Source organism: Vulpes lagopus, chromosome 10 (assembly GCF_018345385.1).
Source record: "Vulpes lagopus strain Blue_001 chromosome 10, ASM1834538v1, whole genome shotgun sequence".
Classification (NCBI taxonomy): Eukaryota; Metazoa; Chordata; class Mammalia; order Carnivora; family Canidae; genus Vulpes; species Vulpes lagopus.
In genome coordinates, this window is record NC_054833.1 from 102,278,067 (window position 1) to 102,422,245 (window position 144,179).

Below are 144,179 nucleotides of genomic sequence, written 5' to 3' on the forward strand. Positions count from 1 at the left end.
CTTCAATGTCTGGCTTAATAGAAAGCCGCTGGATTCTCACATCTGCTTCTGACGTTCATTTCATTACTATATACCACGTAGCCTCTGGAAAAACCATTGTACCCTGGTGAGAGAAAGAAAGTGTAAAAGGCAAATAACAGCCTTAGTAAAGATTATGTGAAGTTTCGCTTTCGGAGACCCCCGGGGGTTCCAGGTCACTTTGGTGGGCGCTGCTGCAATGCATGAAACAATAAATCACACCTTCAAACCTATCGATGCCTTTATGGCAGGCCTCAGGGGATGAGGTAAACCTGGGGATGGCGCGAATGCTGGGCTCCGGTAGACCGCCTCGGCCTCGCGGGGCACACCGGCCAGGAGACAGGGAGGACGACGTCCGCCGCCCCTCGCCGAACCCGCGCTGTCCGGGTCTCGGTGAGTTACCCACGCGCGGCTCACCCTGGGACTACAACTCCCAGTAGAGCTTGCGGCAGGGGGCGTGTGCCTGCAGCTGCGGGGAGCGTGGGTTACTCCGGCCGAATGACGGAAGCGGAGGGGGCGTGCCTGTTTGGGGAGGTGCGGTGCCGCAATTGGAGGATCCCGGGAGAGGGGGCGGAGCCGGTGCTAGGGTCAGCCAATGGTTTGACGTCAGGCGGAAGAGGGGGACGGGGCGTGGCAGGGCTTTCTCGCGGGCTGCGTGGGGCTCGCTGAACCCGGGAACGCAGGTTTGGGGTGGGGGTGGGGGGAACGCGCAGTCCTGGGGTAGGGGTGGCCGGGTCCCCGAGATGGCTGCGCGATGGAGCAGCGAGAACGTGGTGGTGGAGTTCCGCGACTCCCAGGTGAGCCGGGGGCCAAGTGGCGCCTTCTGGGCATGCGCCTTCCCTGCCCCTCCCCCACGCTGCCGGCTCTGTCTCGGGGGCGGCGGGACGACCCTCCAGCCGGGGCTGGGGAGATGGGTGACCCGGAGCTGTCAGACCCGAGCGGGCGAGGGGAGCCGTCATGACCGTTGGGGGCGGTTGGGGGGCACGGAGTGGGTATCGTGGTTCCCCGCGGGGGTCTGGGGAGTAGGGTCTGTCTTGGGACCCCGAAGCGCAGAGACGGCGCAAGAGTGAGTGCTGAGGGGTGGGGAGCGAGAGGGTCTGCTCCCCGAGGCCTAATGACTTCGGGTAAGGCGCACAACTTCTCGGAGCCTCAGCTGCGTGGACTTCGCTTTGCCTCCCTGGACTCTGGAGTGGATTCGATTAAAAGAAGCACAGAACTAAGCTTTTAAGTGGCCGCTGATGGTAGAATAGGGTATAATACCATACCGAGAAGAGGAGTGTGCGCGGCACGTGTCGCTCAGGTTCGAATCCCTGGTTGGAAATCCTGGCTTAGCCCTAGCCTGTCATTCCCTGTCAGTGCATCAGCTTTCTCACCTGCGTGAAGGTGCGAGTCCTAGCTCATAGGGCCTCTTAGGGCCGGCGAGAAGAATGTTGTATATTTAGAGTATGTGGCACAGTCACGGGCACGTGGTAAGTCTCAAGGAACGTTAGGATTTGGTAGGTTTTTTTGTTTTTAAACTATTTTTGTATTTCATGCCTTCCTGTGCCAGGCCTTGTGCTAAATGATTTATCAACATTTACTTTTTCTAATTCATGAAAGCACCAAGATGTTATCCCTTTCTCCCAAACGGGGAAGATGATCCCGGTTTGGCCGATCTCAAGTGACTTGGCGAAGGTCTCCCATTATGTGGCCGAATTGGGATTTGAATGAAGGCATCTGGCCCCAGGGCTCTTGTTGGTTTTCTTTGCAGTAGTTGCTTAGTAATGTAGGAAACTGTCATACAGACATTCTGCAATAAATACCCCCATTTCCCCTTCCCCATCACCTTGGACAGTGTCTTGGTGTTTCTCTCCATTTGTTCAACAAATATTTATTGACTGTCTTCTGTGTGCCAGGCTTTAATACATAGATTTATTCAACAAGAGTTTATTGAGCTCTTGCTAGGAGAACACTGCACACTGTATCAGTACTTGAGTGATTTATACTGAAGGGAAAATTTGGATTACAATGAGGGGTGATGTGGGTTCTTTATAAAACTCCATCCTTTTTTTTTGCCATAAAGATTAGTGAGTGGGGATCCCTGGGTGGCGCAGCGGTTTGGCGCCTGCCTTTGGCCCAGGGCGCGATCCTGGACACCTGGGATCGAATCCCACATCGGGCTCCCAGTGCATGGAGCCTGCTTCTCCCTCTGCCTGTGTCTCTGCCTCTCTCTCTTTCTCTCTCTGTGACTATCATAAATAAATTAAAAAATTAAAAAAAAAAGATTAATGAGTGGAGGAGCAATCCACCGATTTGCTCTGTGGTTCCCTCTGATACATAGCCCCCATGGAGAATTTGAACAGCAACATTCAGATTAAAGGATTCTAAGGCACTTTGCACTATCAGTCTGGTGTCTCTTTGAGGCCTGCTGTCCCAAGGGAGGCGCCAGACTCCTAGGGAGAAAGCACTGTATTCCTGTTACCCTTCTTATTAATTGCTTTTGATGGGGACTGAGAACAGAGTCATGTATGGTACATTTGAGCCTGCTAATTTGGAAGCTACTAATCTGCAAATGCTTTAATTCTCACAGAAACCCAGTTAGTCTCACCCCTCCTCTATAGAGCTGTAATTGAAGAGACCTGCAGAGAGGGTACTGACACATATATTAGGATGTATGAAGTCATAGCAAATAATTAAAACTGAACAGCAGTGGTCATAGAGAACAAAGTAAATTGAGTAATTTAACTACCTTGTGGGAGTTTCTGTTTTTCTTTTTGATTTTTCTATGCAGTTGGAAGGGTACGACTTGGTTTGAATTAGCATGGTTTTGTGGTAGTTTCTGGTGGCAACCTGGAGGGATTGAGACCCACATGGTTAACTTTATTCATTCATGGAGAAAGAAAAAATCAAAACTCTTCATATTGTCTTTCTGAAAAGGGGGGGGGGCAGAACAATAAACTTTTCAAAACCCCTGCCTCTTTTAAAAACCATATTTAAAAAATTAAAGAATTTTGGTGTCTTTTGTTTGTTTGTTTGTTTGTTTTGTTTTGTTTTGTTTTTTTGGTGTCTTTTTTTTAAGATTTTATTTATTTATTCATGAGAGATACAGAGAGAGAGAGAGAGAGAGAGAGGGGCAGAGACAGAGACACAGGCGGAGGGAGAAACAGGCTCCATGCAGGACTCTATCCTGGGTCTCCAGGATCAGGCCCTGCACTGAAGGCGTCGCTAAACCGCAGAGCCACCCAGGATGCCCAAGAATTTTGGTTTTTCAGAGAAAAAGCCCAGCCCGAAAGGTGAAATTTTTTTTCTATAGCTTCTATAAAACCACACTTTGAGGCACTCCTGGGTGGCTCAGTGGTTTAGCACTGCCTTCAGCCCAGGCCCTGATCCTGGAGACCGGGGATCGAGTCCCATGTCAGGCTCCCTGCATGGAGCCTGCTTCTCCCTCTGCCTGTGTCTCTGCCTCTCTCTCTCCCTGTGTCTCTCATGAATAAATAAATAAAATCTTTAAAAAAAACAAACAAACAAAAAAAACCCCCACGCTTTGAGATGTTATGGTCAGTGATTCGTAGGGAAGACCCTGTGGTGCTTGGCAACTATTCTGAAGTGGTCCCTGCATCAATGAACATTAACACTAAGAAAACTTAGAGATAACTTTCTATTTTTAAAAAATATTTTATTTATTTATTCATGAGAGACACAGAGAGAGAGGCAGAGACATAGAAGGAGAAGCAGGCTTCCAGAGAGAAGCCCTATGTGGGACTTGATTCCATGACTTGGGGATCACACCCTGAGCCAAAGGCAGACACTCAACCACTGAGCCACCCAGGTGTCCCTATAGATAACTTTCTAGAACAACACTGCCCAGTAGAATTTTCTGTAATAACGGAAATATGGCCGTTGAACACTTGAAATGGGGCTAGTGCAACCAAAAAATTGCATTTTTAACTTAATTAAAATTGAAGTAATTGCTATTTATTTATTTATTTATTTTTTTTTTTAAGATTTTATTTATTTATTCACGAGAGACAGAGAGAGAAAGAGGCAGACACAGGCAGGGGGAGAAGGAGGCTTCTTGCAGGGAGCCTGTTGCCGGGACTCAGTCCCCGAACCCAGGATCACGCCCTGAGCTGAAGGCAGATGCTCAACTGCTGAGCCACCCAGGCATCCCAGTAATTGCCATTTAAATAGCCACCTGTAGCTAGTGGCTGTGCTATAAAAGACTGCACTAGAAGAGCACCTGGGAGGCTCAGTTGGGTAAGTCGCTGCCTTCGACTAGGATCATGATCTTGGGTTCTGGATTCCAGTTCCGCTTTGGGCTTTCTGCTCAGTGGGGAGTCTCTTCTCCTTCTCCCTCTGTGTTCTCTTTTGCTTTCTCTCTCTTAAGTAGGTAAATAAAATCTTAAAAAAAGAAAAGTTCATTGGAGAGGAAATAGTTTTTCCCTTTTCTCTAAACCAACGGGAAGAGCATTAACAGTTCAGAAAATGATTGTGATGAAAACAGGAATTCGAATGCATAGCAATAGTCTGCTTAATGTCTACGCTTTGGCATCTGTGAGATGTCTAAAACTGAATATTTGAAAGTAGCTAGCCATCCTTGGGAGCTGCTATCCCTGCACCTCAGCGTTTTGCTTCCTCCAATTCATCCTCCACAGAGCCAGAGTGTTTTTTTTTTTTTTCAGAGTGTTTTTTTTTAACTTAGGTTTATTGAAGTATAATTGATGTACAATAAAATTCCCCCTTGTAAGTGTACAACTTGTTGAGTTTTGACAATGTATGTAGTCCTGTAACTACCACGACAGTTAACAACATATAGAACATTCCACAAAATTCCCTCATGTACCTGTGTAGCTAGTCATAGCACCTCCCTCTGGCAGCTGCTGAGATGATTTCTGTAAGGCAAGGAATGTACAGTGTAGAGCTGTATGAGCCTGGCCTCTCATGGCTTAACCCAGTGCCTTTGAGATTCACCCATGTTGTTGAAAATGAGTTAGTCTGTTCTTTTTTTATTGCCCTCCAGTAGTATTCCAGTGTATGGAGAGACCACACTCTATATCCATTCACCTGTGTATAGGTGTTCAGGTTGTTACTACTTTTTGACTATATGATTAAAGCTGTGATAAAATATGAAGGTGATTTTTTAATTTATTTTTATTTATTTTTAAAGATTTATTTTTTATGATAGACATAGAGAGAAAGAGAGGCAGAGACACAGGAGGAGGGAGAAGCAGGCTCCATGCCGGGAGCCCGATGTGGGACTCGATCCCGGGACTCCAGGATCACACCCTGGGCCAAAGCTAAACTGCTGAGCCACCCAGGGATCCCCGAAGGTGATTTTTTAAAACCTCACTTTAAAATCAAGGGGTACCTGGGTGGCTCATTTGGTTAAGTGTCTGCCTTCAGCTCAGGTCATGATCTCAGGGTCCTGGGATCCAGCTCCACATCAGGCTCCTTGCTCAGTGGAGAATTTGCTTCTCCCTCTGCTCTTCCCCCTGCTTGTGGTCTCTCTTTCTCAAATGAATAAATGAAATCGTAAAACCTAATTTATCCCTCCTTTGATGAAAATACTTCAGTGACTTCCTGTTGGACTGAGTGTAGAATATAAATTCCTTATTTTGGATTTTTGTGTGCTGGTCTCAGCATACTTCTCAGATCACATCTTACACCTACTTTCCCCCTCAATCACTGTTTGTTTATTTTTATCTTTCTCCTGCTGTTCCAGTGTGAGCTCCCTCAGGGTAGAGATTTTGACTTGTTGACTCCTGCTGTATCCCTGGTGCCTGAAGTAGTGCTAGGTATGCAATAGCACTCAACAAATATTTGTTGAATGAATAAAATTTTAAAAATCACTTATGTTGATTAACAGTATTAACAGGAATTAGGAAAAAGTATTTAAGTTTTCGTGGTTTTAAAAATAAGTTTTAGAATGGTTTTAGACTTGGGGCACCTGGGTGTCTCAGTGGTTGAGCATCTGCTCTGCTTTGGCTCAGGGTGTGATCCTGGGGATCCTGGGATCGAGTCCTGCATCAGGCTCCCCTCAGGGAACCTGCTTCTCTTTCTGCCTATATCTCTGCCTCTCTCTCTGTGTCTCTCATGAGTAAATAGATAAAATCTTTAAAAAAAAAAAAAAGAATAATTTTAGACTCCTAGAAACACTGGGAAGATAGTACAGAGGGTTCCCATATACTCTGTATCCAGTTACCCCTATTAAAAACGTCTTACCCGGGATCCCTGGGTGGCGCAGTGGTTTAGCGCCTGCCTTTGGCCCAGGGCGTGATCCTGGAGACCCGGGATCGAATCCCACGTTGGGCTTCCGGTGCATGGAGCCTTCTTCTCCCTCTGCCTATGTCTCTGCCTCTCTCTCTCTCTCTCTCTCTCTCTCTCTCTCTGACTATCATTAAACAAAAAAATCTTACCCTAGTATGGTACAATTTTCTACAATTAACAAGTCAATATTGGTATTATTAACCCAAATCCATACTTGACTCAGATTTCCTTACTTTTAACTTAATGTCCTCGTTCTATTCTGGGATTCTGTTCGAATAACACATTACATTTAGTCATCACGTCTCCTCAGGTTCCTTGGCTGTGACAGTTTCTCAGAATGTCTTTGACAGTCTTTTTTTTTTTTTTAATTTATTTTTATTTTTATTTATTTATGATAGGCACACAGTGAGAGAGAGAGAGAGGCAGAGACATAGGCAGAGGGAGAAGCAGGCTCCATGCACTGGGAGCCTGATGTGGGATTCGATCCCGAGTCTCCAGGATCGCGCCCTGGGCCAAAGGCAGGCGCCAAACCGCTGCGCCACCCAGGGATCCCTGTCTTTGACAGTCTTGAGGAGTACTAGTCACGTATTTCGTAGACTGTCCCTCAGTTGGGATTTGTCTTTCTCATGATTAGACTGGGATTATGGGTTTTGGGGAAGAAGACCCCAGAGATAAGGTGTCATTCTTATCCCATCATATCAAGGGTACTTACTGTGAACATGACATATCACTGTTGATGTTGACCTGGTTGAGGTGGTGCTTGTGCGGTATCTCTACTGCAATCTTAACTCTTTTTTTTTTTAAGATTTTATTTATTTATTCATGAGAGACACACAGAGAGAGGCAGAGACATAGGAAGAGGGAGAAGAAGCAAGCTCCATGCAGAGAGCCTGACGTGAGACTCGATCCCTGGACTCTGGGATCATACCCTGAGCCAAAGGCAGATACTCAACCGCTGAGCCACCCAGGCGTCCCTGTAAACTTACCTCTTTTTGCCTACTCCCTATTCTGTTCTCTTTGTTTTTTTTTTATTTTTTATTTTTTATTTTTTTTATTTTTTAAACATTTTTATTTATTTATTCATGAGAGACACAGAAAGAGTGAGTCAGAGACACAGGCAGAGGGAGAAGCAGGCTCCATGCAGAGAGCCCGACGTGGGACTTGATCCCGGGACTCCAGGACCATGCCCTGGGCTGAAGGCACGCACCAAACCTCTGAGCCACCCAGGGATCCCTATTCTGTTCTCTTTGGAAAATAGTCTCTACATGCAGCCCAAACTTAGAATGGGGAGTTCTTTCTTCCTTCCTCCGTTTGTTCATTTGCTCATTCATTCGTTCGTTCCTTCTTTCCTTCATTTAGTTGCATATATTAGTGTGAACTCTTATATATTTATATATTTATTTATTTATTTTATACTTTGGATTATAATCCACTAGTATTTTATTTTATTGCTCAAATTGTCTCAGCCTCTGCCATTGAGAGCTCTTTCAGATGGTTCATGTGTTCCTTTGGCATAACTCCATCATTGTTTTCATATGTTTGTGTGTATGTTTTTTTCTTTTAAGATTTTATTTATTTATTCATGAGACATAGAGAGAGAGGCAGAAACATAGGCAGAGGGAGAAGCAGGCTCGGGAGCCTGATGTGGGCCTTGATCTCAGGACCCAGGATCATGACCTGAGCTGAAGGCAGACACTCAACCACGAGCTACCCAGGTGCCTTGTCTTTTTTTTTTTTTTTTTAAAGATTTTATTAGACATTTTATTTATTCATGAGAGACATGGAGAGAGAGGCAGAGACAGAGGCAGAAGGAGAAGCATGCTACCTGCGGGGAGCCTGATGTAGGACTCGACCCCAGGATTACAACCTGAGCCAAAGGCAGATGCTCAACCGCTGAGCCACCCAGGTGCCCCATGTGTGTATGACTTTTAAATATACAGTACTTCCTTATTTTCTGGCACTAAAGATGCTTAACTCTTATCATGTATATTTCCTGCCACCATTCCTAAATTAGCCGTTTCTCTGAGGGTTCTGGTTTTTTTTATTGGAGAATGACATTAGAAACCAAGATGTAGGGTGTTACTGCTTCTAGGCACTCTCATCCGACAAAACAGGAAATATATGTGTGTGTGCTAATCCATGTATATATACATATGCCTGCAAATATTTCCTTATGTAGTCTATATTAAGCTGGATGAGTTCATGCTTAACATCTGCTCTAATGTGTTACACAAGTGTCATTGATTGGCCCCACCCTTTTCTTGTCAGTAACCTTCCTCCACTACCCTCTGGGCCCCTGCCATCCTCCACCCATTTACTCATTCATTCCAAAAGACATGGATAGTGGTTTCAGTGTACCCTCATAGCAGGGACTTTATCAGTTAGAGCACAGTGCCTATGTACAGTTCTTCTCCCCTTTAGTCCTACAGACTCAGATTTTCATCATTTTTAAGCAACCTTTTTTACTTCTCCACACTGTGGTCTAGTCTTGTATGTGTATTTTTTTTTAAGATTTTATCATTTATTTATTTTTTAAAGATTTTATTAGAGAATGAGTTGTGTGTGTTCTAGTCTGGAGGAGGAAGGGGAGTGGCAGAGGGAGAGGGAGAGAATCTTAAGCAGACTCCGTGCTGAGCACAGAGCCAGACACTGAGCTTTAATCTCACGACCCCAAGATCATGACCTGAGCTGAAATCAAGAGTTGGAAGCTTAACTGACTGAGCCATCCAGGCACCTCTTAAGATTTTATTTTATTTATTTATTTAAAAAATATTTATTTATTCATGAGGGAGAGAGAGAGAGAGAGAGAGAGGCACTGGCAGAGGCAGTGAGAAGAGGCAGGCAGAGGGAGAAGCAGGTTCCACGCAGGATGCCTGACATGGGACTTGATCCTGGGTCTCTAGGATTAGGCCCTGGACTGAAGGTGGCGCTAAACCACGGAGCCACCCGGGCTGCCGAAGATTTTATTTTTAAATAATCTCTACACTGAACATGAGGCTTGAACTCACAATCCCAAGATCATGAGTTCCATGCTCCACCAACTGAGCCAGCCAGGTGCCCCTGTGGTCTAGTCTTTATGAACGATCTTTTTTTTTTTTTAATATTTATTTATGTATTTTAGAGAGAGAGTTGGGGGAGGAGGCAGAGGAAAAGGGGAGAGAGTCTTAAGCACACTGCGCTAAGTAGGGAGCCCAACATGGGGATTGATTTTAGGATGCAGAGCCCAATTCCGGGATTCCGGGCTTGAACTCATGATCTCATGACCCTGAGATCAAAACCTAAGCTGAGATCAAGAGTCTGATGCATAATCAACTGAGCCTCCCAGCTACCCCATATGGTGTTTTTTTTTTTTTTTTTTTTAAGATTTGATTTATTTATTCATGAGAGAGAGAGAGAGAGGCAGAGACACTGGCAGAGGGAGAAGCAGGCTCCACGCCGGGAGCCTGATGTGGGACTCGATCCCGGGACCCCAGAATTGCGCCCTGGGCTGAAGACAGGTGTTAAACCGCTGAGCTGCCCAGGAATCCCCTCTTTTAATGACATGCTAAAATATTTTAGCTTAAGAATTATTTTATTAGACATATATCACACATGTGAGTGATATGGGTACCATGAGAAGAATATTAATCAAATGTACCCTCCACATAGCTTAAGGAATACACCATTCTAGTTAAATCTACACCCTGCATACCTTTTCCAGAACATATTCCTCTTTTCAGACCCTTTAGAGTGAGTGCCCTGAATTCTGGATTAACCATTTCTTTGCTTTTCTCTGTAGTTTTAGCACACAGACATGTAATTATAAACAATATTTTATTTTGATTGTTTTTGACTATTGTATAGATGAGATCATATGGTATACATTTTGTGAGTCTTGCTTTTTTTATTTGTTTGGTCCTACTGTGTTGGTTTTGAGGTTCATCCATGTTGACTACCATGCCTGTGGTTTACTAATTTTGCTGTGAAGTAGTGTTCCATTGGATAAATGTGCCACAGTCGATTTACCCCTCTGTCATTAAACATTTGGGTGAATTCCAATTTTTATTGTAGATGATCATATATATAAATATGGTATTTATGTAGGAGTAGAATTTCTGGGCCGTGGAAAGTGCATGTTCCCCAGCTTCATCAGCAAATGTCAAATTGTTTTCCAGAGTGGTTGAGATTTTATATTTCGAGCAGTGTGCTTTAAAAATTCCTTTTGAGGGATGTCTGGGTGGCTCAGTGATTGAGCGTCTGCCTTCAGCCCATGGCGTGATCTTGGAGTCCCGGGATCGAGTCCCACATCGGGCTCCCTGCATGGAGCTGGCTTCTCTCTGCCTGTGTCTCTGCATCTCTCTGTCTCTGTGTCTCTATGAATAAATAAAGTCTTTAAAAAAAATTCCTTTCGAGTCATATCCTTGTCAACACTTAGGGTTGTCAGACATGCAAATTTCCCATCCTTTTAGCAATTACTTGAGAATCTACTGTATGCCAGGCACTAGATATAGCAATAGATATAGCCATAATATTTGTGGCCCCTCAACAGTTCATATGTGGAGCCCTGACCCTAAGATTATGGTATTAGGAGGTGAGGGCCTTTAGGAGGTGATTAGGTCATAAGGGTGGATCGCTCCAGAGTAGGATTAGTGCCCTTGCCTGGACTCAGCTCCCTTCCCCCTCTGCCACATGAAGTTACAGGTAGGTAGCCTAGGAATGATTCCAGAGCAGAGAGCCAGTTATGTTAGCATCTTGGTCTTGGATTTCCCAACCTGCACAACAGTGAAAAATAAATTTTTGCAGTTTATAAGCCACTTGGTCGATGGCAATTTGTTATAACAGCTTGAATGGACTAAGATAAACTGTACAAAATGGACAAAAATTTTTTCCCTGTCAAACTCTTCATCTGATTTCCAACTACTGGGTACAGATGAGATGGTTTATTATTTTTGGGTTTAATTTATATTTCCCTGATTATTGATGAAGATAAATATCTCTTCATATATTTAATTGGCAATTTGTTTCTTCCATGAAACGCCTGTGTCTTATGTCCTTTTTAAATTTTTTTTCCTTTTTACTTTTTAAAAAGATTTTATTTATTGAGATAGAGAACACGTGCAAGCACATGAGCCGGGGGTAGGGGGTAGGGGGGCAGAGGGAGAGGGAGAAGCAGGGTCCCTGCTGAGCAGGAAGCCTGACAAGGGGCTTGCTTGATCCCAGGACTCTGGGATCGTGACCTGAGCCAAAGACAGATGCCTAACTGATGGAGCCACCCCGGTGCCAACGTGTGCTTTTTTTATTGAACTCTTTTTTTATAGATTAGGAAGAATTAAAATTTTTTTTTCTGGATTCTAATCTTCTTTTGGTCACCTGTCTTACATATATATAGTCTCCCAGGTTGTGGCTTGCCTTTTTGTTGTCTTGGTGGTATCTTCTGATGAACAAAAGGGTATTTTTAATGCATTTGAGTTTATGGATTGTGCTTTCTCAGTCTTTTTACAAAAAATCTATATCCTGGGTTCATAGAGATATTCTCCAGTAATTTTTTTTCTTGCTACTCAGTTTCTTGCTTCTTGAAATGAAAAATGAGGCATCTCAGCAGAAAGTATTCCCTGCTACCCTAATAGTGGGTGATTTACTGGTCTCAGCATTACTGCAACTATTCCAGACAGGTAAAAATTGAAGCCTTTTTTTTTTTCTTTTGCTCTAAATAAACAAAAAACAAGACATAACTTGGCAAATTTTTTAGCTAAGAGCAAAGTTACAAGTAGTTAATAGTTCAGACGTTTTCCTGGAGGAATCCAGTGTTGGTCCTTGCTAGTTTCACATAAAGTTTATTTTTAAAACTGTGGGTGCAGAAGGGCATAGTAGGGCTGGTTTTGGTGGACGTGACTATTATGTTGTAATTGCTGTAAATTTTTTGTTTTCTAGAAAATTTGGTATCAAAATGCAGTAAGGAATGGGGGAAGAGTAGGATACACGCAGGAGTTCAAGGGTATGGAGCTGGAGTGCCAGTGTCAGGATCCAGGTTATGTCAGCTCTCTGCCATGTGATCTTGGGCAAGTTAGTTCCTTTTTTTTTTTTTTTTTTAAAGATTTTATTTATTTATTCATGACAGAGAGAGAGAGGCAGAGGGAGAAGCAGGCTCCGTGCAGGGAACCTGATGTGGGACTCAATCCTCGGTCTCCAGGATCACACCCTGGGCCGAAGGTGGCACTAAACTGCTGGGCCACCAGGGCTGCCCAAGTCAGTTCCTTTTAAGTCTCAGTTTCTTTACCCATAAAGCAAGAATAATAGTATCTGTCGTGTTCAGGATTTCCCACACCATGCCTTGTTTCACTAGGAGGATTTCCAGTTGTATTTGTAGTTATGATTTATTACAGTGAAAGGACCGAAAGCAAATTCAGAGTGAGAAAGCAGTTGGGGTAAAGTCTGGAGGGAACTAGTGCAAGAGACTTTTCACCATGGAGTCTCCCAGGACATGCTTAATTCCTCCAGCACCGAATTACGGCAATACATGGGAAATGTTACCGGGGAAGCTCTTTAGAGACTCCATGTCCAGGGTTTTTCTTTGGGGCTGGTCACATAAGTACCCTCTGGCTATCATGAACCACAACTCCACACCCTCAGAAGGGCGGCAGGTGCTCAGCAGAAACCACATCATTTGTACACACAGTGTAGGCACAGTGAGCCACTCTTATCAGTTAGGGAATGGTGGGAACGCTCCAAATCCCTAGTTCCCAGACACCAGCCAAGAACCAGCCTTGCAAGCAGGCCTTTCTGAGGCTAGCAATCTCGTGCCTGCTACGCTCTTTCCTGCACACCATCTGACAGTTACTGTGAGGATCATGTGAGATAGTCAATGTGAGTGCTTAGCATAGTGACCAGCATACATTAAGTACTTGAGATGGGTTAATTATCATGATTATTACTAGAAAACTTGTGTAAGGAAGCAACAAATGGCCTGACAAAATCCTCTTAATGGAGCTGAGAGGACCTTTGGAAGACAGCTCATCTACTTTCTTTGAAGATTTTATTTATTTATTCATGAGAGACACAGAGAGGCAGAGACACAGGCAGAGGGAGAAGCGGGCTCCCTGCAGGGAGCCCCATGCAGGACTTGGTCCCAGGAACCCAGGATCATGACCTGAGCCAAAGGCAGATGCTCAACCACTGAGCACCCAGTTGTCCCCCTCATCCCCTTTCTTTCTTTTCTTTCTTTTCTTTCTTTCTTTTTCACTTTCTTATTTTACAGATGAGCAACCTGGGACCCAGGTTAGCTGATTTTCCTAGTGATACCCAGTGTGCCAGGTTAGCTATGGGAACATGAGAATGTTTTCTCATTTTAAAGAGGGAGACTTCCCAGGAAATGCCCATTGTACTGAGCGTGTGAACACAACCTCGGATACACACCTCTAGAAGGCCTTCGACGAGGATGGTTCAAAAGTGGCCTTGGCAGCAGTGTCTGTCTCTGATTTTTAAAGAGATTGGATCTTGTCATTTGAATTGCTCTGATCCTCTTTCTGTCAGTGGGTTTCAGTTTGTGATTTTATTCTGTGAAATCTGATAGTACAGTCGTTGTTCAGGCATGTGATAAACTGATTTTCAGAAGACTGACCTAGTTCTGATTTCTTGTAGATTGGATGTTTCTACTTTGCATCATTTGGAAGGACAAACAGGCAAAGTGTTTTCATATTTTTGAACAGCTCTTTCTAATTCAGCTGGAGTTAAAAAAGAAAGAGTTGATTTCTCTCCTAGTCCCTTCAAATGAACAAACCCTAGATTTTGTTCTGCAGGTAGCAGTGGGCTCTATAGAGAGGCTTTCCTCTGCTTTGGATCAGGGTAGAGAGATAGCCCTCTGAAGCTATATATTACAGATTCTTCCCAGAGAGACAAACTTTCTAATAAAACCATTGTGTTTGTGCCAAAATTTAGCTATAAATCCAAAATGGATTGGTAATGCAGTCGATCTCCAAATCCAGTGTCACTTGTTGTAAAGTATCATACTTGTCCAGAGGATGAAAATGTTATAGCATAAGCCTTTTTTTGGGTAACAGTTTTATTGAGATATAATTCACATATCATGTAATTCACCTGTTTGAAGTGTCCATGATTCTGTGCATTTCAGTATATTCGTAGACTAAAACCAGTCACAACATTAAAAAATTTTTAGAACATTTTCATTATCCCCAAGAAGAAACCTTGTACCCTCTAGTCATCACCCCCAGTCTTCCAGCTCCTCCAGTCCTAAGCAACCACTGACCTGCTTTCTTCTCTATAGATTTGCCTATTTGGACATTTTATGGAAATAGAATCACATAATATGTGGTCTTTGTAACTAACTTCTTTCACTTAGTTTTTTTTTTTTTTTTAAAGAGAGAGAGAGAGCACAGGGTGGGGGTGGGAGGAGGGAGAGGGAGAGAGAATCTTAAGCAGGTTCCATACTTAGCACAGAGCCTGAAGTGGGGCTCAATCCCACATCCCTGAGATCATGACCTAAGCTGAATTCAGGAGTCAGATGCTTCACCATTTGAGCCACCCAGGTGCTCCTCACTTAGGTTTTTTTTTTTTTTTTTTTTAAGATTTATTTATTTATTTAATTATTTTAAAGACTTCATTCATTCATTCATTCATTCATTCATTTGATATACAGAGAGGGAGAGGGAGAAGAAGCAGGCTTCGCACTGAGCAGAGAGTGAGACTTAGGGCTTGATCCTAGGATCCTGGGATTATGACTTGAGCTGAAGGCAGATGCTTAACTTTCTGAGCTACCCAGGTGCCCCAAGATTTATTTATGTATTTGAGAGAGAGAGAGAAAACATGTGTGCACATGGAGGGGGGACACCACACAGGGAGGGACACTGGGGAGGGAGAGAGAAAATCTCAAGCAGACTCCCTTCTAAGTGTGGAGCTCAAGAGATCACGACCTGAGCTGAAATCAAGAGCCTGACACTCAACTGACTAAGCCACCTACGTGCCCTTCATTTAGTTCTTTTTTTTTTTTTTTAACGATTTTATTTACTTATTCATGAGAGACACACAGAGAGAGAGGCAAAGAGAGAGAGAGAGAGAGAGAGAGAGAGGCAGAGACACAGGCAGAGGGAGAAGGAGGCTTCATGCAGGGAGCCCAACGTGGGACTTGACTCTGGGTCCCCAGGATCAGGCCCTGGGCTGAAGGCAGTGCTAAACTGCCGAGCCACCCGGGCTGCCCTCACTTAGTTCTTTTAAAGGTTCATCCATATTGTCATTTGTAGCAGAAGTTCAGTCCTTGTTATGATCAAATAATATTTCATTGTAGGGATATGTCACATTTTATTTATCCATCAATTGTTGGACATTTGGGTGGTTTCTGCTTTTTGGCTGTTAGGACTAATGCTCCCATGAATGTACATGTACAAGGTTTTGTGCAGCATAAGCTTTTAAGACCTGTATTGGGATAGCTAGCATTTATCAAGTACAGACCATGTACTGTGCCAGCCATTGTTCTAGTGAACTGATTTTTACACTTAAGCAATTGCAGTCAAATGGAGGAGATGTTTCAGTAAATACAGTGTTATTATAAAGTATTACAAGTACTATGTAAAGATAAGCCTTGAGTACTGTGGAAGCACAAGGAAAACACGGGCAACTCACTGGGTGTGTGCATGAGGGGGTGGGTCAGAATAATCTTCTGGGATGAGCCTGTGCTAGTCCTAAAGGACAAGAAGGAATTGCAAGCAGAGGAATCTAGGCAGAGGAAGCAGCTGGTGTAGGGGTCCAGAAGTGAGAAGGTGGTGCTTGCTTAAATTTGGAGGGCTAGAGGGAATTCATGATAAAGAATTCATCATGGTGGGAGTGTTAGGATGGGGTGGGAAGGTGAGAGATGTGAGATAGGCTGTAGAAGAGCCCAATGAGGTCTTTTTTTAAATTTTAATTAATTAATTAATTAATTTATCTTTTTAAAAGATTTTATTTATTCATGAGAGACAGAGAGAGAGGCAGAGACACAGGCAGAGGGAGAAGCAGGCTTCATGCAGGGAGCCCAACACGGGACTCGATCCTGGTCTCCAGGATCACACCCTGGGCAGCAGGCGGCGCTAAACCGCTGCGCCACCGGGGCTGTCCCCAATGAGGTCTTAAATGACTTTTTAAAAGATTTTATTTATTCATGAGAGACACAAAGTGAGGCAGAGACATAGGCAGAAGGAGAAGCAGGCTCTCTATGGGGAGCCTGAAGTGGGACTCAATCCTAGGACCCTGGGATCACGACCTGAAGCCAAGATGCTCAACCACTGAGCCACCCAGGTGCCCAGAGAATAAAGTTCTTTTTTTAAAATATATTTTTTTAAAGATTTTATTTATTTATTCATGAGAGACACAGACTGAGAGAGAGAGAGAGAGAGAGGCAGACAGAGACACAGGCAAAGGGAGAAGCAGGGTCCATTCAGGGAGCCTGACGCGGGACTTGATCCCAGGACTCCAGGATCACACCCTGGGCCGAAGGCAGAGCTAAATCGCTGAGCCACCCAGGGATCCCCAAGAATAAAGTTCTTAATAGCCCTGTTTCTCCAACTGTAGGATGGTGGCTTTTGTGATACACTTCAGGAGTTACATGACCTTTATAAAATAAGACTACCATTGCATTAACAGTGGTGTTTGATTCTTGTTGGTCTGGAAAGTATGTAACTAATAATTTGGAAAAGACAGGCTGATGGCTAATAAAAAAATTATCAACTCCATGAGACTGTGTAAGCCTCTATACACAAATGGCAGTATCAGAACTAATGATCCCTCTCTCCTTAAAACATTGACATGACCTTCTCCTGGGCCCCCTCCTAACTCTCGACATCCTTTCCTAGTCTGTTCCTAATCAATCCATTTCTCCTGTTTCTGCTTTGGCTTAGGCCCGTGTCAGTCCTTACCTGGACAGAGACACCTGTGTACCCACCAGCCTTGCTTCTCAGGACTGCTGCTGGACCCAAGGCAGGTCCTGCTGCTTGCTCACTTATGCTCTTTTAGAGGCTCCCAAAGCCCGCAGGATGAAGGACAACACCCTTAGCATGACATAAAGATCGCTTAAGGGGCACCTAGGTGCCCCTATTCTCCTTTTAAAGATACTGCTTTTGACAGGGAGCAGTTCTGAACAGTAAGTTTGTTTTCCTGCAGGCCAGAGAGGACTTTTCAGTATCTAAAAACAAAGGTTGGAAGAAGGTATGATTGGAATTTTACATTATAAAGTATGTATAAAGTGCACACATTTTGTTCCTTGGCTTTCTCTATTCTAGTTGAAGGTTTCATGCAGCAGGTAGCAAACTACGGATGTTTATTATTCTAGAAGGTATTAAAGAAATAAAGGAACTTTAGAGATGTAGGTAAATGCATGGATGATAAATCATCAAGGGAAACTACTGGAAAAATTCTTTGAGGTGTCAAAGAACACCCTGGCACATAATGGGCTGGAGGGACCCAGATTTTGCTGTGGTTCTGATGTGTCTTCCAAACAGCACACGTTCGCAGAGTACCTGTATGTACAAAGCACCTCATTGGGTGCTCTGGGAGCAATAGGATAGACCTTGCCCTGTGGCGAGTCCCCAGCTAGTGGGAGAAGATAAATGTATACAGTTACAACTGCCACAAAGCAAGTGACAGCAGGCCTTGTGACAGAGGGATGGTGCTTTGGGAGAATCCCCATGGCCAACTATGGGTTAGTTTCTTAGAGGAGGGTGTGTCTTAGCATCTAAAGGTTGAGTCGAATTTCAACAGCAGAATAGGAGACAAGGAGTTTCCAGCGGAAGGAGGAGCTTAAGCTTCTCTTCAGAATTGGCTTTGCTGACTTTTGAGAATGGTGAGTGCTTTGAATGGGTGTGGCCTGGGCAGGTAGAGAGGGAAGGTCAGCCTGAAAAGTTCCATCAGCATCTAAATTTGGAAGGGTCTAAAGGCTGAGGACTGCCTATTTCACCATCTTCAGTGGAAAACCAAGGAAGTTTTAGGGCAATGAATTGATGTCATCAGAACTCTACTTTTAGAAATTTCGTATGGGGTGGAACAGAAAAGGGAGAGGGGAGGGACCCTGGGGTGGCTCAGTGTTTGACTGATTGCCGAGGCTAGGACTTCTAGCACTATGTTGAATAGCAGTGATGAGAGTGGACATCCCTGTTGTGTTCCTGATCTTAGGGGAAGGGCTCCCAGTGTTTCCCCATTGAGAATGATATTTGCTGTGGGCTTTTCATAGATGGCTTTTAAGATGCTAAGGAATGTTCCCTCTATCCCTACACTCTGAAGAGTTTTGATCAGGAATGGATGCTGTATTTTGTCAAACTCTAGTCAACTAATATTCGACAAAGCAGGAAAGACTATCCACTAGAAAAAAGACGGTCTCTTCAATAAATGGTCCTGGGAAAATTGGACAGCCACACGCAGAAGAATGAAACTAGACCATTCTCTTACACCATACACAAAGATAAACTCAAAATGGATGAATGATCTAAATGTGAGACAAGAGTCCATCAAAATCCTAGAGGAGAACACGGGCAACACCCTTTTTGACCTTGGCCACAGCAACTTCTTGCAAGATACATCCATGAAGGCAAGGGAAACAAAAGCAAAAATGAATTATTGGGACTTAATAAAAGATAAAAAGCTTCTGCACAGAAAAAAAAAAACCCAAACAAACAAACAAAAACAAAAACAAAAACAGTCAACAAACTAAAAGACAACCTACAGAATGGTGAGTTATGATACTCTATTTGCAATTCTGGCTCTTGTGTTTTTCCATGTCATTTTTAAACGCTTTGAGAATATTGTTATGTAAATATGCACAGTTTACTTGTAGAGAACATGAAATAAGCAGCTCAGTGTATAGAAGTTTTTCTGTGTTTTGGATGGATTCTGGGAGTGGAATTTTTGAGCCAAAGGGTATGACTTTTATTACCATTATCACCGGATCACTCTTTGTTATCATACCAACTTAGTGGCTTAAAACAATACCCATTTATTTGCTCACAGTTTGGTAGGTCAGAAGTCCAGGTGCCGCATGGCTCGTTTCTCTGTTTAGAGTCTCCTAAGCTGAAATCCAGGTGTCAGTTGGCTGGGTTCTCATCTGGAAAGCTCAGTTGCCTAAGGAAGAATCTGCTAGAGGCTCATTCAGGTTGTTGGCAGAATTCGGTTCCTGGGGGTTATAAGACTGAGGTGCATCCCTGTTTTTTTTCCATGCTGATTATTATTTAGGGGTCAGTCACTGTTGGATCCTAGAGGCCACTTTTAGGGCCCTGCCATGTGGTTTCACCTTCTCCATAGCCAGCAACAACCTTTCTCACATTAAAGGCCTCACCCTTAGTATCTCTGACTGCCCTTCTCTATGACCTCAAGATTTTTTTTAATTGCTTTATTTTGTTTTTAAATTTATTTATGATAGTCACACACACAGAGAGAGAGAGAGGCAGAGACATAGGCAGAGGGAGAAGCAGGCTCCATGCAGGGAGCCGATGTGGGACTCGATCCTGGGTCTCCAGGATCATGCCCTGAGCGAAAGGCAGACCCTCAACCACTGAGCCACCGGGCGCCTCTCTATTCCTCCTTTGAGTCAGCCTGGCACAATGCTCCTTAATGTGATACCACTATGATGTTGGCTCCTTTTTTCTGGGGTGAGAGGAGGGACACATTAGTTAGGTGTGCTTTTGTGTGTATTTTTTAAAAAATACTTTCTCTGAGGGACACCTGGGTGTCTCAGTGGTTGGGCATCTGACTTTGGCTGGGGTCCTGGTCCCAGAGTCCCAGGATTGAGTCCCACATCAGGCTGCCTCGAGGAGCCTGCTTCTCCCTCTGCCTGTGTCTCTGCCTCTCTGTGTCTCTCATGAACGAATACATTAAAAAAATAAATAAACATTCTGGTATACTGTCTTCAGTGTTTTTTTTTGGATTAAGTAGCTGATTTAAGTTTCAGTTCATAGCATGGTATAAAATACCACTTTCCTTTATTCCTTTAAGTTGTCTTTAGTCTGGCCCAAGCCCCTTCCTGCTGGCTGCTGGGAAATTCTCTCACAGCCATCACTGGGCTAGCTCCCAATCTTACAGTGGGATCATGTGGCTCCCGTGGCTCTTAACCCCCTGACACCCTGACTTAGAATCTCCTGCCACTCCCTGCCTGGTGCCCTGAGATACAGAGGCTTCCCAGGGGACTCCTGTCTCCTGCAGAGTACCCACATTCACTCTGGTTAGGTGTCGTTCTCTTCCTCTGCTCTCCCTCTCTCCCCCCCTTTTTAAAAAAGATTTTATTTATTTATTCATGAGAGACAGAGAGAGAGAAAGAGAGAGAGAGAGGCGCAGAGATACAGGCAGAGGGAGAAGCAGGCTCCATGCAGGGAGCCCGATGTGGGACTCGATACCGGGACTGCAGGATCATGCCCTGAGCGAAAGGCAGACCCTCAACCACTGAGCCACCCGGGCGCCTCTCTATTCCTCCTTTGAGTCAGCCTGGCACAATGCTCCTTAATGTGATACCACTATGATGTTGGCTCCTTTTTTCTGGGGTGAGAGGAGGGACACATTAGTTAGGTGTGCTTTTGTGTGTATTTTTTAAAAAATACTTTCTCTGAGGGACACCTGGGTGGCTCAGTGATTGAGCACCTGCCTTTGGCTCAGGTCATGATCCCAGGATCCAGGATCAAGTCCCACTTCGGGCTCCCTGCGAGGAGCCTGTTTCTCCCTCTGCCTGTGTCTCTGCCTCTCTCTCTCAGTCTGTCTCTCTCATGAATAAATAAATAAATCTTTAAAAAAAAAACTTCCTCTTATAAGGTGATATGGTGAGTTATGATACTCTATTTGCAATTCTGGCTCTTGTGTTTTTCCATGTCATTTTTATTATTTTTAAATTTTTAAAAAATTTTTATTTATTTATGATAGTCACACACACAGAGAGAGAGAGAGGCAGAGACATAGGCAGAGGGAGAAGCAGGCTCCATGCACCGGGAGCCTGACGTGGGACTTGATCCCGGGTCTCCAGGATCGCGCCCTGGGCCAAAGGCAGGCGCCAAACCGCTGCGCCACCCAGGGATCCCTCCATGTCATTTTTAAACGCTTTGAGAATATTGTTATGTAAATATGCACAGTTTACTTGTAGAGAACATGAAATAAGCAGCTCAGTGTATAGAAGTTTTTCTGTGTTTTGGATGGATTCTGGGAGTGGAATTTTTGAGCCAAAGGGTATGACTTTTATTACCATTATCACCGGATCACTCTTTGTTATCATACCAACTTAGTGGCTTAAAACAATACCCATTTATTTGCTCACAGTTTGGTAGGTCAGAAGTCCAGGTGCCGCATGGCTCGTTTCTCTGTTTAGAGTCTCCTAAGCTGAAATCCAGGTGTCAGTTGGCTGGGTTCTCATCTGGAAGCTCAGTTGCCTAAGGAAGAATCTGCTAGAGGCTCATTCAGGTTGTTGGCAGAATTCGGTTCCTGGGGGTTATAAGACTGAGGTGCATCCCTGTTTTTTTTTCTTTTCTTTTCTTTTCTTTTCTTTTCTTTTCTTTTCTTTTCTTTTCTTTTCTTTCTTTCTTTCTTTCTTTCTTTCTTTCTTTCTTTCTTTCTTTCTTTCTTTCTTTCTTTCTCCTTCCTTCCTTCCTTCCTTCCTTCCTTCCTTCCTTCCTTCCCCTTCTCCCCCCTCCCCCCTTCCCCCTGACTCCCTTCTTTCTTCTTTCCTTCCTTCCTTTCATTTTTTAAGCAAGCTGTACTCCCAACATGGGGCTCAAACTCATGACCCAGAGATCAAGAGTCATATGCTCTACCAATTGAACCAGAGCCAGGTGTCTCTCTCTTTTTTTAATTTGTTTATTTAAAATAGGCTTGATGTCTTTTATTATTTTAAAGTATTATTTATTAATTTTTTTAGTGATCTTTACATACAGCATGGGGCTCAAACTTAACAACCCCAAGATCAAGAGTTACAGATGGTTTCAACTGAGCCAGAGAAGTGCCCCATCCCTTTCCTTTTTCTTTTCTTTTCTTTTTTTTTTTTTTAGGATTTATTTTATTTGTTTATTTGAGAGAGAGAAAGGGAGGGAAGGAGAGAGTGCACCTGAGAGCAAGGGTTGGGGGGTAGGGGCAGAGGCACACTCAGCATGGATCCCACAGGGATCCCATGGATCCAACAATCCTGAGATCATGACCTGAGCTGAAATCAAGAGACGTCCAACTGACTGAGCCACCCAGGCACCCCAAGGTCCCTGTTTTCTTGCTGATTATTATTTAGGGGTCAGTCACTGTTGGATCCTAGAGGCCACTTTTAGGGCCCTGCCATGTGGTTTCACCTTCTCCATAGCCAGCAACAACCTTTCTCACATTAAAGGCCTCACCCTTAGTATCTCTGACTGCCCTTCTCTATGACCTCAAGATTTTTTTTAATTGCTTTATTTTGTTTTTAAATTTATTTATGATAGTCACACAGAGAGAGAGAGAGAGGCAGAGACATAGGCAGAGGGAGAAGCAGGCTCCATGCACTGGGAGCCCGACATGGGATTCGATCCCGGGTCTCCAGGATTGCGCCCTGGGCCAAAGGCAGGTGCCAAACCACTGCGCCCCCCTGGGATCCCTGACCTCAAGATTTAAAGGGCCGATGGGATCAGATTTCTCTGTCTCCCCACAACCATCAAGAACTTTTCATCATCTCAAACAGAAACTCCGTGCTTATTAATCGGTAACTCCTTATTCCCCACTCCCTGCCCCCTCAGCCACCTATATTCTTCTTTCTGGTTTTATGAATTTATCTATTTTCAGTACCTCATGTAAGTGGAATCATGCAGTATTTGTTATTTTGTGCCTGACTTGTTTCATTTAGCATAACATTTTCAAGGTTCATCCATATCCTAGTGTGTAGGCCATTGTGTGTGTGTATACCACGTTTTGTTTATCCATTCACCTACTGATGGCCCTTGGGTTGTTTCAGGTCTCTATCTTAAGGTCACCTGACTTGGGACCTTAATCACATTTGCTAAAATCATTCAAAGCAGCATCTAGATTAGTGTTTGAATAACAGGGAGAGAGAGTGAGTGTGAGTGTGTGTTTGTGTGTGTGTGTGTGTACCACTGGCTGAGAGTGCTGGGACCACCTTCGGGTTCTGCCTACACATGCCCTTTAGGAAGATTGTAGTACTTCTTTTTTTTTTTTTATTTTTATTTATTTATCCATGAGAGACACAGACAGATGCAGAGAGAGAGGCAGAGACACAGGCAGTGGGAGAAGCAGGCTCCATGCAGGGAGCCCGATGTGGGACTCGATCCTGGGTCTCCAGGATCATGCCCTGCTGAAGGCAGCGCTAAACCGCTGAGCCACCAGGGATGCCCATGAGGATTGTAGTACTTCTAATTGGAGGTACCATCTTGCCTTCTTTCATAACGTTTATGTATAAGTTGTTCAAAAGAGTGTGGAAATCGCATCTCATGTCACTGCCTCCCTTTCCAGCCGGGCTTTTCTCTGCTCACAACTCTAGTGGGATGAAGGATGCATGACAGTCGCTTTCTATCGTCCAGTGAGAGTGCTCTGGCTTTTTGTCCCCTATATAGTACCTGTGACTTATTTCTTGAGGGTGTATGAAAGTGAACAATAATGTCCTGACAGCACAGCAGGATTTGGACTTGTCCATATAAGAGAATTTAGGGCTATAACTGCCATGATGAAAGTCAGCCTCATGCTTCAGCCTGAGTGCAGATTCATTTGATTCATTCTGGTCTTTTTTTTTTTTTAATTTTTATTTATTTATGATAGTCACACACACAGAAAGAGAGAGAGAGAGAGAGAGAGAGAGAGAGGCAGAGACATAGGCAGAGGGAGAAGCAGGCTCCATGCACCGGGAGTCCGACGTGGGATTTGATCCCGGGTCTCCAGGATTGCGCCCTGGGCCAAAGGCAGGCGCCAAACCGATGCGCCACCCAGGGATCCCTTCATTCTGGTCTTTAGGCATTTGGACATTGGATCCTGAAAAGATGGTGCTCTCTAGGAACTGAGAGACCTGGGAAATGGAAATCATTAGAATGTGCTAGAAATCTCAGATTAAACGGGAGATGATCATCTCTATAACAAGACTATGACCATGGATTCAGCATGGGTGGTGGTTGAATATTACCACTTGTCTTGCTTGGAGAAGGGGTCCATGCCCTTTGTTTTTTTTGTTTTTTTTTAAATTTTTTATTTATTTATGATAGTCACACAGAGAGAGAGAGAGAGAGAGAGAGAGGCAGAGATACAGGCAGAGGGAGAAGCAGGCTCCATGCACCGGGAGCCTGACATGGGATTCGATCCCGGGTCTCCAGGATCGCGCCCTGGGCCAAAGTCAGGTGCCAAACCGCTGCGCCACCCAGGGATCCCCGTCCATGCCCTTTGGAAAGGTGTGCGGGTGGGGTGGGGTGGGGTGGAGTGGAATGATATGTATGGGTTTGTATGTGTGATGTCCCATGTTAGGTTTTGCTTGGAAGCGGCTCTCAGTAGCTCTGTTAGCTCTCAGCTAGTTAGATACTCTAAGGGTCCTAAGATTATGTCTTCTCAATTTAGAATATACCAGCTTGCCTGTGTGTAATCCTGGTGTCAGGGAAGAGATAACAACTGCCCTATTGTGGAAGGTGAGTGTGAGATATGGATGAGGATTAGAAGGCAGGTAAAGCTTCCATTGTAAATACCTGCCAGCTGGACTTACCTGGGCCATGGGATGGAGACCCAGAGGTGACTATCTGCCTGTCTTCTTCAACCTGAGCTGGCCTTGCTGGCAGAACTGAATGTGTGTTCTCTCTCATAGGCAACTGCAATGTCTGTGGACTGTCTGGGGCAGCATGCCGTGCTTTCCGGGTAAGTGAGCTTGCACTGTTTCTCTGCTGCGGTTTCTGGGAACAAATTACAAATGAAGAGGTTTCTGGGAAGTTGGAAAATACTCTTTCTCTTTAAGCATTGTGGTCATAGAGTTTAGTTCTGCAATCCTAATGACTTTGGGGGTATTTAGAGGGATTCTTTGCAGTTTATTTTTGTCTCTGCCCTAACATGTAAGCAATATAATTCCTTTGAAATTTTAGTGACTGGTACTTTGGTATTGTGTATGGCATGGATTCTATAGAGGGATGCTCTGTGGATTGGTATCACACAGGTAGTTATCAGGATCGAGGGCATCTGGGTTCTAGTTTGGCAATGCCATGAATTATGAGTCCCAGGACATTTATCCAGTCAGTCTCCCTGGACTTCGGTTTTCTCATGAAGGAATTTGATTTCATTATGAAGAAATTGAACTACGTAATTTCTGTAGTGTTTTCTGGCCAAGCATCTTTAAGATTCTGGCAACTAGGTGCCATTTGCTAAATCACTCCAGTACCAGTGTGATGTCACTTAATGGTCAGAGGCACCCCTCTCTTTTCATATTCACTACCTCTCTAAATTTTCTATATTTTCATTAACTTAGTTGTTTATGAACTTACTTAAAAATTCTTTTTAAAGATTTTATTTTTAATAATCTCTACACCCAAGGGGCTCGAACTCACAACCCCAAGATCAAGAGTCAGATGCTCTACTGACAGCCAGCTAGGTGCCCCAGAAATCATTTATAAATTAAGGAATTATTTTCTATTTCATTATTTTATTTTGAAATAATAATTTACCTTAAAAAACATAGCAAACATTTAAATAATTCAAAAGGCTATATATTGAGCAGTAAGTTTTCTTCCTTCTGTTGGCCCACCTTCCCCCGAGATTGTTACCGATACATTTTCTTATGTCACTCTGGATGCATAGGTAAGTAACAATTGATAATGTTTCTTTACTGTCCTCTGCATTCAGTTAAAAAAAACAAACAAACTGCTTTATCGAGATACAATTCATAGACCCGTTTAAAGTGTGCAGGTCTATATATAGTTGAAAAAGTCAGTATAGCGTTACAAGGATTATATTGTCAGACTGCAGAATCCTACCTCACCTTTCCCCCTCGCCTGATTCCACTCACTAGAAGCAACTCATTGAGACTCTTTTAGCTGTTTCTTTGAGGTTGCCTCTGTTTTTCCAAATAGTATATATATACTTGGTATCTTGAATCATCCATCATAGATGTAACAAATTGACTTCTTAAAACAGATGGGGATTTAGCACTTTTACTTTCCTTTATGAGTCCCTTACATGACCTTCCCTCTCCTTCTAATATGCTCATATAATAATTGCTGGGTTGAATCCGTATTTGGGGTTCTTAGACTAATTTTAAGAGGTCCTATACCAATCTGATTCTGGACTTTGTATGTGACCTATTTTTTGTCTTTGGAAGCTTTAAAATGCTATCTTTATCTCTAGTGTTACTTTTACCTCCCGGTGTGTGAAGTTTTTACTGTGATTGCTTTGGTGTATGTCTTTTTTTCATTCATTGTGCTGGGCACTTGGAGGACCCCCCCCTCCTTTTTTTTTACATCATTCATTTTTTTATCTAAACAAATAGAGACATAACATGCACTTGGCATCATGTAGCCATATTAACAACCCATGAAATACTCAGGTGCTAAGGAATAACTTTGTCTCAAATGTTAGACTTTTCTGCATTCATTGATATGGATATTGTCATTTGTAGCATCTGAGGTGGGAATGGGATCACTTCACTGGAAATCAGGCAAACATTCCTGCTTGGCTGTGTTCTTAGATACGTAGATTATCCATTTGATTTCTCAACATGATCTTGAAGGTACTCCATTTCATTTTCTTACATTGAACTTGAAAATATATGAAGTCTGTACTTAAGTGAACAGCATGAGCAAATTTACAAGAATATATGCCCATGTAATCCCTATTCAGGTTAAGATTCAGAGGAGTTTTTAGCGCTGTTGGAAGGCCCTTTCAGTCTGGAAGCCTGTGTCTTCCAGCTTGGAGAGATCTTCCTGCCCCATGTCTTTCATCATTCCCCCCTCTATGCCATGTTCTCTTAGTCAATGTTGGATATCCTGTGTGGATTCTCTGTTGGTCCTTCTTGTTTTGCATTCTGGGAGTTGCCTTCAGCTTTAACTTCTCACTGTTCTATCAGATTTCTTTATTTCAGTTATGCTTTTCATTTCCAGGAGCTCTCTCCTGTTCTCTGTCCTTTACCTTGTCTTCTGTTACCTGACAATGGTTACTGTAGGTTTCTTCTTTTCTCTGTATTACCTCTTTGTTCTTTTTTCTCTCGATCATGTTGGTGCCTGTCTCTCATGTTTCCTCTAGTGACTGGTACTGGCTCCCCATGACTATCAAAGAGTGATCAGTTTACATGTGCGACTGTGGGGTTTGCCAGAGAGAGATCAGGTGGGATCTCTTTTTTTGGGAGGGCATCCAGATGTTGTTATCTCCCAGGTTCTGTGTTGTTAACTTGTTTACCTTTCTTTTTTTTCTTGGGCTGGTCATTTTCCCCTGAGAAGAATCCTCTTGTCACTAGTTGTTGTCTGAAGAGGAAAGGTCAGTGTTGTGCATGCTGAGTAGGGAAGAGGCCTGATGGTCTCACACTCCACCTCGGGCCCTGTTTTGAGCACAGCTCCTCATATACTCACATGCTGCTGTGCCTCTTGTACCAGGCCTGGGGCTCTTCTCAAGTAGTTTCTGTAAAGCACATCACCCCGCTCCTGCCAGGTGATGGAGAAGTGGTCACTCAACTCCGTGGGGTGTGCATAAACTGCCTTCCTTAGTGCTCTTTCAAGCCGGTCTTGTTCTGTTCTGCTTTTGGCTCTCTAGCCTTCTCTGTTCCCCTTGCCCGTAGGCTGAAGCCTCCAGCTCCTGGGCTGGGGTGGGTTCTGCAGGGTGAATCAGCTTGCCTCTCATTCATTTCTCTGTGGGCATTCAGGTGTTTGCATTCTTTCCATCCGTTACCATTTGTCCATGCACTCTTCACTTCCTCTCTTTTTTTGCCTTTGTGAGTTTCTGTCTTACATTTTTACTTACTTCAGTGGGTCTTCAGGAGGGAATGTATGTTCAAGCAGGCATGTTTATCCTGAAGTACTCACTTTCTGTGGCTCTATGTTTGCTCTGTAATGCCTCTGACCTCCCCTGATGAGCTCTCTCTGTAGCTGTCTATAGTTCTATAGCCTTTCTCTGTCATTGGTACTAACGGGAAGATGCCATTGTTCTTGCTGCAGGATCAGGTGATGCCTTCAGAGGAGGTCAGAGATTCTAGATCTTTGTTCTGCACGAGAAGTTCCAGAAGTTTTGTGAATTTGTGTCTTGCCTGTGTTTCCCTGCTTCCCCCCAACCCTCTCTTGTGGGGTTTCTGCTAGAGTTCCGTGTGCCATTTTAATGTGTGTTTCTTTATCTTCTGAGCAGGGAGATTAATCTTTTTCTTTATCATTGAGCCCACCCATCCTCATTGATACTGAGGGGCTTGGAGTGTTCTCTAACAACAGCTAATGGCTACTGAGATGTTGATTGACACACCAAGGATTTTTCACTTAAAGCAAAGGGAAAATAGGTGAACATAGGACCCTGTTTTCAGAGCCTTTATATTGATTAGCACCTTGAACATTATCAGTGCTTAATATGTCATTTTCATTATTATTTTACTGGTTATTATTTCCTTCTTGATAGACTTAATTGCTTACAGCAGGTAGTCTAGTTGCAAGGGAGTTTGAGATTTTCTCCAGGATAATGGGCTAAGGGATGAGTGATGTGTGTAACACACACATTTATTGAATGCAAAGGACTGTGCCTGGTGAGGAGAGATTGGAGACACGATCCACACTTCGCTCAGTCTGTTCAGGACTGAAGCCTTCCCATCAGTAGTTTTACTACAGAGATAAATGCTACAGTCAGATGCATACTGCGCCATGGGAGTAGTGTGGCAATAGGGACAAACCCTAGCTGGGCAATTGATGGGAAAAGACGGACAGACTTGGACAGACTTGGAGCTGAATCCAGTGGGTAGATGTCAGACTTCCAAGGATCCAGTGGGAAAGGCCATCTCTAGTGATAGGCTCTCACAGGGACGTGGCTTCCGCTTGCTTAACAATCACCTTGACTTCCTCTTGTCACTCGTATGCCTTTCAGAGTAGATAAATGTCATACACATCTGGGATATTTTTGAGCACTGTTTACAAACCAGATGTAGTTCCAAGTGTGCTTTTCTGTGTTAATGCTAATGCTGTTATATCATTATAATATTGGTGTTGTTTTCCCAGCCGCCGATTCTTATACATCGTTAATCTAGATGCCCCTTTCGAAGGTCACCGAAAGATCTCTCGCCAGAGCAAATGGGACATTGGAGCTGTGCAGTGGAATCCTCATGACAGCTTTGCACACTATTTTGCAGCTTCGGTGAGCTCATTTTAGGAGTACAGTAAAAGGCTTTTAAAAGTGTGAGCTGGGGCTGGTTAGATCTATGTTCTATGTAGACTAGAAAATGTAAACCTCATTTCTTAGGCAGAAAAGAAATGTTTGATGATTCTCAAAGGAAGATTGAAGCAAATTACAGACATATATGTACACATCCACACATGTGTGTTTCTAGATGTGAGCAGAATTGTTGGCATCCATGGTGTCAGTTCTTTCGTTTCTGAGACTTTGAGAGAGGAATGAGTAGATACCTCCATTTTGTGTGTGTGATACAACCTGGCAGGTAGATAACTGTCCAGTGACTCTGACCTTCATTGCTTTTAGAGGGATCAGGAGTCTCCACGTACCCATCCACTCAGAGGAAAGGATTCTGTCTTGATTGGGATTTATTAGATCAGCTAACTTCCTGAGATTTTATGTGCTTGTTTGTTTGTTTGTTTGTTTGTTTGTTTATTTATTTATTTTAAAAAAAGATTTATTTATTCATGAGAGACACAGAAGAGAGAGAGGCAGAGACATAGGCAGAGGGAGAAGCAGGCTCCTCACAGTGAGCCTGATGCGGGACTCAATCCTGGATCCGGGATCACGACCTGAGCTGAAGGCAGGCGTCCCTTATGTGCCTGTTTAGATGTGAATAATTAGGTTTTCCAAGGGATTCATGTCTAAAAAAGGATCTGGGCTAGATCATCTTGGATGTTTCACCAGATTCTCTATCAGCATTCTGTTCTTCTAGAACAGAGATCTAAACGTTTGGCTCCTTTTGCACTGGGCCAGGAGGACAGTATTTAGAAGGAACCCTTCTTATCATCCAGGAGATGCAACCATTCGCGATGCTGTCTGGGTCTGTTCTTATCAGAAATGACAGTCTGTGAGAGGAAAGCATCTGAGAAGGAAAGAAGAGCAACGTTGTCAGCTTTAAAAGGAACAAAAAGCTGCTCTTCCCCGTCATTTCCAAAATAGAATCTGACTGTCTGACTCTCACCTTAGACGTCTGAGGTGAACTGGTTTAGGGAACTGTTCTGAAGGAGAGGGCAGGGCCAGTCTACTGCTTTCCCATTCCTGATCCCTTTCCCATGTGTTAGGAAGAATGCTCTTTCTGTTGGCTTATGCCTCGAGGACCTTTGATCCCTTCACCCTTAGCCCCTGATCATTTGTTTTTTCTGTTTGTTTGTTTGGCTTTTAAAATTTTTTTATATTTTAAGATTTTATTTACTTATTCATGAGAGACACAGAGAGAGGCAGAGAAAAAGAGGCAGGGACAGGAGAAGCAGGCTCCATGCAAGGAACTCGATATGACGCTCGATCCCAGGACTCCAGGATCACGCTCTGAGCTGAAGGCAGACGTTCAACTGCTGAGCCACTCAGGCATCCCAGCCGCTGATCATTTGGTCCAGGATTCCTCAGCCTCGGCACTAGTGACATCTCAGGCCAGACGATTCTTTGTGGTGGGGGCTGTCCTGTGCATTGTAAGAGATAAAGCAGGATTCCTGGCCCTTGTCTACTAAGTCCCAGTAGCCTCTTCGCCCTCCCCATCATCATGACAACTGAAGATGTCTCTAGACATTGTTAAATGTCCCTGGGAAACAAAATAGTCCCTGATTGGAAACCACCGATGTAGGCTGACCAGTCAGTACTTGGCTCGAGTGGATTAACACTGCATTTGTTTATTAGTGGTGAGATAGCCTTTCTTACTTTTTTTTTTTTGTACAATCAATTTCTTTTCTTTCTTTCTTTTTTCCAATTTTTGTGAGTCATTTTAAAGTGGACAATTTAATGTCATTTACTACATTCACAATGTTATACAACCACGCGCCTCTCTGCTTCCCAAACATTTCCATCACTCCAAAGTAAAACCCCTTACCATTAAGCAGTTTCTGTCTCTTCCCCATCCCCCCTCAACCACTAGTCTGTGTTCTGTCTCTGTGGATTGATCTGTTCTGGTTATTTCATATAAATGGAACCATACGATTTGTGCCTATTGTCTCTGTCTTCTTTATGTTGTAGCGTGTATCAGTGCTTTACTCCTTTTACGGCTGAATACTATTCCATTGTGTGGCTGTAACACATTTTGTTATTTATTTATTTATTTATTCATTCATTCATTCATTCATTCATGTGAGAGAGAGAGAGAGAGAGAGAGAGGTGGAGACACAGGCAGAGGTAGAAGCAGGCTCCATGCAGGGAGCCCGACGTGGGACTTGATCCCGGGACCTCAGGACCAGGCCCTGGGCTGAAGGCAGGCGCTAAACCACTGAGCCCCCCAGGCTGCCCTGTAACACGTTTTAACTGTTCATTCACTGGCAGACATTTGGGCAGGCTGCTGTGAATACAGCCAAAATGAATAAATATGTGTGTACGTGGACTTTTTTGAGTACTTGTTTTCAGTTCTTTTGGGTGTATACTTAGGAGTGGAATTGCAGGGTCATATGGTAAGTCTGTGTTTCACTTTTTGAGGAACAGACTGTTTTGCACAGTAGCTGAATCGTTTTATAGTCCTACCAGCAATGTATGAGGGTTCTAGTTTCTCCTCAAGAAAATTGTTTTCTCATTTTTTTCCCTTTGATTTTTAAATTACAGCCATCCTGTGGGTATAGAGTGGTATCTCACTATGGTTTTGATTTGTATTTCCCTAAAGACTAATGATGTTCAGCATCTTTTCATGTGCCTGTTGGCCACTTGTAGATCTTTTTTGGAGAAATGTGTATTCCAGTCTTTTGCTCATTTTGGAATTGGGTTGTATGTCTTTTTGCTGCTGAGTTGCCAGATTTCTTTATGTATTCTTGATACTAGACTCCTAGCAGAGATAGGATTTTTTTCAAAGGTTTTATTTATGTATTTTAGAGAAAGAGAGAGAAAGAGCCAGGCGAGGGACAAGCAGACTCTGCTGAGCATAGAGCCTGCTGCAGTGCTAGAGCTCATGACCCCAAGATCATGACTTGAGCTGAAATCAAGAGTCGTCCACTTAACCCACTGAGCCATCCAGGTGCCCCAGAGATATGATTTTCAAATATGTCTCTGATTCTATAGATTATCTCTTTATTGATAATGTTCTCTGACACATAAAAGTTTTGATTTTTATGAAGTTCAATTTATTGATTTTTTTTCTTTTATTGCTCCTAGTTCGAAGGCAACCTTTTTCAGGAGACAGAGCAAGCTTTGGAGTTAGGGACATCTGAGGTCAAGTCCTAGCTTTGACACTCACTATTTTATCTTTAGTGCTTTCCCAACTCTCTGAGCCTCAGTAACGTGGCTGTAACACGTTACACATGGGTGAAGACATCCAGTATGCAGTATAGTGTGAAAAGAGCAGAGGGCAGGGCTCTTAGGATTCCTCATATGTAGATTGGCACATACTGGAAACAGCAGGGGATATTATAAGATGAGGGGACTTTCCTTTTCATTCCTGTTCCCATTGGAAGCTGTTTTGAATCCTAACTCTTTGACCAGGAATTTAGAATTGGAAACTGATATTTCTGGATAAAAACCTCAGAACACTGTACATAGGTCTGTCTCTGAGCTAAAATGAAAATCAGTCTGGTAATATATAGATACTAATGTATCTATACCTATATATCAGTTCAGAAATATTTTAGATAGATTGCCTATTAGTAATCAGATTATTAAAATCTTTATTCACTTTTGGTGTATTTCATAAGCTCTTGATATTTAAATATTTTGCTGGCTTGTTTCTTTTAGTGAAATATAGCTTTTTCTTTCCTCCTTTCCCTATTGTAGTGTGGTTTCTTCTGGCCAGTTTTTCCTATGTCTTTTTATTTAACTCTTTAAGAAATTCATTATAGGTGGATTTCAAGGAATCTTGTATAATTTTGCCTTCTAGGATGGACACCCCTTTGGTTTTGATTCTGTTTTCTTTCTCATGCATTTGTATTTTTAAGGCATGATGGAAAGACTCCAGGGATTTGATATGTGGGAAGGGTGAGCTAAAAACATTTAGTGTGACAGCAGCTGGAGAGATGGATGTGTGACCTTCAGAGTTGGGAGGTGGTCCCCTAGCAGCCAGGGGACATCTCTATAACCCATTACCCATGGACTCAGCTGTAACTGTTCAGGGTGGGCTCACTTTGAAGATAGCACTGCCCTGTAGAGTCCTGTGTACTGAGCTAAAGTGGGCTCAAGTGTTAATTGTACTTGTTTCTGACAGCTTTGTAAGTCAGTGAGTTTGTAGGCTCTTTGCTGTGCAAGGCGGCTTCTGCAAGGCCTCCTCTTCTCTTCTCAGCCCTAGGCAGAATGTGGTGACAGCGTAGGTCCTGATGTGTTATTGGCTGCCTTTTTTTTCCCCCTTGTTTCTTTCCAGAGTAACCAGCGGGTTGACCTTTATAAATGGAAAGATGGCAGCGGGGAAGTTGGCACAACCTTACAAGGCCACACTCGTGTAATCAGGTAGGCACCAGCCGCCCATAGCCCCTGGCTTGTCTCACTTTGTCATAATCCCTTGAGAATAGAAATGAAGGCACCATCCTCCTTCCATGGCTTGACCTTCTGTGTTGCGTTGGTCACAGGTGGCTGCTGGGTCCTTAGCATTCATGGTTGTGATGGCTCTCACAGTGGAGATCAACTAGTATTTAGGAACAGCATTTGTGTAACCGCTAACCTCAATCCCAGGTGATACTCAGAGAGATACAGCCCAGTCTGGAGTGAAGGATTAGAATTGATTTTTGCCATGGGACAGGGAGACACGGTTCTGCCAGGAGAATCGTTCTGCTCGCAGTGGGCAGTGCCCAGAAGTACAGACACCAGGATGCAGCCCTCTTCTCTTTTCTCCAGCAGCTGTGGGGTGCCGCACAGAGCTCCTACATCATACTGTCATCTGGCCCTGTGGTCACCTCTTGCCTGTGGCCCTGGCCTCAGGAGTGTTTCTCAATCCATCCTATCCTTAGGTCACTATTTCTGGATGAGGAAATGTCCTGGGAAGTAGCAAGCGGGGAGTGAGGGATGGGGGAGGCTGACCCAGGAAGTGCTGGGAAAGGCCAGACCCCGGCCTGTGTTAACTGTGCAGGAACTGCCATTCTAGGAGGGGAGACCTCAGTAGGGAGGACTTGCCCTTCCCACATTACATGGCAGTTTGCCACTGCTTTAAGAGATGTTGGTTTTACTCAAGGTACCTGTGGTTGAATCTGATTTAGAGAATGATAAGTCAAAAATTACTTTGTGTTTTTGTTTTGTGTGGTGTGTGTGTGTGTGTGTGTGTGTGTGTGTATGTGTGTGTGTGTGTGTGAAGTTGAAATCCTCCACTTTTGTGGGGGGAGCGAGTGATAGAATAGCTGGGGATTAGAGGGGGAAGGACCTGAAAGGTTTTTTTGGAGCTCAGTTAAGTCTTGTTCATTCCCAAAGAAGTTTGGAGATTGCCACCCTAAGACATGTTACAGAGGCCCATTAATGATGACTCTCTGAAGCCACTAGAAACTAAATCTGCTGATGCTTTGGAATTGGACTCAAATTTTCTCTTCGTCGTTGTTCTGTTTATTTCTCATGTTCCCAGCGACTTGGACTGGGCAGTGTTTGAGCCGGATCTCCTGGTTACCAGCTCTGTGGACACCTACATTTACATTTGGGATATCAAGTAAGAACAATTCAAAGGCCAAACCACCAAGTTATGGGACCAGCTGGGACCTTTGTTTTAGAGGTCTGGCATCTTTGATTTCCCCTGGATGCAGATCCTGAGATGAGGCTACATTGCAAGTCCATAGTTTAGGAGGTGACAGAAACGCTGGTGGGGGATACAGAAGAGAGACAGGACTGGGAAGGCTATAGGTGGAGGGTGTGTTGTTCACCTAGGTACCACTGTGAACAGGTGGTGTTTACTCCTACCAGGGATTGCTAGGTGCTGGCACATAACTCCCTCCTCAGAGGTGTCCTGCCTTCGAGGGCTCAGGAAGTGGGGGTACCATCCACTGTCATTGGTTGAAGGCTGCCCCCTGGGACCTCACTGCCCAGCACCTCAGGCCTATCACAGAGGTTCGCACATTAGGCTTCAGCAAGCAGGAAAATCTCTTTGGCAAAGAAACACAGGTGCTGGCATTTGGAAGTCAGATGAAAGTTTGACTGAAGTTGAGGGGGGGGTTTGATGGGTACAGACACACATCTGCTATAGCAAGCAGTGCTTTGAGACACGTCTGCTTTCCTCTTTGTGAGGCTTCTATCCCCTACCTGTTAGTGCCAGTGAGAGAGTGCCCCTGCTCAGGGTCACTGGTCGTGAAGTGAAAAGTGAAGGAGCACTCAGCCCAGGCATGTCGCTAAGTTCTTAATAAATGTCTGTTCCTTTCCCCCTTTGTAGAGTGAAGTTCCCTTTGCCATCACAATTTGAGGTCACTAACAAGAGGGTATAGTCCGTAGAGTTCCCCAAGTGGCACCTCCGTTCCCTCAGCAGACAGCGGTGGCTCTGTGATGATTTACACTTAGGGGACAGACCAGGGCAAGGGATCCGTGGCTGACTCCCCTGCATCCCGCTCAGGCTGGAGCCTCCATGGTGATGAGTCTGAGGGCAGTGCAGAGTGGGGAAGGGGCACAAAATCCGGGGGAGGTGGAAGGGAGCTGCTCTTAGATAAACAAAATTCCAGGGAGCTACAGGGCAAGGTGAGAATATTCTTTGTGTACATGAAATAATTGTTTTCATAATTTAAGGACTGGGAGACACTGAACAGGAGATTCCTTTTCAGGCTTTCTAGATTTTAAGTCTGAACTGCATGTTGGCCCTGGCCCTCCTAGCTCTGGGGTGACGCCTGGTTCTGTCACATGACTCTTTGGTGGAGATGTTGCCCTTTGACTTCATAGGGAGCCCAAGAGTCTTTCTCTGAGAGTCTCCCATTGTATCCAGGAGTGTTTTTTTTTTTTTTTTTTAAGATTTTATTTATTTATTCATGAGAGACAGAGAGAGAGAGGCAGAGACACAGGCAGAGGGAGAAGCAGGCTCCCTGCAGTGAGCCCGACATGAGACCTGATCCCGGGTCTCTAGGATCACGCCCTGGACCAAAGGTGGCACTAAACCGCTGAGCCACCTGGGCTGCCCCATGGAGTGGGGTTTTTGTTTTTTGTCTTTTGTTTTAAAGATCTTACTTATTTATTAGAGACAGAGAGAGAGGCAGAGACACAGACAGAGGGAGAAGCAGGCTCCACACAGGGAGCCTGACATGGGACTCAATCCCGGGACTCCAGGATCATGCCCTGGGCCAGAGGCAGGTGCTAAACCACTGAGCCACCCAGGGATTCCCCATCTTCACCATTTTTTAAGTGTATGGTTCACTAACATGTATTCACATTGTTGCATGACAGATCTCCAGAACTTTCTCATCTTAAAAGAGCTGAAACCCTACTCATTACACACACAGCATCCCACTTTCTGTTTCTGTGGATTTGACTACTTTAGAGACTTCATACAAGTGGAATTGGAGTCATGCAGTATTTGTCTTTTTATGACTGACTTATCTGACTTAACATAATGACTCAAGGTCCATCCATGTTGGAGCATGTGACAGGATTACCTTCCATCTTAAGACTGAATAATATTCCATTGTATGTAGAGACTACATTTTGTTCATCCATTCATCTGTTGGTGGGACCTTGGGCTGCTTCCAACTCTTAGCAACTGTGGATATCAGAGTAGCTTTTTACTTCACCTTTGAAGTGCTGCTGGGAAGGTCCTTGCAGAGTTATGCCTCCATGACCGTCGCTTTGTTGCCACTAGGAGAAATGGCTCCAGGAATGGATTCTCTTGGCTTCTTCCATCTCTACATCAGGGTCAGGCAGGCCATGCCGAATCATGTTGTTTGCTTTCTGTGGCTACTGCTATGTGATTTGAAATCCAGACTCAGCCTCATTTGAAGTAGCTCAGAAGGTTCATCCCTGAAGGGACATAGGCCTCTCTGTACACTTGTTTTTAAGGCCCTCATATTCCCTCTGAACTCTGAGCACCCAGTAAAAGGGAAGTGGAGAACTGTGTGTGGAGGGAGGAAAGTTCTAGGTGGATGGTGGCTTGTGAATTGGGCATCTGATCTCTGACTTTTCTATTCTTAGAGACACAAGGAAGCCCACGGTTGCGCTGTCCGCTGTAGGTGAGTATATACTCCTCCTGACTCAGTTCATTCCTTCTATTCCTTCTCTCATGGGTCTGCCCCTCCCCCAGTCCCCAGCCTGGCTTTCATCCCTACTTTCATGAGCACTGCTCCTACCCCTGGCTTGGCTGGGTGGGATTGTGAGTCCCTCCTGGTAAAGGATTTGCTTCAGGCTGCTCTCAGGAGTTAGAGTCAGGACTGCTGAGTGTGGTCAGGAACTTATTTCAGGAGTCAAGGACAGGACACAAAATGGTTTGTTTTTAAACTTTTTATTGTGAAAAATTTCAAATGTGTATGAATATAGAAGACAATAAATTGATTTGTGTTCATAATCCAGCTTCAACAACTGTCACCATCCAGCTAGTCTTATTTATTTCCTCTTAACCTCTACCCACTGTCCCACCCCCCACCCTCATCTCCTTTGGAGTTATTTTGAAGGGTGCCTGAGTGGGGTGGCTCAGTTGGTTAAACGTCCAACTTGCATTGGGCATGAAGCTTACTTTAAAAAAAAAAAAAAAAGGAATTATTTTGAAGCCTGTCCTGGGTGTCATAACATTTCCTTAACAAGTATTTTAGTAAGTGATACTTCTATAAGAGAAGAATCTTGTAAGATAATGTAACCACAATACCGTGAATGGACCTAAATAAAAATGTTAATGGTGGCTCTTTAATATCAAATATTTATCAGCTGTTATTGTTGTTTTACAAATTATTTAAGTCAGAATCCAAATAAAAAATATAAGTGGTTGATGTATTTCTCATCTTTTGTAATTGGTAGGTTTCTTTTCCCTCTTCCTTTTTGGTTTATTTTTCTTTTCCTGAGGTTTATTTACTGAAGAAGCAGGTTGTTTTTCCTGTGGTTTCCTCACAATCTAGGTTATGCTGATTGTGTCCCCATGTTGTCATTTAATGTGGATGCACTGGAACTTTGAAATTACTTTCTGGTCTACCTGTTTTCATTGCTCAGTTGGAATTGACTGTTTTTGGAATTCTGCTTTGGGGCCGTTACCGGGTATTCCCAGTAATTACTGAGAGCATAATTTGGGCATAGAACTGGTGATGAAGCCCAGTCGTCAGTATTGTGGTTTGAGGATTTATTTATTTACTTTTGGAAAGATTGAGAGAGAGAGAGAGAGAGAGAGAGAGAGAGAGAGAGAGAGAGAGGAGTTGAGGGCCTAGAGCGAGGAAGAGAATCCAAGCAGACTCTGCATGGAGCCCAATGTGGGGCTCAATCTCACAATCCCAAGATCATGACCTGAGCTGAAACCAAGGATCAGCTTCTTAACCAATGCCCCACACAGGTGCCCCATCAGTAATTTATTTTGGCATCCTTGTTAAAATATACATAATCTTTCTCTTAAATCCTGCTGCTTTGTATCTTTTTGGTACATCTGAATTCACATTTGATGTTTGCTCCAAAATGATCACATGATTCTTCTTTTTTTCTCCAACATCTCCATGCCTTATCATCTAAAGACACTGAGCATCATGACTGTATTAAGCAGGTGGATTATCTGTTCTCTGCAGTTAGGGACCTGTTTTTTTCAGTCCTCTAGACCAAAGTCAGCATTGTGTCTGACCTGAGGAGATGCTCTGTAAATGTTGTTAAATGGCAGTAGGAATCAAGCACCCGTGCCTCTGTGCTAAGTGCTTAATAAATCTGCTGATTTAGGCTCCCCTTCGCCCCTGCCACCTTGACTTTTAGGCACTATTGATCTGAGACACACGATGGCCCATAGACATGGTTGCGGAGGATATCCAATTGAATAAAAAAACAAATGATCTGTAAATGCCTCAGTTACCTCCCTGAGATTTTGTTGCTTCTACTTAGAGGTTAAGTTAGATTGGTTGTAGAGGAGCTGTAAAAAGAAAGACAGCTCTTTTCTTTCAGCCTACTTGTTCTGATTGCTTTCTCTTCTGTTGTAAGTCCTCTAAAGAAGGACTCTCGTTTTGCACCTCAGTGAGATTTCTAAGTGGTAGCAAAGCTGCCCCGGGAGAAAAGAAGCAAATGAGAGGTTGTGGATTTTGGTAAGCTCCTTGATCTACCACTCCCGGAGAGGTACAACCTTGGCTGTATTGTTTCCCAGGGTCCATGGCCCCTATCTCTCCGTGAGTGTGTTGTTTATGCCTTGGGGTAGGGAGTAACAAGAGCCTGTGTGTACTCCAGAGTATTCTGTGTCCAAGGACACCTAGGGGCTGGGAACTCTGTTTGACTCTGTTGTCATAATCCTAGTAGAACAGGTTGACTTAGCCTCTGGAAGGCTTCATGGTTGGATGGAGCCCTGCACTGGGGAAAGTAGATTTTTTGGAAATCCTTGAGTACTTCTATCTTGAGGAAATGGGGCAGGCTCTTCCTACTCACTTTTTACTTGAGCTGAGACCCTTTCGTGCGAAGAAACTGTGTCTCCTACACTAGCTTCCCTCCTTTAGGGGTCTCCACCATTCATTCTTAGGTGACTCAAGATGCCCTGTATCTCAAGCAAAAAACAAAACAAACAAGCCAATATCCTCACCCAAACCAAACAAGGATAACTTCTGGGCCTTAACTCGATTTCCTGTTAGATTCTCAGTCCTTGGTGTGTCGGTCCCACTCTAGACTTCTTGGATCAGGCTGCCTTCCAAAGCCCTGGATCCATGATGGTGTCCCCAGTAATAAACACCCACCCAAAAGGGGAAGTATTATGTGTGGTATGAGCAAGGACAAGAAGAGATGGGAAGGAGAGCCATTGTGTTGTTCTGGTTTAACTTAATTAACTTGGTTATTTTTAAGAGTCAGCTAGAAGTGCTGATATGTCCTAGTTTTTTACAGGTCTCAGCCCCTCTGGCATCTTATGCTCCCTTGTTACTGTTGTTACCTTTTTGTGTTGACAGAGTGGTGAGAGGACTCTGTTCACAGAGCCAGGGACGTTCCTGTTCCCTGATTTAATACCGGGCCAGTGGCCATACATAACCACTGATGGGAGGAGAGAGTGTGGGGGGTGGGTGGGGGCGCAGGGGGGCTGGTGCACATACACTTTTGCGGGCAGAATTGGGCGACCCAGGGCCTTATTCCTCAGTTGAGGTTCAGGAACCTTTGTTTCTCCAAGGTTGCCCTCCTAAATAGTAAGGGAGTAAGCGGGAAGGAGCAGGAATCAAGCAGAGGCTCTTCCGAGTGGGAGCGCCAGGTTGGCCAGCGGGTGACAGAGAGCCGGGTTGTGTAATGAGTAGTCAGTTACCAACCAATAGAGCCATGTTGAGCTGCTGCTCATGAGAAACTGTTTCCCTGCTGATTCTGCACGGAGGTAACCTGTTGAGTTCTTTCCTAAGTGAGATTATTTCCTCAATTAGGTGACTCTGATCCTGTTCCAATGTGTTAATTCATTTATTTTTTGGCCTCATTTTCTCTTCAGCGGTGGAGCTGGGTGGTCATAGAAACTTGAAGGGTTCTATTCTCCTTCAGCTGGAACTCGTTATCCAGCCACCCTGGATGCGCTCCACTCTGGTGCCAGAGGGGTTGAGGGCAGCTACTTTCTTCCCCTGATTTGTCTTTGCAGCCGGTGCCTCACAGGTCAAATGGAACAAAAAAAATGCTAATTGCCTCGCCACCAGTCACGACGGGGATGTGCGGATATGGGACAAGCGGGTGAGTAATCTCTTCCTCCGACCCCAGTTCATCTGTAGTCCCTCCCCTGGGAATGAGGAGGATATTGTCAGTAAACAGGACTCATCTTGAGAAGAGGCCCGGGTGCCCTCTGCACAGTGCCAAATTGCCATTTGAAGATCACAGTTACCAGATGACATTTGCTTTCTGATCGAATTGATGTTGAAAGAAGATAGAGAATATGATGATCAGTGGTTAAGAAAATAAACTGGGCCTGACCTAAGTTAGAGCCCCATTTTGCTGCCTCCTAATTATTATACCAGCTGAGTCATGACACTTCTCCAAGCCTCAGTTACCATATCTTCAAAACGAAGATAATAATAATGAGTGTGTGTGTCATTGAGGAGGTCAAGCCTGGGGACGAGACACTATTCTAGAATGGTCAGCAGGCTTCCTATCCCTGCCCCGGATGGCAGAGGACAAACTGGTTGTACTAGGACATACTCCATCCTAAGTATTCTTGGTATAAATCACTGAGGTGAGGAAGTTAGGGTGCTCAAATTCTCTCTTAGACATCCAGCTGATCCATTAACCTCACAAGAGCTTGCAGAGCATAAGTTCTCCCTGTACACCCTGTGTAACTGATGGGCAGGAAAGGTGCAGCCCAGGACTGCTGCCACGATGGAGAGTCTGTTGTTTGGTTTGTTGGCATCAGTAAAAATAATGACATGGGGAAAGGATCCCCCATACCTAACTGCCAGATGATTGGGTAGTAATGCACTGAGCAGTCAACTTTGTAAGACCTGGGGTGTCATACTGCTTTCTGCTTCCTAAAACTGGAGGCTAGAGCTCCTTAGCCCCTTAGCCTCTGTAGGGAGTGCCCACTTTTAGTTTTCCTGAAACTATCTGCCTGGGTGCTGTTTGGTGTCAGTATGGCTTCTGGCAGCCCTGCCCTTTGCCTGTGGCAGGGAGTAGGTCATACGGCTGGGCAGAGGTAGGGAGTCTGCTGGATTGGGCGACATAGCCTGTTAGGGAATCATGTGCTGGCTGAAGCCCTCTGCCTTACGTGGCTCTTAGATGAAAAGGTGATTTTGTAAGTATGGGTTAGATGGGTACATCTTCTGTTTTTTTGTCTCTCTTAGTCCGGTCTGGTAAGAGCCATTCTCTCCTCTCTTTATTTCTTAAATTGGTGATTGGTTTTGTTCCTTGCATCACTAGCACAGCATTTAAATGTAGTAAATGGTTTAAATAAAATATTTGGTTAATTTGTAGTGCATACACACTTGTTTTCAGGCCATAGGCTAAACAAACCATTTGGGTACTTAGGCATAAATCCTGTCAGTACTTCTTTTCCAAACTAGTATTAAAAAACCAGTAGAATTCCTTATCTTGCAGAAAGAGACAGCCAAACTGTTCCTCTCTAGTCTTCTCAACTGGTCTACTAAGAGTCCTGACTTTCCTCAGCAATTTTATCTATTTTTTTTTTTTTTTTTTAAGATTTTATTTATGGGCAGCCTGGGTGGCTCAGCAGTTTAGCACCACCTTCAGCCCAGGGCGTGATCCTGGAGACCTGGGATCGAGTCCCACGTCAGGCTCCTTGTATGGAGCCTGCTTCTCCCTCTGCCTGTATCTCTGCCTCTCTCTCTCTCTCTCTCTGTCTCTATGAATAAATAAAATCTTAAAAAAAAAAAAAGAGTTTTTAATTGCTGAGCCACCCAGGTGTCCCAATTTTATCTACTTTGTATAAAGGGTTTTAGCTTTTTTTTTTTTTTTCTTTTTGCTGTTAATACTTAAGACTTTTGTTTAGATCGATTTAAAACTTGTAGGTCATACTTTTCCTTCTCTAGCACTTGCGAGTGTCAAAATAGTGCTGATGACACCAAGCATCAGAGGCTTTTAAAAAGTGCAGTATGGGTGGCAAGGTTGGATTTCATTCAAACACCCAAATGACTAATAGTAACATTTACTAAACGTTTATTATGCATAGGTATTGTTCTCAGAACTCTTGTTATAACTAACTTTAAAGTAAGTACTATTTTTATCCTCGTTCTACAGATGAGTAAACTGAGGCCTGGTTTGTTGTTGGGATTTGAACTTAGGGAGACTTTTTCTGGAGACTGCCCTTAGCCTCATAGACTAATGCTAATTATAGAAGTAATAGATGTCTTTGTAGAAAATGTAAAAGAGAAAATAAACATTTATAGACCTATTACCTAGAGACAAATGCTAACATTTTGGTATTTTCTTGTACTTTTTAAAACACATGGTTTATCGTACCACGTATACGGTCACATATACTTTTTCCATTTAATGGTATAACAGATACATCTTCCCTGTGCTATAATCCCTAAATCTAACATTTAGAGGCTATATCGTATTATGTTGGAGAGCTATACCATAATTGACCCTAAAATTTAATTATTCTCCACTTACTGTTTGTGTTGTTTCTGGTTGTCTGGTGTTCCAAATAACACCAAGATGAATATCTTTTGTTATCTAAAGCTTTTTGTGAAATTGGAATATTCTCTTAAGAAAGGAACATTTTCAGTTGCTTGATAAAAATTGTCAAAAGTTTTTGCCAAAAGGTTGTACTATTGTGTATAAATACCAGCAGTGACAAATGCAACCTCGCCAGCATTGAGTATTATTTACAAATATCTTTTAATCTGATAGCTTAATAAAATCTTACTTTAATGTATATTTCCGAGGTTTCCTCCTGAGCTTGCTTGTTTTATATAAGTTTATTAATCATGTATAGTTTTCTTTTGTGCAGTGTGTTCATTTTCTTTTGGGATCTTGGTGCTCAATTACTTTAAGATTGGTGGTTTTACCTCCAGTCTTGAGGTCAGGTCTGTTTGAATGTCACAGCCCCTCTCCTTGGGTGATACTGAGGAAAGGGAGCAGGGGTTGCAGACTGTACTACTGAGGGGAAGAACACCCACTACCCTGTATCCTTCCGTAAAACCATGAGTGGGGCTGGAGTAGAAAGAAATCAGGTTCACAGGCCCATAAAGAGAGCATGTTTGAAGGAGAGCTGGGTAAGTCTTCTTCTGTTTTATTTGTTTTAAACAAAACAAAGTGGAGTTTCTTAAGGATAGATACAGTACCCAGTAGTGTTTTTGTGTCCCACCCAGCCCCCAGCAGACTGTTACATGGTAGGCACTCAGTGAATTCTTGATAAACTGACAACACTCGGTGCTGATCCTGTTGTAGAAACCCAGTACAGCGGTGGAATATCTCGCAGCTCACCTCTCTAAAATCCATGGCCTGGCCTGGCACCCAGATGTTGAGCACATTCTTGCTACTTCCAGTCAAGACAACTCTGTCAAGGTGAGTGACCCATGGGGACATCTGGGGGAGCTGTGTTTGGAGGCCTCAGATTTTGTAACAGCACTTTCTTCAGAAGGAAAGCTACAGTCAGCATAGCGTGTGTGCTTAGGGGTGGGTGTGCCTCTTGGGGAACTGGGCCAATAAACTTGGTTGCGTAGGCCAGTAGGAATGATGGAGTAGCGTATCTCTGATGTGGCTCCTGGGATTTGTTCAGAGGGTTTTCTTCTGTCCCTTTGTGAAAGGAAGTCAGACTAAACCATTTAGAAAGGAGAAGTTTATTTGTAAAGAAGCTGCCAGGAAGTCAGATTTCAGGAAACAAAACAACACAAAACAAAACCATATAGAAGTAAAGAAGAAAAGCCCACAAAATTGTTAAGGTTACCAAGTTTATGATTAGTCTCCCTGAGGTAGAAAACCAGCAGTTTTCTCGCATGATTATTGTATCTGCAAAAGTCAGGACATCTTCAGTCATCAGCATTGCAAAAGTCAGGCAGAGGGTTGTTTTACTAGAGATTCTCTCTAACTTACAGGAAATGCTCGAGGGTTTATGTGTTTCAGTGACCCTATTATTTATGGTTTATCTCCGAGTGCAGCATTTCTTGTTTGTTTTTCCTGGCCTGACCATCGGATGCAGAGCACAGGGTCAGCCTCCTTCCACAGGTCCTCCTTGTGGTTGGGTCCCTGTCTGGAAGGAAAGAAATTTGGCCATAGAAATTTGCTTAGTAATTTTGTGATTCCGCATCATTAACAAAATGCTTTGTTTATGTGGGCACATGTACAGTGTCATTTTTTGGTCTGGTGAGCAAAACTAGGATCATAACACTAAGGCCTGAAAAGTTAACTTCTGTCTTGAGGTTTGTAAATCCCTTAGGGTTGTCATTCACTTTTATGTGGGTAGCTTTTTTTGTTTGTTTTGGGTTTGGGTTTTTGTTACCTTGTCACCAAGTTCAGAACCCAGAAACCATCCAGTTCACATCCTCCTCTTTCCTTAATTTTTTTGCTATTCAATGACATTTTTACCACCTGGGAGGCTGGTGTCCATGGGTTGTAAGGCAGCTAACAGGCCACTTTCCACATGTGAAACTCAGTCCTTATTCCTTGTTTGTAGGCTGAGATCACAAATTAAATGAGATTTTTATTTTTATTTATTTTTATTTTTTATTTTCTAACTTTTATTTATTTATGATAGTCACAGAGAGAGAGAGAGAAAGAGAGAGAGGCAGAGACACAGGCAGAGGGAGAAGCAGGCTCCATGCACCGGGAGCCCGACGTGGGATTCGATCCCGGGTCTCCAGGATCGTGCCCTGGGCCAAAGGCAGGCGCCAAACCGCTGCGCCACCCAGGGATCCCTAAATGAGATTTTTAACATGGTATTTGATTTATTCCACTGTGTCCTGGTGGAAGGAGGACAGTTTTTATTGAGTATATATGAATAGCATAATTGGAAAAAGTGGAGCAGTTTTAAAGGCACTTTGCATAATGGTCAACCATCGTTTTTAGTAATTTGTAGATCAGGCTCAGTATGTCATTTTTTTCCCTACATAATCATTTTCTTAAGTTTACCTGACAATACATCAGCTTATAATTTGTAGTAATACGTTTTTATTATTTTTTTATTTTCTGAATTTAAGCAGTGTGCCAGAACAAGATACCGTTGAATGAATATTTCACCCGAGTTTGTAAATTGTTAAACTGTGAAACTCTTGAATTGAGGGGTAGAGCTAGATTGCAAAGAAAGCAAAGGATTTTTGATCATTAAAAATAGAACACTAAAACAAAGTAGAACATTAAAAAATAATAAAAATAGAACATTAACTACAATGAAATTACTTCATACCAGTTTAATGATTGTTTTTTTCCCTGATCTTGGGTTAAGCAGTCTACTTAACAACATTACCTTCTTCTAGATGAAGAGTCCTGGAAATCCAGACACAGTTCCTTGGTACTTCCTGACAGATGTATAATTGCCTGTGGGTCAAGGCTGGCCTTACTAAGAGCCCTGTACTCACAAGGCTGTGCAAAAACTTGGTTCTTTCTTGCCTGAGGCTCTTCTGATATTTCTTCAGAAACCTTCCTTTCTGTTCTATAGCTTGTAGCAAGGGCCTTTTGGCAAGTAAGAGAAAAGCAGAAATCACCAATGGATGAGAGGATGGCATAGCTGCTCTGGTTCTTATAGTGACCAGTCTGTCAGATTGAAACAGACTTAAGTGGTTGCCTTGAGAATAAGATCTTGTTATCAGTGAGTGAGGACTTGGTCAAGTCCCCAGAGTTCTCTTGACTTAACCCATAATTATATGTTATAATGCTCACCAATTGACCACACTTAAATATGAAAACAAGTCTTTTTTTTTTTTTTAAATAAAGGATTGGTTCTGTTAACAGTTATAGTGACAGTCTATAAATAAACATGAATGTGCTTCTGTCCATGATGAAGAGTAACTGGTAGCTGAAATATACTAATATTTTACTTGGATATAATTAACTTGGGGGGCTGAACTTTTTTATTTGCTAGTTTTTCACATTGGTAGACTTGATAACAGGAAAGCCTTCAAAAAGTGTTGACCTAATTAAAAATCTAGAGGATGCCAAGAAGACCTAATGATTTCCAGTTTCCCTTCTTTGAGAAGTTAAGGGTTATAGTTTTCCCTATAGCCATCTGGGAAACCTCAAAGCAGTTTAGATGGAAAAAACATCCTAACAATTTTATTATTTTGCATATTAAGCCCAAATTTGGCAAAAAGAGAGTTGTCAGAAGAAACAAGAATTAACCTCTTGTGGTCTGATCCCTTTATAGCCACACTCTCCTCCAATCCCTAACTTCTGTTCTCTATCACTGTAGTTTTGTTTTTTGAGAAGGTCATTTAAATGGAATAATTTCAATATGAAACTTTCTGAGTTGTTTTCTTTCACTTAGGATATAGCACTTTCAAGATCATCCAAGTTGTTTTAAGAATCAATAGATCATGTACTTTTAGTTGGCGTGTACTAATCTGTTCTAGAGATATACTACAGTTTATTTTCTTTTGAACCTGTTGAGGGACATTGGGTGTTTCCAATTTTTGATGATTGTGAATAGAGCTGCTATAAACATTCACGTGTAGATTTTCCCATGAATGGAACTTCTCAGTTTTCCAGAACAAATACTTAGGAGTTGGGATCACTGGATTAATGGTTAATGCACATTTAACTTTTTAAGAAATTGGCAAACTATAATCTATTTTTGAAAATAATTTCTTAATACTTGAATAGTTCAGAGTTTCAGTCTTGTTCCTCCTGCCTTTGGTGCTCTACCATTTCCTGATTCATGACAAATGCTCAGGCTCTGATTGTAGCTGTCTCTTCACTAGAAAGCACAGGTGCTCTAAGGCACAGTGTGTCTGGCTCACCTATATGTATTCCGCAGCCTCATGTTCCTCATGCTCAGTGGTGGAGTGGGTGAATGTGTACATGTCCAAACAGCCACCTCTTCCTTGTGTGAGCTTGGGGAGGTTAGACTGTTTAGTAATTTAGCTCCTACCTTTGAGAAAGAAATGAATAACACCCATTATTTGGTGGTTGTGAAGATTAAATAGGATCAAAAACCTAAAGCTCTAAGCTCCATCTGGAATGCAGTATGCAGTCAGCACATTAGCTATTGTTAGCAGTTAGTTATGTTGTCCTACAAGGCATAAAAGTGACACAGGGTGGAAACATGTCACTCTGACCTTTCACTTGCAGGCCTGTTTAATTGTCCTCCTGAAGGTGGGCAATTCTGTAATGTTTATAGCTGGGGAAAGTTTGTATCTCTGCCCTGCTCCGATGGTGAGGGGGCTGCCGGGACACATCATGGACAGGGAGCCAAGGGACCACAGGCTGAATTAATTTCAATTGTTGAGTTTTTTAACGGCATTTATTTCACAAATTATCCTGCTTTCTTTCTTCCAGTTCTGGGATTACCGCCAGCCTCGGAAATACCTCAGTATTCTCCCTTGCCAGGTGCCTGTCTGGAAGGCCAGATACACTGTGAGTGGAATACCCTACCTCCTGCTGGAGAGCTTCACCTCGGTGTTCCAGATGATGGAGGCCAAGGGCTGTCTTCTCTTATTTTCTTTGTGAGGCAGTTTTCTCCTTCTGTCTTGGCTGAGGGGTGGGGCAAAGGCAATAATGACAGCATCAAAGCTGTTATGAGTCTAAAAACTTGCCCTTGGAATGTTGGGGAAGAATTGGTGTGAGGATCGCGGACCATAGACTGGGAGGCTGAGCTGCAGGAAGGTGGTCACTAATGACAGGGGAAGGGGGTGCAGATGGAGCTAGTGGGTTGTAGGACTTGCCGTCAGTGGATTGTGGTGGAAGGACATCTGGTTTTAGATTCAGAAGACCTGGGTTTTGGGTCCATCGGTGCCTTTTAATTTTTTCCCAAGATTTATTAAGATGTAATGGACATGTAACATTGTATAAGTTCAAAGCGGACACCCACTGATTTGTACACTTATGTATTGTAAGACTATTAGTACCACGGCATTAGCTAATACCTCTGTCACATCACATAATTACCATTTCTTTTTTTTTGTATTGAGAACATTGAACATCTGCTCTCTTAGCAACTTTCAAGAGTCTAGTACAGTATTTTTAATTATCATCACCATGCTGTATTTTAGATCCTCAGAACTTACGCATCTTCAAACTGGAAATTTGACCAACATTTCCCCATTTCCCCCACCTATCAGCCTTTGAATCACCATTCTACTCTCTGTTTCTAGGAACTCAGCTTTTTTAGATTCCCTATAACTGATATCACACAGTATTTGTCTTTCTCTGACTTATTTCACTATGCATAATGCTGAGTCTACCCATGTTGTGGCATATGACAGGATTTCCTTCTTTCTCATGGCTGAATAATATTCCATTGTATACATGTAACACATCTTCTTTATCTATTCATCCACTGATGGACATTTTGGTTGTTTCCATATTTGGGCTGTTGTGAATAATGTTGCAGTGAACCATGTAATATTTGTGTGCCTTGGGCAAGATGCTGGATGCTTTTGAACAATAGTTTCTTCCTCTGTAGAAACGGATAATTTTATGGAGCCTTCCTTTTTATTATTGTGATAAAATTTACCATTTTAAAGTGTGAAATTCAGTGGCATTTAGTACATGCACAATATGCCTTTCCTTTTGAAAAATGGTATCTTAAAATGCTTTATAAACCATAAAATGCTACAGATAGAGGGGATAAGCTATTAGCCTTCCAACAGTTTTTCCATTGCCACATTGATAGCTTCTGATCAGAGATAATATGTTTTCTTCAGTGTCAACTTGAAAGGGAGCACAGGGATGAATAAAGCTGCCTTTGTGCATTAGGCTGTCACCCCGAGGCACTGTGAAACATAGAAGATAATTTAGGTATTAAGTGGCTTTTGCAAATGGGAACGCTTGTCAAGAAATCAGACATTGTTCTTATGAATTGAAATACTTCTCTGGATTAATATGTTTACTTTAAAAAATAAACAGAGAAGTCCAGGAGTGCTGCCAGGAGTGAGAGTGAAGATAAATGGGCTTTTAGGTGACTGTAGTTTATTCCTTAAAAAACAGAGTCTGATTATCTACCAAATGGGCCCCTTAGCTACTGAGCAGATTAAGTGTTGATAAGTAAAACGTGTCAGTCCTGAAATCAGAGAGTTTTTCTCTGAATAGCTGTAGTATTGGAAGCCATGAGAAGGTGATGCTTCATGGGGATGCTATGCTTCTGGTGCTTTTCCACATGGCAAGAATTCTCGCTGCTCTGGGGTTTTCCCCAGTGTGTCTTGCAGACTCATTCTGGATGTGAAACAATGTGTTCTGGTGTGCAGCTTATTTTAGAATTTAAAGTCCTCCAAGTATTTGGCTTAGCTTTATTTTTTACTTGCTGTGGTCCCTTCCATGCAAAGACAAAGCAGAATAAATGCAAAAGAAAAGTAGATGTGGTAGTTAACTTGTGGTATCTGGAACACATTTCCCCAGATGGGTGGGGCCCTCCATCGTCTTATTTATTTTAGTTAGGAAAGCATTCCAGCTTTGGTAATTCAAGATTCAGCTGACCCTCCCTGGAATAATCGTCTGCTTTTCCCTTTGCTGTCCTAGCCTTTCAGCAACGGCTTGGTGACTGTGATGGTCCCTCAGCTGCGGAGGGAAAACAGTCTTCTCTTGTGGAATGTCTTTGACTTGAACACCCCGGTCCATACCTTTGTGGGGCATGATGACGTGGTGCTGGAGTTCCAGTGGAGGAAACAGAAGGAGGGTGAGTGGGAGCCTGATTTCCTTCTGAGCCCTATTCCACAGCAGCTCCAGTAGGGTTGGCTGTGTGGTCTGGTGTGGAGGACACAGACCCCTCAGGGCTGGACTTGAGGAATGAGAGAGTCGGGGGACCACCACTTTTCACGGTAGAAAGGGAAAGGGATGTGTGGCTGCAGCTTTTCTCCCAGCTTCCCACCTCTTCTCTGAGGTTTGATGTCATCTCTCACCTGTGTGGAAGAGATCTGCAAGAGATTGATTGACAGACTTGCTGTTGGGCCATCTCTAGGGGTGAAAAACTCTGGGTTGACAATCCTCAGAAGCCTGGCATTTACTCCTTGCCTCTCTGCGGAGGAAGGAGACCTGAGGTCCTCATCAGCACTACCCACCACATATTCCCAGTTCCCTTCGCAACACATAGTGGTGTGTTACACCTCCCTCCTCCTCGAAGATGGGTTTGGCCACAAGCCTTGCTTCGATCATGAAACACGAACAGAGTGATGCGATCTCTTCCGGGTTGAAGCATTAGCAACCATGGTACAATTATACGCTCTCCTCGCTTCTGCCACACCATCTGGCCCAAAGCCAGCTGGAGCTGTGCCCATCAGGAGTGAGGATGAGGTACAGATGTGGAGTGAGCAAGATGTCCTTGCTTTAAGCCGCTGACGTTTGGGGATTGTTTGTTATTGCAGCTTCCATCTAGCCAGTCCTCACCAATGCAAGGCCAAGCGTGATGGACTCAGAAGCCCTCAGCCTCAGCTCCTCCACCAGCTCACCACGCAGCCTCTCTTATCCTGAGATCTTATTGTCACGATCTCTAAAGTTTTTATGGAACAGAAGTATATTTCTTGGTCTTTCCGTATTACAGAAAGAAAGGCAAGTAGTGGAGTGGCCTGTCCAGAGTCTGTCTCAGGTCTGGTAGACTTGAGATTAGAGCATTTATCTTATCCCTGCTTATCTGTGACCTTCACAAGCCTCTTTTTTCAGGATAGCTTTTAAAGGGACTCTTTTGATCATCCTCTTAATTTTCTCATTTTTTTATTTCCCAAATATCCCTGCTTCTAGAAACGTGAGGCTGCTTGGTCTTTATCCCATCAATTTGCATGCACGACTTTGGCTTTCAACTTCCTATCTTGCATTTTGCCATAGTGAATAGAGGATGTAGTTTCCTCATGGTCTGGCAGGGAGAGGTTGGCCTGTAGTTTTGGCTTGAAACGAAAAGTTTTTAGCAACCCATTTTCAGTTATCTGTGTCATCTGTAAGCTGGCAGGGTGAGCTGTGTAAATCAGGACCATCTAGTCAGTAGCAAGATTTTGAGTACAAGTTACAGGTGTTTCTTCAGATCCCTTCTTACTGTAAAATATATCATCTGTCTAGAAAATTACATAACACATGCACAGTCTTACCAACTTAAAAAAAATTTTAAAATAAATTTATTTAGTCTTACCAATTTTGAAGTGTTAATCTATGTAACTTACCACCACAGTCTAGAAAGAGAATATTGCCAGAGCCCCAGGTCACTGTCCCTTCCCTTCCCTGGAAGGAAACACTGTCCTAATATTTATAAAAGTAATTTCTGTTTTTATTTTTATAGTTTTGCCACCATTAATGGATTCCTCAAAATAGTTTCAGTTTGCCTGTTGGACCTTTTATAAATGTAATCCTCCCACATGTATTCTTGCATTTTACTTCTTTTTCAACCAGTGCTGTTCCATCTTATTTTACTGCCATGTCTTCTTAGTCCATTTTTACTGGATTACCTCAGGCTTTGACTTTGCATTTTGCTGCAGTACAGGAGCTTCTGGAGAGCTAGCAAGAGGATCAGGGTGTTGTGACCAGGGCGGCAGTCACTGGTTTCAGGTGGTGTTGGGGGATCAGTGTGCAGAATTAGAGAAAAGCACTTAATTTTACAAATGGGAAGCCATACGATCATTAAGAGAGGAATTCAAAAAACAAATTGAGGATAGAAGCCAGATTGTAAGGCAACATGACCAGAGGCAGCAGGATCTGGTTTTGTGAGTGAAGTTGTCTTCAAAAGCAGGGAGCAGGGATCCCTGGGTGGTGCAGCGGTTTGGCGCCTGCCTTTGGCCCAGGGCGCGATCCTGGAGACCCAGGATCGAATCCCACGTCGGGCTCCCGGTGCATGGAGCCTGCTTCTCCCTCTGCCTGTCTCTCTCTCTCTCTCTCTCTCTCTGTGTGTGTGTGTGACTATCATAAATAAATAAAAATTTAAAAAAAAAAAAAAAAAGCAGGGAGCAGACAAAGTTGATCTTGGAGCTGCCACCCTCTCTCTCTGAGGGAAGTACAGGGTGCAAGAGAGAGGTATGTGAGAAAACAAGGGCCCTATGAGAGCGAGAGGGAATGGGGGCAAAGGCACTGGTAGAGAGTTTGCGATTAGAACGGAATTAGGAATAACTTCAGGGACACGAAAAGAAGCCAGATGTGGAGGCAGAAGACAGTTGCTGACATGAATGTGAGTCTGTAGAGGGTTGAGAGGACTCCTGACAGGCAGTCGTTCAGAAGAGTTGTGTCCTGTGAGGCAGTAACATTGAGAAGCGAGGGCCCAATGGAGGGCAATGACATAGAGCAAGACCTTTTGCCCCTTATCCCCCTTTTAGCTCAAACAAATCATGTTCTCTGGTGCTTCCATGTTCCTATCTGTAAAATGAAGGAATCAAATGAAATTCAATTCTAAACTCTTCTAAATTCTTTGCTCTCTAAGGGTAGCTGTAAAGGAGATTCTAGATATGACCTAATTACTCCAAAATGCCCTGATCTTTCATAAAGCTCCTAAACGATTTTAGAAGAATCTCCCTCTGACCAGACCTAATATGTGAAAATGCAACTCAGGCAATTAAGAACATTTGAGATTGATTATCCATTTTACAAAGAGATACATCTCTTTATCAAAAAATTCTTTTAAACAGTAAAGTTTCATTATACGTTTAAAGCAATTCATTTCACAAAATCATATTCACGCTTAGCTCCTCTGGAGCATATAAAAGGAGGAACATTTGTGGAGGCGAAAGTTCAATGTGACGTTAAATCCCAGCATCCCTCTTCACCTGCTGAGCTGCCAGTTATTATTTCACTTCATTTAAGTTTCTGCTCAAATGTGACTTCCTCAGGGAGTCCTGTCTAAAAATAGCTCTGCCATCAGTTCTCTTATCCTGGGTGTTTTTTTTTTAATAACACTATCACTACCAGACATTTTATTATGTATTTATCCATTTGTCAGTTGCCACCACTGAGCTGTGAGATCTATAAAGGCAGAGGCTGTGATATTCATGCTTGTCCAGGTATCTTAGAGCAGTGCCTGGCATCTAGGAGATGGTCAGTAAGTACTTGTTGAATGGATGGATGAAGGAATGAATGAAGGAATCTCACTCCAGTGCAACCTGTTGCAAAATTGATGTTGAATTAAAAAAAAAAATTCCAGGATTTTCATTTGGTGATTTCTAGGGTCCAAGGACTACCAACTGGTTACATGGTCACGAGATCAGACGCTGAGAATGTGGCGGGTGGATTCCCAGATGCAGAGGGTATGTATTCAGTTCTGTTGTGGAGGAGTGTAACTGGATACACTAGAAACTTAAAAAAAAATACAAGATTTAGTATTTTTGGCAGTTAGAGGATATGTGGTAGACATTTAATAATAGTTGCTGGTGGCCTGAGTGGCATGTGTAGGCCACACTGAGGCTTTGAGGTTTTCAAGAGCCAACTTTAGTATTTGGTACTTTTAAGCGTGAAAAGCCTCTGACTGCCTTTTCTCTTGTCCTGGTATGAGAGTCTGGGTAGCCCACTGAGCAAATGGCCTGTGGACCTCATTTCTTTCTCTTCTTCTAAATGAACTAGGAAGTCTAACCTTACTCTCTGCAGTGTTCAGAGCCCTTTACATCCATCAGCAGCACCTGTTCTATGAATACCTTTCCAATGTTTGCCACATAAATGATAATGCTTCTTATATGAACCATAATGGTTTGTACCTGGTGTGAACTGCTGCTGTTGCCCTTGCTATATTCCATCTCAGAACGATTCTTTCATTCACTGGCTACATTTCTTAAAGGAAGGAACCATGCCTCACTTGTGTTGCTTCCCCCATGATGCTTTGGATAAGGTCAATAAAAGATACTGGGTAAAATTTGCAATTTGCAGGGTGCCTTGCTGGCTCAGTTGGTGGAGCATGCAGTTCTTTCTTTCTTTCTTTTTTTTTTTTTTAATGCCAAAACCTAAGAATGAGAGCCTGCAACTTTTTTTTTTTAAAGATTTTATTTATTTATTTACTTGAGAGATGGGGGTGCTGGGGAGGAGCAGAAGGGAAAGGAGAGGTACGAGCAGACTCATGGCTGAGTGTGGAGCCCAACATAGGCCTCAGTCCCATGATCCTGAGACCATGACCTGAACCAAAACCAAGAGTCAGACATTCAGCTGACTGAGCCACCCAGGGGCCTCAGAGAACATCCAACTCTTGATCTCAGGGTTGTAAATTTGAGCCCCATGTTGGGTGTAGAGATTACTTAAAAATCAGTGAATGAATGAATCAATCTTAAAAAGAATTTGCAACACTGCTTAGTATAAAGTCACTCTGAGCATTTTGGTTAAGTATCATCACCTACTGCCTTTCAAATATATTTTTTCTAGAAAGTACCATTTGTTCATTTTTGGTTTTAGGCTAGCTGACCAACTCCAGAAAGGCTTGAAATTTTTAAAATAATGTTTTCTGAGGCTTGCCTAAACTGTGAACAGGATGAAAAATTTCCAGGGTAGTTAAAAGAGTCTATTCTCTAGGTATTTAACCAGGTAGATCTGGTGGTGGGTGACACCTATTTTGATTATATCGGGTTTTGGCTGACATCTTTAGCCTTTGTTTATTTATTCATGAGAGACACAGAGAGGCAAAGACATAGGCAGAGGGAGAAGTAAGCTACCTGCAGGGAGCCTGATGCGGGCCTCGACCTGAGCCAAAGGCAGATGTTCAACCACCGAGCCCTCCAGGTTTTTTTGTCATCAGACTTTTTAAAGTCTGAACTCTTAACTAGCCATGATGATCATTTCCACTGACTTTTGTAGAGCTAGATCTTCTACCCTATGTCACAGCTTTGTGCAAACGACATATTGGATGGTGTTGATGAGTTCATTGAGAGCATTTCTCTTCTGCCGGAGCCGGAGAAGACCCTTCACACTCAAGATACGGATCACCAGCACAGCTCAAGCCATGGGGAGGAAGAAGGTAATTGGCCAAACTAGTGTTTCAGGTGAGGTGCCCCTCTTTGCATTTCAGAGTTACGGCAGATGCCCCAGAACTGCTCTTGGGCTCACTTTCAAAACTGTTTTCCAACCACTGAAGAACCTCTCCCTCCTGCTAGTCTTAAAGGAAGACCCGCCAAGCAGTATCCTGGAAGAGAAGAGGTCGGAACAGCTGGGGCTGCCTCAGACTCTGCAGCAGGAGTTCTCTTTGATCAATGTGCAGATCCGGAATGTCAACGTTGAGGTGCTCACTGCTTTAGGGGATTCTCTCATGCTGGCGGGTGGTGCTTGGTGGGCAAGGGGCCGATTTCAGCTGTGATTCCAGTTAGCTAATAGCTTTGTTGCTCTAACTAGTAAATCCCTCTGCTTGCTTTTTTTATTTTTGAAGTTTTCTAGAGAAAGAGATGTTTGACAAATGCAAATTATAGCCTCACCATAATATTTTCTCGGAAGATGAACCAAAGAATAAATTCATGCTCGTGTATCTTAAAATCCTCTCAGATGCCTCAATTCCTCATTTTACCATGGGTGGCATTTACTCAGATCCAGAAAGGCTTAGTGTTTTGTCGAAGGTTACTAGTATAGTTAATGTCAGAGCTGAGTTTGGAAGCTAAACCTGACCTGCCACTGTTCTGTAGGCTCTGCTGTGCTGTCTTCCCTTAAAGCTGGTCACTTTCTTGATAACTTAGATTCATAGTAAGAAGGTCACCAAACCTCTTTGTTTATTTAACACATGGAAAGTTTGCTCCCTTCCTTTTGAGGTGGTTTTGAAATGGTTTCCTTCAGAGAATTGAGTCTGTGAAGTTTTGAATCTTGGTTTCTTTCTTTTTGGCCTATATTCAACTAACAGTAGTCATGGATACGTGTGTGTCCATAATTATCTCCTTTGTCCTTTTTTTGAGGGGTTGTGGGGAAGGGCAGAGGGAGAGAGAGAATTCTAAGCAGACTCCGCACCTAGCGTGGAGCCCAATGCAGGGGTTGATCTCACAACTCTGAGATCATGACCTGAGCCAAAATCAAGAGTTGGGTGCTTAACCGACTGAGCCACCCAAGTGTCCCTCCTTTGGCCTTTAGAAGGCTCTGCAGTACATGCTTTTCTCCCTACTTTACAGAAGGAGAAACAGACACTAAGAGATGTAATGACTTGTCTGAGGTCAGCAGCTATTTCGTGGAAGAGATATTTGAATCTGTCTCTTGACTTCCCACATGTGTGCCTTTTCCCACTCTACTCCAGCAGCCTTTTCTGGTTGGCAGCATGAGAAATCAAGACAGAGAAAGGATTCCTTGATTAATTGGTTATCTGTATCAATTTAGATCACACCCCCTTTGTTGAGAACAATGTTGTTAGCCTAGTGATTCTAGTTTAAGAGGGAGATCTTGATTGCAAGGAGTGCTTTTTCAAAAGTATTGAGATATAATTCACACATCATCAAATTTACCCTTCTAACGTGTACAATTTGGTGTTTCATAGTATAGTCACAGAGCTGTGCCACCATCGTCCCTAATTCCAAAGCATTTTCATTGTCTCTGAAAAACCCTATACCCATCTGCAGTCACATCCCATTGCCCCCCCCCATCCCCACCCTTGGCACCCAGTAATCCATTTGGTGTCTCCATGGATTTTTCTAGGAGTGCTTTTCAATTGAACCCAGTATTTCAATTCTTCATGCTTTATTTTCTCATCTTAAATATAACAAGTTTCAGTCTACCTCACAGCTTTAGGATGAAGCTTTTTTAAGTCAAATTACTTTGAACTTATTAAATCAGTGCTAAAGTTAAAGATCGGTCTTGAACATGAGTTTTCTAAATCTTCCAAATTCATTTGTCTCTGGAGAGTCTCCCTTTCCCCAGGTCCCAGGAACCTAGAGCTTGCAGCTAACTTGTCTAAATTCATTTGTATCTAGAGATGCCTGATGGTTCGTCTCTTGAGCGGTTGTCCCTTTGTCATCTGCAGATGGATGCGGCAGACAGGAGCTGCACGGTGTCTGTACACTGCAGCAGCCACCGTGTCAAGATGCTGGTGAAGTTCCCGGCGCAGTACCCCAACAACGCTGCCCCTTCCTTCCAGTTCATCAACCCCACAACCATCACCTCCACGATGAAAGCCAAGCTGCTAAAGGTGGGGGTCTGTGTTCACAAATTCTCCTTAGTGTTGTAAGAGGAAAACTCTGTTCATGGGCATCAGTGTCTAGGTTGAGTGGTAAAGCTAAATGAAAACTCCAGTAGATAAAGATTTGAAAGTCATCTGTGCTTATGTGTGTCAGTGTTAACTGTTGATATTCGCTGTGTATAGAAAATGTTAGGGATCCCTGGGTGGCGCAGCAGTTTGGCGCCTGCCTTTGGCCCAGGGTGCGGTCCTGGAGACCCGGGATCGAATCCCACGTCAGGCTCCAGGTGCATGGAGCCTGCTTCTCTCTCTGCCTCTCTCTCTCTCTCTCTCTCTGTGTGTGTGTGACTATCATAAATAAATAAAAATTAAAAAAAAAAAAAAAAGCAGGGAGCAGACAAAGTTGATCTTGGAGCTGCCACCCTCTCTCTCTGAGGGAAGTACAGGGTGCAAGAGAGAGGTATGTGAGAAAACAAGGGCCCTATGAGAGCGAGAGGGAATGGGGGCAAAGGCACTGGTAGAGAGTTTGCGATTAGAACGGAATTAGGAATAACTTCAGGGACACGAAAAGAAGCCAGATGTGGAGGCAGAAGACAGTTGCTGACATGAATGTGAGTCTGTAGAGGGTTGAGAGGACTCCTGACAGGCAGTCGTTCAGAAGAGTTGTGTCCTGTGAGGCAGTAACATTGAGAAGCGAGGGCCCAATGGAGGGCAATGACATAGAGCAAGACCTTTTGCCCCTTATCCCCCTTTTAGCTCAAACAAATCATGTTCTCTGGTGCTTCCATGTTCCTATCTGTAAAATGAAGGAATCAAATGAAATTCAATTCTAAACTCTTCTAAATTCTTTGCTCTCTAAGGGTAGCTGTAAAGGAGATTCTAGATATGACCTAATTACTCCAAAATGCCCTGATCTTTCATAAAGCTCCTAAACGATTTTAGAAGAATCTCCCTCTGACCAGACCTAATATGTGAAAATGCAACTCAGGCAATTAAGAACATTTGAGATTGATTATCCATTTTACAAAGAGATACATCTCTTTATCAAAAAATTCTTTTAAACAGTAAAGTTTCATTATACGTTTAAAGCAATTCATTTCACAAAATCATATTCACGCTTAGCTCCTCTGGAGCATATAAAAGGAGGAACATTTGTGGAGGCGAAAGTTCAATGTGACGTTAAATCCCAGCATCCCTCTTCACCTGCTGAGCTGCCAGTTATTATTTCACTTCATTTAAGTTTCTGCTCAAATGTGACTTCCTCAGGGAGTCCTGTCTAAAAATAGCTCTGCCATCAGTTCTCTTATCCTGGGTGTTTTTTTTTTAATAACACTATCACTACCAGACATTTTATTATGTATTTATCCATTTGTCAGTTGCCACCACTGAGCTGTGAGATCTATAAAGGCAGAGGCTGTGATATTCATGCTTGTCCAGGTATCTTAGAGCAGTGCCTGGCATCTAGGAGATGGTCAGTAAGTACTTGTTGAATGGATGGATGAAGGAATGAATGAAGGAATCTCACTCCAGTGCAACCTGTTGCAAAATTGATGTTGAATTAAAAAAAAAAATTCCAGGATTTTCATTTGGTGATTTCTAGGGTCCAAGGACTACCAACTGGTTACATGGTCACGAGATCAGACGCTGAGAATGTGGCGGGTGGATTCCCAGATGCAGAGGGTATGTATTCAGTTCTGTTGTGGAGGAGTGTAACTGGATACACTAGAAACTTAAAAAAAAATACAAGATTTAGTATTTGTGGCAGTTAGAGGATATGTGGTAGACATTTAATAATAGTTGCTGGTGGCCTGAGTGGCATGTGTAGGCCACACTGAGGCTTTGAGGTTTTCAAGAGCCAACTTTAGTATTTGGTACTTTTAAGCGTGAAAAGCCTCTGACTGCCTTTTCTCTTGTCCTGGTATGAGAGTCTGGGTAGCCCACTGAGCAAATGGCCTGTGGACCTCATTTCTTTCTCTTCTTCTAAATGAACTAGGAAGTCTAACCTTACTCTCTGCAGTGTTCAGAGCCCTTTACATCCATCAGCAGCACCTGTTCTATGAATACCTTTCCAATGTTTGCCACATAAATGATAATGCTTCTTATATGAACCATAATGGTTTGTACCTGGTGTGAACTGCTGCTGTTGCCCTTGCTATATTCCATCTCAGAACGATTCTTTCATTCACTGGCTACATTTCTTAAAGGAAGGAACCATGCCTCACTTGTGTTGCTTCCCCCATGATGCTTTGGATAAGGTCAATAAAAGATACTGGGTAAAATTTGCAATTTGCAGGGTGCCTTGCTGGCTCAGTTGGTGGAGCATGCAGTTCTTTCTTTCTTTCTTTTTTTTTTTTTTTAATGCCAAAACCTAAGAATGAGAGCCTGCAACTTTTTTTTTTTTAAAGATTTTATTTATTTATTTACTTGAGAGATGGGGGTGCTGGGGAGGAGCAGAAGGGAAAGGAGAGGTACGAGCAGACTCATGGCTGAGTGTGGAGCCCAACATAGGCCTCAGTCCCATGATCCTGAGACCATGACCTGAACCAAAACCAAGAGTCAGACATTCAGCTGACTGAGCCACCCAGGGGCCTCAGAGAACATCCAACTCTTGATCTCAGGGTTGTAAATTTGAGCCCCATGTTGGGTGTAGAGATTACTTAAAAATCAGTGAATGAATGAATCAATCTTAAAAAGAATTTGCAACACTGCTTAGTATAAAGTCACTCTGAGCATTTTGGTTAAGTATCATCACCTACTGCCTTTCAAATATATTTTTTCTAGAAAGTACCATTTGTTCATTTTTGGTTTTAGGCTAGCTGACCAACTCCAGAAAGGCTTGAAATTTTTAAAATAATGTTTTCTGAGGCTTGCCTAAACTGTGAACAGGATGAAAAATTTCCAGGGTAGTTAAAAGAGTCTATTCTCTAGGTATTTAACCAGGTAGATCTGGTGGTGGGTGACACCTATTTTGATTATATCGGGTTTTGGCTGACATCTTTAGCCTTTGTTTATTTATTCATGAGAGACACAGAGAGGCAAAGACATAGGCAGAGGGAGAAGTAAGCTACCTGCAGGGAGCCTGATGCGGGCCTCGACCTGAGCCAAAGGCAGATGTTCAACCACCGAGCCCTCCAGGTTTTTTTGTCATCAGACTTTTTAAAGTCTGAACTCTTAACTAGCCATGATGATCATTTCCACTGACTTTTGTAGAGCTAGATCTTCTACCCTATGTCACAGCTTTGTGCAAACGACATATTGGATGGTGTTGATGAGTTCATTGAGAGCATTTCTCTTCTGCCGGAGCCGGAGAAGACCCTTCACACTCAAGATACGGATCACCAGCACAGCTCAAGCCATGGGGAGGAAGAAGGTAATTGGCCAAACTAGTGTTTCAGGTGAGGTGCCCCTCTTTGCATTTCAGAGTTACGGCAGATGCCCCAGAACTGCTCTTGGGCTCACTTTCAAAACTGTTTTCCAACCACTGAAGAACCTCTCCCTCCTGCTAGTCTTAAAGGAAGACCCGCCAAGCAGTATCCTGGAAGAGAAGAGGTCGGAACAGCTGGGGCTGCCTCAGACTCTGCAGCAGGAGTTCTCTTTGATCAATGTGCAGATCCGGAATGTCAACGTTGAGGTGCTCACTGCTTTAGGGGATTCTCTCATGCTGGCGGGTGGTGCTTGGTGGGCAAGGGGCCGATTTCAGCTGTGATTCCAGTTAGCTAATAGCTTTGTTGCTCTAACTAGTAAATCCCTCTGCTTGCTTTTTTTATTTTTGAAGTTTTCTAGAGAAAGAGATGTTTGACAAATGCAAATTATAGCCTCACCATAATATTTTCTCGGAAGATGAACCAAAGAATAAATTCATGCTCGTGTATCTTAAAATCCTCTCAGATGCCTCAATTCCTCATTTTACCATGGGTGGCATTTACTCAGATCCAGAAAGGCTTAGTGTTTTGTCGAAGGTTACTAGTATAGTTAATGTCAGAGCTGAGTTTGGAAGCTAAACCTGACCTGCCACTGTTCTGTAGGCTCTGCTGTGCTGTCTTCCCTTAAAGCTGGTCACTTTCTTGATAACTTAGATTCATAGTAAGAAGGTCACCAAACCTCTTTGTTTATTTAACACATGGAAAGTTTGCTCCCTTCCTTTTGAGGTGGTTTTGAAATGGTTTCCTTCAGAGAATTGAGTCTGTGAAGTTTTGAATCTTGGTTTCTTTCTTTTTGGCCTATATTCAACTAACAGTAGTCATGGATACGTGTGTGTCCATAATTATCTCCTTTGTCCTTTTTTTGAGGGGTTGTGGGGAAGGGCAGAGGGAGAGAGAGAATTCTAAGCAGACTCCGCACCTAGCGTGGAGCCCAATGCAGGGGTTGATCTCACAACTCTGAGATCATGACCTGAGCCAAAATCAAGAGTTGGGTGCTTAACCGACTGAGCCACCCAAGTGTCCCTCCTTTGGCCTTTAGAAGGCTCTGCAGTACATGCTTTTCTCCCTACTTTACAGAAGGAGAAACAGACACTAAGAGATGTAATGACTTGTCTGAGGTCAGCAGCTATTTCGTGGAAGAGATATTTGAATCTGTCTCTTGACTTCCCACATGTGTGCCTTTTCCCACTCTACTCCAGCAGCCTTTTCTGGTTGGCAGCATGAGAAATCAAGACAGAGAAAGGATTCCTTGATTAATTGGTTATCTGTATCAATTTAGATCACACCCCCTTTGTTGAGAACAATGTTGTTAGCCTAGTGATTCTAGTTTAAGAGGGAGATCTTGATTGCAAGGAGTGCTTTTTCAAAAGTATTGAGATATAATTCACACATCATCAAATTTACCCTTCTAACGTGTACAATTTGGTGTTTCATAGTATAGTCACAGAGCTGTGCCACCATCGTCCCTAATTCCAAAGCATTTTCATTGTCTCTGAAAAACCCTATACCCATCTGCAGTCACATCCCATTGCCCCCCCCCATCCCCACCCTTGGCACCCAGTAATCCATTTGGTGTCTCCATGGATTTTTCTAGGAGTGCTTTTCAATTGAACCCAGTATTTCAATTCTTCATGCTTTATTTTCTCATCTTAAATATAACAAGTTTCAGTCTACCTCACAGCTTTAGGATGAAGCTTTTTTAAGTCAAATTACTTTGAACTTATTAAATCAGTGCTAAAGTTAAAGATCGGTCTTGAACATGAGTTTTCTAAATCTTCCAAATTCATTTGTCTCTGGAGAGTCTCCCTTTCCCCAGGTCCCAGGAACCTAGAGCTTGCAGCTAACTTGTCTAAATTCATTTGTATCTAGAGATGCCTGATGGTTCGTCTCTTGAGCGGTTGTCCCTTTGTCATCTGCAGATGGATGCGGCAGACAGGAGCTGCACGGTGTCTGTACACTGCAGCAGCCACCGTGTCAAGATGCTGGTGAAGTTCCCGGCGCAGTACCCCAACAACGCTGCCCCTTCCTTCCAGTTCATCAACCCCACAACCATCACCTCCACGATGAAAGCCAAGCTGCTAAAGGTGGGGGTCTGTGTTCACAAATTCTCCTTAGTGTTGTAAGAGGAAAACTCTGTTCATGGGCATCAGTGTCTAGGTTGAGTGGTAAAGCTAAATGAAAACTCCAGTAGATAAAGATTTGAAAGTCATCTGTGCTTATGTGTGTCAGTGTTAACTGTTGATATTCGCTGTGTATAGAAAATGTTAGGGATCCCTGGGTGGCGCAGCAGTTTGGCGCCTGCCTTTGGCCCAGGGTGCGGTCCTGGAGACCCGGGATCGAATCCCACGTCAGGCTCCAGGTGCATGGAGCCTGCTTCTCTCTCTGCCTCTCTCTCTCTCTCTCTCTCTGTGTGACTATCATAAATAAATAAAAATTAAAAAAAAAAAAAGAAAATGTTAGAGCAGTGGTTCTTAACCTTTTTGGATCATGGACCCACTTTGAACATCTAATGAAAATAGTAGACCCTTCCTCAGAAAAATTTGCACAAATGTATATAATTTCAGAAATATTGCATGTAAATAGATGTAGTTCTATAATTGTATATAATCTGCTCATAGATCTCATTAAAGCTATGCATTAATCTCAGGTTAAGAACCCTGCAATACATTTTAATTTATCTGGAAACAGTAGGCAAGATGTATTCTGAAGCTAAAAGATATTTTATAATCAGAAAACAGGAGGTGCATTGGGGGCTCAGTCAGTTAAGTGTCCAACTCTTAATCTCAGCTCATGTCTTGATCCCAGGGTCGTGAGTTCAAACCTTGTGTTGGGCTCCACTCTGGGCATTGAGCCTACTTAAAAAACAAACAACAAACAAAAACAAAATGTAAGGTAATTTTAAAAAATCCATTTCCTGAAAGGAAGTGGTGTCATCCTCAGGTGAGGCTCGGCTGCTGCACAGGTGAGGTATCTGAAGGAATGCTGGTGCCTGAATGGAGGTGGGTTAGTCTGGCATCTAACTTGCTCCTGTAGGTCCTTGCTCCTGCAGGCTCAGGAATTTGCTTTGTCAGTCCATGCAGAACTAATCAGCAGAATTTCCATTAAAGAAGCCCCACGAGCTGGGCATGATACACGTTTTTCAGCATGAGCAGCATCATGAGTGAAATAACTGAAATGTTCTGACAAACCAAGCTGACCCAAGTGCTATTCACCTTTTGCCTAGTTTGTATCATATACACTTGACCCATCTTCCTGGAGGAAGATATGTAACCAAGAAATCTTTCAAGTGGTATAGGGATCTCTCAAATGCTACTTTGATTTGGTAGCATAGGTGCATTTTGTGCTTGGAAATTTTTTTCTTTTCAAACATAATTAACATATAGCATTATATTAAATTAGTTTCAAGTGTACTAATGTAGTGATTCAGCAATTTTATACATTACTCAGTGCTCATCAGAAGTGCACTCCTTAATCCCCATCACCTATTTCAGCCATCCTCCCACCCACCTCCCCTCTGGTAACCATCTGTTTGTTCTTTAAGAGTCTAAGAGTCTGTTTATCTATACTCAGAATTTGAATATTTCATTGTCTTATTTGCACATACAAAAAAGATTTTCCTATTGTTATAAAAACGATAGGATTAGGAAGTGTCTTTTTATTTTTTTTTATTTTTTTATTTTTTATTTTTTATTTTTTTTAAAGATTTTATTTATTTATTCATGAGAGAGAGAGAGAGAGAGCGAGGCAGAGACACAGGCAGAGGGAGAAACAGGCTCCATGCAGGGAGCCCGACGTGGGACTCGATCCTGGGTCTCCAGGATCACACCCTGGACTGAAGGCGGTGCTAAACCGCTGAGCCACCCAGGCTGCCCCAGGAAGTGTCTTTTTAAAAAATATTTTATTTATTTATTCATGAGAGACACAGAGAGAGGGGGCAGAGACATAGGCAGAGGGAGAAGCAGGCCCTATGCAGGGAGCCTGATATGGGACTCAATCCTGGGACTCCAGGATCACGCCCTGGGCCAAAGGCAGATGCTCAACCGCTGAGCCACCCAGGGATCCTGGAAGTATCTTTAGAATTCTAATTCAGTGCTGTCTGATAGAAATATAATGCAGGCTGCACAAATTTTTAAAATTTTCTAGTAGCTACACTAAAAAAATTTGAAAGTAGCAGGTAAATTAATTTCATTAATTTTTTTACTTAATCCATTATATGCAAAGAATAATCATATCAGCATGTGATCCATGTAAAAATTATTGCGAGAGTTTACATTCTTATTTTTGTACTAAGTCTTCACTCGGTATGAATTTTACGCATATGACACATCTCAATTCAGCATGCCTAGCAACTGAGGCTGGCCCTTTCCTTTTTTTTTTTTTTTTTTTTTAAGATTTTATTTATTTGCTAGAGAGTGAGAATAAGCAGGGAGCAGGGCAGAGGGAGAGGGAGAAGCAGACTGCTCACTGAGCAAGGAGCCTGACGTAGGACTTGATCCCAAGACCCCAAGATCATGACCTTTGCCAAAGGTCGATATTTAGCTGACTGAGCCACCCAGGGGCCTCTAGCACATCTCAATTTATACTTGCCTCACTTCACACGCTGTGTAGCCCCATGTAGATGATGACTTCCGTGTTGGACCATACAGGCCCAGATAACATGCCTGTCTTTGGTATGTGTACGTCAGTTTACAACTAGGGCATATGCTTTAAAATGTTAGGATTTATATTTTTAAAGAAGAAGAAAAAAAAAGATAGCTTGTAATTTCTACTGAAGTGAAATTTGTTCCCCCCCGGCTCGTACTGAGTATTATGCTGGAGTACTGAGAGTTTCACAAGGGGGTGGGGTTTAAGCTAGGAAGAGAGGAAAGGAATAGAATTCACAGTAAAGAAATGTGTTCTCTCAAGCTGTGTGAGCCTGTCCTGGCAAAGCAGAGGGCTTCTCAAAGAGGACCCAGGAATGAATCTGCCCTGGGAGCCTCCAGAGCAGGTGGAAAGTAGGATGCTGCCTCGGAAGCCTTAGACACAGCCATGCTCCAGTCTCCCTGCGTTTTCACGGCTTCCCACTTCTTTGAAGAATAAAAGTGAATCAGGAGAAGGAATGTTGTTGCTATTCTTGACTGTGTTTCGTGCCTTTTCTAGATCCTGAAAGACACTTCTCTGCAAAAAGTGAAACGTAACCAGAGTTGTTTGGAGCCCTGCCTGCGCCAGCTTGTCTCCTGCCTTGAGTCTTTTGTGGTGGGATTCTTGTACCAACCTATGCTTTGATGTTTTGTTATGTGTCTTCCTCCCCAGACTAATGTATCCGTATTTTGTAAGTCAGCGTTCAGACACCTTGTGGGTTTTAGTCTGTTAATTTTTAAATTTCAGAACCAAGAAGACAGCACTTCCAGCAATCCCTTTGCACTCTCAAACTCCGTCACTCCGTTTGCCCGGGTGACCACTGCCTATGGGTCATACCAGGATGCCAATATTCCCTTCCCTAGGACCTCGGGGGCCAGGTTCTGCGGGGCAGGTTGGTCTCTCTTTTGGGTTCTCTGATTCTAGATTTTTGAGAGTGAGCAGCTCAGTATGTCCTATAGTCTCTAAAGAAATTTCAGAAAAATCAGGAAATTTTGTTTGTTTCCTGGAAACTTCTAAAGACTGCTGTAGCATTAAATGGTCTGCTGCTGAATTGGCTTCTGTGGCCAAAACCTAAGAATGTTCACCATAATTACAGTCTTAATTTTTTTTTTTTTCATTCTGATGAGTATGAGTGTGAACCTTATCCAGATCCCTGGTTCTCAGCACAGGACGGGTCCCCTAACAAAGAAATACAAAGTGCCCGAGAAGATTTTTTTTCCACACCACACACAGCCCTCCTGGATCCTAGAGATTCTGACCTTTGTCCTTGTTACATGTGGCTACAGATAGGACTGACCAGGGCTGCCTTACTTAGGATTTCCCACGTGCAGCTCATTGACCTTGATGTGCACCTGTGGCGTCTCCTTTGGCAGGGTATCTGGTGTATTTCACAAGACCTATGACGATGCATCGAGCAGTGTCTCCGACAGAACCCACGCCAAGGTGAGCCTGGGAGATGCAGTTATCAGCTGCGTTCGTGGAGCCATAAGTGGGCAGACATCTGAGAATGAGCACTGAGTTTTTCTTTGGACAAGTGGTGTTAGTTCTTCAGTAAATACCCACTATAGGATTTATTCATGAAAGATCAGGTTCATTAAATTGCCACTAAGCTGAGATTTGAGAGGTCAGGTTACTACCAAGCCACCAGAAGTAGTAGTTTGATAAAAGCTGTTGTCAAAACAAGGCAAATTCTTTTTTAGTGTGCTTTCCCCCTATTGCCAAAGTATTATCTGAACATTAAATAAAAAAAGAAAAATAACAAAAAAGATCAGCTGCAGTTCCACAACGCTAGTATGCCACTTCTCACATTACCAAAACATGTTACATTTTTTAAACTACATTAAGTGGTTAGAAAAACTCACAATATGGAAGTTTTCAATTAAAATTTGAAAACTCTCCTTTTCCTTGGTGAGTCACTCTTAGCAATTTAACATGCTTTCTGTCTAGTCTCCATTATTTATTTGTGTGTGTGGGGAGGTTTGTTTGTTTTATTCTGTTTTTAAGAGGCAATCTAAAGTAGCAAATGGGAATGTGGACTTGGGAGCCGAGCCACTATGTCCACATCTTGGCCCTGCTGTTCCGTGACCTTTGGCAAATTGTCTAAACTGGGCTTGAGTTTCCTCAACAATAATTTGGGGATGATAGTGGCACCCACATCCTTCAGTTGCTGAGAAGATTAAATCTGTAATCCCTGAGAAGCATTTAGAACACTGCCTGGCACATTGCTCTGTGTTTCCTATTATTACTACTGGCTGTTTTTTCTTTTTTAAATGTTTTTACTGTTTTATCAAGATATAACTCCTATAGTATATAGTTGACCCATTTAAAATAATTCAGTGGCTTATTGTATATTCACAGATATAGACAGAAAGTAGATTAGTGCTGGCCCAGCCCTGGAGGAATGGGGGACTTGGAACTGGAAGTGTTGACAGCTGGGAGATGCTGTTTCTTTTGGGGGTAATTAAAAATGTTCCGTAATTGACTATAATGATGGCTGCACATAAATTCTCCTATTCTGGTCATTCTATATAAATAGAATCATATAGTTATGTGGCCCTTTGTGACTGGCTTCTTTCACTTAGTATAATGTTTTCAAGGCTCATACATGTTGTAGCATGTGTCAGTACTTTTTATTGCCAGATAAAATGTATATGGCACATTTTCTTTATTAACTCATCAGTTGATAGACATTTGGGTTATTTCCACTTTTTGGCTGTTATGATAGACTTATGGTTCTGTAATGGGGCAACCAGGATAATATGGAAGCCCTCTACTGCAAACACTGGATGTGTTGGATGTAATATAATTAGCATACTTACAGGAGAGAAGGGAGATTGAACTGCTGTCCTGAGAATCTGCCCATCTCTGCTGTAACCCAGGCAGATGAGACCTTGGCTGACAGGACTGGGGAGTTACGTGTTAGAGATCCTGTACGTTATTCCAGGTTCCTTATTAGAAATATTGTACTAAAAAAACAATCACCTATTCTTTTTTTTAAAAAAAATATTTATTTATTTATTTATGATAGACACACACAGAGAGAGAGAGAGAGAGAGGCAGAGACACAGGCAGAGGGAGAAGCAGGCTCCATGCAGGGAGCCCGACGGGGAACTCGATCCTGGGTCTCCTGGATCATGCCCTGGGCTGAAGGCGGTGCTAAACTGCTGAGCCACCCGGGCTGCCCCAACCTAATTTTTTAAAATAATTTTTTAAAAGACTTTATTTATTTGAGAGAGAGAGCATTAGCGAAGGGAGGGTGGGGGGCAGAGGGGAGGTAGAGGCAGGCTCCCCGCTGAGCAGGAAGCCCGATGTGGGGCTTGATCCCAGGACCCTGAGATCATGACCTGGACTGAAGGTAGATGCTTAACGGACTGAGGCACCCAGACGCCCCCAACTTAATGTTTCTGAAATTGATCCATGTAGCTGTATTTATCAATGGTTCCATTGTATGAAATAATACAATTTGTTTGTCATTCTCCTCTTGAGGGATATTTGGATTTTTTCCGGTTTGGGGCTATTACAAGTAGACCTACACTTTCAGGTCTTTTTATGGACATGTATATTAATTTCTCTACTCAAGGAGTAGAATACCTGGGTCCTAAGATAGGTGTATATATGATTTTTGTTTTAGTGTCACCAAAATGTCTATCCCAGTGGTTGTGCCATTTTACACTCTTACCAGCAATGTTTCAGAGTTCTGGTTGCTCTACATTCTCTTCAAAATTTGGTGTTTTCAACTTTTTCAACTTTAGCCATTGTGGTGGGTATGTGATATCTCATTGTGGTGGTGACTAGTGGTGTTAGGCAGCTTTTGTGTGCTCATTGACCATTTGGATATCTTCTTTTTTGATGTGCCTGTTCAAGTATTTTGCCCATTTCTTTAGGTCTTTTCTTTTCTTTTTTTTTCTTTTCTTTTCTTTTCTTTCTTTTTCTTTCTTTTCTTTCTTTCTTCCTTTCTTCCTTCCTTCCTTTCTTTCTTTCTTTCCTTTCTTTCCTTTCTTTTTCATGAGAGATACAGAGAGAGAGGGGCAGAGATATAGGCAGAGTAAGCAGGCTCCTCGAGGAGAACCTGATGTAGAACTCAATCCTGGTACTCTGGGATCATGCCCTGAGCTGAAGGCAGACACTCAACCACTGAGCCATCCAGGCGTCCCAGGACTGTGTTTCTTATTATTTATTTGTGGTAATTTTTATTCTGGTTGTAAATCTTTGGATAGAAGTATGTATTGATTTTCTCTTCATCTGTGGCTTGTCTTTCTCCTTCCCTAATGAGTTTTAATAAACAGAAGTTTTTAATTTGGATGAAGTCCAATCTATCATGTTAAAAATTCTATAGTTAGTGCTTTTGTATTCTAGGAAAAAAATCTTTGCCTACTCAAGGTCACAAAAATGTCCTTCCATTTTCTTTTAAAAATTTATAGGTTTAGATTCCTTATTTAAGGTCTATAGTCAAAAAAAAAAAAAAGGTCTATAGTCAATCTCAAATTAATTTTTGTGTATGATATAAGATAGGGGCCAAAGTTCACTTTTTTCGGTAGAGATACAGAATTGTTCCAGCACCATTTATGGAAAAAATTTGACTTTGCTCATTGAATTAGCATTGATTTTTTTTAAAAAAATTGCATTGAGGGGTACCTGCCTTCAGTTCAGGTCATGATTCTGGGGTCCTGGGATCAAGCCCTGCATTGGGCTCCCTGCTGAGCAGGGAGTTTGCCTCTCCCTCTCCTTTTGCCCCTCTGCCCCCACTCATGTGAACATGCTCTCTCTCTTTCAAATAAATTGATAAAATCTTTTAAAAAATTGCATTGATACAATTCTTAAAAATCATTTGACCCTGTGTTTGTGGGTCTGTTTCTACAATCTTTTTTTCCCTTTGATCTATTGATTTCTCTTTATGCCAACATTATACTTTTTAAAGATTGTATGTATTTATTTGAGAGAGACAGAACATGCATGGAGAGTAGGGACAGAGGCAGAAGCAGACTCCCTACTGAGCAGGGAGCCCAATGTGGGGCTCAATCCCAGGACCCTGGGATCATGATGTGAGCTGAGAGCAGATGCTTAACCGACTGAGCCACTCAGGTGGCTGTACTATACCTATAGTATAGTATATACTATACTATACCTAACACCATACTCTTAATGTAGCTTTTATATAGTAAGTTTTCAAATCTGCTAGGATGTGTCCTCCAACTTCATTATTCTTCAGAATTATGTTGGCTACTTTAGGTCTTTTGCATTCCTGTAAAAATATGAAATGGGGGAATCCCTGGGTGGCGCAGCGGTTTGGCGCCTGCCTTTGGCCCAGGGCGCGATCCTGGAGACCCGGGAATGAATCCCACGTCGGGCTCCCGGTGCATGGAGCACTGCCTATGTCTCCCTCTGCCTATGTCTCTGCCTCTCTCTCTCTCTCTGTGTGTGTGACTATCATAAATAAATAAAAATAAAAAAAAAATAAAATAAAAATTAAAAAAAAATGAAATGGCTTATTGGTTTATAAAAGAAAAAAACCAATTCATATTTTGATTGGAAATGTGTTTACTCTATAGATCAATTTGGAGAAAATGGACACCTTGAAAATAATATGGAATCTTCTAATCCACTAACATCATATATGTCTCTTTTGTTTTGGGTCTTCTTTAATTTCTCAGCAATATTTTGTATTTTCAATGCACACTTTAAAATTTGATTTGTTAAAAAAAATAAAAAATAAAATAAAATAAAATAAAATAAAATTTGATTTGTTTGGATGCCTGGGTGGCTCAGTGGTTGAGTGCCCTGGCCTTTGGCTCAGGGCATGATCCCGGGGTCCAGGATCGCGTCCTGCATTGGGCTCTCTGCAAGGAGACTGCTTCTCCCTCTGTGTCTCTGCCCCCTTCTCTGTCTCTCATGAATGAATAAATGAAATATTTAAAAAATAAATACAAAATAAAATAAAAATAAAATTCAATTTGTTGCTAGGTATTTAATGCTTTTGTAAATGAAATTTTTTAAATGTTTATTTCTAAGTGTTTGTTTTTAATATATAGAAATTGGTAAATTTTTATAGATTGGCCTCGTATTTAAATTCAGTTATTAGGTCTACAAGTTTGTAGATTCCTTTGAATTTTCTGTATATACAGTCACAGAAGTATTCTCTACTTTTGCAAAGTGTTTTTCAGTTCTGTACCTTCTACTTTGTTCTTTTTTTGAGTTTTTTCCCCCCATTTTCCCTGTATTTTCTCTTGGTTCATCACTTGTTTAAGAGCATCACTACTTGGAAATATGGAAAGACTATCACCAGTATGGATAATTCTGTGTTTTCAACCATAGGTCTCTGTCAGCCTTGTCTGCTTATCATACTGGCTTGATTGCACCAATGAAGATCCGTACAGAGGCCCCTGGGAACCTTCGTTTATACAGTGGGAGCCCCACTCGCAGTGAGAAAGAGCAGGTGTCCATCAGCTCCTTCTACTACAAGGAGCGGGTAAGCAGCAGAGCCATGGCCTTTGATTCTTATTCCCTCTTTATTCTTGTTCTTTATCTCCCTGCCTGCTCTGCACAGCTAAGTTAATAATACCCCTAGAATCTTTAACTTTCAGAATTAGTTTGTTTAAGAAGGACTTTTGCTTTGTTCCTTCTGGTTGGTTTTAACTACTGTGAATGGTGTGTGTGTGGAGGGGTGGGTTGGTTCTTATAATCTGTATTCTCCACTCCCCATTTAACCCTATCCTTGTTATCCCCATTTATTAAGGGGGTTCCCACTCTTTCAGGTAGAATGATTTAGCTGCAGATCTTCCTTGGTATTCTGATGGCTTGTCAACAAATTAAGGGATGCTTCTGAAGGCTTGAGATCTCAGTATATTTAGAACATCATAGTCGTGAGAAGTTTTTGAGTTCATCTCTAAGGGATCTTGTGCTTTAAGTCTATACAGAAGTGCCCATCTGGATGGACAAGCTTATACAAAAATCACCTGAGCCTGTCCTTGTGTTCCTGGGTTCTTCAGGAACTCATCGTCCCTAATGTAGCTATTAAGTTGTCAGAAGCTGTTGGTGACGACAATGTAGAGAACGTTGGCAGAGCGTAGGAATGCCTCTAAGAACTCTTTCTGTGTTGTCAGATTGAGAGGCTGGTTTAAACTGGCTTTTAACTGACATTTTTTAAACAGAGCTACCACCCAGCTATTAACCAGCTCAGTCCTTAGGCATTCTTTGTTACTGTCCCTAACTAATTGAGGAAGGATGGATTGACTATAATTGAAATGTGCTTTTTTAAAAAATGGAATTATTTTAAGTAAAAACCCAATTTCCAGCAAGTGTTAGAGGTGTCTTTATTCCCGTTGCACTGTAGTGTCTAGCCTTGGTTCACACTGATAGTTGGCCACCTCTGACTTTGTCTTGGTCTTAGAGTTTGCATGTGACTGAAATGAACAACAGGAGTCGATGTTTGAGACAAGACCGTCCTTGGTCACTGACCGATCACTCAGTTGAAAAGGGATGATGACTCTTTTTGTTGCCTTTCTGTAGTCCCCTTCTTCATATCTCTGATGGAATTGTGCCCCTCTGGCTGTCACTGACTTTTTTGGAATACCTATATCTTCCCAAGTCCTTGACATTCAAAACGTTCAGGTTTTCTTCCCCCTAAGCGAGCTAATTGGCATTTTATTGATATAATAGCCAAACAGATTCATAGTTGGGTAAACAGGAGAATTTTCTTTAGCATTAGGGCCAGGTTGAGGAGATCTTTTAGTCAAAGAGACAGTTCTGAATCCTCCTCTGAATCATGTCATACTTGGATTTGGATTGGGAAAATTAGTGGACTAGCACTTTTGACTGGTAGCGCAGAAGACAATGCTGAGTCAAAATAACTCCACTTCCACAATGTGACCTCTCCTAATGCAAAAGCATTTGTAAAGCCTTACGGTCGTGTTTTCCGCAATCTGGCCTCTTTTACTATAAACACCATAATCATAAAGAAGGACCAGAGGCACATAGATAATTACCTTTTATCAGAGAGAATCTGCTGGGGAGGAGGGGAAGGATTGTGGTACTTTGAATGTGAGCCCCAGGATCAGCTTCTCCACAGAAAACAGGCTGTTATGGTCCCTTAGGAGGATCTAGCATAGTAAATGATCTTCAAGTTTTATTTCAGCTAGTGACCACATAAAATGGGGGCAGACACTTATAATTTTGTGTGAAACTTTTGTATTTCTCTGTAATATACATACAGAAAACTTCACAGATCATAAGCATATCATTCAGTGAATTAACAGTCACACAGATTAAGCAATAGAACATTATAAGAACCCTAGAAGTTTTGGGGGATGGAGGCACATCTTATTGGGTGACATATAGTAGTTATTAGGTGAAATTCTATGAAATTACTGATACTTTACCATTTTTAACCTCAAAAAAGTTTCATTTGGTTCACCTTCATAAGAAGTTAAACAAGTGAGTCATTTTGTGATGAACCTGAAATAAATTTATCTCTCCTGGAACCTTGTTCATGTCCATCCCACTTACATGGGGCAAAGGGCGGGGGGTGGGGGAGTCAGTGAAGTAAAATGGGCCATGATATCTTATAGAGGCCATCTTCCTTCCTCTTAGAGGTATATACGGTTTTATCCCTCAGGGAGTTTTTTTCTTGCTCTTAGGTATCTAGTTGGAGATGTCAAATAATACCATTTTTATTACTTTTGTACTTGAAATGATTCTAGATCACTAAATTTCTCTGTGCTTAAGTCTTTATTTTCAGCCCCAATTTTTCTCCTACGTATTTTTATTCTCTTTTAGATCTCTACCCTTGAGATCTTTAAATGAGTAAGAGTAAAGGGAAAGAATAACTGCATTAAAATAGAGCAGTGAAGGAATTACAGAGCATTTTGGAGATTATAAGAATCTTTATGGAACCATTGGGGATTATACTCTTTGTTTCTCTTGTTTTTGTGTGTTTTTAACCTGACCTGCTTAGGTCATAGTATAATCACCCAGATGTTCTCCAGATGGAATTCCAAGGTTCATTACTAAATATTTAAAAATGTGAGAGACCTGAAAAAACAACAAGAAACAACTATCAAATTTCATAGGAGGTTAGAAAGTGCAGAGAGATGCTAACATTCATTTGGGAACTGGACTAACTATTAATAGTTGATGAAATATTGTTTATTCTTAGGGCAAATCAGAAGATCCAGAACTTGTGATAAACATTAGGCATTGACCTATAAATATTTTTAAAATTTTGCAGCCTCCACCCATGCATCAGTTATGTCACTAAAATAGCTCTAATGTAAATAACTGAGGAGGTCTTGAAGTTAATAGAATAATTTCTGATTTCCATAAACAGTGCTTTTCGGCCCCAGTTTCATATTGATACTCATGTTGTTAGCAAGTGCTCTGGAGAGGGCAGCTCCTCAGGATTGCTCCCTCTTTCCCTCCATTTCTCATGTGCTCTTGCTTACCCACGAGCATCACTCTGAAAATAATCCTGCAGCTCTAACGTCAAGGCTTCCAATTTCCTCAGTGCCCCCCAGACCACATACCAAAAGCAGTCTGATGTCGAGTCTATCAAAGAACTTCTTCCTTCTTAGGAATGAGAAGCTTCTCGCATTTACATGTGCTCTTGATAGAGAGGGTAGACCTTCCACCCATTTCTCTGCTTGCACTGTAATTCTCCCTAGAGTACCCCAGCCTTGACCCCAGGTCCCTTGTCTGAGCTGTGTTGATGCCAGCCTCCTTATATCTTGATATGTGTTTTAAACTGAAGAACGATGACACTGAAGTGGGGTTCTGAGTGTGATGGGTTGGGAGGGAGGTGAGGGAATCCAAATATTGCTGTGCTATGTTCAGAATTTTAGTCATTCAAACCCAATTTTGCAGTATATTGTCCATCAGATGTGTGGGAAGCTTTCATTTTATTCTATATTTTTCCCTTTTAATTTTCTTGGTGTTTTTCTTCCCTCCTCCTGGGTGTAACGTTTTCACGCACAGATGTCTCCTCGCTCTGCCCGGCGACGTTGGTCCATACAAGCAATTAACGACTTCCCGGTACTGTGCGCTGTGCAAATGCTCTCCTTGACTAATCCTGTCTGCCCAAAGGCCCAAGAATAAAATGCCACCTGCCTGGCTTTGAGGAACCTGAGTGACAGGCTGGCTGGTTTTCAGGACCAGCACAATAAATTTTTCACTTTTGGGAGTCCAGCACCAAGGACTTCCTCTTTATTTCATCCAGTTTCAAATGGGTGAATACTGATACCATTAAGGATTTTGAACAGCTTCTTTGAAAATGAAGCCAGATGCTGTGTTTCTTGGAAAGGACCCCAACTGTAAGCCTTTAGCTCACCTGATTTCATTTGGAGTATTTGTATAATTTCCTGGAGCTTCAAAAGCCTACCTTTGGCATGGGGTGAAGCAGAGGAAGATATAAGAGGCTTCTACCATCTTGTCTCTGTTTTTATCGTCTTGGTCCAGTTCAAAGAGGGAAGTGCTCACCTGCTTAATTGGCATGATGCATAAGCTAGTTTTTAATCCTTCGGGAACTTTCTGGAACAAATTTTTTCCTTACCATCAGTATTTGGCATTGCAGTAAAACCTCTGCTGTGGACATCCTCTCTTCCGTTTCTTTCTCTCTGACTCATTCCTCTTGGCCATCCCCCCCTCTTCTGTCTTCCTCTCCCACCCCCTTCATGTTCCGGTAGTGCCAAGGTGGCCTCAGGCTGTGCAAGGCAGCCTTGCAGCTTTTGTGTAAATTTCATTTGGTGTAAAAAATACTTCGGGGAAGGGTCCTGTAGCCTTTTCATACCGAAACCAGTTGAAATCAGGAGCCCTGATTAGCAAGTACCACTACTGCTGACAACTTGCAGGTGGAGCTGCCAACATGGCCACCTTTCCTCAAAAAGCCTGTCCCAGCCAACCCGACTGCTGGATTGCCACAGATTTCCAGGAGTCTCTGCTCCTGCCGCTATTTAAATAGGAACTCATTTTGACTCACTGCCCACTCTGCTGATTATGCATTGTTGGTGGGGTTGCTGCGAAGCAGTTGGTGGCTTATTCTTGGGCTGTTTTTACATTTAACCCATTTACTGGCATTGATGTTGCCTCCGATTGTAGCAGTAACACTGGTGGTACAGTCGCAAGCTGGCTATATTGGTTGTCATTCAGTGCTATTCGCACCAGTGCCTCTCCCCCACCCTTGGTCCTCTCCTCCCTGTCCTCTTTCCTATAATTCCATGAACGCCTTCTTGGTATGTTCAGAGGAGCATCCTGGTGCTCATCATGTGGTAATTGTCTGTCTCGTTTTGTCTCTCTTCCCTCAGTCCCTGCTTATGAAATCTGTGGGGAAGGGGCATTTTCTATGATGGGGCATTGAGAAGATCTAAGGGAAAATCAGGGCCCTTTGCCTCCCAGAGGTACCAATCCTCTGCACAGAAAAGTAGTGATATTGAAACCTGTCAGAGTGGGACTGGAGCAGTGTGGAAGGTTTGGGAGGTTTTAGGCCAAGTGCCCTCCCTCACCTGGAAAGTTCAGCCACACCTCCAGCCTGGTGTGTTACTGTTTGCTGCGTGTGGTCACCTGACAATTGCACAAATGAGAGATTCCTAAAATCACCAGCAATATATGAGGGAAGAAGTCTTGTGGAGGTGTGGATGGAATGTGAACCCTTTTTTGCTACAAAAATGTTATCCATGTTCATTCGGGAGCAGCGAGGATTAGAGATTGAGCAGGTCTTTATTTAGTCAGCCTTATTCTAGTTGCATCCCCAGAATAACTGGTCACTAGATGGGAATACTGAGTGACCCCTCTAGCCTGAAGAGGAGATACTTCATATTTAAAAACCACCAACCAATAAGTAGAAAAAAAAAAACTATTTTATGACCCCTTAGGGATTTTTGATAATGTTTTGCAGTTATTCTTTGCTGGATTAAATAAACATACAATGCTATCCCATATCTGCTTTTTTTTTTTTTTTAAGATTGTATTTATTCGTTTGAGAGAGAGAGAGCACAGAGGGAGAGGGAGAAGCAGACTCCCCCCTGAGCCAGGAGCCTGACTCAGGGCTCAATCTTAGGACCTAGAGATCATGACCAGAGCCAAAGGCAGACGTTCAACCATCTGAGTCATCCAGGTGCCCCATAATTGCTTTTATAGTTTGAGGCTTGGTGGCAGCTATGGTTAGGGTGATCCAATGTGGCAAACCTCCTTCTGTTACAGGCTCAAAGGCAGCTTAGTGAGTTTCCACCAGACATTGTCTATACATGAGTACAAATCAGAGAAGCCACCTAGAAGCCTGGTGTCTCAAGAGGTTGACAAGGAAGTCCCAAGAAATCCAGTCTGTGATTTCCATAATTCAGTGAAGGATGATTGTAGAAAGTTGGCCAAGATCACTGTCTTACATTTTCATCAAGTACCTATTGATGACTTACCACGTGGGTTTGTTTCTCCCAGTCTCTGTAACCAAGGATTGCAGATGGGCAGAGGGAAGAGTCCTAAGGTGTCTCTTTCGACTCCATTCTTCCCTGTGAATGTGCCTACCCCTAATGCACCCAGAAGGGAGATAAAACAGAGTGAGGCTCAGGCTCTTGAGCCTGGCCTGAAATACAGCCTCTGGGTCTGAGCCCAGTGAGCCCCCCCCCCCCCCGCCCCCCGTGACACCTGTAGCCACGGCTGCCTCTCGCCTCTGTAGTGTTCAGCGTGCTGCTCTGGCTCAGCGGAACGGGCTCTGGATACTGGGCAGAGAAGTGAAATGAGAAGGAATTGTAGAGGCTAGGGTGTCAAACCGGCTTCACTATGATCAGATTTTGATCTTACATGCAGAAATGGATCCATTCAAAAATGGGCCAGTTTACATATTAACAGGTAGCTTAGTCTGAGGGCTTTTTTTTTTTTCTCTTCTTAAACCACAATCATGCACTCAAAAGCAGGTTAATAAGTAAGGGCTTAGTAGCCTTGCCAGTCTCTATGTTTGAATCTCTGCTTGGGAGTGTGGCCTCAAGTAAGACTCATATCCTCATTTGTGACATGGAAGCAGCAGCCCCCCTTTCAGAGAGCTGTGGTGACACCCACGCTCGCAGCAAAGAACAGCCTAGAGTAGAAGCTAATGTTGCTTGTAATGACAGACAAATATGGAAATCCTAAGTCAAACATTTATACACTTCGCCTTGTGTCCAGGACATCTCTCATTTCCCACATGAAAACCTTCTGTGGTCATTTGAAGGTGAAGCTGTGGGGAAATTGGAGTTACTCATGATCTTCCATGTCCATTACACAGGTCCCTCTGCTCAAGTATTTTTGACATTCTAAAGTGATCGCTTTCAGAAATAATTCACATCTGCTAGGACAGACATTTTTAAACGAGCTAGTCTGTATGCAAAAGAACCGCTTTGGGCACATAGGCCTTAATATTTTTTTCTTTCATCAAGTTTGCTTAGAAAGACAGGAAACTGCGGTGATTTTCAGTGTGGTCTGGAAGCTGGTAGACCCCATCCCTGGTGAGGCCTCCATTTATTTCCACTATTGAGCTAGTGAAGTGGTCAGTTGAAGTGCTGCTCACTCTCTCGTAACAAGGAGCCAGAGTATCTTCTGGAACAGGGTTTTAGAAGCCTCCCCGTCAACACAGAAAACCAGTGCGATGGACCATATGCCATTCCAGGTGGAATCTTTTTAGCGTAGACCTTTTCCTTTGTTTCTTTCTTTTTTAATCCACTACCCTAAATCTCATTTGAGATGATCCATTATGTGGGACCTATGGGTGTTGTTTCCTGAAATTTTTAAACTCTTGGAAATCTGGATGAAAAAGTGTGTGTACTTCACACCCTTCCTGTTCCAGTTAACCACACTGTGCTGTTCCTGTCACTGCCCAGTAGAGGCCCACAAAATTACACCCTCCCTACCACCAGTCCCATCAAATTACTTCACGCATGTGGATGACTTGTCTTGGCCAGTTAACACCGCCTGGCTCCAGCCCATTCTGACAGGCTCTTTGCTCTTTAGCCCATTCTCCCCTTACCTGAATCCACGTCAGGATATTTGTAGCCAAAAGGCTAGTATTTTTGTGAATGTGTACATAATTCTTTAGAAACTAGCTGGTGCAAATAGAGAATCACCAAGCTGGTGGACAGTAGTAGGTGAGGCTTCTCTTATATTGATAGTAACGATGAGTATGAATAAACAGCACAAAGTAACTATATTGCTTCCTCAGATCAACTGGATCAAAGTTCCAAATTGATAATGTAGCATGTGTATTTACAAATTAGGACAAACAGCTCAGAGCCCTCAGCTAAACTTTATGTGCCATGAACTGAGTCCGGGTGTCCCAGATCTAGTAGGTTCCATAACACTTAAATGGGCCTATAGGAAGTCATGTGCATTGGGCACCTTTGGTGATTAGATGGAATTTCACTGGTCAGAAGCGACTAAATATAGATTGTGACTAATGAATGAAGAGTGATTATATAAAAATCACTTGCAGTATATGAATTATTTGTGAGTAATCTAAATAATGATCTAATCTAAATTCCTGAGGCTTACACACATTCAGAATCAGTACAGATTTTTCAGTAGCACGTTTTCATTCTGCACTCTCACCTTTGCATTGTGGTCTCATTAAACTGGCAAGATAGGAATGGAGCTCATCTTGACACATAGTTATCAGTGAGCAAAGGGGATGACATGAGACTGAGTTCATAGCAAATAAGTTGCTCTCCCAGAGTTACAGGAGCCAGCACACGTGGGAATAAGACCAGCACTGCTTGGTTTTCTGACTGCAGATTACAGGCCTCTTCCCTGGCAACTTTGTTAATAAGTATGTCACTTCCCCCCTGAGTTGAATCACTTTAGTGGCCCCCTTTTTAACTTTCAGCAATAAATAGAATAGAATATTGCTCCCTTGGCTGGTTGTCATTTTGAAGATAGCAGATGGGGCTACACTGATCATTCTCCCTTTCTAGGACATCGCTCATTTCCCGCACACAGGCTCCTTTGTAGGTGAGGCTCTGGGGAAATTGGACAGTTGCTCACAATCTTCCATGTCCATTACCCAAGTTGCTCTGCTCAAGTATTTTTGACATTCTAAAATGATCACTTTCAGAAGTAATTCTCCTTGAGCTGCGAAGTGTCTCTGCCTATCTGCCAAAGACTAAGGTTTGCAGAGCCCACACTGCTGTGTCTGAATTAAATTTTCAACAAATCCCATTCAAGCTGTCTGAGAAGAAAAAAAAACCTTTGATTAGTTTCAAGCAAGAACTTTGAACCTGAGGCTGATCCCAACCTTAAAAGTTGCTCTTCTCCCACATTTTTGTGGTCTTTACTAACTTATTTACCAGCTGTTCGTTCGTTTGTTCTTTCTTTCTTTCTTTCTTTTTTTTTTTAATTCTAGATTCAAGGTATCTATTTTTGGGCACCTGCACAATGTATGTAGCACTGCAGTAGGTGCATATTTTCCTGTTAGAATTTTCGAAACCGAGAGCTCAATGCCCTTTGCCCTCCTTTTATTTCCTACAGATGCTGATTCATATAATTGTGGGCATGATGTAATGCAAAGTCTCTGCAAATAACCAATGACCCAACTCTGATGTGCTCTGCAACTGTAGGTTTTCGTTCATCAAAGTCCCCATTAGTTATATCTTGTCATCTCCCCCAGAAATCCAGGAGATGGAAAAGCAAGCGTGAGGGATCAGACTCCGGCAATCGGCCGATCAAGGCTGCTGGGAAGGTTATCATCCAGGATACTGCGTGCCTTCTTCCTGTTCACAAATCACTGGGAGAACTGTACATGTGAGTCTGCCCTGCTTATCACATAGTCATCATGATCAATGTTGTTTTGTTTCTTTTTTTTTAAAGGATTGGAACCCTTTTGGGGCGCCTGGGTGGCTCAGTCATTTAAGTGGCTGCCTCTTTTGATTTCAGCGTAGGTTGTGATCCCAGGTTTGTGAGATCAAGCCCTGCCTTGGGCTCCATGCTGGGTGTGGAGTCTTGAGACTTCCTGCCTCCCTTTTCCTGACCCTCTGTGGCATGCCCGCCTCCCACCCCCTACTGGCACATATGTGTTCTCTCTTAAAAAAAAAAAAAAAAGCATTGGAACTCTTTCTTCAGAAGAAATTTTAGGAGGAGACCAGTATATGAGCTTTCTATTGCTGCATAACAAGGTACCACAAACTTAGCAGCTTAAAATAACCTGTATTTATTATCTCAGTTTCCATGGGTCAGGGTCTGGGCATGGCTTAACTGGGTTCTTGCTCAGGTCTCACCAGGCTGAAATCATAGAGGTGGCCAGGGGGTGGTCTTATCCAATGCTCAGAGTCCTCTTCCAAGCTCATGCAGGTTGTTAGCAGAATTTAGTTCCTTGAAGCCATAGAACTTGCTGATTTTCATCTTTGTTACCAGCTGGAGTTTCTCTCTGATGCTTCACTTTCTTTCTTAGGTTTCACCTTTGGTCAGGCCCACCTTAGATACTAATCTCCCTTTTGACACATTCATAGTGAACTGATAAGTAACTTAATCTTGGGTGTGATAGCTCATCAATATTCACTGGTATTACCCACAACTAAAGGGAGGAGATTATATTAAATGTGTTTGTGAGGGGGACACAAATCTTGGGAGCAGCCTCAGAATTCTGCTTTCCATACCATAATGTAAAACAGTTAAAAGTAGAGCCATTTTGGTTGAAGGGAGTTGGGAGGCTAGTGACTGGCATACAGAAGCTGGCCTGTGGTCACCCTTCTTGAACTGGAACGCATATCAAAAAAGCGTTTATTTTGTAGTATGTACACAGCACACCACTCTGTTAGAAACCACAGTGTCGCACTTATTTAAATTCATTTTCATTGAACCCTTGAGCCTGGGGAAATCCACAAAAAAGCTGGTTGCCAAATTGACATTTGGGGCTGGCTTCCTGTCCTGACTCTGGAGAAGTAAAATTTCAACTTCCCCAGGTGCAAACCCATAGCCTAATATGAGCTGTAGGTAAGCTTTTTCTCCATGTTATGTAGCAAAGATAAAGCTTAAGGCCAGCGACACCTGGGTGGCTAGTGGTTGAGCATCTGCCTTTGGCTCAGGTTATGAGTCTGCGATCCTGGGATCGAGTCCCACATCAGGTTCCCAATGGGGAGCCTGCTTCTCCCTGTGCCTGTGTCTCTGCCTCTGTGTATTTCATGAATAATTAAAAAAAAAACCCACCCCACTTATAGCCAACATGGATAAAACATTTTGGGTGACAACTAAACATGCGGGTTTTAGTTTGTCTGTGAAACCAGGGGTAACTGATGTAGAAGATTAGACTAGAAAGAAACTTTTTAATTCTTTTTAAATTTCAGCTTGAATGTGAATGATATTCAAGAAACATGCCAGAAGAATGCCACTTCTGCCTTGCTTGTTGGAAGAAAGGACCTTGTCCAGGTATTGTGCATCCCTTCTGATGGCCATCTGTGAGCTGATGGTTTTCACTTTATAATTTTGGTTTAGTGACATTTTAAGGTGTGCTTCCTATTGTACAATTCCTCTCCCATTTTCTTTGCCAAACTACAGGGCTAGAGCAGCTTTCTAAATCCTTTGGGTTTCTTTCTCTCTCTCTTTTGTTTTTTAAAAATTTTTTTAAAGTAATCTTTACCCTCAATGTGAGGCTTGAACCCATGACCCCAAGATCAAGAGTTGTATGCTCTTCCAACTGAGCCAGCTAGATGCCCCCCTTTGGGTCTTTTTCTTATTAGAGCTTAGCTGAGAGAATCCTAAAGCACATACTGCTAATTTTTTATTACATTCTTTTTCTACTCTGTTACCATGGTGATTGTTACACACATACATGTGGCTGTACCTTTGCCATTTATACTCTCAATTCTGTTTTGCTGGGGTTTTTATACTTTTAAAAATGATTTGTTTCAGGGGCACCTGGGTGGCACAGTCAGTTGGGCATCTGACTCTTGGTTTCAGCTCAGGGTTGAGAGATCAAGCCCCATGATGGGCTCTGAGTTCAGCACAGAGTCTGCTTCAGATTTTCTTCTCCCTTTCCCTCTGCCCCTCCTGCTGATGCTCTCTCCCTCTTTCTCTAAGAAATAAATCTTTAAAAAAAAAAAGTGCTTTGTTTCAAGTAGGTGCCTGGCTGGCTCAGTCAGTATAGCATGTGATTCTTTTTTTTTTTTTTTTTTTTTTTTAGCAATGTGATTCTTGATCTTGGGGTTGCAAGTTCAGGTCCTGTGTGTGATATAGTCTACTTAAAAATTAAGAAATAAATAAGTAAATGGGAGGGCACCTGGATAGCTTAGTCAGTAGAACATGTGACACTTGATCTCAGGTTGTAAGTTCACACCCCTGTTGGGTGTAAAGATTATTTAAAAATAAAATCTTTAAGGGGTGCCTGGCTGGCTCAGTTGGTTAAGTATCTGACTTTTGATCTCAGCTCAGGTCTTGATCTTAGGGTCATGATTTTACGCCTCACACTGGGCTCTATGCTAGAGCCTACTTTTTTAAAAAAAAAAAGAAATAAAATCTTTTAAAAAAATGCTTTGTTTCATAAAAAGTTTACGAAAGCATTCTCTTAGGTAGAAGCCTGTTCAGTTTTGAAATATAATGTAATCTAGCAAAAATGTTCATTTCCTTCATCATTGCAGGAACATCAATATGTTAGAGTGAACTCCTATTTTTTAATTTTTTATTATTTTTATTTATTTTTAATTTCTTTAAAAGATTTTATTTATTTATTCATGAGAAACACACAGAGAGAGAGAGAGAGAGACAGGCAGAGGGAGAAGCAGGCTCCATGCAGAGAGAGAGAGAGAGAGAGAGACAGGCAGAGGGAGAAGCAGGCTGCATGCAGGGAGCCAGATGTAGGACTTGATCCTGGGACTCAATCCCAGGACTCTGCGATCATACCCGGAGCCAAAGACAGACGCTCAACTGCTGAGCCACCGGACATTGTTCCTATACCACGTGGCTTACCCATTTCAGATGTACCATTCAGTGTCTTTTGTTTGTTTGTTTTTAAAGATTTTGTTTATTCATGAGAGACAGAGAGAGAAAAGACAGAGACACAGGCAGAGGGAGAAGCAGGCTTCTCACAGGATGCCCGATGCAAGACTCGATCCCAGGACTCCAGGATCACACCCTGAGCCAAAGACAGACGCTCAACCACTGAGCCACCCAGGCATCCCTCCGTGTCTTTTATTTTTTAATTTTTTAATTATTATTATTATTATTTTAGATTTTATTTCTTTATTCATGAGAGACACTGAGAGAGAGAGAGAGGCAGAGACACAGGCAGAGGGAGAAGCAGGCTCCATGCGGGGAGCCCGACATGGGACTTGATCCCAGGTCTCCAGGATCAGGCCCTGGGCTGAAGGCGGCCCTAAACCGCGGAGCCACTTGGGCTGCCCTCCGTGTCTTTTAGTATATTCACAGTTTTACAACCATCACAACAGTTTTAGAACATTGCTACAACCTTGAAGAGACTTAGCTGTCTCTTGTCAATCCCCTTTTCCCCACCCAGACCTGGGCAACCAGTAGTCTACTTCCCGTTTCTCCTGTGCCCTTTATTCGGTAGTGTGAGGATTCGACTGAGCAATAGAAACTCCTCTATCAGTTTAATTTTTCCCTGTAACTCCAAATGACCCAGAGCTAAGACTTTCCCTTGATTTTTATATGATTAAGAAATCCCTAAGATTGCCTTTTTCCTCTTATAAACATTATCAGCTCTCTGCCCCAAACCCTTTTAGGTGAGATTGAGACTCAGAGACTGAATCTGTTTCTCTGAGGACTCAGCCACCTCAGTCTGTACATACTAAGAGGGCAAAGTAGAGTAGTAGAAATAGTGCACAATTTATACCAGGAGGTAGGTCCAACTTAGCTCCCTAGTGATGGAGCCCTGGGCAGATTATTTCAGGCTTGCCCAGCCTGTGTATATTTATAAGATGAAAACCATAATAATGACCTCATAATGTTGATGAGATTGGCAAATGCAATCCTAAGGCAGACCCGAGGTGTTCTGAAAAATCATTCTCTGAGGGAAAATTATTTCCTAAGGTGGTTTTAAGTTTTTGATATTTTTCTTAAGTTCTCAGTCAGGCTGGTCTGAAGTTGAAAGACCCTTCCCTTGGGTTCTGACAGCCCCGGATTTAAATTGGGGCTCTTACCTTTTTGGTTTTGTGATCCTGGGTAGCACTTAGTCTTTCTGAACCTCAATTTCCTGGACTATGAAATAGTTCTGATTCTAGAATCGATTAAGAAAGAAATAAGGTCATATATGTAAAATTCCCCTATCTATATTTGCTAGATGGCAAATACCCAATATATGGGACAGTCACCACTCTGTTCCTATAATTATTGTCATTATTTGTAGCATGCTACTTATAAAGGGATGGAAATGGCATCAGTGCAGATGCTTGAAGAATGTTTTTTTGTTCTTTTTAATGCATGTGTTGATGATGATGTGTCTACTGTTTTGCAAAGAATTGCAGAAATAAGCCCAAGTGTCATCTATTCCTGTTAAAGCCATTTAGGAAATGTATATTATAAGTAAGGAAGTAATGGGATGCCTGGGTGACTCAATTGGTTAAGGATCTAACTCTTGGTTTTTGGCTCAGGTCTTGATCTCAGGGTCATGAGATCCAGCCCCATGCCAGGCTCCACACTCAGCAGGGGTGAGTGGAGTTCTGCTTGAGGTTTTCTCTCCTTCTCCCTCTGCCCTTCCTGTGTCCTCTTTCTCTCTAAAATAAATAAATGAATCTTAAAAAAAAAAAAAAAGTTAGGAGTCTTTATGTTCTGTCTCCCTTTCTGATATTTCCCACACATTTCTTCTCCCTTCCCTTATATTCCCTTTCACTATTATTTATATTCCCCAAATGAATGAGAACATATAATGTTTGTCCTTCTCCGATTGACTTCCTTCACTCAGCATAATACCCTCCAGTTCCATCCACGTTGAAGCAAATGGTGGGTATTTGTCGTTTCTAATGGCTTGAGTAATATTCCATTGTATACATAAACCACATCTTCTCTATCCATTCATCTTTCGATGGACACCGAGGCTCCTTCCACAGTTTGGCTATTGTGGACATTGCTGCTATAGGGGTGGTGGAAGGGGAGGAGGGCGGGGGGTGAGGATGAATGGGTGATGGGTACTGAGGGGGGCACTTGACGGGATGAGCACTGGGTGTTATTCTGTATGTTGGTAAATTGAACACCAATAAAAAATAAATTTATTAAAAAAAAAAAAAGGTGAGGAAGTAACATGCCTAAATTTTCAGCCAGGGTAATAAACATCCTGTCCTATCCCAGAAAGACATTAACTTCTCTTAGCAACCATTTGGGTGGGTTATTGTATAGAAACGAAAGTAAACCTCATGTATCTCGTTTTATTTATTTATTTTTATTTTTTTTATTGGAGTTCAATTTGCCAACAGTTAGCATAACACCAGTGCTCATCCCCTCAATTGCCTCCCTCAGTGCCCATCACCCAGTCACCCCAACCCCCCGCCCACCTCCCTTTCCACTACCCTTGTTCATTTCCCAGAGTTAGGTGTCTCTCATGTTTTGTCACCCTCACTGATATTTTCACTCATTTTCTCTCCTTTGCCTTTATTCCCTTTCACTAATTTTTATATTCCCCACATGGATGAGACCATATAATATTTGTCCTTTTCCGATTGACTTATTTCACTCAGCATAATACCCTCCAGTTCCACCCACGTCGAAGCAAATGGTGGGTATTTGTTGTTTCTAATGGCTGAGTAATGTTGCATTGTATACATAGACCACACCTTCTCTATCCATCATCTTTCAATGGACACCGAGGCTCCTTCCGCAGTTTGGCTATTGTGGACGTTGCTACTATAAACATTGGGGTGCAGGTGTTCCGGCATTTCATTGCATCTGTGTCTTTGGGGTAAATCCCCAGCAGTGCAATTGCTGGGTCGTAGGGTAGCTCTATGAGGAACTCTTTGAGGAACCTTCACACACACAGTTTTCCAGTGGCTGCACCAGTTCACATTCCCACCAACAGTGCAAGAGGGTTCCCCTTTCTTCACATCCTCTCCAACATTTGTTGTTTCCTGCCTTGTTAATGTTCCCCATTCTCACTGGTGTGAGGTGGTATCTCATTGTGCTTTTGATTTGTATTTCCCTGATGGCCAGTGATGCAGAGCATTTTCTCATGTGCTTGTTGGCCATATCTATGTCTTCCTCAGTGAAATTTCTGTTCATGTCTTTTGCCCATTTCATGATTGGATTGTTTGTTTCTTTGCTGTTGAGTTTAATAAGTTCTTTATGGATCTTGGATATTAGCCCTTTATCTGATATGTCATTTGCAAATATCTTCTCCCATTCTGTAGATTGTCTTTTAGTTTTGTTGACTGTTTCTTTTGCTGTGGAAGCTTTTTATTTTGATGAAGTCCCAATAATTCATTTTTGCTTTTGTTTCTCTTGCCTTCATGGATGTATCTTGCAAGAAGTTGCTGTGGCCAAGTTCAAAAAGGGTGTTGCCTGTGTTCTCCTCTAGGATTTTGATGGAATCTTGTCTCACATTTAGATCTTTCATCCATTTTGAGTTTACCTTTGTGTATGGTATAAGAGAATGATCTAGTTTCATTCTTCTGCATGTGGCTGTCCAATTTTCCCAGGACCATTTATTGAAGAGACTGTCTTTTTTCTAGTGGATAGTCTTTCCTGCTTTGTCGAATACTCCTTGACCATAAAGTTGAAGGTCCACTTCTGGATTCTCTATTCTGTTCCATTGATTTATGTATCTGTTCATGTATCTTGTTTTAATCGATACTCCTGTGCTTGAGTATATTAGTGCCCCCTATTTTATTCATTTATTTATTTAAAAGATTTTATTCATTTATTTGTGAGAGACACAGAGAGGCAGAGACACAGGCAGAGGGAGAAGGAGGCTCCCTGTGGGGAGCCCAAAGTGGGACTTGATCCCAGGACCCTGGGATCATGCCTGAGCCGAAGACAGACGCTCAACCGCTGAGCAACCCAGGTGCCCCAGTGCCACCTAACTTAATTGATTCTTTACATACCTGATGTGGTTTTTTTTACTTGCTTTTCAATATTTTTGTTTATTCTTTTTTTCTTAGATTATAGACTCCTCGATTAAAGTCTGTATTTTCTTCCTTTCAAGTTTCTCACAGTCTAGTATACTGTTTTCCAGTTAGTGGTCATATAATGATGTATTGGTACTAAGAAAGATTTCCCAAAAATAGTATTCCATTTTTAAAAGTGTGGAGGGAAGGAGGTTCTGTTGATGGCATGATGTTTTTAATATTAGTGTGTACTAAATATTGGATTTAATAGACACCTAGTGGATATTAGTTTCTGCCTGATGACCCCAAGCCCTAAGAGATTTCAGTTTTGGAGATATTCCTCAGATTTGATGTCAACAAAAAGAAAGTCAAGTCTATTTTGTTCTAGCCTATTTTTCTTCAGCTTTGAGGGTATACCGGAACTTTTGTAATGAAAGCAACAGTTTCCCATTACTTGGGCAAAGGACAGATCTGAAATGTGGTCCAGAATGCTTTTTTCCCCCTCTCTCTGCCTGTTCACTAATGAAGCAGTGGAAGAAATCACTTGATACAACCCATTGGGGTTAATGCGTGGTATCATTTCTTTGAAGTTTGCTTAATAAAAGTTTTTAAGACTAGTGGTTCTCGAGCATTACAGTCCCCAGAGTATTGTGTTAAAATGCAAATTTGATTTGATATATCTGGAAGGGAGCTTCATGTTCTCAGTTTTTACTGCCCTGAGAGCATCAAGGCTGTAGGCTGTGTGTGGAGGAGAGGTGAGGTTCTTTCATGTTTCCTGGTCCTGTCCTGAGAAGTCTGACTTTGAGTGTTTCTCTTCAATCTGTTCCAGGTTTGGTCGCTGGCTACAGTTGCTACAGATCTTTGCCTTGGTCCGAAGTCTGACCCAGATTTGGAAACACCCTGGGCTCGACATCCCTTTGGGCGACAGCTGCTCGAGTCCTTGTAGGTTTTAAGAGCTAAATGTGAGGAAAACGAGTAATATAAATTTTAGGTCTTGTAAGCATTTGCAAGTGTTTTCATCGAAGAGGTCTGAGAATGGGCAAAAGTGAGATCTTTCACGTTAGTGCTACAATAATATCTGTGTAGAACTAACATAACAGAAGGAAGTATACAGTATTTGTCATTTACAACAGGGATTTGAGACTTGTGTCCTTTAGAGATTTATGCTTTAGCCCTAAGTCACACCAGTCTGAACACAGGAGTTTGAACTCTTGAAATGGTAAATTTCTTGAGTGCTATAGAGCTTTGTCCCCAAGAGCAGATTCTCTAATTCCATGTTGACTTACACGTTTTTCAAGGGCAATGATATTTTTCACCCTATTTGGCAGTTTATTGAAACACCAAATTTGTGTTGGATTTATTGCACTGAAATGTGGCAAGCTGGAAATACAATGTGAAAATGATTTACCACAGATCATACCACTCAAACCTTTATACTGTGAAGCTCAGAGCCTGATAGAGAAACTCTAATTCCTTCAGGTAGAGGATTGCTTGACTTACTTGTTGAGGCTGGACTTGGGACCTATTGCTGAAGCTTCAGTTGCAAATGGTGATGCAGGGATGATAATGGTTGTTCTGTCCACATCACATAAGGCTCAGATATGATGGTGTGAAAACACTTTAAGAGATACTAGACATTGGTTGGTAGGAAAGTATCAGTATCATTCCATTCCCAAGGGCCAAGTTGCTCTGATCACTACCTCACATCCTAGCTTAATAATCCTAAAAGGAGCAAAGAGGATGTAAGTACCTAAAAGGTAAAAATATTCCTTGTTATTCTTATTTAATAGCTCATATCCATAATTCCACATTTGAGTCTATTTCCAGCTCTCCATACTGTGGTGGTGGTGGTACAGTGTTCTGAACACCTTCACATAGCATTAGGTTATGAGTGAAGAGTGATTCTTGGAGTTGGGGAGACCAGGAGCACATGCATGGTTTCATTCAGTTGTTATTTTAGTCCACTTAGTTCTTGGGGAAGCTACATTCAAGTCTGAGCCATGCCTGGATGCCAAGCAGAAGCTTTCAGATGGGTTATTCAGCTCCTTTATAATACTTGGATACATTCTTTTCCAAAACAAATTTAGCCAAACTCAAGAGTATAAGCTTCTGAATCTGGAGAAAGCCCTGGTTCCTGATGGGTTTGTGAGGCTGAATTGAGAATCCTTCCTTCTGCCCTTCTGTCAACAGCCCACCACAACTATGACAGTTATCCTTCCTCTGTCTCTTTTCTTGACTTTTTTTCTCTCCTCTTTCCCTCCAGGTTGGCTCATTACTGCCGACTCCGGGATGTCCAGACCTTGGCCATGCTCTGCAGCGTGTTTGAAGCCCAATCTCGGCCTCAGGGAATACCAAACCCCTTTGGACCCTTTCCTGGCCGATCCTCTAACCTTATGGTGTCCCACAGCCGATATGTAAGCTGGAGGCCTTGTGCTTTGTATCTGACTTCCCCTAAAGGAAACCTATTCTGATATGGCTCCTGTTTGTCCTGCAGCCTAGCTTTACTTCCTCGGGCTCCTGCTCAAGCATGTCAGACCCAGGGCTCAATGCTGGTGGCTGGAACATAGGTTGGTATGGAGCTGGCTTGGCCACGCTGGATTTCTAGAACTCTGAAAACTGTGTGTGAATCATTAATGTGTAAACTTCAGTTGATAGATACACTGTATTTTCCTTGTTTCTCATTTTTCTTCAAATTTAATGTACGGGGATGCTGTAGTTATTAGCAAGCCCCAGACCCGTACAGGCCAGTTTCCCATATGTCTTTGTGCCTTGCCAGGACTGACAGTGGGACTTCTCATTGTTCACCCCTAGAAACCCAACCCTCATCCTTTCTCCACCCCCATCATTTACCACTTCTTGTTACCTGTCTCTTCCCATGTACCTCTTCTCAATGTGGAGAAAGAAAGACAAGCCTGATTCTAGCTGGCCATAAGGGTCTCTTTGACAAATAAGTGTGTTTGTGTTTTCCGGATATTTGAAATTTCTTTTTAAAAATCATCTTAATTTTTCTTTTCTTTTCTTTTGTTTTTTTAAGGCATTATTTATTTATTTGACAAGCAGGGGGAGCAACAGGCAGAGGAAGAGGGAGACGCAAGCTCCCCATGGAACAGGGAGCCCGATGTGTGGCCTGACCCCACGACCCTGGGATCGTGATCTGAGTCGAAGGCAGACGCTTAACCAACTGAGCCCCCCTTTTCTTTTCTTTTTTTTTTTTTCAGAATTTTTTCTTATTTTATATAGAACTTGAATGAGCTTGGTGATTTAGTTTCCCAGTCTATAGAATCAAAGCTACACTTGTAGAGACTTTGAAGTAGGACGTGGAGCCTGTTAGAGGCAGGGCAGGCAAAGAAGTCATAGTTACAGTTGTTTGATAATAAGAGATAAAAGGTAATAAAAAAATAGACCCAAATGAAAAATAGTAGTTTGTGGCCAATAAGTACGGTGTCAAATAATTTCCTGAGAGTATATCACTCTCTTGCCAACAATGATTCTGTGTCATACAGAAAAACATTGTACCAGTACCATTTGCACAAGGCCAGGAAAATTCATTTCTGATACTCAGAATAGTTTTCAAACTATGAAACTTCAAAATGTTTGAAATTTAAAAATGTTCCAACAAATGAAGTTTTTCTTCCTAGAAAGACATTTTCCATTTAGGGGAATGAGGTGGGAAAGACAGAAATCTTGTTCCTTTAATTTTCTTTATTATAAAAGTAATAACTGGGGGTGCCTGGGTGGCTCAGTCAGGTAAGCATGCAACTCTTGGTTTCAGCTCAGGTCATAATCTCAGGGTCATGAGAGTAAGCCCCACATCAGGCTCCATGCTCAGTGGGGAGTCTGCTGGAGGTTCTTTCTCTCCTCCTCTCTCTGTCCCTCACCCCTGCTTGCATGCATGTATGAACATTCTCTCTCTCTCAAATAAATAAATAAATGTTTAAAAAAAAAAAGTAATACATGCCCAGTGGGGGAAAAAAAACTGAAAAGTATTGGAGAAGAAAATAATCATCACTGAACCTGCACCTAGAAATAATGTCTGTTAATATTCCAAAACATTTTCCTAGTCTATGTGTGTGTGTGTGAAGGGCCATTCTATATATATGCTTTTGTGTTCTGTTTTTAATTTTATCATGAACATTTTCTTATGTCCTTTAAAAAGTCTGTATCAGTAATGACTGTTTTATCTAATATTCTGTGTAACTGTGCCATAATTTGCAGCTTAATCATCATGTGTGTACTTACTTATCAGGTTACCTTAACAGTAAGCATCTAGATGAAAAGGTAAGGCTAGGAAAGAGTCCAGTTTAGTTCTATTTCTCAGCATCTTCAGCTTAGCTTATATTTCTTCCAGCGACTAAATTGAGCACACTCTGCATTATATGAGTTTTCAGACACTTCCCATGCCGCCTCTCATTTCACTCTTTCCTTCCCATTTGATTTGCTTCAGCGGGAAGAGAGGCAGAACATGTCTCCTCCCCTTGGGGAGAGTCTTCCCCAGAAGAAATCCGTTTTGGCAGTCTTACCTACAGCGATCCTCGTGAGCGAGAACGTGATCAGCATGATAAAAATAAAAGGTAACAGCCTTCCCCAGCAAGGGCTGCAGTTTCATAATGCTTGGATTCCCCCAAATCAAGACTCTTGCTGTAAGAAAGGTATGTTATGTGCCTTTGGTATCGAGCTTGTTTCTTCTTAAAGGAACTGACAGGAAATCTTTTGAGTTTTATCCAGGCTTCTGGACCCTGCCAATACCCAGCAATTTGATGACTTTAAGAAATGCTATGGAGAAATCCTCTATCGCTGGGGTCTGAGAGAGAAACGAGCTGAGGTGCTGAAGTTTGTCTCCTGTCCTCCTGATCCTCACAAAGGGATTGGTGAATATGAGTTTCTTTTCCTATCACTCTCTGAAAAGGCCTATAATTTATTTTGTAACATAAGACTTGGAGTGAAGTCTTTTAGCTGCTCACAAGCAGAAATTTCTGAAGCATTCGGAGTCTGCTCTAACCTTCCAAAAACCCTTTCTTTCTTTCTTTTTTTACCTTTTTTTTTTAAAGATTTTTATTTATTTATTCATGAGAGACCGAGAGAGAGAGAAAAAAAGAGAGAGAGGCAGAGACACAGGCAGAGGGAGAAGCAGGCTCCATGCAGGGAGCCTGACGTGGGACTCATTCCCGGGTCTCCAGGATCACACCCTGGGCTGAAGGCGGCGCTAAACCGCTAAGCCACCTGGGCTGCCCCCAAAAACCCTTTCATTCCATGACAAGAGTAAATTTCTCTTCTAAGTGGAAGTAATTTTAAACACAGTACTTAGATGTCGATTTGAAGGAGGGGTACTCATTCATATATTCAACTAATATATATCAGGCTAGCACATTCCTTCCCCTCGTGGAACTCACAGACTAGTGGGGGAGAAAAATGTAAAAATTAGAGGTTGTGACCAGTGTTAATGAGCAAACATAAAGGATGTTGGTGCAGGGAGAACACCAACAGGAGGGAAGATTTCAGGTGATGTTTGGCCAAAAGGCCTTTCTGAGGGGCTGAGACTAAAGGATGAGAAGCCATCTGTGCAGAGAGCAGCAGACATCAAACAAGTGAAGCAAGGACAGTGGCTAGAACACAGTGAGTGAGAAGAGGGGTACCAAATTAGATTGTAAGATAATTAGGGACTTGCAAGTCATAGTACAGAATTAGGATGTATTCTGAGTTCAATGGTAAACTTCAAAGGGTGTTAAGAGGTAAGTGACATGCTCTGGTTCCTATTTTAAGAGAATCACTGGCTATTATATGAAGAAAGGCTTGGAGGGGGGGAGGGGTAGAAGTTTGAGGACTGTTAGGGTAGTCAGAGGGAGATGACTGCCTAGCCCCCGGCGATGTCAACAGAAGGGGAGAGGGGGATGGATTAGGAATACATTTCAGAGGTAGACTCAGCATGATATGCTAACAAATTGGATGTGGGATTGAGAGGAAGGGACAAAGCCTAGATGATTCCTAGGTTTCCAGCTTGGGCAACTGAGGGGGGGCGGGGGGCGTGGTGGTGTCATATTCTCAGATAGAAGAGGCTGGAAGAGAATTAAGAGGTCTGTTTGGGACAGACCATACAAGTCATCTAGGCTGCCAGATGTGAGTCTGGAGCTTAAACGGGAGCCTGGGGGGAGAACTAGCAATTTGGGAATCTTCAGCATGTAGGTGGTACTTGGAGCTGTGAGAATGGTACGACCTGGGACCTGGGGGTGGGGAGGGAGAGTACAGGGAGAGTGAGAGTCTGCCCACTCTGGGCCTTGAGAGAAGCCAGCACTCGCAGCTTGAATCTAGAGGAAGAGCCAGGAACAGACTCAGAAGGCAACACCAGTGAGTTTTGAGGAGAAGCAAGAGTGTAATCTGGAAGGAGCTAAGAGAAGAGATGTGTTTTAAAGGGTGACATAGAGGGTGATCTGAGCACACACTGATTCCCTCTCTCCCCCACACACCCTCACCAAAGCATCTATCCAGAGCTTTCCTGAAAAGGCATAACTGAGGGGAGTAATGTCAGCATACCCTTGAGGACCAGGGAGGCAGGTATCTTAGTGGTAGCTGATGTTACGAGGCCTGAACTGACAGGCAGAGAAACAACTACATGTGACAGAACCACTGCCCCTACTCCCAATGGATCAGGGTTTGGTGATGCCCAGCGCCTCTAGGAGTGGTACGAAGGTGAGACTAAACACAGAAGGATTGTTTGATAGCCCTTCTAGGTTCCCCACGTCCCTGCAGGTTATGACTCTTCCTCTACTACAACAGAAAATTGGAAAATTTCATCCTCCAGAGAAGGCAGACACTTTTCCAGATTGAAAGGGCCCACTAAGCACCTCGTGTGGTGAGTGAAGACAGACCTGGGATAGAGAGAGTACCCTGGGAGCTTCCAGGGAGGGACAACAGGCCACACAGAGAGGATAAGGAATGTGGGCACTACCACACCTCTCAGGAGTGGTGAGCTGGATACTGAAAGGGAGAGGACGATGCAGCAGTGCCTTTGGAATTCTCCAGAAAATGATTTCTAACCCAGGATCCTGCCCCAGATGATCAGTCCTGTGTGAAAGTAAACCTTCAGCCTATCCAGGAAAGCAGAGAGTCAGGATGACAGTAAAGGGAGATCCACGTGGCTGACTCAGAGACAGACCCTTCCAGGTTGGAGTTTCAGGAACGTCTCCAAGAAGAGAAAGTTAGGATAATATCTAGTGGATTTCAGTGTCCAGTATATTTATAGAGATTCAGATATTTGAGAGAGGGTTTGCAAGTGAATTATGGTAAGCAAATTAAGCAAGCAAAAACAAAATGGTTGCTAAGAAAAACCAAATGTTCAAGAAAGGAAAAGTTGTCATGGTACGTGGCTTGGCTTAAATACTGTTCACCTGGATAGATGATGTGAAAATAAAATGTTGATCTAACCAAGTAATAATAGAACTGTGTGGGGAAGATGAGGCATGGGGCATATATGTGGTTAGATGGATTGAGGAATGAAAAAAGCTTCCACAGGAAAGTTGAGATAATGCTGAAATGTGGAAATTAAGAGTTAGCTTCATAAATGGGTAGAAACCAAAAGTTACATGAGTTGGAAGGATTTCCTCCAGGGAGTGATGGGCGAGAGAGTGGAAGGGAATACTGGTTTTGTTAATAAGACATATAGCATTATTTGACTCATTAAGTTGTGTGTATATAGTTTTAATTTAAAAAGCCCAAACGAGGGGTGCCTGGCTGGCTCAGTTGGTGGAGCAGATGACTCTCAGTCTCAGGGTTTTGAGTCTTAGCCCCACATTGGGTGTAGAGATTACTTAAAATCTTAAAAAACAAACCAAAGTAATACAGAGATTTAGATACTGAATAAAAAGGATTTTTTTTTAAAGATTTTATTTATTTATTTATTAGGGAAAGCACAAGCTAGAGGCAGAGGGAGAAGCAGGCTTCCACTGAGTAGGGAGCCTGATGCGGAGCTTGATTCCTGGACCCTGAGAACATGACCTGAGCAGAAGGCAGGTGCTTAACTGACTGAGCCACCCAGGCACCCCAACAAGGATTATTTTAATATGGATTATTTTGGCACATGTACTTGAGGAAATGCAAAGACGCAAAAGGCTATTTGGGCAATATATTTTTCAGAGCATCTAAGCACATGAAAGTGTACCAGAGAAAGAACAGTGAAGACCTGAAACAATTTGTCTTTTAGAATTAGTATTCAGACAAATATATGAATCACAGAGATTGGTAACTGATACATTGCACTCTTAGTGACATCTATTATTGTAAGCATCATGCCAGGTTATGTTGGCCATAGAAGGAAACACAAGGTGTGGTTTGGGGGTGGTGTCAAAAAGTCTATAATCCAGTTAGAGAAGTAAAACAGGAACTCATGAAGACTTAAATGATACTGATGAATGAATAGTATGTTCTAATATCATTATAAACAGTATTGCAAGATTTCAACGGGGGTAGGATTATGAAAGATACACTCACACACAAATGCATTACATATTTTCATCTTTATTATTTATTACTTTGGAAGATTTGGACTGCTCAAATCTAGCGAATAGCAGATATTGAGAGAAAAATACTACAGGCTCCCAGGACATTGGGAAAGTGGCATAGAAAACCAGCAGTTTCCTCTTGGACTTATCACATCTACAAGGGTCATCCCATTTCAGCAGCAAATTTTAGGGATAAAATGGTTTTCTTTGAAGGGGTTAGATTAATAAGAAGGGCTCAAGGCTTCATTTGAGGGGATAATGCTAGACAGAATATTTTTTTCATAAACCATCTCCATTACAAGATGATTTTCAATTTTGTTTTTTTCCATTGTGCTATGTGGCACTTGATCATCATGGTGGCAGAGCAAGGCATTTGACCGCCCCCCAGATTTGCCCCAGAGATGTGCGTCTGTCTGCTTAAATTTTGTTCAGCAATTTTCTACTTCCATTTATTAACTTAATGTCTTATTTATTTACATTTGGTTTTATTCACATTTGTGTAATTGATGATAATACACACAGCTCTCCTGCATGTAAGGCTATGTGATGCTAAGCCTTTGGAAATGGCTTCTATCTGGGGGTTTCTTTTTTCTTTTTTTTTTTTTTTAAAGATTTATTTATTTATGATAGACATAGAGAGAGAGGGAGGCAGAGACACAGGAGGAGGGAGAAGCAGGCTCCATGCTGGGAGCCCGACGCAGGACTCGATCCCGGGACTCCAGGATCACGCCCTGGCCCAAAGGCAGGAGCCAAACCACTGAGCCACCCAGGGATCCCCTATCTGGGGGTTTCATAAAGCCTTGGGAATCATAATTTCTTTTTTTTTTTTAAGATTTTATTTATTTATTCAGGAGAGATACAGAGAGAGAGGCAGAGACATAGGTAGAGGGAGAAGCAGGCTTCCTGAGAGGAGCCTGGTGTGGGACTCGATTCCAGGACCCTAGGATCACAACCTGAGCCAAAGACAGATGCTCAACCACTGAGCCACCCAGGTGCCCCAAGAATCATAATTTGATCATTTATGTGCCAGACGTACTTTTCTTGTCCTTACTAATTTGTCCATTAGGAAGCACAAATGATCCATTTCACGTCTGCTGGATTTTACCTGCAAAGCCTACACCCTTGGTCATATGCTTCCTTCCCAGAGGTCCCCAAGTTTGTCAGTATTCCTGTAAAAGACACCTTGACAGCTTGTGATTTCACACAAACTCTGCATCCCTTCGTATCTCCAGATGTGGTGAGAGTCAGCATCAGCATAGCCCAGATGTGTGCCTATCCTTCTCAACTAACGGCCATTCTGTTATGTATAATAATAAGAGGCGAGAGAGAAATATTAAAATTACATTTAGTGACTTAGCGTTTTTGTATTCCCTATCTTTGTGAGTTTATATCTACCTAGAAATTGTCCACATCCTCCCAAATGATTGATTAATTAACTAAATGAAATATCAGTTCAAAGTCTTAAAGTTAGTAATGATTTTAGAGATAACATTCAAACTGACATAGTATGGAGAAACACAGTTACCAATGACATACTGAAATTTTCAGAGAGATAACGTTTTAATAATTTTGCCCAGATAGATATGGAGAATAATTAAGTTCACATTTACAGTAATCTCAAATGTCAAAGAACCCCTTTTTATTTATTTTTTATTAAAAAAAAATTTTTTAAGGATTTTATTTATTTATGAGAGACACACAGAGAAGAGAGAGAGAGGCAGAGACACAGGCAGAGGGAGAAGCAAGCTCCATGCGGGGACCCCGACATAGGACTTGATCCCGGACTCCAGGGTCACGCCCTGGGCCAAAGGCAGGCGCTAAACTGCTGAGCCACCCAGGGATCCCCACATTCTCATATTTTTAAAGGTTGAATCTTATCAAACCAATAAAATTAGTCAAGGAAATGTAAGAAATTTCAACTAATTAGGCTTTTCACAAGAACATTAATCAAAGTCTTTCCTAACAAAGAAAGTTATGCATAGGGTGACAAGACATGGCTGTTTTTCATCAAACTTATCAAACCAGTTTAATTTGTCTCAGGATTTACCAGAACTGGGACTACCATTAAATTTTTCCTTAATTACCATGTATTTTAAAAGTTTTTATTGGGGGACACCTGGGTGGTTCAGTGGTTGAGTGTCTGCCTTTGGCTTGATCCTGGAGTCCTGGGATTGAGTCCTGTATCAGGCTCCCTGCAGGGAGCCTGCTTCTCCCTCTGCTTATGTCTCTGCCTCTCTGTGTGTCTCTCATGAGTAATATTAAAATCTATTTAAAAAAATAAAATTCTTTACAGGTACATTTTTGTGACTACCTTTGTCCTGAGGCAGAGGAACTGGCCCTGGTACAAGAAAGGAACCTTCCTCCATTATGGGAGGGGAGAAGTAGAGGAACAGGAAGGGAAATTTGAAGGTTTGGCAGCTGGAGGTGAATGCTTGTGTTTTCTCAGGGAAAAGGAGAGGCCATTAGGTGAGAGAGGAGGCAGGCAGTGAGGTGGGTCAAGAGCCCATGGGCTGTGGTGGAGGCAAGAAGTGCCATCGGGAAAGTGGCATAGAAGCCACTGTGCAACACTGGGAGTTGGTTGGTTGGGTGTTGTGTGTTTAGTGAGAAGTGTATCTTGCCATTGGGCCTTCCCTCAGGAGTGCTGGGGGCAGACATCGAGTGGGTAGCTGAAAGCTTCCATCTGGGCTGGAGGTTCTGCTGGATGGTACCCTGGAGGGAGAATTGGGAATACTTGCAAAAAAGTGATGATAATGTCATGCCACTTAGGCTGGCCCTAGGGGAAATTGTCACTAGAAAGGGTGAAAGGGTAGAGGCGAGGACCTGGGAGGCCAGGTGTGCACAGGGTTGGGGAGCTTTTGAAGACACTAGGGATGGTGCCAAGAACTGGGGTCAAGAGAAGAGTGAGAACCAAGGACAGAATCCTGAGGGAACCAGGGTGGGAGAGTTGTCCAGAGTGCCATAGATGAGGGCAGACAAGAGGCAAGGACTGCAAAGCCAGGTGGCATTTCCTCAAAGGGAGAGGGTGACAGTCTTCAGGCAGTAATGGGGCACAGGTCTGCAGTTCCTGTCCCAGCACTCCTTGGGACTCTGGACCCACACAGCCTTTCCTCCAGAGGCTGGCAGAGGCGGTAGGCTGCAGCAGGGCCAGGTGCCAAGGGCACTGTTGGAGGAGAGTGTGCATCCATGGGAAGGTTTGTTCCTTGGGGGCACACTGGAAGCTGGGCAGGGGAGATGGGATCGACACAGGCCGCCAGGACTCAGGGTCGTGGCTGCGGTGCACAAGGATGTGGTGGTGGGTTAGCCCTCAGGGTCCGGGGACCAGCTGTCAGGGGGTCCTGACCGCAGAGTCCTGACCCGGCTTGTCTTGTGCCTCTTGGTCATTGGTGTACAGTAAGGAAGACACTGTGACTCTGATCAGCTGTTGCCAGATTTCACGGAGTCCTTCAGTTCTGCCAACAAACAATTGGTGGCCACCTCTCTGAGCCAGGCCCCTGCAGCCATGGGCATAGGAGAGGATTAGACATAACCACCACCTGGGGTTTTCACTCCAGGCCTCCCAACCTGGGCATCTTCTGCACTGTCCACCTGCACCCAGCCTTCAGTGACAGCAACTTGTCTGCTTCTACTGTTTAAATAAAAAAGAGAATCATTGTTGTAATAGAATCCCTGCAGACTCCTAAGATGCATACTTCATTCTTATTCACAACACCCAGTTTCCTTTTGCAGAACTAACTTACCATGTCTCTTGTTTTGGCCACCTTCAACCATTTGCAGAGTTTGGTGTGTACTGCAGCCACTGCCGGAGTGAGGTCCGTGGCACACAGTGTGCCATCTGCAAAGGCTTTACATTCCAGTGTGCCATCTGCCATGTGGCGGTACGAGGATCGTCCAATTTCTGCCTGACCTGCGGACATGGTGGGCACACCAGCCACATGATGGAGTGGTTTCGGACCCAAGAGGTGTGTCCCACTGGGTGTGGATGTCACTGCCTACTTGAGAGTACATTCTGAACTCACAGACCATGGGAGTTGTCGCAAATCCCAGAGGATCCCATAATGTTGGATGACAAGCTATCCACCAGGAAGGAGGCTCCAGAAAGCCATTCCCAACTAGGCTAGAGCATGTTCCCCTCAAAGACTGACACAGCACCAGCTGTTCATGAGCTTTTGCTTCCCTTCTGCTTGGCTGTTGATGGCATGGATGTCACCAGGAAAGAGGAGGGCAGATGTGCAGAACCATATAGCCAGGTGGGAATTTTCTCGAAAAGCATCTGCCTCCAGAGCTGTGTTTACCTTCAAAGTGTTAATCATAAACCACTAAATGGCATCCTTTCTGTTGCCATTTCAGACCAAGGTCAGATGCAAAGGATGGTCTCCTGAGCAGGACAGTCAACATTAACTTAGTTGACAAGTGGGTCTGTGATAGAAGTTGGTACATTTAAATGAACTGATGAATAGTGGCCTTTTAAAAATGATACTTAAATTATAAATATATGATGTACTTAAGGATTCTAAAGATGTCTCTTTTGTTTATTTGTTTATTTCTCTTCAAGCTGTTCTCCCTTGGCTAATAAAATTCAGGTAATTGTTCTGAAAAAAAAAAAAAGACAAAGAAGGTTGAACAATGTTTTAGTGAAATCCTGCTTCTAATTGAAGTTAACTCTTTTGGATAGATTTTTCAAAGGAAATGCTGATTTACTCTTGTCATCTGACAGGAGAAAATGGAATTTGTTATTTAAGTTTCTTTCCAACTCCGAAAGCCTTTTTTTTTTTTTTTTTTTTTTTAAGATTAACTCATTTATTTTAGAGAGAGAGTGGAGTTGGGGGGGTGGGGCGGGCAGATGAAGAAGGAGAGAAAATCCTAAGCAGACCCTGCGCTGAGCATAGAGCCTGATGAGGGCTCAATCCCATGACTCAGATCATGACCTGAGCCGAAACCAAGAGTTGGATGCTCAACTGACTGCTCCACCTAGGCGCCCCAGCCCCTAGTCATTTTTTTAATGTTTATTTTTTAAAAATATGTATTTATTTGAGAAGCAGGGAGAGTGGCAGAGGGAGAGGGAAGAAGCAGGCTCCCCATGGAGTAAGGAGCTTGGCTTGGAGCTTGATCCCAGGATCCTGGTATCATGACCTGAGCTAAAGGCAGACACTCAACCAAGTACTCCTCTCCAAGAGTCTTAATCATTTCATTTAGCAAAAGGAAAATGAGATGGCTTCATAGCATTGATATTCAAGTGTCCCATTGCCCCTGGGCAGGTTGGCTGAGTTCCAGTAAGTTCCTTCCACTCTTCATTTGGGCTCCCTCACAGACTTTGTACTTTTTGTTTATGTGCATTCTAAGTGGCTGTGACTCAGATGTCCACCTGTTTTATTCTCAAAATGATTTTCAACTCTTCACATATATGTGCCAGGAAAGAGAAATCTTAGAATCTTACAATTCCAAGTTGATTAACTTAAGAAATATAAGTACATATCTCAAAATGTGTTGTACATCACTGTTTTATTTTTTTTTTTAAAGATTTTATTTATTTATTCATGAGAGACACGGAGAGAGAGGCAGAGACACAGGCAGAGGGAGAAGCACGCTCTACGCAGGGAGCTCAACATGGGACTCGATCCCGGGTCTCCAGGATCACACCTTAGGCTACAGGCGGCGCTAAGCTGCTGCGCCACCAGGGCCGCCGACATCACTGTTTTAAACTATAGGTCAGGACCTAGTATTAGTATATAAAAGCCAACATTAAAGAAATGGAATAGAGTAGAAGAGAAATGATGAGCATGTACCATACAAGGGGTAAATATCATTTTCTGTGACTTTTTTATGAGTGTATATGTATATGAGTGTATATGTATGTGTACATATACACTCTCACACTTGTATAATGAATCACAATGTAAATTCATTTCTTACTAAGCGTTGTGGTCAAAGCATTGTTTCAGATGATGCTTTTACTTTGTCCCCTATTTTGCCAGGTGCAGAACACCATGATGTAAGGGAAGTTTGGATTGTATGGAGTGAGAGCAGAGGTTTATCCTGGTCTCTGATCAAGGTCAGATGCCAGCATCTCTGCAAAATGAGCTGAGTAGGTGCAACAGGTAGTTTGGGAGGGTTATAAAGGAGGTGACCCAGGAAACCTGAATTCGTCCACTATTTTTCACTTGTTTGTGTTTCACTTGTTTGCTGTTGTAAGGTGATCACAGAATAGGTTGACTGATTTACGGTAAGATAAAAGATCTGTCATGTTCCTCAGTGAAATCACACCATTTGCAGAGAACAATCTTTCTGTTCCCCACTGCTCAAGCTAATATAAAATCTGTCTCTATCTGTCCCCATCAACAATTAGGTGTTTTTATTGTCTTGGTTTATTATTGTAAGAACCTTATCTTCTAAAACTGAAAAATCTTCTAAAACTGAAAAATCTAAATAATGGGTATTAAGAAACTTAAAGCTTAAAAGATTACACACAGTGTCTTTCAATATGTGTGTAACTTTTGAATTTCTAAGTTACCAGAACAAAAAGCCTAATGTTTATTATTTGTCTATTTATTTTCAAAAGTCTAATATTTAAAAAAAAATAGTCACATTTGTGAGGGAGCAGGAAGATGATAGCAGATTGGGAGGACCCTAGACTCGTCTCAGCCCATGAATACAACTAGATAACTATCAAATCATCCTAAACACCCCTGAAGTTGACATGAAGACTGACAGAACAAACTCCTCAACTAAAGGGAGAGAAGAGGACCCACCAAAGAAGGTAGGGAATGTGGAGACATGGTCTTGGGGAGAAATGGATTGTGGCTGCTGTGGAAGGGAGGTAGTTGTGGTCATAGTGAAGGGCAAGAGAGGGCAGCACATGGGGAAACACAAGGAGAACTTTTCCTCAAATCCATTGGCTTGGGAAATGAGAGGGGCTCAATTTTGTGAGTTCTTGTAACTAATGTGGCTTAAAGCCTAGAGTTTAAAGGTCAATAGACTTGGCTGGGATAGAGCCTGAAAGGCACTGTGCTGTTCCTGGAGAAAAGGCAGACAAACAACTGGGGGGATACAGTGTGGAAACAGGATCTGAAGAGGGCCTGGGAACACAGTAGGGAGAGTGTTTGCTCTTCCCAGAGCATGTCTTTAAGAGGCAGCATTCATAGAGATACCTTTCTAGGAACAGAGAAGCTGGCTGGTGCCATTTCCTTCCCCTGCCCCTCAGCATAAACACAGAGCCACCTGTGGGAAGCAGCACAGTACAGACACTGGCTGCCTAACTTGTTTACACTAAGCTTTCTCCCCTCCCCACGCTGTGCTCCAGTGGAGCACAGTTTTCAGTCACGCTTATCTCAGTCCCTGCACACCACGTCCCTCCCAGAGAAGACCATCACAAAGCCTTGTCTGTACCACATCTCCTGGCCAGAGGGTTTTGCAGGGCCTCAGTTCCAGTGGAGGTGGTTACAGGTCTCATTTCACAAGCAGACTAGAGCACACCTAGATAAAACTCACCATGTTCAGGCCAGGGACCAAACAGTGCCCATAGCAAGCAAGGAGAACCTCTGCAGATGACTGGCCTGAAGGATATAGCAGCCAGAACACAGCAGCAGAGCACACACAGTATACATTAGAGACATATCTGAAGTGTCAGTCCCTGGGCACTGCATGGCTTCTTCATAAAGCCATTCCTTTTATTTATTTATTTTTAAAGATTTTATTTATTTATTCATAGACAGAGAGAGAGAGGCAGAGACACAGGCAGAGGGAGAAGCAAGCAGGCTCCACGCAGGGAGCCCGATGCTGGACTCGATCCCGGGTCTCCAGGATCACCCCCCAGGCTGCAGGTGGCGCCAAACCGCTGCACCACTGGAAGCCATTCCTTTTAGACATAACTGGCTTTTGTAACATAAAGAAGCAGGCAGAGACTGAAAATGAGACAAAGGAATTTATCTCAAATGAAAGAGCAAGATAAGGCCACAACCAGAGATGTAAGCAAAACAGATATAGGAGTACCTGGATGGCTCAATCGGTTAAGTGCCTGACTCTTGATTTCAGATCAGGTCATGATCTCAGGGTCATGGAATTGAGCCCCATAACAGGCTCCCTGCTTAGCAGGAAGTTTGCTTGGGATTCTCTCTCTCCTTCTGCCCCTCCCCCTACTCACACTCTCACTGTCTCTAAAATGAATAAATCTTTAAAATAAAATAAAATAAAATAAATAAAATAAAATAAAAAACAGAAGTAACATGCCTGATTGAGAATTTAAAGCAATGATCATAAGAATACTCACTGGACTGGAGAAAAGACCAGAAGACATCAGTGAGAGCCTTACCATAGAGATAAAAGACTTATAAAAGAATCAACCAGAGATAAGGAGTTCAATAAATAAGATTAGAAACATGATGCAATGAATAGCACGCTGGAAGAAGCAGAGGAAGGAATTAATGATCTAGAAGTCAGTGGAAAGCAATGAAGCAGAACAAAGGAGGAATTATGCAAAATAAGACTAGACTTAGGAAACTTAGTGACACCATTAAACATAATAACAAATGTATTACAGGAGTCCCAGAAGAAGAGGGAAAAAGGGCAGAAAATTTACTTGAATAAATAATAGCTGAAAACTTCCCTAAATTGGGGAAGGAAACATATCCAGATCCAGGAGGTATGGAGAACTCCCATTAAAATTAACAAAAGCAGGCCCACACTAAGACATAGTATTAAAATTGCAAAACATACTGATAAAAAATCTTAAAAGCAGCAAGACAAAAGAAGTCATTAACTTACAAGGGAAAACCCACAAGGTTAGCTGGGGAAGTTTTAGTAGAAACTGCAAGCCAGAGGGAATGGCAAAATATATTCACAGTACTGAATGGGAAAAAATCTGCAGCCAGGAATACTCTATCCAGCAAGGCTATCATTCCGAATAGAATAAGAGGTAAAGAGTTTCCCAGAGAAACCAGAAATAAAGGAGTTTGTGACCATTAACCAGTCTGCAAGAAATATTAAAGGTTACTCTTTGAATGGAAAGGAGAGACCAAAAGTGACAGTATAAAGGTAGGAAACACAAAAGCGGTAAAAATGAATGTTCCTGTAAAAAATCAGTCAAAGAACTCACACAGAAAGAATATAAAATATAATAGCATATACCTGAAACATGGAGAGAAGTGGAGAAAAGAATGGGTTCAAACTTAAATGACCATCTACTTAATATAAACTGCTATTTGCAGAAGACGTTATGTACAAACCTAATGGTAACCATATATCAAAAACCACTAATAAACTTGCAAAGAAAAAAGAGAAAGAAATCCAAATCTATCACTAAAGAAAGCAGACCATGAAAGACAAGAAAGGATCAGAGAAAATCTTCAGAAACAACTACAAAACTAGTAATAATATGACAATAAATAGATATCTGTTAATAATTACTGTGAATGTAACTGAACTAAATACTCCAATCAAAAGACATAGGGTGACAATGGATTAAAAAAACAAGACCTGTCCAGGGCACCTGGGTGGCTCAATAGGTTAAGCATCTGACTCTTAGTTTCACCTCAGCTTGTGATCTTGTGGTCATGGGATTGAGCTTTGCATGAGGCTCCATGCTCAGCACATAGTCTGCTTCAGATTCTCTCCATCTCCCTCTGCCCCACCTCTTTTCCCACTGTTGCATGTGTTCTCTCTCTCAAATAAATAAATAAAATCTTAAAAAAAAACAACAACAACAACAACCCAAGACTCATCCATATGTTGCCTACAAGTGACTCATTTTAGGCCTAAAGACACCTGCAGATTGAAAGTGAGGGGATGTAGAAACATTTGTCAGGCAAATGAAATGTCAAAAGAAAGCTGTAGTAGCAATACTTACATCAGATAAATTAAACTTTAAAACAAAGATTGTAACAAGAGGCAAAGAAGGGCACTTTCTAATAATAAAGGGAACAATCCAACAAGAAAATACATTTGTAAATATACACCCAACAAGGGAGCACCCAAATACATAAAACAATAATAACAAGCATAAAGGGACTAATCTATGATAATAATACAATAATAGTAGGGGACTTTAACACCCTATTATATCAATGGGGACAGATCATCTAAACAAAGTCAACAAGAAAATGGCTTTTTTTTGTGTGTATTTTTTTATTGGAGTTCGATTTGCCAACATATAGCATAACACCCAGTGCTCATCCCATCAAGTGCCCCCCTCAGTGCCTGTCACCCAGTCACCCCATCCCCCCACCCACCTCCCTTTCCACTACCCCTTGTTTGTTTCCCAGAGTTAGGTGTCTCTCATATTCTGTCACCCTCACTGATATTTCCCACTCATTTTCTCTCCTTTCCCCTTTATTCCATTTCACTATTTTTTTATATTTAGAAAGGATGAATACCCACCATTTGCTTCAACGTGGATAGAACTGGAGGTATTATGCTGAGTGAAGTAAGTCAATCGGAGAAGGACAAACATTATATGGTCTCATTCATTTGGGGAATATAAGAAAATGGCTTTGAATGACACACTGGGCCAGATGGACTTAACAGATATATTCAGAACATTTCATCCTAAAGCAACAGAATGCACATTCTTCTCAAGTGCACATGGAACATTCTCCAAAATAGATCACTTATTAGGCCACAAAATAGGCCTCAACAAGTACAAGAAGATGAGTCATACCATGCATCTTTTCTGACCACAGAACTATGAAACTAGGTCAACCACAAGAAAAAAATCTGGAAAGACCAAAATTATGTAGACATTAAATAAGATGCTACTAAACAATGGATGGGCCCATGAGGAAATAAAAGAAGAAATTTTAAAATACATGAAAACAAATGAAAAGGAAAACAAACTTGTCCAAAACTTTGGGATGCGGCAAAATTGGTCCTAAGAGAGGAGTATAGGAGGAGGAGTATAGTATACTCCTAAGAGAGGAGTATATAGCAATACAAGCTTACGTCAAGAAGCAAGACAAATCTTAGCCTTACAACTGAAGGAACTGGAAAAGAAAAACAAATGAAGCCTAAAGGCAACAGAAGGAAAGAAATAATAAAGATTAGAGCAGAAATAAATAATACAGAAACATAAAAAAATAGAACAAATCAATGAAACCAGAGCTGGTTCTTTGAAAAAATTAATAAAATTGAGAAACCTCTAGCCAGACTTATCAAAAAGAAGGGGACCCAAACAAATAAAATGGCAAACTAGAAAGAAATAGCAACCAACACCACAGAAATACAAATAATTATAAAAGAATATTATGAAAAGCTATATACCAACAAATTGGAAAGCCTAGAAGAAATGGATAAAATCCTAGAAACATATAAATTACCAAAACTGAAACAGGAAGAAATAGAAAACAGACTGCTAACTAGCAAAGAAATTGATTCAGTAATCAAATTCCACCAAACAAAAGTGTAGGACCATATGGTTTCACAGGCAAATTCTACCAAACATTTTTAAAAAATATTTTATTTATTTATTCATGAGAGACACAGAGAAAGGGAGAGACACAGGCAGAGGGAGAAGCAGACTCCATGCATGGAGCCTGATGCGGGACTCGATCCCAGGACCCCAAGATCATGCCCTGAGCCAAAGGCAGATGCTCAACTGGGAAGCCACCCCAGGCATCCCTCTACCAAACATTTTAAGAAAAGTTAATACTTACTCTTCTCAAACTATTCCAAAAAATAGAAAAGGAAGAAAACTTCCAAATTCATTCTATGAGATTAACATTACCCTGATACCAAAACTAGATAAAGACACCACTAAAAAAGAGAATTACAGGCCAATATTCCTGATGAATATAGATGCAAAAAATCTCAATAAAATACTAGCAAACTAAATCGAACAATACATTAAAAAAATCATTCACCACGATCAAGTGGGATTCATTCATGGGTTGCAAGGGTGGTTCAGTATTAGCAAATCAATCAATGTGATGATATACCACACTAATAAAAGAAAGGATAAGAACCATATGTAATCATTTCAGTAGATGCAAAAAAAATTTTTAACAAAGTACAACATCCGTTCATGATAAAAAAAAAAAAAAACCCTCAATAAAGTAAGTGTAGAGGGATCATACCTCACCATATAAAAGCCATATATGAAAAATCTACAACTAATATCCTAAATGGGGGAAAGCTGAGAGCTTCTCCTCTATGGTCAGGAACAAGACAGGGATTCCATTCTTACCACTTTTATTCAACATAGTGCTGTAAGTCCTAGCCATAGCAATCACACAACAAAATAAATAGAAGGCATCCAAATCAATAAGAAATAAGTGAAATGTTCACTATTCACAAAGCCCAGTGACTATATTCCCTAGGCTGTGCCTTTTATCTCCATGACTTCTCATTCCATAACTGAAAGCCTGTACTGTCACTCTACCTCACCCATTTTGCTCATGTCTGCACCCCACCCCCTGCCCACTTCTGGCAACCATCAATTTGTTCCCTGGGTCTCTTTCTGCTTTTTTTTTTTATTTGTATGTTTTATTTTCTAGATTCCTCATATCATATGGTATTTATCACATCTTCTTTATCCATTCATCTATGGATGGGCACTTTGGTATTGTATATAACATCCTCCATGTCTTGGATGTTGTAAATAATGCTGCATAAACGTGTGTCTTTTCAAGTTAGCATTTTTTGTTTTCTTTGGGTAAATACTCAGTAGTGGAATTACTGGATCATATGGAATTTTATTTTTAATTTTTTGGGGGAACCCTCCATACTGTTTTCCACAGTGGCTGTACCAATTTACATTCCCACCAACAGTGCGTGAGGATTCCTTTTCCTCCACACCCTCACCAACACTTGTTATTTCTTGTCTTTTTTATTCTAGCCATTCTAACAAGTGTAAGATGATATCTCGTTGTTTTGATTTGTATTTCTCAGATATAGTGATGTTGAGCATCTTTTCATGTGTCTGCTGCCCATCTGTATATCTTCTTTGGAAAAATGTCTATTCAGGTACTCTGCCCATTTTTATTTGGATTACTTGGATTTTTTGGTGTTGTATATATCTTTATATATTTTGGATATTAATCCCTTATCAAATGTATCATTTGCAAATCTCTTCTCCCATTCCATAGGTTACCTTTTCATATTGTTGATAATTTCCTTTGCTGGGTAAAAGTTTTTTATTCGGTGTCATCCCAATTTTTGCTTTTGTTTCCCTTGCCTCAGGAGACATAACTAGAAAAATATTGTAATAGCAATATCAAATAAATTATTGCCTATCTTTTCTTCTAGAAGTTTCAAAGTTTCATATCCTACATTAGGTCTGTAATACATTTTGAATTTATTTTTGTTTGTGGTGTAAAAAAGTTAATCAGTCCACTTTGTCACTGGTTATATTTTTCAGTTAAACTTTTTAAGGCATTGATCCATTTTTGCAAATTGGAGATATGCTACATACTAGTAATAGTGAAAATGCAAATTTGACAACATACTCATTTGATATGCACATGTGCAATCTTTGAGGATATCCTTAAGAACATACTAAGAGATGAAATGTTTAAAATCATAGTTAATATGTGTCAAATTAGAGGAAACATACACATACACCAAATTATCTTTTTCCCCTGGAAGGCTTGACTTGCAGACCAGTTGAGAACACCAATGGTTTGAGGATCTTACTTGAGAAATAACTGCTATAGACAATGGGAAGTCATCAAGGAGAGTTAAATGGGAGAGCAACAGGTCAGTTTTTAATTTGACCATGTGCAGATTAGAGGTGAAGAGATAGTGGAAAAGGACACTGGTTAGAAGTCTATTTCTGTGCTTTACTTAGTGGGAATACAGACACTAAGGCAAAAGAGATGAAAACCATCTCCTTGGAGAAAATGTCTGGTCAGCCTCAGTACTGCTTCCCAGAGGGAGAGAGCAACTGTCACTAAGAACAAGCACAGGGAGCTTATACTGCTCCGTACCTCTATCTTATCGTGCCAGACTTTGTTCTTTTAATCTTTCTATTTTTAGGTCATTGTGGATTCACATACAGTTGTAAGAAATAATACAAAGTGATCTGATGTACTGTTCAATCAGTTCCTCCCTATGTCAATGTCTTGTGTAATTGTTAAATATCACAACCAGGAAGTTGACTTTGGTACTGTCCGTCAACCTTATTCGCCTATTTTAGATGTACTCATGTATGTGTGTGTGGGGGGGGAGGTGTGTGGGTGTGTTTAGTTCTCTGCAATTTTATCACATGTAGATTCATGTATCTGCCACCACCACAGTCAACATAATGAGTAGTGATCCCTCGTGCTGCCCTGTGATAGCCACCATCACTGCCATGTGCACACACACACACACACACACACACACACCACCTCCTAAGCTCCTGGCAACCACTAATTTGTTTTCCGGATCTGGGATGGTGTCGTTTCAAGAATGTTTTATAAATCTAATCATATAGTATATAATCTTTTGAGATTGGCTTTTTTCATTCATTGTAATTCCCTTGAGAGCCAGCCAAGTTGCTATGTGTTATTAGTAGCTTGTCCCTTTTTGTTGTTTAGTATATTCCATGGTATGGATGGACCACAATGTCTTTGCCTGTTCACCTATTGAAGGACATTGTGTTGTTTCCAGTCTTCAGAATTGATTTTTGAAAATTATTTTCTTTAAAAACAAAAAAGTTTTCACTGCAATAAGTGAAAAATAGTTGGAAACAAAATTAATAATCTTCCTCTTTCCTCCTCAGCAACCAGTGTTAACAGCCTTGTGCTTATCCTTACATACTTTTCTCACATACAAATGTGCAAATACTAGAATAATGTGGTTGTATTATATGCTTATGCTACTGTTAGCCTTCCTCACTTGAAAATACTTTATGATATCCCTCCAGTGATTAAAAGAAGAACTTTCCATTTGCAGCAATACAATCTAGGAAATACCAAAACTGGTATAGTAGTGCACCAGGACTTCTGGTCTGGACAAGTTAGACTTGCCTCTCCCGGCTCCTCCCTGCAAAGTACAACTCTTTAACTCTGGAAACAATACAAGAGACAACCAGAGAACTCTGCAAGGTAGAGAAAGAAAGCTGAATTGGTAGGGATACCAGGACTGGAGAAGCAACACAGAAAGAGGACATTTTATACCCCTTCCCCAACTCAGCTAAAGAAAGCAACCTGCACCCAGCATTTTCCAACCCCCAACCAAGCAGTAGAAGGCACCTATAGTGGAACAAGAGCTCCACCAATGCCAGGTGAGCCAGACAGCCACAGCAAAAGATCAGTTGGGAACTCACTGATCCCTGCATCTGGGAAGTCCTGTTTATGTCTAGCAGCTGGGGAGATGCTTCCTTCCTCTCTGGGTCTGAAACTCTCTTTCCCACTGGAAAGACACCTGGTGACCAGTGAGCAATTCTGCACTGAAACACCAGGTGGCTAGAAACACTGGCAAGGGGAATCTCACCATGGCCAGCACCTGGCTCAGGAAGCCTCTTTATTCCCACATGCCTGAAAGGACCAGGCAGCCAGCCTGGAAAACTCCTTTGGCCCCCTCAGGCAGCACCAGCAGGGACGAGAGGAGCCCCAGTGGCTCTAGATAAATTAAGCTTCCCAAAATAACATCACAAAGTCTCTGAAAATTAAATTGTCATTGGAACTACAGTTCAGAAAAGTAGGCCAGGCCCACTTATAAACAATTAAACCTGAACAAGGTGACTGCCTGCTAAAATATAAGATTTAAATAGGACCCAGTGCCTCCTAACTTAATTGCCAAAATGTTCAGCATACAATAGAAAATCACCCGTCACACCAAGAACCAGGCCAACACAATTTGAATAGAAAAGACAATTGAGGGTGCCTGGGTGGCTCAGTAGGTTAAGTGTCTGCCTTTGGCTCAGGTCATGATCCCAGGGTCCTGAGATCGAGTCCCACATTGGGCTCCCTGCTGAGCAGGGAGTCTTCTTCTCTCTCTCTGCCCCTCCCCACTGCTTATGATATCTCTCACTCTCTCTCTCAAATAAATAAATAAAATCTTTTTTTTTTTAAAAAAGAAGACAATTGACTGATGCCAACACTGCAATGAATAGATGTTAGAATCTCTTGACAAGGATTTCAAAGTAGCCATCATAAAAAAAAAACTTCCACAACCAATTACAGATTCTCTTGAAACAAAAATATAGAAAAATCTCATCAAAGAAGTTATAAAAAACAACCAAATGGAACTATAGAACTGAAAATATAATAGCAATTTTTTTAAACTTGCTGGATGAACTCTAGAATGGAGATGACAGAGAATAGAATTAATGAATTTGAGGATAGAATTTACCCCACCTGAATAGAGAAAAGTTGACTGAAAAAAAGAAAAAGATCAGAATCTTAGGGACAATAACAAAAAACATTTGGACCATCAGAATTCCAGAAGGAGACTGGAAAGGTTATAAAAATAGGATTCAAAGAAATAATGTCTAGAAACTTCCCAAATTTAGTGAAAAGCTTAAGCCTACTTGTTGAACTAGTTAGGATTTATTTACTTGTGTAAAAATTTTTATTAATTTAGCAAAACAGGATAAACCCAAAGAAATCCACATCGAGACACATATCATAATTAAACTTCTGATAACAAAATTCAAAGAAAAAAATCTTAAAAGTACCAGAGAGAAAACACATGTTATCTCCAAGAGAATACCAATTCAAATGACAAGAAATTTCTCATCTGATACTCTGGAGGTGTGAAAGAAGTGGATATTTTCCAAGAGCTAAAAGAAACGAACTATCAACCCTGAATTACATATCCAGCAAAACTATCCTGCAGGATGAAAGGGAAACAAAAAAAGAATTTGTGATTGCACACATACCTTAAAAGAATATCCAAAGGACATTTTCAAACAGAAATGAATGATAGAAGATGTTGGAGCATCAGAAAGGAGGAAGGAACAGTGGCAGAGCAAAAATATGGGTCCATGCATAATTATCCTCATGAGTTATATAAATTATGTTTGATGATTGAAACAAAAATTATAACATCATTTGGTACTCAAGACGATGATACTTATTTTTTTAAAAGGTTTATTTATTTAAAAAAAAAAGGTTTATTTATTCATGAGAGACACATACACAGAGAGAGAGAGAGGCAGAGACACAAGCAGAGGGAGAAGCAGGCTCCATGCAGGGAGCCCGATATGGGACACAACCCTGGGTCCCAGGATCACACTGAGTTGAAGGCAGATGCTCAGCCACTGAGCCACCCAGTCATCCCAAGACAATGATACTTAAAAGGGGGGAAGTAAAGTGACCTAAATGGAGGGAAGGTTTCCATACTTCACCCAAAGGGGTAAAACATTGATACCAGTAGGGTGTGGTGCCACAGGTGTGTCGTAATACCCAGAGCCACCACTGAGAGCCACACATTATGATACACTTAAAAACTGTAAATGTAAAATGGTATAGACACTGTGGAAAAGTATGGCAGTTCCTCAAAAAATTAAAAAAAGAATCACAGTTCTGTATAGAATTAACAGCAATTCCACTTCTGGGTATATACCTAAAAGAATTAAAAGCAGAATCCCAAAGAGTTGTTTGTACATCCATGTTCATAGAAGCATTAGTCATAGTAGCTAAAATATGGAAGCAAGAATCCAAGCGTTCATCATTGGTGGGTAAGTGAAATGTATATTTATATAATGGAATATTATTCAGCCTTTAAAAAGGAAGGAATTCTGCAATTTGCTACAAAATGTGTGAACCTGAAGGATATGCTTAGTTAAATGAGCCAGTCTTAAGACTGTATGATTTCACTTACATAAGGTATTTTAGAGTAGTCAAAATCATAAAAAGTAGACTGTGTTTGCCTATGGTGAGGGGAAGGAGAGAATAGGAAATTCTTATTTAATGAGTCTAGAGGTTCCAGTTTCTAAGATGAAAGATTTATGGAGATGGACAGGGGTTATGGTTGCACAACAATGTAAATATACTTAATTCACTGAGCTATACACTTGAAAATGGTTAAGACAATACATTTTATATTTTGGGTATTTGGTCACAGTAGAAAAATTTGAAAGGAGAAAAAAATACATACATAAATCAAGATGAGATTGTAAAAATGTTCAACTAACCACAGGAAGGCAAGACATGAGAAACAGAAAAGTGGGCACCCCACTGGCTCATCAGGTGGAGCATGTGACTCTGGATCCCAGTTTTTAAGTTCAAGCCCCATTTGGGTGTAGAGATGATTTAAATATAAAATCTTAAAAAGAAAACCCAGAAAATCATACTAAAGTAGTCGATTTCTGATAGCCCCCAAATGGAATTAGCCCAGTTGTCCTGCAACAAGTGAACGGTTAATGATAGCAGATCTGTACCATGAATACTACTTAGCAATAACAAAGGAATGAGCTAGTGATCCATATAACCACCTGGATGGCTCTTTATGGGAATCATGCTGAGTAAAAAAAAAAAAACCAATCCCAAAAAGGTCACATTCTGTATGATTTCTCATTACATAACACTCTCAAAATGACAACATTATCAAGCTGGAGAAAAGATTACTGGTTGTTGGGGAATGGGGATGGGCAGATGGGAAGTATGGTTGTTTTCGGGCAGCACAAGAGATCCTTGTGATGATGGAACAGTTGCGTATATTGATTGTGGTGAATACCCCCTTACAAGTGTGATAAAATTGCACAGAACTACACACAGCCACACACAAACAGACTCATACACAACTAAGTATAGGTAAAACTGTAGAAATATGAATTATCGGTGGATTGCAACAATCTCAATATACTGGGTGTGACAAGACTTTTAGAGATGTGGATATGTTTATTACGTTAATTGTGGTGATGGTATCACAAGTCTATACATATGTCCAAACTCATCAAAATGTATGCATGAAATGTGTGCAATTGTTTTGGTATATCAATTACAGCTCAATAAAGCTGTAAAAAAGGTAGGGAGTGGGGAAGTCCTGGGTATGATATTGTCTTGCAGGATGTTTGCCTTTGGAGGAAACTGGACAAAAGGTACAGTGTCCCTGTATTATTTCTTAAAACTACATGTGAATCTGCAATTATCTCAAAGTTTAATTGTTTAAAAAAAGCTGAACACTGTGATTCACCACAACTGGTTCTGAGAAACAAGTATGAACTTTGGGCATCAACTGGGACATGCTAGACCTGCTCTGGACCTAACTGAAGATTTTCTTGAGTAACAGTAGATCTTGATACCAGTTGGTACAGGGGCCTGTGGACTTACTCTGTTCTACCCAGCATAGGAGAGGAAAAATCAATTCCTTCCTCCATCCTAGGTTCTACTTACTCATTCTGACTTTAATCCTTTGACTCTGTTCCCTCATGGTGTTTGTGACTATTTTCCAGTTACATCTGTGGTTGAAAAGCAGTTAAAACTCTCAGGAACAGATGACACGTGGGGTATCTGCTCCCCCACGTTTGAAATATACAACTCATCCTAGGAGACTGGTTATTATCTTCCAAGCCAGATATCAGAAACCCCCAGCACTGCCGCCAGGAGATTCCCTGACCACATATGGGTAAGGTCCATGGACTAACAGGAAAATGGTAAGGAAAGTACATTTCTTCTATCATAAAAATACTTCTTATGGTAGCACAAATTTGAAGACAGTCTTTAATTACTACTTTTATTTTGCTACATTAAGTCGAGATATAATATAGAGAAAGTGATTAGATTTAAAATGACCTATGTTTTGTCATTGAACTCAGTTCTTGGCTGTCATGGCTCTGGGTTGCCCTACCAGAAGGCATTCTCTCTCACCCTTGGTGCTTGCTTTTGGAAGGCTGGAAGTTTGCCAGTACGAACCGGCCTAAACTGGGAGTGACTCTGGATTAAAGGCCAGACATTACTTTCTTCTATTATTTTCCTAATTCACAGCACCCTGCTATACTATGTTTTTTTTTTCTTCTTTTCCTAATGGAAAAAAAAGAAAGAAAGAAAACCCAACATAGGTGAGTTTTCTTTCCCATCTGGAAGAATGGCCCAAGACTTGGGGCAATGTGTACCTTAAAGGAATCAAAACTTTTTTTTCCTTCTGTGAATATATTGGACACATTTGATACAACAGAGTGTAAAAAGTCTGTGCAGTACAAAGAGAGGATATACTATTTCTTATTTTCTGCACAAAAGGCTCTGATAGAGTTGGAAAGTCTGAAGTACACATGGCGGCACAGAGCTCAGGCTGTAATTTTTAGAGCCTAGAATTTCCTGAACATTTACATCTTTGAAGCTGAGAAATTACTGCCACTAGGTGGCAGCAGAGACCTCGTTCGGAGAATCTGACCTATTCCTCAGTCCGACATGAGATTGAGAATAAAGGTTAATCCAGACTAGTCCCTACCTGTTTCTCTCCTTGTGAAATAAAAGATTCATTGATCCAGTGACTGAACAAAGATATGCCACCAAAAAAGAAAAGCCGTTTGAAATTCTGTGCCACACCTTCTTGAGTATGAACATTTCTCACACATTGCTAAAATCTAAGCTTTCAACATTAATTTTAAATTGCATTTTTATTTTTAAAAAATATTTATTCACTCAAGAGAGACACAGAGAGAGGCAGAGACACAGGCAGAGGGAGAAGCAGGCTCCATGCAGGGAACCCAACGTGGGACTCCATCCTGAGACTCCAGGATCACACCCTGGGCAAAAGGCGGCACTAAACCGCTGAGCCACCTGGGCTGCCCTAAAATTACGTTTTTAAAAAGATTTTATTTATTTATGTATTTATGTATGTATGTATTTATTTATTTATTTGACAGAGAGGGAACACAAGCAGGGGAAGCGGCAGGCAGAGGCAGAGGGAGAAGCAGGCTCCCTATTGAGCAGGAAGCCAGATGCAGGACTCAATCCCAGGACCCTGGGAGCCAAAGGCAGACATTTAACAGACTGAGCCAGCAAGGCACCCCTTAAATCACATTTTTAAATGAGAAACCTAGTTAAAATACTGTTATGCACGAGGGAAATGGAGGTGGTCAAGCCAAATCTAGGAGCTTGGTGGGCGAGGTGGTTCAGAGATTCTACCAATATCAATTCTGGAAGTGAATGAGAAAGGCAGAAGCTGAAGTGAGGAGAAAATAATCACGTAAAGCTGATGTCAGGTTGAATGAACAGCAATCCTTGATGGATGGCATATGGGAAAATGTATTTGTCTGAGACTGACAAGAGTTGAGGTGCATAATTCATACGTTGGATAATTGCGTCAAATCAAGATCTAAGGGGCCCTTGGCTGGCTCAGTCAGTAGAGCATGTGACTCTTGATCTTGGAGTTGTGAGTTTGAGCCCCATGCTGGGTGTAGAGATTACTAAAAAAAAATAAATAAACTTAACAAAAATCAAGATTTAAGAGGAAAAAAATCAGCAAATTATGGTCATAGATCCAAACTAAAAAGATATGTTTTGTGAAGGATAAATGCAAACTCTGCAGTTAGTTAGAAATAGTTAACTGTAGATGTACAGCATGAGAGAGTTCTTATGAAAAAGGCTTGGAGATTTTAGCTAACTGCATGTTCAGTATGTGCCAGCAATGCACATTTATGGCCACAAGTCAATGAAATTTCAGCCCTTATTGTTTGGATGGAGAAAGAGAGAGAGGCAATAGTTCTCTTTTTGCCCAGTTGTGGATCCTTCTGTTTAATTCCCAGGCATTTTTAGAGGAACAGAGTTCAGAGAATAAGCAAGGTGGGGAAGAGTTTGGAAACTACATAAAATGAAGAATTATTGTAAAAATTGGGAAAAAGTAGGATTGTTGGAAACAGGTTACAAGGAAATAGAATTCAACTCCATAGAAATACAGCAGAAAAAAATGAAAACTATTGTAATGGCTTTCACATATTATGAGTATAACATAACTCAGAGTACATGCATTTAGGGAAATAACATTGATGAGCTGCTTTGAGTATGAGAGGTGAGTGGCCTCTGGCACCCTCAAAGAAGAGATGCAAAAAAAAGAGCTTAATTTTCCTGTCTAATAAGATGAGAGGCATTGCATGTTCCCTGGGGAGCTGTGGGAAGAGAGACACCTCTTGGAAGATTTAGCCCCACCAAGGGAGAAATTTGCCGACGTGGGGAATGGCTGAAAAGTTTCTCAGAGTAGTGATACTTCCCATTCACCTTCAGATCATTCTCTGTTCTCCACCGTGATTACCCTCAATTACTACTAACCGTCCTGTCAAAGTCTGCCACATGCTATAACTTTGTGTTGTTGGGTTTGGAAGAGCGAAAGAAGAGGAGTAAGTAAGGTTCAGGATGGAGTGACAGGTAAAAGTGGGCAATGAATCTAGGCATTGCACTGCAAACAAACAAGCTGCAGCCGGGCTACCTAGATCAATATCTGGTGAGAGCACTAGAGGAGGCTGCCCACAGCCTGCCTCACGGAGATGTTACAGAGAAAAGTGACTTTGATGGGATGGAGGAGTAGAGGGTACCTGGATTACACCAGAGGAGACTTAAAATTTAAATTGGTTAGCAAAAAGGCAGTGAGCTCCCTGTTACTGGAAGAGTTCTCTTGGTAGCATCTGTTCAGGGCATTGTAGGGGGAGCTCTTACACTGATTAGGAGGCTCCACCAGAACTACAAGAATCCTGATGAGAGAAAAACACTGCCTTTCCCTCTATCTGCTTCATGATGTCTTTTCATGCAAAGATCAACTTGGGGTTTGCAAAAATGTGATGTGTCTCAATACATTAATACTCAATGGATTCTTTTTTTAAAGGATATTCCACTAATTCTACTTTTCCATCCTTTCGCTTAAAAAGTATCTGTTGTGTTTCAGGCACTGTGAACCGTTCGTAGGGACGCACTTGTTAATTAGATATGATTCTTGCTCTTTCATGTTTTTGAATTTCAGTGTGCACACTGCTTATTTTTTTTTAAAGATTTTATTTATTTACTCATGAGAGAGACAGAGAGAGAGGCAGAGACATAGGCAGAGGGAGAAGCAGGCTCCATGCAGGGAGCCCAATGTGGGACTGGTTTCCGGGACCCCGGGATCATGACCTGAGTCAAAGGCAGACACTCAACCACTGAGCCACCCTGGGGCCCCTGCACTCTGCTTTTATAAGGAGGACTTTTTGGGTTCCAGATTTGGAGCAGTAGGAATGGCATTTGTGACTCTGGAGACCTTTGTTCTCACCCCAGCTTTGCTGTTGTGACCACAGAGCAAGCATGGGACTCCTATAAATCTCTAATCATTCATCTGTAAAATAAAGGTGCAGATCTATTCCAGGTGTCACAAATTCCAAAGCCTGTGGAGTTTAGGCACGTAACATAAGTACATGATGCAAGCAGATGTTGTGATTTGTTTCATAATGATACCTTATGTAGAATTCTCCAGAAGGATACTTTGCATAGTAAACATGATGTGCTTTTTTCTTCTGTGAAGAACTGTGTTCACTCCCATTCATTTCTTGAAACCCTCAACCTTCTAGATCCTTCACTTGTCTTCCCACACTGATAGAGTCATGGTATAGGGGGTTTACATGACACACAATAGACTCTATGACAGCTTTTTGAAACAGGGAAGAGATTTACGAAAGAAGTAAGTCACAGAAACTTGATGTGGCCTGAGAAGTCAGGCCCGGGGGTCCTGTAGCCAGGGTAGGCTGCCAGATAAGGTATAGCGATGTCCAAGAAAATTTGAATTTCTGTTGGAACATGCTTCTTGGCAGTTAATCTGAAGTTCAAATTCAAATGGGTATTGTATTTTTATTTGCTAAATCTGGCAACCCTAGCCCAGGGTCATGCTGAAATTATATCCTGGGATGATTCTAGTTGCTGACAGCAGCAGTGCACCAGCAATGCCACCCCTCCATGTCTCCCACAGCTCTCATTCTGGCTTTCACCCTGTCTGTTCCTCTCAGCCCTTCCTCTATAACCCCTGTCCATACCAAGGTCTTGAAAAGACTTCCATTAGCTAATAAGTCAAAAGCAAGATATCTGTTCTCACTAATAGTTTGGGCAATGCAAGTTAAGACTAATGATAGCATTGGTGAGGCGGTGCACACAGTGGTAGGAGCCTAGACCCCCTGCTCAGCAATCTGGTGTCCTTGGCACTGTGTCTCAGTTTCCTCCCCTGCAAAGTGTAGGTAACAGTACAGTAGTCCCCTTTATCTGCAGTTTCACTTTCTGTGAAATTACCCACAGTCAACCCATATCCAGGAGCAGATGATCCTCCTCCTGATGTATGGTCAGAAAGTCAACAGAAGCCTGCAGGTACGCGCCCATGCCAATCACCTCACTTCCAAGTCATCATGTAGGTGCCTTATCATCTCACATCTTCACAATAGGGGTAAGTACAGCACAGTGAAGGTATTTTGAAAGAGACCACATTCATGTAACTTATTACAGTGTATTGTTACAAGTGTTCTATTTTATCATTACTTATTGTTGTTAATCTCTTTTCCTGTCTAACATAAATTACACTTTATTATAGGTAGGTATGCATGGGGAAAAACCATAATACAGTATATAGGGTATATAGGGTTCATTTTTATCTGCGGCTTCAAGCATCCACTGGGGGTCTTAGAGTGTATCCCCTGCCAGTAAGGGGAGACTTACCCCACTGGGGTTAGTCTGGTCAATGTATATATAAATTTCCAACATTGCCTCAAAGTTCATTATACTCTAGCATAGAGTTCTCTCCATTCCCTTGGCAGAGTCTCCTAGAGAATTAGGGGTCTTTCATCCCCTAATACTCAGCCTTGCCACCACAATTTACTTTGGAAACCCTCGAGTCTCCATTCATCACTGTAACCTTGCTTATGTCAACACAGGAATTTTATAAATGTATTTCACTCAGCCAGGTGATCAAGGTCAAAAGCAATAGTGATTAGTTATGTTGACAGTGTGATGTGATGGTTGATATGATGTGATGAGCAGGGCACATTACCTCTGGGGTCTCCCCCCCTCAAATCCATAAGCCCAGTGTAATCATGAGAAAAACATCAGACAAATCCCAACTGCGGGACAGTCTACAAAACACCTGACCAGTACTTAAAATTGTCAAGGTCACCAAAAACAAGGAAAGTTTGTAAAACTGTCACAGCCAAGCGGAACCAGAGGAGGCATGACAGCTAAATGTAATGTGGGATCCTGGAACAGAAAAATACCAGTATGGAACAATGAATGTTAAGTGTTAATGAAGAGGGAAACTGAGTGTGGGGTATATGGGAAGTGCTTGTATCATCATTGCCATTTTTCTGTAAATCTAAAGCCTTTCTAAAATAAAAAATATTATTTAAATGTATTTCAAGAGGGGACTTAAAATTTCTCTCAGTGGCAGTAATAACTTTCTTTCAAAACTGTTCATAAGAGGTAAGGAAAAGTTTGAAGATATATATATATATATATATATATATAAAATCACTTTTCCATTTAGCCTGTTCTTAAGACTGCCTGTTTTGCATAAATATACCATATGAGTTGTCATCATTGTCAAGAAGAAGAATCCCAGGCAGACTCCACACCCAGCACAGAGCCTGATGCAAGGCTCAGCCTCACGACCCTGAGATCATGACCTAAGCCAAAACCGAGAGTTGGATGCTCAACTAATGGAGCCATCCAGGTGCCCTGGTACCTTTAAAAAAAATAGGCTTTATTTTTAGTTTTTGGGTCCACAGCAGAGTTGAATGGAAAGTACTGAGAGTTCCCATGTACCTCCTGCACCTACGTATGCATGGCCTCCCCATTGTCATTTTTCTCTTCCAGTTAGCAAAAAAACATTATTGTTTCTTTGCAATTTATTTGTTGAAGGATATTTGTCCTGTAGAAACTTCTACATTCTAGATTTTTCTGGTTGCATGCCTGTGTATTTCCTGTGAACTGGTAGGGAGACCTGGAATAGGGTTTCCAGAGAAATTGTAGGACTCTCAGTTAAATTTGGGTTTCAACTTAACAGGGAATAATTCTTTCTTCTTCTTCTTCTTCTTCTTCTTCTTCTTCTTCTTCTTCTTCTTCTTCTTCTTCTTCTTCTCTTTTTTTTAGTGTAAGAATGCTCTGTGCAGTATTTGGTCATCTTGTATTTTTATTTGCTAAATTTGGCAACCATAATCTAGAGATTTGATCACATTCAGGTTTGGTTTCTGGCAAGAATACATTCAATATAGTGTTGTGTTCTTCCATCAGGAGACACGTAATAATGAGTTGTTTCTTTTTGTGTGATATAAAGAAGGATCCATGGATTCAGGTTTTGACAGATGTATCTCTTGTTAATAAACTCCTCAGCTTCACGCTGCTGGTTTTGGCAGGTGATGGTCATTGCCCAGAATCATTGCCTTATTAAGGTTTGCAGAATGATGCCTTTACAAGTCTCTCATTCCTTCTGACTTCATTAGCTGGTGTTCTATAAAAAACTTATTCTCCTTTATGGTTTATGTAGGAAGGTTATACTCTTTCCTTTCCTTAAGTCTGAATTTTGTAGGCACTTAAGAAAAGAGCCTTACAAATTTAAAAATAAAATTTTGGGGATCCCTGGGTGGCGCAGCGGTTTGGCGCCTGCCTTTGGCCCAGGGCGCGATCCTGGAGACTCGGGATCGAATCCCACGTCAGGCTCCCGGTGCATGGAGCCTGCTTCTCCCTCTGCCTGTGTCTCTGCCTCTCTCTCTCTCTGTGACTATCATAAATAAATAAAAATTTTAAAAAATAAAAATAAAAAATAAAAATAAAATTTTGCTAGGGATTTAAGTAACTTTTATACAGTAAATCAAAATATACATTTAGTAAGATAAAAATCATTTTTAAGGATTTATTTGAGAGAGAGAGAGAGAGAGAAAGAGAGAGGGAGGGAGAAACAAGCAGATTCCCCACTGAGCTGGAAGCTCAATGTGGGCTTAATTCCAGGACGCTGAGATCATGACCTGAGCCAAAATCGAGAGTTACACACTTAACCAATTGAGCCACCCAGGCACCCCAAGATAAAAATCTTAAAACACTTCTATATTTTAAAAATCAAACTTACGCATTTAGAAAACCAGAGCTCTTCAGCATTTAAACGTTGCCTGCACACTTAATTAGTTAAATCTTCCTTAAGATTATGATTAATATTACATGTTAAATTCTCTAGTATATCATATTGTCTGAAACATTTCAAATTGTTGAAAACTGAAGAAAGCCTATAAAAAGCAGCACAATGTATACAACTTTTCACACCAGGATTGACAGTTTAAATCAAAACTTCATTTCCTCATTATATGTATCTTTATTATTTATGCCTTTCTAGGATTGCAAGCTCACTTATCCACCAAAGGAGAGCTCAGGCACCTTCTCAAGCTTGCTATGGCCCCCTCCAGAGAATGGTTCAGGTCACCTGGCCAGTAGGACAGCCAGAACTGGGTAAACCAAACCACACATGGACCCATTCAGGCTTTGCTCAGTCTGGCTCTCAAGTCCACATCTTTGAACTGGAGTTAGTGATAAAATGTCTTGACCCAGGGCATCATACATTCTGGTCATCTTTCACATGTCATCCTTGCCAATCTCTGCTTTCTAAGTAGATGGAATTTGGTGACACTTTCCTACCCCAACTTGGCCTGTGGCCAATCTTCCTGCTGCCTGTTAAGAGCTCATTGGGTTCTATATTCTCTGTGATATTTGTGTACCTGCCTTGTCAATCCTACTCCACAGTTGTTTGTAGACAAATAAAACATGAAGCACGTCCCCGGATCAAGTTTCTCATTCTTACTGATATTTTTCAGGTAAAGAAATAGCCATTGAGGAGTGCCTGGGTGGCTCGGTGATTGAGCATCTGCCTTTGGCTCAGGTCGTGATCCTGGGTCTTGGGATCAAATCCTGCATCAGGCTCCCCACAAGGAGCCTGTTTCTCCCTCTGCCTATGTCTCTGCCTCTCTGTGTCTCTCATGAATAAATAAATAAAATCTTTAAAGAAAAAAAAGAAAGAAATAGCCACTGAGAAATGAAGCAAGTGTCTCTCATGACAAGTTTTCCATTGAAAAGCCAGGGCCATCACTCAGGACTACTTTCTCACGATTACTAGGTCAGGAGTGGGCAGGCCATGACCTGGATTCTGTTCTTGGGTATTTATCTTGTTATCTCAGGTGGATGCCCTGTACCCTTTAGTTTCGTACCTTCTCCTCTTCCATTTCCTCATATCTATGGGTGAGAGATCACTGAAAAAGAATGAGCTCAACGGCAAAAATACAGTGGTGCAACAAATTGTGCCACCTGTGTTCCTTGAACACAAAAATATCTTTAAAGTCATTGTTTACTCAGTCATGTAAAATAATGGCATCCACTGATTTATTGAAATGGCCTTGGGGCTTTCAGGTTAAGGTATTATTTGAAGTAACTTGTATTATTCCCTTTACTTTTAAGCAACACATTTCCAATCTAAAGATAGAGCTTATTGCTGTCTCATAGCTTACGTAGTTGATGTTTGTTGTTAATTTGTCCTCGTCTTATAGAAACGTTTGCAGTTTTATGACATTTGAAATAACAATCTACTTTAGAAACTCCTAAGAGTAAAAAAAAAAAAAATTATTTCCGTGCCTAATTCTATACAGTAGCTTTAAAAATTCTTTGTAGTTCTTCAAAAGTCGAATGCTACTCCTGAAGCCAGTATTACGCTATATGTTAATTAGAATTTAAATAAAAGCTTGTAATAAATTAGCAAAAACAGAATACCAGATAGAATCTCATTATGGCATTCTACCTTGGGGCATTAATTATTTTCATAAGGGTAACAATAAAAAGGGCTTTTATTTATCTTTCTGATTGCAATAGCTTCCTTTTTCTCATGGACTCTGGTTTTGTTTTTTGTTTGTTTGTTTTGTTTTGTTTTGTTTGAGACTTTGTCATTGGGAACATTGCATGAATATTGGGAGTATAGTTGGAAATTTCCCAAAGGAGTAAACCAGCCGCGGGACAAATCTTGGCCAGTTCATAGAACAGAGAAGCCAAAACCAGCCAGGGCCTCAAGCCTTTTCAAGTGATATTTGTGCAGCTCAACCCCTGCCAGCTCTCAGAGGTTCCCATGGCTGGTTAGTCTGGCTAAGTTGGGTAACAAGAATCAAGACCAGAACTAAACTTCCATTTTCGATTCATTTGTAAAAGCAGTAGCATAGGTAACTTACAGCTTAAGGTCTCACGGTGACAGGCTGAATAATGGCCCCCAAACACGTGCACATCCTAATTCCAAAACCTGTCAATAGATCCTCTTCCATTGTGTTTTAGTCTCTTCAGGCTCCTGTACCAAAATTCTATAGACTGGAGGACCTACAAACAACAGAAATGTATTGCTCACAGTTTTGGAAGCTGGGAAGTCCAAGATCAAGGGGCTGGCATCTTTAGTATCTGGTGAGAATCTGCTTCCTGGTTCACAGATGACTGTCTTCTTGCTGTGTCCTCCTATGGCAGAAGGAGCGAGGGGGCTTTCCGGCACCTCCGTTTCCCAAAGCCCCCCCCCCCCCGCCACCTCCTAATACCATCATACTGGAAACTAGGTTTCAACATATGAGTTTCAGGGGACACAAAGATTCAGCCTATAGCACATGGTAAAAGAGACCGCACATGCTAGGAAATTAATCTGAAGCATCTTGAAATGGGGAGATTATCCTAGACTTACCTGATGGGCCCAATGTAGTCACAAGAGCCCTCATAAGAGGGAGGCAGGAGGGTCAGCAGCAGAGAAAAGATATGAGGTTGCAGCCAGATATGGGAGTGATGGGCTTTCAAGATGGATGGAAAGGCCATAGCCAAGAAATGTGGTTGGCCTCCAGAAAAGACAAGGACACACATTATCCCCTAGAATATCCAGAAAAAAAAAAAAAAGAATATCCAGAATAAATACAGCACTGCAAAAACATTGATTTTAGCCTCAAGACCTCTTTGAGACTTCTGACCTCCAGAACTATAAGATAATAAAGTTATATAGAGTTAGGCAGAACAAACAAACAAATAATCAACAAACAAAAAGCACTGTTGTAGGTTCTTCCCTTGGCCCAGAAAATATCAGATGAGGTCACTGAGGCAGAGAGAAGAGAGCAAGAGTCCTGAACCCCACAAGGTGAATGTCCTATTTGATGGCAGCCTGATCAGCTCTTAGAAAGAGAAATTAGGGGCACCAGGGTGGCTCAGTCTGTTAAGTATCTGCCTTCAGCTCAGGTCATGATCTCAGGGCTCTGGGATCGAGCCCCACATCAGGCCCCCTGCTCAGTAGAGGTCTACTTCTCCCTCTCTCACTCCCCCTGCTGTGTTCTCTCTCTCTCTCTCTCTCTCTCTCTCTCTCTCACTTGTTCACTCTGTCTCTCAGATAAATAAATAAAATCTTTAAAAAAAAAAAAAAAAAGAAAGAGAAAGTAATGATTAAGGATGTGTGAGACAGAAAAACTTTCAAAAGCTACAATGGTGCCAGGGTCACTCGTCATGCAGATATGCAGTTAGTGTTGATAGGGTGAAAGTGATTCTTGCCACCTTAGAAAATGACTACACTATTACTCAGGATTTACTTCCCTGAGAGTAGAGTAGGTTCTCAGTGATTCTAATTCTTGATGGTGCCTTCCAGAGCTTTTTAAGTCAAAACTTGAACTAAATGCAAGAAGGTTTATTTTATTTTTTTTTTAAGAAGGTTTAAATAAATCTATGAAAACTAGGAAGTAAATGATAAATTAGTTAATTAATCTACTATGAGAAACCATAAAACAAATGGTATCATAATAACTAAAGGCAATTAAGGACAAATCCTGGACTATTATTACTTCTCTACACAGCGCCTGTAGGAGGTAACACCGGTCACCAAGTTGTTAGACTCTACTAGTTCTAGCTAGAAATGCTTTTCAAAAAGAGTGACTAGAAAAAGAGTGTAGGAAAATCCTTCTTCTCTTGAACTGCTCAAGTTCTAAAGACCCCATGAAATGAAGGTTGGTTGAATGTTTGAGTAGCTCATGAATATCTGGGTTCTAAGAGGGTCCATCTATTGAATGTTTATTGTTGATAATGAACGACATTGTTATTGTTAATAGTGTAATTACCAAGAGTAGGTAATTAACAAGGTGATATTAATATGGTATTATTAATAAGATAAGCATTGTTATTAGTAGGAAATTGGTCCTTAACTGTGTCTCTCCTTTTTTCTGATTTATTCTAAGGGATAAATATCTGCTTGCTGTATTGTAAAGTGATCATCACAATGAGTTTAATGAACACCCATCACCTACACAGTTAACATCTTTTTTCTTATAATGAAAACTTTTAAGATCTAGTCTCTTAGCAACTTTCAAATATATAATATAGCATTGTTAACTATAGTCACCAGGTGTACATTATGTACCCAAGACGTAATTACCTATCTTATAACTGAAAGTTTGTACCTTTTAACCACCTTCAAAAGTATAAACTTTGAGAGGTAGGTGAAATGGGTAAAAGTGGTCAAATGTAGTTTTCACGAATAACCTAACGAAGATAATGTATAGTCTTTCCATTTTTATTCTAATAGAATGTGTAAGATTACACGTGGTAACCTTAAGAATGAAGCAATGAAATTGGGCCATGGAGAGTTTTTTTGAGCTCTTAAGTGAAGCGTTTCCAGGGAAAACTGTCATTCCAAAGTCAAAAGAGGAGAGACCCTGGTGGATGTGTGCTTTCCCTCCTCCCTTAGGTGCTATGCTTCCCACCCACAGCAACCTTGCTTTTCCCTCTCCCAGCTTGGTCCCACCCATATTACTTCTGCCTTTCTCCCTAGACCCTTAAAATCCCCCAGGACAAGGACCACTTTAATCTCCCTCCACGTCCTCAGGGCTAGCATAACCCTAGCCATGTGGTAAGTGCTTTAACAAATGTTGGCTGAACAAATAAAACACAGAGGAAAGAATAAAAATTTTCCAGGCAGCCCGGGTGGCTCAGCGGTTTGGCGTCGCCCAGGGCGTGATCCTGGAGACCCATGATCGAGTCCCACATCAGGCTCCCTGCACAGAGCCTGCTTCTCCCTCTGCCTGTGTCTCTGCCTCTCTCTCTTTCTCTCTCTCTCTCTCTGTGTGTGTGTGTGTGTGTCTCAATAAATAAATAAAAATAAATAAATCTTTAAAAAAATTTTTTTTCCTGAGGAAGAGGAAATGAAAGTAGGAAGGCTGTTTAGGCCAGTTTTGTGCTTCTCTTTTTTTTTTAAAAAAAGACCTTATTTATTCATTCATGAGAGGCAGAGACATAGGCCGAGGGAGAAGCAGGCTCCCCGCAAGGAACCCAAGGTGGGACTTGATCTCGGGACCATGACCTGAACCAAAGGTAGACGCTTAACCGCTGGGCCACCCAGGCGTCCATAGTTTTGTGCTTCTTAAAAACTAATCAGAGGCTGGAGACTGAGTTTCGATGGCTCATATTAGCAGTAACAAACCCAGATCCACTGGTTCTTGGTCCTAAGCATTTCTAAGGACTTCCAGGAGCATTTCATCTTGGTGTGCATGCGTGCACACACACCCGTACACACAGGCTGTCTGGTTGCGCCCCCGCCCCAACAAAGCATCCGCTTGGTGGACTCTGGAGATGGGCACAGCAACCTCATTTTCATTCATCAGCCTCCACCTAACAGCTGTGCTTGGGAAAATGAGGGGCCTACTGCTGTTCTCACCAGCTCCTTGCAGAGTCCTAGTGATGAACTGGAACCCTAGAGGGATCTCTGGCCTGAGGCAAAGTAGTGGAGTGAGCACTCACTTTTTCTCTTCCTGCCTTCTGATAGAGCCTAAAGCAAGGCTGCTAGCACACTGTCTCCAAGAGTCCTGCTTCAGTCAATCAGATGAATAATTCCCTTCCTTCGGATGCAGGTGTAGGTCTTGAGATTGGGCCAGGGGCACATTTGAGGGCAAGATAGTTTGCAGTCCTAGGAATGATTCACTTCCATGACTAAGGCTTTGTTTTTATTTTTTTTAAAGATTTTATTAATTAATCAATTAATTAATGAGAGACACACACAGAGAGGCAGAGACACAGGCAGAGGGAGAAGCAGGCTTCATGCAGGGAGCCCAATGTGGGACTCTCCCAGGATCACGCCCTGGGCCGAAGGTGGGTGCTAAACTGCTAAGCCACCCAGGGATTCCCTAAGGCTTTGTTTTTAGATAAGCATGCAGTTCTTGCTTCCTCTTCCACCTAAGAGGTAGACTTCCTCATAAACTCCTCAGCCCTGCATGCATATGGCTTCCTGGTGTTCTGACCACTAGCTCTTCTCTTCTCTTCACTGTTGAATAGCTGCCCAGTTTGTCCCTGGCTGTCAGGATCAATCGCTACAGCCCAAACTGTAGCTCCCTTCTTTGCCTGTTGATTCATGAGGGGCCCAAAGTGGCTGGGTGGCAGACTTAAATTCCCATTTAGTGGAGTCATTGCTGTGTCTCTGGGTAGAAGCATTCCTCCCTCTGGAACAGACCTCTAGGCTAGCAGAGTATAAAGACGTGGAGACCTTGCTATAGCTCAAGAGAGTAGAACTACCTTGTTGGCGCTGTAGCTACTATTCTGTTAAGCCAGCGGCTTCAGGACAGTGGGGAACATTACAAGACCAATGAGCATGGGCTTTTGCTGCACTTCTTTTGCTGTGAGTTTCTTGATCAGAAGTGATGCTATATCATGAAATGATATGGGGCAGGGGATGAGATATTCTGTAAGTCCATGAAATATCATGGGGCAGGGGATGAGATATTCTGTAAGTCCATGGATGGTAGTTTTGGTAGAAGCATTGCACAGAAGGAAGGCAAATCTGTATCCAGAGTAAGTGTCTATTGCAGTAAAGACAAACGCTTCCCCTTCTATCATGGTGGAGGTCCAGTGTAATCAACCTGCCACCAGGTTGGTGGCTAATCAAGGGCCAGTGTTGGTCTCCACTGCTGGCTGATTAGGCCCTCAGTGGTGGCTGTAGCCAGGTCAGCCTTATTGAGTAGAAGCCCATGTTGCTGAATGCATGCATAACCTCCACCCCTACACAGACACTTTGTTCATGAGCCCATGGGGCGATGAGAAGAATGGGTGGGGAAAGAAGCTGAGTGGTACCCACAGAACAAGTCATCCTGTCCACTTGATAATTAAAAACCGCCTCTGCTGAGGTCACTCTTTGGTGAGCATTCACATGAGACACAGGTATCTTCACATTTTTTGCCTGTGTCTATTCACATACCTCTTTCTCCAAGTTTCTTTGTCACTAATTTTCCAATCATGTCCCTTCCAAGCCCTTGACCGTCCGTAGCTACAGGTCATGAATTGGTATATAATTGCACATATGACCATTTCTTCTTCCAAGCAAGTACATGACCAGGTTTTCCCTGCCCATGTTTCTACACACTGAGAGGATTTCCCTTCAACATCTTTCAGGGGTGTCCCAGAGAGGGGCTGTAATGCTGCAGCTGTCCACTTTGGGGCAATGCCTGTATATCATTACAGAATGATCTATAAACCAAGGCCCAAGTCTTTTCTTTCTCTCAACTAATTATAGGGAATTCCCTATAAAGCCATAGGTTCAGCCTGCGATAGAGAAGGCAGCGTAGCAGGAGTAGGGACTATGGACATTTGGACCACTCAATCACATAGCTTTCTTGTGCCTTCAGAACCTGCTCCAGCCTGATCACATATATACCACTTCCATCTGATGATGAAGCTTTCCCAGGGACACCCAACTTTATGGCTTGATGTGGCATAGAACACCCAGTTCATAGGCAGCTCAGGTTGCATGGTAACTCAATGGCCCATTGTCAAGTGTTCAGTTGGGGCCCAGTAGGAAGCCAAGAGCTGTTTCTCAAAAGCAGAGTAGTTATCTGTAGATAATGGTAGGGTCTTGCTCCAAAATCCTGAAGACCTTTCCTCCCACCTTCCTATTATATTTGGGCCCTCAACAGTTTAGATGATGCTCACCCACATTGGTAAGGGTGATCTTCTTGACTCAGTGTGTTGATCCAAATGCTAATTACTTCCAGAAATACCCTCACATACAGCCAGAAATAATGTTTGGCCAGCCATCTGAGTATCCTTTAGCTCAGACAAGTTGACACACAAAATTAACCATCCCGCATAGTAACCATTAGCTACACATAGTTATTTAAATTTAAAGTAATTAAAATTGGACAGCCCGGGTGGCTCAGCAGTTTAGCGCCGCCTTCAGCCCAGGGTGTGATCCTGGAGACCCAGGATCGAGTCCCACATCAGGCTCCCTGCATGGAGCCTGCTTCTCCCTCTGCCTGTGTCTCTGCCTCTGTGTGTGTGTGTGTCTCCCATGAATAAATAAATAAAATCTTTAAAAAAATAATTAAAATTAAAAATTCAGTTTCTCAGTCACACTAATCATATTTCAAGCACTTAATAACTAGTGGGTACCATGTTGGACAGTGCAGATAGAGAACATTTCCATCATTGAGAAAATTATAGTGGATGCTGCTTCAGAGGATGAAAGAAATGAAAGTATTGTCTGATTTGACAGTTGTTCTGGTTTGAGATCACAGAACAAGCCAGTGGAACCACAAAGAGAAATGCTCTTCTATTAAATAATCCCAGAATATTAGATAATGGTAATCTACCGTTATCGGATAGAGGGGCAGGGAGGGCAGGTAATGTTTTTAAAACTTCAGCTGGCTTCTCTGGACATCCCTACTTGAGTATGTGCATATAATTCCAGTTCCTCTCCCAACACCATGATTCTCAAAACGTCTTTCCGCACAGCTCTCTTGTAGTGTGGGGGCTTCCAACTTTCTTCTTGAAGTTCCTAAACCTTCTGTGAATCTGAAGCAAGTATTTTGACCCATCTCCATCCCACTCAGCCTGTTTTTCTATGAATAAAATGAGGAACTGGGAGAAAGATAGGAAGATATGCTGGTAGTATATGTCCCTGCTTTAGACTTACCTGCTTCCAAAGACAAAGTTAAAATGATTCTATTTTCTGGAAAGATGTGAGTGGATAGAGCCTGTGGGTCTGAGTTTTTTGTGTGTAAACAATGAACCTTCCAACCTTGAATCTGGTAGGGCTCCCATGGCCCTCTATAATAATACTCATTGCATGGGATGCCTGGGTGGCTTAGTGGTTGAATGTCTGCCTTTGGCTCAGGTCCTGATCCCAGGGTCCTGGGTTCAAATCCCACATCAGGCTCCCCACAGGGAGCCTGCTTCTCCCTCTACCTATGTCTCTGCCTCTCTCTCTGTGTGTCTCATGAATAAATAAATAAACTCTAAGAAAATAATAATGCCTATTGCTAACATTTATTGGGGTGTTACTGTGACCAGGCACTATGCCAACTGCTTTGCATACTTTATTTTGTAGTCCTCTGAAGAGATTATGTTACTAAACTCCTTACAAGTGAGGAGGCAACTAGAGGCTAGATGACTGTTCAAGGTCACACAGCTTACATCTAGTGACTGCAAGTTTGTGCTCAGAACTTTGGCACTGTACTTTTTCTTGATCATGTCTCTGGTATCATGTTTACTGTTCTGTGTTGGATTTGACCTATTTGCTGTCTGTCTCTTCTTCAAGACTTGGAACATCTTGAGAACAAAGTTGGTGTCTTCCTTTTTGAAACATGTAGTTGTTTTTAGTTACCAAGGCCCTTCCAATTTTGAGCTCCCTCCTTCCCTGCCATTGTATAGCTTACCTTCCACTATGGAAGCATAAAAGGACAAGACACACTCTTTGTCTCCACCCTAGGAGGCCATGGACAGACCTGGGTTGGCCAATTGCTTCACCCATCTAGAATATTGAAATAGTGTGCTCGCTTCAGCAGCACATATAGAACATTGAACTAGTGACACAGAAGACCACGAGATGAGCAGACCTTGGCAGTGGTAGCAGTCCAACAAAGTGGTTTCTGCTAAAAAATGATGGTTGTCCTTGCTGGTCCTCCATAGCTGCCCCTTCTCCTGCCCATTTTCTAAGCCCAGTTCTCTTGCTTCCCATCTATTTCTTCCAGAATATTCTTTTTTGTTTCTGCTACTTACAGCCAAGAGTCATAACTAACACAGTCATCTTTGCATACCCAAAGGGGGAGTTGATGCATTAGTAAATGTTTGTTGAATGAATGAAATCTCTTAAGCCATTAACATACCTTATAAATGAAAGGACCAAAGGAGGAAGTAGGATAAGAATGAATATCCTTAAGAATTGTGGAAGGTAAGGACAGGTGGAATAGTTTCCCATTTAAATTCTTCTTTTAACTTGTCTGATGTTATTGTAATGTAAGGGCTCTGACAAAGACAAGGCATGGGACATGAAATATCCATTCTTAAAAGTGCAATTAAAATAAAAAATCTGGGGTACCTGGATGACTCAGTCAGTTAAGCATCCAACTCGATCTCAGCTCAGGTATTGATCTCAGGGCTGTGAATTCAAGGCCCCATTTTAGGTTCCATGTTGATCATGGAGCCAACTTAAAAAAAAAAAAAGATGAAGAAAGGAATCATCTCTCAGCTTTAATCTGAGGCATATGCCTTCAGTTTTCTCTGAAGCTTCCTGTAAAATCCCTATAAGTCTCTTCAACAACTGGTTTTCAAACAAAATAACTCTGACTCCTCCAGGTCTCTGGTTACGCAGCTCACATGGTGACACACTTGTAGAAATTTGCCTTGTTTTCGTTTCCTGCAACTTTGATGAAGAGCAAGGATTAATATGGCTTCACCTTTTGTGAGTCATACCAAGACATTAGGAAAGGCTTTGAAAGGATTTTGTTCGGGCAGCCACCAAAAAGTATTTCATAAAATTAAACCTCATTAATCAGCACTACAATACTCCAGACGGCATCCAAGTTAACATTGACTTCACACAATATGCAAAGGAAGAATTGAGCAGTATGAGCAAAAATGCAGAAAACTTGTTGAAACTTTGTTTAGAAAAATGTTCACCTCTGTAGCAATACATCAAAATAGTTAATTATACATTTTTTTGTGTGTGCAAAGTTGTCCTTTCCTTGAGGGATTAATTTATCTGATAGTCTAAACCATCTTAGTTTATTAGTTTGGTTCTACACATTATTTACACTTGTATTAGTCATGGGTCCCTAGGAAACAGGAGGCACACTCAGACTTTGCCTGCCATTCATTCTATTTACCAGAGAGAGACAGAGAGAGAGAAAGGGAGAGACAGAAACATCAGAATCCTGTACCTCTGCCATTTGAACAGATTCCTGACTCCCAGCCATACGGCTTACTAGGTTTTGCAAGACCATTAGGATTCCTCCACCTACGATTTTATCTTCTTATGCTGCATTTCTGCTTGTTCTTTCTCAAACATCTCTGTTACTGTCTTTGTGTTAAATATATACTTCCTACTGTGTTATTTTAATTCCTTTGTCATTTCTTTTTGAGTTTTTGTTTTGCCAGTTGCCCAATGAACATCTTCCCATGTCAGAATCTAGTTCTGACTAATACAACTTGATCTCAGTAATAAAACCTTTGCTCCTATATAGCTTCATTTGCTTCCCCTCCCTCCTTTGTGCTATTATTGTCATACAGATTACATCTTTATAAATTAAGTAACATCGACACAGATTTATAATTATTGCTTGATGTAGTAATCTTTCAAATCAGATGAGAGAATAAAGAGACTTACAAAAATACATGAGCACTGTCTTCCTTTTTTTTAAATTTTTTATTTATTTATGATAGTCACACAGAGAGAGAGAGAGGCAGAGACACAGGCAGAGGGAGAAGCAGGTTCCATGCACCGGGAGCCCGATGTGGGATTCGATCCCGGATCTCCAGGATCGCGCCCTGGGCCAAAAGCAGGTGCCAAACCGCTGCACCACCCAGGGATCCCATGAGCACTGTCTTCTATGTTTGCCTATACACTTGGCTTTACTTTATTTCTTCATGTGGATTCAAATTACTGTCTAGCATCATTTCAGTTCAGCCTGAGGGACTCTGTCTTACAGGCAAGTTTGCTCCTAATGAATTCTCTTAGTTTTTTATTTATCTGAGAATATCTTTTTTTTAAAAGATTTTATTTATTTATTTATTTATTTATTTATTTATTTATTTATTTATTCCTGAGAGACACAGAAGGAGAGGCAGAGACACAGGCAGAGGGAGGAGAAGCAGGCTCCATGCCAGAAGCCCGATGCGGGACCCAATCCCGGAAATCTGGGACCATGCTCTGAGCCGAAGGCAGATGCTCAACCGCTGAGCCACCCAGGCGTCCCAATCTGAGGCTATCTTAATTTCTCCCTAATTTTTGCAGGATGGTTTTGCCAAATATAGAATTCTTGATTGACAATTTTTTTCTTTTAGCACTCTAATGTGTTGTCCTGTGGCCTCTGGCCTCTGTGTTTTTATAAAATATTAGCTCTTCACCTTTTGAGGCTCCCTTGAATGTGATGGGTCAATTCTCTCTTGGTGCTTTTGAGAGTCTTTCTTTGTCTTTGTCTTTCAAACTTTGATTCTGTTGTGTCTTTTTTTTTTTTTTTTAGTATTTTATTTTATTTTATTTTATTTTATTTTTTTAATTTTTATTTATTTATGATAGTCACAGAGAGAGAGAGAGAGCCAGAGACAAAGGCAGAGGGAGAAGCAGGCTCCATGCACTGGGAGCCTGATGTGGGACTCGATCCCGGGTCTCCAGGATCGCGCCCTGGGCCAAAGGCAGGCGCCAAACCGCTGCGCCACCCAGGGATCCCTATTTTATTTATTTATTCATGAGAGACACAAAGAGAGAGAGAGGCAGAGACACAGGCGGAGGGAGAAGCAGGCTCCCTGTGGGGAACCCATCCCAGGACCCCAGGATCACAACCTGCGCCAAAGGCAGAAGCTCAACCACTAAGCTACCCAGACGTCCTGATTCTGGTGTGTTTTGGTGTGGCTTTTTTTCTATTTGTTTTCTATGGAGTTTGTTGAATTTCTTGGAAATGCAGATCAATTTGTTGAATTGAATTTTGGGAGTTTTCAGCCGTTATCCTTCAAATATCCTTTTTGCTCCTTTCTCTCCTCCTTCTGGGAGTCCTGTTGTGCATATGTCAGCACATTTAATGATATTCCAGAGGCCTCCAAGGCCCTGCTCACTTTTACCCACTCATTTTTCTTTTTTTTCCTCAGGCTCGATAACCTCAGTTGACCTCTCTTCAAGTTATCAGATTCTTTCTTCTGCCTCTTCAAATATGTTGTTGACCTTCCACTAGTGACATTTTTTTATTTCAGTTTTTGTGAACTGAACTTTAAAATTTGTATTTGGTTCTTTTTAAAATAAATTTCATCTCTTTAATATTTTCTATTTGGCGAGACATTCTTCTCAAACTTTTATTTAGTTCTTTATAAATGTTTGTTAGCTCTTTGCACATATTGAAAGTAGCTGATTTAAAGTCTAATAAGCCCAATGCCTGAGCTCCTTTTAGAGCAGTTTCTTTTTTGTTTGTTTGTTTGCTTCTTTCTTTCTTTAAAATTTTAAAATATTTTTTGTATATTTTTTATTGGAGTTCAATTTGCTAACATATAGCATAACACCCAGTGTAGTTTCTATTGATGTCTTTTTTCCTGTACATGGTTATATAGACCTTTTTTTCTTTACATTTTTAAATTTAAATTTTTTAAAAGTTTAAAAATTTTTTACATTTTTAAATTCTTAAATTTAAATTTATATGTTTGCTAACATATAGTATAACACCCAGTGATCATCCCATCCAGTGCCCTCCTCAGTGCCTGTCACCCAGTTACTCCATCCCCCCACCCACCTCCCCTTCTGCAACCCTTTGTTTGTATTCCAGAGTTAGGAGTCTCTCATGGTTAGTCTCCCTCTCTAATTTTTCCCACTCAGTTCCCCTTATAATCTCTTTCACTATTTCTTATATTCCACATATGAGTGAAATCATATGATATATAGATCTTTCTTAACTTACAATGAGGTTGTGCCCTGATAGACCCAATGTAAGTTGAAAATATCATAATAAAAATGCATTTAATACACCTAATCCACCAAATATGATAGCTTATCCTCACTGACCTTAATTGTGCTCAGAACACTTACATTTGCTGATAGTTGGGCAAAGTCATCTAACACTAAGCCTGTTTTATAACAAAGTGTTGAATAGCTCATGTAATTCATTGGATAATGTACTGAAAGTAAGAAAGGAAATGGTTATATGGGTACAGAATGGTGGTCAGTGTCTCAAGGGTTTTACCCTCATTATCACACAGCCAACTGAGAGCTGAAACTATCCAGCATTGCCACAGAGTATTGTATGATGTATGGTGAGCCTAAGAAAACGTCAAAATTCAAAGTACAATTTCTATTAAGTGCATATTGCTTTAGCATAAAGTCAAAAAATCATAAGTTGAACCACTGTAAGTGGGGGACTGTCTGTACTTTCTTGTTTCTCTGACTGTCCCACAACTTTTAATTGAAAATTGGACATTTTATTTTTATTTTTTAAGATTTTATTTATTTATTTGAGAGAGACAGAAAGAAAGTGAGTGAGTGGGGGAAGGGGCACAATCAGTGGGAGACAGCAGACTTCTCGCTGAGCAGGGAGCCCAACATGGGGCTCTGTCCCAGGACCCTGGGATCATGAACTGAGCTAAAGGCAGACACTCAACCAACTGAGCCACCAGGCAACCTGAAAACTGGACATTTTAAGTAATACAATCTGGTAAATCTAGAAATCAGATCTCTACACTCTCCCACCAGGATTTTTGTTGTTGCTGTTTATTGTTATTACTTTTTTGTTTAGTGACCTTACTGAAATCTCTAAAATCTGTATTCCTTGATCATATTGGCCATTGAACTCTGGTTTGCTTAGTGTCAACTAATGATTGGACAGAGATTTCCTTAAATGTCTGGAACCAATAAGTCTATGCTAAGCGGCTGTGTGTGTGTGCTGGAGCTTTCTTTCTTTCAAGACTTTTATCTATCTATCTATCTATCTATCTATCTATCTATCTATCTATCTATCAGAGAGAGAGAGTGCATGAGCAGGGGGAGAAGCAGAGGGGGAGGGATAGGGAGAGGAAAAGACTCTCAGGCAGACTCTGCACTGAGTGTGGAGCCTGATGGGCTCAATTTGAGGCTCAATACAGGGTTCAGTCTCACCCTGAGATCATGACCTGAGCCAAAACCAAGAGCTTAACCACTGAGCAACCAAGGCATCCTTGGGGTTTGCTTTCAATACTCAGCTTGGCAGTTGATAACTCCACTTTAGCTTTCACTTCCTGCTTGTGTAGAGCCTCAAGGTCAGCCAGAGGTAAGAATTTAGGGCTTTCTTGTGTCATTCTTGAGCATGCTCACAACCCTACACACAGATGGCTTCTAAATTTTCAAGAATATATCAAACCTTATCAAAGCTCTATAAAAATCTCATAAGCCAGGTTTTCCTCTTAAGCTCTTAAAAAAAAAAAAAAGGGCCTATCATTTGCTCTAGCTGTTATTCACCACTTCAGGCAACTATGAAATTAAACTACTATTTCTAAATGTTTTTGACAAATGCCCCTGGGAAAAGGCTTTTTTTATGGGGTGAGCTCCAAGTGAGGTGAAATAAGAACAGCCTTGCAAGTGGTCTTCCAGGAACCACAAGTCAGGTCCCATCATGAGAATTCTTTGGGAAGGAGGCTTTCAAGGAGTGTCAACCCAGCCCCCTCTATGGGCTGCCAGACCATTGGATTTCCCCAGGATTTCAAGCTGTTGGTTTCCAAGGTTACCATAGAGGTGGAGAGGAGTAAGGACTAGGGCAAGTTAAAACACCACAACGTTTGCCATTCTACCAAGATCTGGCAACTTTTCTTTTTCTTTTTTAACAAATGAAGTTTTTATTTGGGATTCTTACAGAAAAGAGCACAAATTTTATGGCAACTTTTCTTAAATGAATCATCCCTGATTTGCTGCAAGATTTTGGCTAATTTCTAAAATTCTGACAAAAAATTGATTCTGGACATTTTTATCAGTTTTCTCATTGCTTTATGGAGGAGAACATTGGGGGAGGCTTTGTAGATTTGTGAGTTCACTCTAAATAAATTAACATCTCGGGATTAGAGCAACAAGGGTTTATAATCCTAAGTGATTCTTACCAAACTCTAAAATTTGAGAAATCACCCCTTTGAAATCATTGTTTTGTTACATATTTTAAAAATCAGCCTTACTGAGCAGGCAAAACAATGGAATTTACATAATACCAGAAATTGTAAGGTCTTCAGAACCCGCAAGCAATGATCATATCATTCTTTTCTTGCTTTCTCTAACCACTTCCCCAAAAGAGAAGAGGAAAAACATCCCTAATCTTAGGGATCCTGTGTTCAATAGCATTGAAATTGCCACAAGAGGTTAATGTCCTTGCTTTTCCTGAAATAGCTATTTTTGCAATGTCTGAGGCACACAACTGAAGAAGGTTGAAGATGATGTGGTTTGGAAGATCTTAACCTTTGTGAAAACTATTTAAGTCACATTGAAAAACATGCATAGAAGTAAAAAGAGCCATATCCTGTTCTGATCTCTGCTTGAAAATCAACAATCTGCATAACTGGAAATTACAAATCAAACTAATAGGGAAGTAAATTATGGTCTTTTACTTCCAAAGTAAAGGCAGATAGACAGATGCACAATTTACATCCTATTTCTTAATGATGTTTTAAGGAGTCAATGTGGTGGTGAAAATTTAGCCAAAATGAATACATATTTAGAGCTCAGTTTTCATTAACTTAGCCTGAAAGAGTGTACAGTTAAACTTATTTTTCCAAAAAACCTATAGGGACTCCTGGGTGGCTCAGTGGTTGAGCATCTGCCTTTGGCTCAGGGCCTGATCCTGGGGTCAGGATCGAGTCCCACATCAGGCTCCTTGCGGGGAGCCTGCTTCTCCTGCTGCCTGCTCCTCCTGTATTTCTCATGAGTAAATAAATAAAAAAAAAATCTTTAAAAAAACCAAAAAACAAAAAACCTATAATAGGAACCTGCTTTGCCAGCCAGGTATGAGGATTTGGGAAGACAACGTAGAGGCTATTCATGAAGTCACTTTCTGCCTACGTCTTCCTGGTCTGGCTCCTTCACTCAGTAGCTGTGTATCTTAGAACTAATTTCTTAATATCTTTAATCCTCAGTCACCTTATATGGAAAGTGAGTATAATAATGGCACGTATTCACAGGGTTACTCTGAAGATAATGCAATAATCCAAGAGTAGCTTTTAGCATAATGCCTGGCATGGTGTAAGGATGAAACATGCAGTACAGTCTGATTTTAATTGTTTTTATTATGGTGATATGGATATAAAGTGCTCAACATAGTGGCTATTGGGTAATAAATGCCCTAAATCTATACTGTGCAATATAGCAGTCACTAGCCACTGGTGGCTACTGAGCACTAGAAATGTAGCTAGTCTGAATTGAGATGTTCTATGAATATAAAACTCATACTGAATTTCAAAGACTTAATATATTGATAAAGTAATAAAATATCTTGTTAAATGTTTCTATAACCAAACAAGGACATTACAAAAAAAAAAGAAAATTGTAGGCCAATATCCCTGATGAACATAGATGCAAAAATCCTCAATACAATAGTAACAGACCAAATTCAACAATACATTAAAAGGATCATACACCCAGATTAAGTGGGGTTAATTCTAGGGATACATGAATGTTTCAACATATGAAAATTAATTAATGTGTTATACCACATTAACAGAATAAGGGATAAAATATCAATAGATGCAGAAAAAGTATTTCACAATATTCAACAATTTTTCATGTTAAAGACTCTCAATAAACTAGAAATAGAAGGAAGTTATCTCTACCATAACAGAGCCCATGACTCACATCACACTCAATGGTGAAAAACTGAAAGCTTGTCCTCTAAGACTAGGAATAAGACAAGGAAGCTCCCTCTCCCCACTTTTATTCAACATAGTATTGGAAGTACTAGCTATAGAAAGTAGGCAAGAAAAAGAAATTAAAGTTACCCAAATTGGAAAGGAAGAAATAAAACTGTCACTATTTGCAGATGACATGACATTATACATAGAAAATCTTAAAGACTCCACCAAAAACTGTTAGAACTAATCATTTAGCAAAGTTGTGAGATACAAAATTTATATACAAAAGTATGTTGCATTTATATACATTAATAGTGAATTATTGGAAAGAGAAATCAAGAAAACAAGCCTGTAAAAAAAAAAGAAAGAAAGAAAACAAGCCTGTTTACAATTAGATCAAAGAAGAACAAAATAGGGGCACCTGGGTGGCTCAGGAAGTTAAGCATCTGACTCTTGATGTCAGCTCAGGTCATGATCTCAGGGTTACGGGATCAAGCCCCACACTGGGCTCCATGCTCAGTGCAGAGTATGCTTGGGATTCTCTCTCTCCCTCTCCCTCTGCCTGTCCCCCTGCTTGCTCACTCTCTAAATAAAATCTTTTTAAAAAAATACCTGGGAACAAATTTAATCAAGGAGGTGAAAGACCTGTACATTGAGAACTATACGGCATTGATGAAATAAATTGAAGACACAAATAAATAGAAAGATATTTCATGTTCATCGATTGGAAGAATTATTGTTAAATAATTGTTAAATATTGCTTAAGTGTCCATCCAACCAAAGCAATCTACAGATTCAGTGCAACCTCCATCAAAATTCCAATAGCATTTTTCACAGAATTAGAACAAATAATCCTAAAATTTGTATGAAACCACAAAAGACCCCAAATAGCCAAAATAATCTTGAGAAAGAACGGAGCTAAAGGTGTCAAGCTCCTCAATTCCAAACTAAACTGCAAAGCTATAGTAATCAAAACAATATGATATTGTCATAAAAACAGACATCTAGATCAATGGAACAGAATAGAGAGCCCAGAAATAGACGCACGCATTTTTTTTTCAATTCATTTACAACAAAGAAAGCAAGAATACACTATTCTTTTCAATAATTGGTGCTTCAAGGACGGTCTTTTCAATAAATGGTGTTGAAAAAACTGAGCAGCCACATGCAAAAGAATGAAACTAGATCACTACTTTTACACCATATACAAAAATTAACTAAAAGTGGATCAAAAACTTGAATTTAAGAACTAAAACCATAAACTCCTCTAAGAAAGCATATGGAGAAAGCTCCTTGACAGTGATGTTAGCAATGCTTTTCTGGATCTGACTCCAAAGATAAGAGAAACAAAGCAAAAATTTATAAATGTAACTACATCAAATTAAAAAGATCTGCACAGTGCAGGAAACCATCCACAAAATGAAAAGACAACCTTCTGAATGAGAGAAGATATTTGCAAATCATGTGTATTTTTTTAAAAGATTTTACTTATTTATTCATGAGAGGCAGAGACATAGGCAGAGGGAGAAGCAGGCTCCATGCAAGGAACCCAGTTAAGGACCCAATCCCTGATCCAGGGATCATGCCCTGAGCCAAAGGTAGACGCTCAACCACTGAGTCACCCAGGTGTCCGGAAAATTGTATATCTTATGATGGGTTAATATCCAAAATATATGAACTTACAAAACTCAATAATAAAAAAAACTCAATAGTAATTTAATCCAATTAAAAATGGACAAGGATCTGAATGGACATTTTTCAGAAAAAGACATCTAGGTGGCCAACATGTACATGAAAAGATGCTCAACATCACTAATCATCAGGGAAATCCAAGTACAAACCATAATGAGATATCACCTTAACCTGTCAGAATGGTTATTCAAAAACACACACACAAAACAGGAAATGACGAGTGTTGGCAA

General features: G+C 41.8%; 1 protein-coding gene across 1 annotated transcript; it reads left to right on the forward strand.

The window, feature by feature from the left end:
- Positions 1-651: 651 nt before the first annotated feature.
- Positions 652-102,136, forward strand: WDR59 (WD repeat domain 59). Its single transcript, XM_041772575.1, has 26 exons — positions 652-815; positions 25,004-25,053; positions 29,364-29,499; positions 33,833-33,918; positions 35,018-35,098; positions 37,549-37,586; positions 41,120-41,208; positions 44,380-44,496; positions 48,421-48,498; positions 50,599-50,755; positions 54,211-54,290; positions 55,846-55,978; positions 56,115-56,239; positions 57,950-58,114; positions 66,664-66,759; positions 66,892-67,036; positions 67,518-67,587; positions 72,457-72,610; positions 81,758-81,891; positions 83,430-83,511; positions 89,959-90,071; positions 91,393-91,543; positions 91,624-91,696; positions 93,574-93,700; positions 93,855-93,997; positions 101,396-102,136. Exons 1-26 carry the CDS (start codon positions 762-764, stop codon positions 101,629-101,631), a joined length of 2,913 nt encoding a protein of 970 aa, XP_041628509.1. The 5' UTR covers positions 652-761; the 3' UTR covers positions 101,632-102,136.
- The last annotated feature ends 42,043 nt before the right edge of the window (positions 102,137-144,179 follow it).

What these genes read in the sequence shown, in the direction of transcription:
- WDR59 (XM_041772575.1), top strand. Translation starts at nt 762, where the DNA reads ATGGCTGCGCGATGGAGCAGCGAGAACGTGGTGGTGGAGTTCCGCGAC. An exon ending in GGTTGCGCTGTCCGCTGTAG is followed by an intron (nt 37,587 to 41,119) that starts GTGAGTATATAC and finishes TTGTCTTTGCAG; the next exon opens with CCGGTGCCTCACAGGTCAAA. An exon ending in TGCGGATATGGGACAAGCGG is followed by an intron (nt 41,209 to 44,379) that starts GTGAGTAATCTC and finishes ATCCTGTTGTAG; the next exon opens with AAACCCAGTACAGCGGTGGA.